General features: G+C 46.3%; 3 protein-coding genes and 2 long non-coding RNA genes across 7 annotated transcripts in view; 3 read left to right on the top strand and 2 right to left on the bottom strand.

Annotated features, from left to right (window-relative positions):
- The window catches only part of Ruvbl1 (RuvB like AAA ATPase 1), a 35,113-nt gene extending 317 nt beyond the window's left edge, over positions 1–34,796 (top strand). Inside the window, exons 2-11 of the mRNA XM_074044589.1 lie at positions 2,841–2,927; positions 8,307–8,439; positions 16,819–16,970; positions 19,894–19,983; positions 20,796–20,945; positions 22,560–22,623; positions 23,763–23,961; positions 30,408–30,510; positions 33,718–33,809; positions 34,353–34,796. Coding sequence (XP_073900690.1) covers positions 2,841–2,927; positions 8,307–8,439; positions 16,819–16,970; positions 19,894–19,983; positions 20,796–20,945; positions 22,560–22,623; positions 23,763–23,961; positions 30,408–30,510; positions 33,718–33,809; positions 34,353–34,512 — 1,230 coding nt within the window. The 3' untranslated portion in view covers positions 34,513–34,796. The remainder of the gene's footprint in view (positions 1–2,840; positions 2,928–8,306; positions 8,440–16,818; positions 16,971–19,893; positions 19,984–20,795; positions 20,946–22,559; positions 22,624–23,762; positions 23,962–30,407; positions 30,511–33,717; positions 33,810–34,352) is intronic.
- Positions 34,797–40,938: 6,142 nt separating this feature from the next.
- Positions 40,939–54,279, bottom strand: Sec61a1 (SEC61 translocon subunit alpha 1). Its single transcript, XM_020161199.2, has 12 exons — positions 54,119–54,279; positions 53,799–53,866; positions 51,097–51,162; positions 50,927–51,005; positions 49,827–49,958; positions 48,156–48,265; positions 47,779–47,932; positions 44,611–44,771; positions 43,487–43,684; positions 43,038–43,229; positions 42,654–42,730; positions 40,939–41,366 (listed from the first exon to the last, which is right to left on the bottom strand). The coding sequence occupies exons 1-12, from the start codon at positions 54,123–54,125 to the stop codon at positions 41,180–41,182; spliced, it is 1,431 nt and encodes a 476-aa protein (XP_020016788.1). The 5' UTR covers positions 54,126–54,279; the 3' UTR covers positions 40,939–41,179.
- A 152-nt stretch (positions 54,280–54,431) lies between these two features.
- LOC141411554 (uncharacterized) lies at positions 54,432–57,660 on the top strand. Its single transcript, XR_012436405.1, has 2 exons — positions 54,432–54,607; positions 57,436–57,660. It is a non-coding gene; the product is annotated as an uncharacterized lncRNA (long non-coding RNA).
- A 15,179-nt stretch (positions 57,661–72,839) lies between these two features.
- On the bottom strand, positions 72,840–135,835 carry Kbtbd12 (kelch repeat and BTB domain containing 12). Of its 3 annotated transcripts, none has more exons than XM_074044587.1 (6): positions 135,734–135,835; positions 126,253–127,431; positions 122,075–122,345; positions 120,041–120,191; positions 106,893–107,090; positions 72,840–73,877 (listed from the first exon to the last, which is right to left on the bottom strand). In XM_074044587.1, exons 2-6 carry the CDS (start codon positions 127,320–127,322, stop codon positions 73,696–73,698), a joined length of 1,872 nt encoding a protein of 623 aa, XP_073900688.1. In that variant the 5' UTR covers positions 127,323–127,431; positions 135,734–135,835; the 3' UTR covers positions 72,840–73,695. The 3 variants fall into 3 exon arrangements, with proteins under 3 accessions (XP_073900688.1, XP_073900686.1, XP_073900687.1); XM_074044585.1 differs by lacking the exon at positions 135,734–135,835 and adding an exon at positions 135,081–135,351; XM_074044586.1 differs by lacking the exon at positions 135,734–135,835 and adding an exon at positions 134,493–135,074.
- Positions 75,744–119,692, top strand: LOC141411555 (uncharacterized). Its single transcript, XR_012436406.1, has 3 exons — positions 75,744–78,031; positions 98,336–98,400; positions 119,316–119,692. It is a non-coding gene; the product is annotated as an uncharacterized lncRNA (long non-coding RNA).
- Positions 135,836–142,603: the final 6,768 nt, after the last annotated feature.

Raw genomic sequence — 142,603 nt, 5'->3', positions numbered from 1 at the left:
AAGGGGGCGACGCGGGGGCCCCGGTGGGGACCGTGTCCCCAGCTCGTACCATTGCTGGTGCAGGCCGCCCCGGGCCAGCCCCTGTCCGCCGTGCGGGGAGTCCCTGCTGACTGGGACTGCAGGCTTTGGTGACGGCAAACACTAGGAGCAAAGCGGACACCTCCGTGGGCCCAGTTTCCGGAGCGCTTTGTCGCCTGGGCGGGGAAGCCGTATTTTATTGTGAACGCAGTTGCAGGCTGTGAGGATTATGAAGTAGGAACTTGGCCGAGCTTAAGAAGCTCGTTTTGGTTCTCGGGGCCTGCGTGATGGAGAGGAGCAGTCTGGTTTATCCACCGTTGTTTTTTTTTTTTTTTTTTTTTTTTGGCTGTTCGCATCCAGTCTGCTTTTATAAAGTGGCAACGGTGCCAACTGCTTTTACAGTTACTGTTTTGCAGATGAAAACAGTGAAGGCGGGAAAGATCACCTGCCCCCTTGCCACGTGGACTTGCACTCGCCTGTATTTCTGACCCCCAAGTCGGCGCCCTCGCTGTGATGTGACCCTCGCAGCCTGCTCTGCCCAGCATTTGGGTTCCTGTGGCTTAGCAGCTGCAGAAACCTGCACTTAACGCGGGGTTGAGATGTCGCTTCTTAGCCTTTGGCTGACAGAAAGGGCCAAAGGAAAGCCTCTGGTTTCTACTCCTGAGCATCTTTCCAAAAGGGAACGTTCAGGTGGCTCTGAGGTGCAGTGGCTAACACATTCAACTTCTAGTGAGGAAAGAGCGATTCAAAAGTGATCCGGGCTCACTAAACACCTGTTACTGCAAATGAGTTACATTGGTTGAGTGCTTTTTATTTAGCAAGCAGCTTTATTTCCATTTTTTTGTTCATCTTCCAATCTAATAATTGTCTCTTCCTCTCCACCCCACTTTGGTCTAATGTTTTCTGGATACACAAAAAAAGTTGATAGTAAATCATCTGTGTGTCTGAATTCTGCAATTAACATTTTACTATGTTGCTTTACCATTTGTTTGTCAATTTACCAACCCACTTTTACATTTCAAAGTAAACTGCATACATCAGGACATGTTATCCCTAAACCCTTTATTTAACATGTGTGCCACTAACTGTTCTGAATGTTTGTGTCCAGATGAATAACTGTGGTTCACAGAGGCTAGGTAAGTAGATCTAAGGTCACTCATCTGGGGGTGGCAGTGCCAGGATTGGTACTTCAGTGTTTGACTCCAGAACCCATGCTCTTAACTCTGAACCTGTATGCCACAGACCTGCTCTGCACCAAGCTCTTGTACAGCTCTGATCATATTAGCAGCTGCCCTGGAACTCAGTATCTTCATCTGAAAATTGAGTTAGACTAGGTCATCTTTTAAAGGCCCTTCCAATTCTTTTGAAACGTTAGGATTCATAACATATTTACTGGAGAATAAATGAAAGAGTCCTGGTCTGTAATTAGAAGTACATGTCCTTGATTTGGAAAGTTTCCCTTCAAGTAGGTAGCTTCACTGAGGATTTTAGTGTCACTGGGCATGTGGGAAAACTGTATGCAGCATCTGAAGAGTGTCTTCTGGGTTCTGTTAAGGGCACCCTGCTTTGCTAATTAGAGAGAGCTGGAATGCTGAACACCCACACATGCTCTTTGAACACACATGTTTTTGAGGGTGCTGCTATATCTGGAACCAAGGTACTTCACAGTCCATGGTGAATAGTGTAGAAGAGATACCATGTATTCACAAGAACCAGTCAGTGTGGTACAGTGTGGTCACTGTCCAGAGAGAAGAGCTATGGCCTTCCTTTAGGCAAGAAGAGTACACCTTTTAGATAGTCAGGAATTTGATTGTTCAGTGAGTCTAACACATCTTGAATTAGGTAGTCATGGGATGTAGGTGCTCAGAAAGTATGACTTTCTCAGCCTGCTCCTTCACAGTCAAATATTTTATGATGTATGAAGATCAGTGGCTCATTTACCAGAGTTTGGGTGTGTGTGTTTACATGTATATACTGCAAATGGCTTAATAATCAGAATGAATGTAACTAGTAGGTAATCAAGTAATTTAATCATGAGGATTCAAAGGCATTTGGTGTGTCTGATGGTGGTACAGTATCATTGGTCCTTACCCTTGGTGGGTCCTGATGAGAGCTGTGGAACCTCTCCCTGGAAACAGTGTACATAGGAACATGTGCACACCATTTTGTTTTTGTTTCTACTTCAGGAGGTTTTTTGGCCCTGGAATCTATCCCCGTGCACTAGACTAAAAGTCACTGTTCCCATTTGTACCCCTAATGTTCCATCTCCAACAGCAGCCAACATCGTCTTTTAAATACAAATCACAGCATAGCACACAGTCTAAGACTCTTCCTGTTACACGTAGAATGCAATCCAAACTTTACAACAGATTGTAAATTCCTGGTCTCCATCTGGCCCCTGCCTAGCTCTTCAACTTCATCTTCCCATTCTTCTTTTCACTATATTTTGGTCCCTGAAAGCTTTCTGTCCTTTAGGCATGACAAACTCCTATTTTAGGTATTTTAAATTTGCTGTTTTTGCCTGGAACATAGACTTCTGCCCTGCACAGAGCTTTACAAATCAAACATAATGTCATCAGAAAGACCAACCTGGGTCACTAGCCACTCACTCTCTCTTTACCCTTTTTCTTTCATGGTAAGGATTTGCACTATAAGCACAGGCTTTTCTGTCTTCCTGTGCTGTCTGGCATCTAGAACAGAGCCTGCCCTGCCAGTGCCTGGCATTCAGGGTCAGTTGGATGAGTACATGAATTGTGTGGACCAGGTACTGGACACAAAGCACTTTATACTGACTGATGATCTCTTTCCATTGTGGTGTGTAGGCATGTGGCGTCATAGTAGAATTAATCAAAAGCAAGAAAATGGCTGGAAGAGCCGTTCTGTTGGCAGGACCTCCTGGAACTGGCAAGGTACTCATTTTCTCTTGTTTTAAGCTACCCAAGAGAATGATCCTAATGTCTAAGCCAAATTGAATTCGTGTCTTAACTACTCTTTGTTTAGCTAAATTGGTTATATGTATGTTTTAAAAACTAATGTGCAATAATACAATTGAGTGTCTAAAATTTGTGCTTCTAAAACTAAAATTATCCTGGCCTACCTCCAGAGAAGAGAAAATGAAGTCCTCAGAGGGTCTCATTGTCTCTAGACTTCTTCCTTTATGTCTTTCAAGTCTCCTTTGCTTTGGAAGTACATTTCTGTTAGCCTAGGGTGTCATGAAAATCTTCAGAGTAACGTCTTATTTGAGAATAAAGAAAATGAGTCAGCAAATATTTTTCCAAATACTAGGTTTATCCCTTCCTTGTTTTGGCTATGTGAGAGATGAAAAGAAAAAAGAATTAGAGACAGGATTTTTATCTTCAAGGGTTTTATAGTCTTTTCAGGGCAGAAAATCAGGAAGACATGACAGTACAAAATGAGTACAGTCATAAGTACTTCTAGAAGGAACTTTTTGAACAACGTAGGAAGAAGAGACCTGGATGGAGTGGGAAGGTCTAAAATACAAGAAGCCAAACTTGGAACTAGCAGCTAGAATTTAAGCAGGAGGTGGCACCGAGGGCTGGTGAAGCTGGACAGGTTGAGACTTGGTATTTGCCCTTCAGAGCTGGGAGAGGATTTTTCCTTGCAGGGAAGAAAATGGCCTTCTAGGCAGAGCACATAGTCTGGCTTGTTGGGATGGGGAGTGGATAGACCAGAGACTTGAAACTCACCCCATTACCTAATTTGAGACTTGCTTGCTCTCCACAAGGACCTCTTGGCCCCAGATAGCAGGACCCTGGGCTTCTGTGTGCAAAGAAATGGGCTTTCAATTCTAGCTCTGATGTTGGCTTGTGAGACTGAGGCAGGCTGTTAACCTTTCAGAAGCAGAAGCACACGCTCCACCTATTTCAGGCCATTATTAAATCAGTCAGCTACGAGATAATGACTTTAATTACAATTTTGAAATTTGAACTGTTGAATTGATGGTGTACCTTCTACTGGTGTCCTACAATAGAGGAATTGGTGCCATTCTTAAACAGTGAAGTACTGCACAATGTAAGCTTCACTGATCTCTCCACAAGCTACTTGGTAGGCAAAGATCAGGAGGACTGCAGTTTGAGGCCATCCTGGACAAATAGTTCAGGAGTCCCTCATCTCTAAAATAACCAGAGAAAAATGGACTGGAGGCTTGACTCAACCAGTAGAGTGCTACTTTGCAAGTGTGAAACCCTGAGTTCAACTGGAAAAAAAAAAAAAAAAAGCTGCAAGGGCATTCCCCTACGTTACCATGGTATCATCATTACTCTCTCCAATCAGATGTTTATACAGTATCAGCTACGTGTAGGGAAGGGAGACATAAAGGGGAGCATGGCAAGGCCCAATTGGAAGCCAGAAGCCGAGAGCTATGTGTAGTTTTTTTGTTGTTTGTTTTTGGCAGTACTGGGGAGCTATGTGTAGTTTATACTGAACTTTCTCACAATTTTTTTTTTTTTTTTTTTTTTTTTTTTGTGGTACAGGGGCTTGAACTCAGGGCCTACACCTTGAGTCCAGCCGGTTTTTTGTTAGGTTTTTTTTTTTTTTTAATTTATTCACATGTGCATACATTGTTTGGGTCATTTCCACCCCCCCCGCCCCCAACCCTCTCCCACCTACTCCCTGTGTTAGGTATTTTTGAGAGAGGGTCTTGCCAACTATTTGCCTGGGCTGCCTTCGAACTGCAAACCCCCTGATCTCTGCCTCTTGAGGTCAGGATTACAGGCGTGAGCCACCGGCACCAGGCTGTCACAATTTTTAATTAAACAATAAGTTAATAAAAGTTAAAATGTTAGGAGCAGAGCAGGGAGAAGATGGTGTCTCCAGAGCCCGGGAAGGAAAGTCTTTGAAGAGAGTAGTCAGCTTACTCTCTGCAGGAGAGACTGAGCTCATGGTCCATTAACTAAGGCCTTTTCTTTACGGTACTGGGGGTGAGTGAGCCCAGGGCAAGTGCTCTACCACTGAGCTACACCCACCAACCCCTTACTTATTTTATTTGATAAAAGGGTCTTGCTCAGCTGCTCAGGCTGGCCTCCAACTTGTGATCCTCCTGAAGTGCTGGGATCGCAGCTGTTTACTACCGTGTCAGCTACTAATTTTGGGGGTGTGTGTGTGTTTGGTTTGTTTTTCATGGTCTTGGGTATTAAAACCAGGGCCTCATACTTCTAGGCAAGTGCTCTACCACTTGAGCTACACCCCCAGCCCTTTTCTTGTTTGTTTGTATTTGAGATAGCATCTTACTAACTTCACCTCTTGACTTGTGATCCTCCTGCCTCTGCCTCCCATTCAAGGTAGAGTTTTTGTTTTGTTTTGTTTGCCAGGCAGGTGCTCTACTACCTGAGCCATTTCACCAGCCCCCAAAGTAGAGTTTTTTGTGGCCCGTCTTTTCTATTGACCCATCTTCAAGGGTCCTGTTTTCATTCAGGGGTCTCTGTCTTAATGCTGTGCATTGCTGGTAATCACAAACACTTTGTGGAGCCACAGTGCTGGAAGCATAGTCCTTTCTTTTGTGATGTTGAGCCACTTTCCTCCCGGGAAAGGTGAGCAGTGAGCACGTGCTGTCACCTACTCTTTGTGCACGTTTGTCTGCTGCTGTCATGTATTCTAGAATGAGGTGGTTCAGGAGAGCTTCTAATGTGATGATGCCTAGGCCTCTTAACTGAGTGCTTGTCTTAGAGATGCAAATGCCTCTCCTTGTGAATGTTCCTCTCCTGATGACCTCTCACTGTTTTGTTTTGTTTGGAGGTAAACACATTGTATACCAAGCTGGCCTGGAACTCACTATGTAGCCCGGGGTGGCCTGAACTTGTGATCCTCCTGCTTCAGCCTTCTGAGTGCTGGGATTACAGGTATGTGTCACCATGCCTGGCTCTGAGTTTTAGTTTCTTAATCCATAAAACACAAACTAAGCTGGTGCCAGTGGCTCACTCCTGTAATCCCAGCTACTCAGGAGGCAGAGATCAGGAGAATCACAGTTCAAAGCCAGTCCCGAGCAAACAGTTAACAAGGCCCTTTCTTGAAAAAAACCCATCACCAAAAAGGGCTGGTGGAGTAACTCAGATGGTAAGAGCACCTTCTTAGCAAGCGTGAAACCCTGAGTTCAAACTCTAGTGTCACCAAAAGACATAAATAAATGAAAAAGAAAATAAAGTACAAACTAGTTATCAAGCTCATAGTTGGAGGACCAGCACTGAATGGAGGGGTAGGTATGGCTGCCAAGTTAGACATGTCCCTTCTGGGGTCCTCTTTATGAAGACTAGACACACAGTGCACTCCTTCACCAAGTATTTAACATATTTAATGGAAGCATATTGATTGTCTCTTCTACATTAATGGAGGGAGGCAGGGATGCCAGTGTGGGTATGGTCACTGTGTTTAAGTCTGAAACTGAGAATGGAGAACTAGGGCCTGTGTAAATAATGGAAAGAAAAGTGAAGTGACAGGGAAGCTGGCAGACTGGGTGGAAGGTGGCATGGCAGCCAGGGGCCCTCGGGGGTGGCTTGGTGTCAGGGTGCTGCTCTTCTTACTGTGCCCCATTACTTGTCCTTTGCTGTTGGAATAGCTGTTTTAGAGGCAGCTGCTTTGGGCTCACAAACTCAGGTGTGTGCTTAGGCTGGGTGCAGCCTGACTGTGGTGGCTGCTGCCACATGATAATGAGGGCCTGTTGTGGCCAGACCATCCAGGTCCTCAGAGCTGGATTGTTAGATGAAATTTCCCAGTTCAAAAACTGACAGCATTTTTTTTTTTTTTTTTGGTGGACTTTGGGGTTTGAACTCAGGGCTTTGTGCTTGCAAAGCAAGCACTCTACCACTTGAGCCATACCTCTAGCCCATGAAAACTGAGTTTTAAACACACATGAGAGTCCCTGGGCCAAAACAGAACCAGTCTGTGGGCAACTAGTTTGCTACCTGTGATCTAACCTGCTACTTTAATACTATCACTGAACAGGTGAGGAAATTAGGCACTAGAGATTTGTCTTGTGCCCAAGGTTGCATGGAAAAATATTGGCAGAATTAGGACTAAAGCCAACAGGCCAGTGCCCTACAGGCCAGTACTTTATGTATTACACCGTTATGCTGATTCTCATCCAGATCCTATAGGCTCAAAACTCACCAAATAGGTAGTAAAGAAAATCCAAGGGCTGGGCATGCTTGTTCACACTTGTAATCCCATCAGTTTGGGAGGCAAAGGCAGGGAGATCATGGATTGAGGCTGGACAGGGCAAAAGCTCAAGACCCTATCTGAAAAATAAATAAAGCCCAAAGGGCTGGGGGCATGGCTCAAGTGGTAGAGCACCTGCCTAGCAAGCGAAAGCCAGAGTTCAAACCTCAGTACTGGCAGAATAAAAGAAAGACACCTTTAGTGAGCCAATTTTCAAACACTGTCTCTTGAGTTCACTTTGTTCCAGAATCATGGCTTACTTCCTTCCCCTTACCCGCATCTACCTTGGGAACCGACTTTGTTCATTCTCCTGTTTGAAAGCCGAGGAAAGATGGAAATGGCATTCAAAGGCCATTGCATTTCCAGCCCTGTGCCAACTTTAAAGCTTTCGCCTTTGAGGCTTGACATTTGACCAGACCTCTGTCACATTTGGTTCTGTTTACCATCTGCCTCTTGCAATTAGGTCACCAGATAGCAATTTGTACCTCACTATAGAGCATGTTAGGTGTGACTCGTTAAGTCCAACTCATAGCTTCAAAATTCTGCCTAATGTGTCATTCTTCACAATTTGTGGGTCACTTAACACAGTGAACATCAAGCAATTCATTCTTCCATTACTGATTTCTGATGGGTTGTAGACTGGTGTTTCCTTTGTAAAACATAGAGTGTGGGATCTCAGGAAGCCAGGGTGGTGTTCTGAGCAGGTAGCTCAGACCCTGCTTTGAGATGGAGGGCACAGGCTTGGAAGACTATGCAAACTATGGTGGAACATGAGTCAGATACGGCTGCCATAGTTCCAGGCTCCACTCTGCCTTCTTCTAGACTGGTACCTAGCTATGCTGCTTAATCTCTGTCTCATCTTTGTAACATCTTCTTAGTGTATGAGGGTCTTAGGAAGCACTTAAGTTGACCTGTGCTGAGTAAGACTTTGTGGGTGAATTGGCAGTGTCAATTCATAAAATTCACAAAAGGTACCAGTTACTGTGTGAGACATGCCAAATGATGTTAACTTAAAGGACTAGATATTTACCCATTCCTGGTTACAGTTTTTTTATAGCATGTGTTTCTGAAGTCCATATTCTCAAGACTAAAATTGTTTCCATTCTTGTCCTCTGCAGACAGCTCTAGCTCTGGCTATAGCTCAAGAGCTGGGTAGTAAGGTGCCTTTCTGCCCGATGGTGGGCAGTGAAGTTTACTCAACGGAGATAAAGAAGACTGAGGTGCTGATGGAGAACTTCCGCAGGGCCATCGGTGAGTGTCGTGCTGTAGGGGGACAGCTCCTGAGTAGCTGCCAAGAGGCCTCTATTGCGAAAGTGCTTCTGTGTATTTGTCACCCTGCAAAACACAGTAAAGCCACAGCTTTTCTGAGAAAATGAGGACCCTAGTTATGGAACTAGAGTTCCTCCTGTGATAAAATGGATGTGTTTGAACTAACGCAATGACTCACACCTGAAATCCTAACTAATTGGGAGGCAGAAATCAGGAGAATTGCAGTTTGAAGCCAGCCTGGGCTTGAGGCCCTGGGTTCTACCCCCAGCACTGCCTGCCCACCATAAAAAGCATATCTGTAAAATGGTTTTTTTAATTAAAAAAAAAAGTAGCATTTTCCTGGCAGCTTTCTCTTGTTTTGCTTTTGCTTTTAAGATGATTGTCCACTGAATCGGCTTTTGACTCAAGCCGGAGTCATTGTGCACCATGCTGCCATAATGGCCAGGGACCTCAGGGGTAAGCCAGAGGGGTTGTAGCCTGTTGGAGAGGGAGACACTGGGAGACCGGCAGAGCTCTGAGGCTTGTGGTGCAACCTCTGAGGGTGTGAGGCCATCATAGAGAATGTCTGTCATATGCCAGGCCTCTCACTCCAGAGCAGGCTTCAGTCTGCATTCTTCATTTGGAGAGACACTCTCACAAAGTTCAGTATCTCGCCAGTCACTCAGCTAGCACACAGCAGAGCTGTGTCTGAGGCAACAGCCTGCCTGTCCTCTGAAGACTGGCTATGAGAAGACAGCCACTCCTGAGTTTATACCTCTTATAGCTGGGACTTCTGGGATAGTCTTCCAGCCCCATTTCTGCCAGGAAGTCCTCAACTCCCTCGGACCTGATTACAGAGATGACTCATGCCTTTAGCTGTTGTGTGATAGCCCATTTATTCAGCCAGGCATGCAGATTTGTTTTTAGTTCTTGCTCCTGGAAACACGGCTTGCCTAGGAATCACAAGGTCCTGGGTTCAAACCCCATTACTACCAAACAAACAAGTAAAAAACCCCCCAAAACCTCCAAGGCTATGAGGAACATCCTCACATGGCTCTGTGCACATGTGCAAGTGTCTGTCTGGGGTGTGCTGGCCAGGGCATGGGTTATGCACAGTAGCCAGGGCAACTGCATTGATTTTTAGTGCCTTTGCTTGCCAAACCCAGGAAGTATTCTCAGGAAGGAAATCCACAAGAAAACTGAGGAATGATGAGAGCTTAAGAGCGATTATGGTCTAGTTGGGGGTTAGATCATGTGGAACCACAGGTGTGGTTAGGACTTGAAGTGACCACAGCAGTTGGCACTGAGTGGTTCCTCCATCCTGAGTGACTCCCTCCATGTTGCTGCAGTCTCTGTGGACCTTTCTCTACTGCTTCATCTTTCTCAACAAGTCTGTCTTAGCACTGGACTGTGGCACTTTTTTTTTCTGTTTTTGAAATGCTGGGGATGGAACCCAGGGCTTTGTGCATGCTAGGCAAGCTTACTCCCAAGAGCTTTATCCCAAGACCCTGTGAAGCTCTTATTCTAAACCAGAGAGATTGTGAACTCTGTCCAGAGATTAAGTTCCATATTACTTTGACTATGGGCTTTTTAAAACTGCAAAATACTTCTTGGAAGTATTTTTTTTTAATCATGAAACGTTGGATTTTTTTTTTTGAGGTACTGGGATTTGAACTCGGAGCCTACACCTTGAACCACTCCAGACCTTTTTTGTGATTTTTTTTTTTTGAGATAAGTTCTTGTGAACTATTTGCCCAGACTGGCCTCAAACCAAGATCCTCCTTACTCTGCCTCCTGAGTAGCTAGGATTACAGGTGTGAGCCACCAGCATGTTGGTGGGCATAATTACTGCCTATTTTTCAAGCTGAACTATAACATATACCTATAAAAGTGAACATTCACATCAATTATGAAGTGAGTGCTTATGCAGTCCCCTCTCAGATCAAGGTACAGCATACAGCCGACACCCTGATGTCACAGTCCTGTCCCTGTCTCCGTCTTCCCCCATCACAGTTTCTCCCTTTCAGGTGAAGCCTGGGAATGCATAATGGGATTGTCATAACCTGGTATACTCATGTGTGCATCTCTAAACAATTGGTCTTAATTTTGCCCTTGTAGACTGGGTCTAAGTGGACCAAGTCTTCTTTGTGTTTTGCTTCTTTAGCGCAGTGTCTGTGTTGGTCAGTTTCAGTCCTTCTTGTTATGTATAGTATATTCCTTTTGCATGGATCTGGAACAGCAGTGAAGAGACTTGGGACTTAATGCTCTCTTAAGATTTAAAGTCTTTCTGAGTACTTTTCTTTTTCTTTCTTTCTGAGCCAGGCTCTCACCACCTTGCCCAGGCTGGGCCCAACCTCCTGGGCTTAAGTGATCCTCCTCCTTCACTTTCCCGTGCAGCTGGGACCACAGGCGCCACTGCCACCGCACTTATTTAAATATGTGCCAATGCTTTATTTAATTAATTTTTGAGACAGGGTCTACTGTAGAGCCCAGACTGGCCTTGAATGCCTCTGTCTCCAGGTGTTGTGGTGATTAGGGTATGAGGCAGTGTGCCCGACTGCCAGTGATTTTCTTTAATTAGTTAATGGTATGAACAGTTAGGTGTTACCACTGCTTCAAATTTCTGAGTATTTAAATGCTTTTTTTCCTGACATTACTGAAGTATGACAAAGCTGGCTGCACTTGGGTGCTGGAACTTGGATTGTTTCAAGGCAACTTTGCTGCTTTAAGATTTAAAACAGATGAATCACCTTGGCACTTGTGCTGCAATTTGCCATTTCTGAGGGGAGAGGCAGTGCAATTCTTTTGATGGCAACAAGGTGAAGAGAAATTTCTTGATCCTAGTGCAGAATAAAAGGGCAGGCCATTGACTGCCTTCAGAAAGGAGCCCTGCCCATCTCCCTGTGCCTTTGAATTCCTGTGAAGTTGGCAGAGGGGGTGGGGAGGAAGCGGCAAGCCACCAGAAATGAAAAGCCAGGAGTCTGTGCTATTTCCTTGATGTGATGAAGGTCCCTGTCAGGGATTTAGAAACCTGAGCCAGCAGATGAAACCTGTGTCATTTGTGTTGTCGTTGCCAGAGATAGCGCCAGCTCAGCCCCTGCCCTGCTAACAGCCGGCCTCATTGTCCCTCACCACATCCCCTGCCTGCTTGTCAGCACAGAGCCCCTTCTAAACAAATGTGGGGCCACTGAGAGACGGGAATGCCTTCCTGCCCCTCAAGGAATTTCATGTCACAGTCATCTGACAGTAAATGTAAGAAGGCATTCCATCTGAAGAATTTATCTCTGTGGGATATAAAGAGTTGATTAAAGTTCACTTAAAAGTACAGAATTTTCCACATTGGTTGCAAACTTCTGAAACATTCGTTTGGAAAATTTTTGTCTTGATTTTCAGGAACTGAGAATTTGGTAAGATGCAATGTGTTCTGTCCCTTGGGGCTGTTCCAGAACTTCCATTTATAGGCTATCAGATGGAATGAAGGTAGACTAAAACGTGTAATTTTACTATCTGGGAGTCTGTCCTGATTGGGTTTCTGGGGAAGAGAATGCAACCAAGCCAATGATAAGATAATGGCCACATCTAAACGTGGGAAGTGTTGAGAGTACCTGACACCCTGGCTGTGTGGCTTTGTGCCGCTGGAATATTTCCCTATCAAAATAGAAGGCACCAAAGCCATCCAGGACTGCTGCTTCCTCACCTGTAAGATGCACAGTTCCTCACTTACTCTTCAGATTAGGGGTTCTCAACTGTGGCCATACTTGGGGATCTTCAGGGGAGCTTCAGTTATTGATGATGGAAATCGAATCCCTGAGATTGGGGGCCAGACCATGGGTGCAGCCAGGGCATGAGATATTGTGGGCATCCTGAGGCGAGTGCAGGTGTGGAGTCCAGGAGAGGTGTGTAGATGTGGTCCAAGCTCAGCACCACTGTTGTCCTTCACCAGGACCCACTTGTGCTGTCACTCACTCTTGCTTTTTTAAGTTTACTGTGATTTTGTGCACAGAAAATAGATCCATTGTTGGGTGGGTTATCATAAAATGAAACCAGCACCCAGTCAGAAAGATAGTGTCACCAGTACCCATTTAACCTAGTGTCCACACCTTGTCACTGAGCTTCCCTCCCCATGCATGGTGCAGTTAGCCTGCTTTTGAACTTTGCACGCAGTTGTGTTTTCTGGGCTTGGCTTTCCCTGCAATGTCATGCTTGTAAGATTGGTAACCCACTAGCCTTTTTTATTGCTGTGTGGTAGTCCATGGTATGTGCATGCCTTATCGATAGGCACTGGAGTACTCCCAGTATTGCCATGACCATTCCTGTCTTGTGCCACATAACATACACATATACGCATGCTGCTGGGTACGTACCAAAGAACTGAAGTGCAGCGTCATAGGTCATAGGTATACATTTGTTCAACTTCAGCCATCACACTATGCTGGTCTACAGTATTTGTGCACATGTACTCCCCCCAGCAGTGTGTAAACTTTCATTTGCTCTACATTCTCATAGCCAGCTTGTAGCACAGAAGACTGGGATTGTTGCTCTAAGACTCACAATTTTAGATCTGTGCTGCAGCTTGAGTTTCCAGTGACCTCAAGCCACTCCACCAGCCCTTTTTTGTGATTTTTTTTTTCAAGATAGGGTCTTGGGAACTGTTTGCCTGGACTGGTTTTGAACTGTAATCCTCCTGATCTCTGCCTCCTGAATAGCTAGGATTACAGGTGTGAGCCACCAGCTCACCCTTTTTTGTTTTTAACTTTGGTTGTGGAAAATTTCAAATGCACAAAAGTCATCAGGTGGCACCAGCTTCAACTCACAGTTGATCTTAATTTATAAGTAGCTCTTTCCCATCATTCCCCTTTAAGATTATTTTGGTGGTACTGGGATTTGAACTCAGGGCCTCACATTTGCTAGGCAAATGTTCTCTACCATTTGAGCCACAACCCCCTCTAAGATTATTTTAAAGCAAATCACAGATATTTGACACATACATATTTCAGTATATATCTTTCAAAACCAGTGACTTAAAAATAACCTCAATACAAGTGTAAATCTATAAAAACAGTAATTCTGTAGTATTGTCAAACATCTAGTTAGGTTTCAAATTTCCATTGTCTTATAAGTATCCTGATGTGTTTACAGACTTATTGTTTGACTCAAGATACAGATATATACTACATATAATGGATTGGCTACTATTCATCTTAAATTTTTTTTCTCTTTTTTCTTTGGATAGAATATAAATCAGATGGGGACTAGGGTCCCACCCAAGATCTGGGAGGAAGGGAGTGCTGAGCTGGAGAGTGCATTAACTGGAAGTGAGAGAACGTTGTGGAAAAGCTGCTGGAGAGCTATGGCCCTGTGTTGTGGGCAGCCAGAGTCCTGTACCAGGCCTAGGTCTGGAGGCTGGAGGAAAAGGCTGCTTCTCAGAGCTGGGTGCCTTCCCCCAGGCAGGTTCTCAGGCTAAGCTGAAGTGTAGTGAACCTCCTCTCTCTTGAGTAGGGTGAGAATCTGGGGAGGTGTCATGGCGGGAAAGCCTTCCTTACACTGTGTGGGAGGGCTGTGAAACAGATGGAGAAGCCACTGCCATAAGAGGTTTTTCCTTTATTTCTGCCAGCGTGGTCTGCCAGCTTTCTTGTGAGTTAGGGGACCCCAGCTGTCCATCTTTAGCTAGCATGACCCAAGAGTGTTTTCTCCTCAGCCTTGATTTGACAGTGGCACAGCAACTTAAAATGGCTTTCTGTGTTTTTACAAGCCTCTGAAAATAGATTGAGCAGCTCCTCTATAGTAAGCAGTCCATATTTCTAGTCCCAGATTTGGGGTTTGTGTGTGCATTTACAAGTGTGCAGGAAGGTAGGTATGATCGGTACTTTCAGAGGAGCAGTGTTCAGTGAGGAGCGTTTGTCTTCCTGTTAAGGAAAACCTGCAATTATTCATGATTATCATTGCTTTAGAAGTAGCAATGAAAAGTCTCATTTCCTTTTTCAAGTTTTGTCTTAATTTAAATGTTTTTGAGTTGTAATGCATATATGTTACAGAAAGAAGCTTAAATGGTAAGTGTACAGCTTGAAGAGATTTCAGAAAGTGACCACACTTGTGTAACCAGCACCCAGATCATGAAACAGATCTGATTAGAACTTGGGAAACCCTTCACACCTCTCTAATCACCGCTCTGTGCCCCCAGTCCAGCAGACAGAAATATGCCTGTATTGACTTTGGACAGAGAAAGCAGATTGGTCCTGGGAAGGCCTGCATTCAGTGCCAAGGTGAGGGTTCAAGTGGTGTGGCATCACATAGCAGCCTCCTTAGAGCTTTTAGGCTGTAGATGGAGTGCACAAAAGTATCTGCAGGCACATTTCTTGGCTATTAGATGGACTGCCAAGTGACAGTGAGCCTTAAGTAACTTTGTTCACCCACCCATTCTTGAGTGCCTAGTGAGCTAGTCCTCAGCTCAGCAGTGGACAGTTGGAATAGGCAGGTCTGAAGTGTCAGTGCTATGGGGACACAGGTCAGTGAGGGTGATTTGGAGGATGAGGAGGAGGAAGGATGTGTCTGGGAACTTTCTTGAGGAGAAGCATCTTAAACTGAGTCTGCAAGGAATTGCCTGGCTCATAAAGAGTGCTGCTGGCAGCAGAAACATTGCAAAAATCAGCTTGACAACAGTTCTTAGATAATCAACAAACATTCATTAAATAGCTAATGATGGCAGTGTTTAGAGCAGGGGAGGAATGTACCTTTATTTACAATATTCTTTTTTTGTTTCTGGTACTGGGTGGGGTTTGAACTTAGGGCCTCACACTTGCTAGGCAGGTACTCTACTACTACGTGTGCCACTCCACCAGTCCTGTGTTTTGAGTTGGGTGTTTTTGAGGTAGGGTCTCTTGAACTATTTGCCCAGGCTGGCCTCAAGCCATGATCCTCCTGATCTCAGCACCCAGCCACTTACAATTATTCTGATGTAAAAACTAAATGTTTTTATTGTGGGGGATAAGTGCTTTGGAACTAAGTTTTATTGTTGTGACCTTGAGAAAAATTACAGAATAACCTACTGCAAATGATGAGCGACAGCTTGGTATTTCTCTCTCTTTTTAAAATTTTTTTTGTTAGGTTTTTTTTTTTTTTTTTTTTGCTTGTTTTGTTCACTTTCTTTGGTTGGGTTTTTAAAAAAAAATATTAGCATATTACAGTTGTAGCAGGGGTACATTGTGACATTTTCAAAAGTGCTTACAATATATCTTAGTTAGATTTACTCCCTCTATCTTTCTCCTTCATCCTCCCCTCCCCTCAGAACAGTTTCAAGGTCTCATTGTTCTATTTTCATACACGAATCCATGGTACTTCCACCATATTTGCCCTCTTTCACCCTTGCCTATGCTCTCCTCCCTCCGACTGGTATCCAACCAGCAGACAGGACTTGTTTTACCTTCCTGTCCTTCATTTTTTAAAAAGGGACCTTTTTTTTTTTTATGATTGTTATACAAGGGGTTTCACTGTGGCATTTCCATATTTTATATATATATAACCTAAATTGGCTCCTTTCTACCTTAATCCTCAGGGTTTAAACTCAGGACTTCTTGCTTGCAAAACAGGTACTCTGCCACTTGAGCCACACATCCAGTCCATTTTGTTCTGCTTATTTTGGAGATGGGGGGGTCTCTTGAACTATTTGCCTTGGCTGACCTTGAACCCCAATCCTCTCGATTGGGTAGATCTGAGTATTGGGAAAAAGTGACAGTCTCTGAGCAGTCATTTCTTCATCTGTTAACGGGGAACAACCTCTCAAGTAGCTAGGTTTACAGAATGATTAACTGGCATTCGACTTTGGTATGTCTTTTGGGAGGTGTGTGAAGATCAGCCAAGGACCCAGAACACTTGTCAGTGTCTGTTACTGAGACCCTCATTATTATAGCATACCTTGGTCAGGCCTGAGAGTGTCAAAGTGAGTAGTGAGTTATTTTGATTAGTTTTAAATTTTCCTTTCAGAGTCAGAAAAGCAGGGAACAAGAACACAGAGTTTTGTAGTCACTGGTGGAGTAGAGTGCTGTGTTTCAGAGTACAGCTCAAGCTAAATTCCACTTCCTTGGAGGTGTGCCTGTAAAGCAATTCTGAGAGTTAGAGCTTGTCTGTCTAGTTCTGAATTTAAACCTAGAGAGACTCTTGAAAAGTAGAGATAAACCACTTTTCTTCCTTTCTCAGTAGCACCTCCAGTTTGTGTGTGTTCGTATCACTTTTCCTTCCATGGTGACAGACTTGACATTATTAAGGCTGATTTGTCATGGAAGTTTGGAGCTCTGGTGAGCACGTGTGTGTGGTGGGGGGGGAGAGAAGATCCGTTGTATGAGATAATTTGGCTTCTCAACATGGCTCATCTGCCACCTTTTCCAGGACTGCGGATAAAGGAAACCAAGGAAGTTTATGAAGGTGAAGTGACAGAGCTAACTCCATGTGAGACCGAGAACCCCATGGGAGGGTATGGCAAAACCATCAGCCATGTGATCATAGGACTCAAGACAGCCAAAGGAACCAAACAGCTGAAGGCGAGTACCTGTGCGTGGCTGTTCCCGTAACCTCTGAGCGCGGTGGCTCTGGGCTGTGGTAGGACCTCTCCCCATCTGTGCACTGTGCATGTTGACATCACATACAGTGTGAGGATGTTAGGCATATAAAGTAGTGCTTAGTGCAGGCTTGGCCCGGGGAGGGCTTCATGGCACTTATTCCTAGGAAATTGTATGTCTGGTGCATGATGTGGGTGGGTAAGTGTCTCTTATTGTGGCTGTGTTTTCAAGGCCCTAGGCCCGTGCACAGAGAAGGCAGCAGCATCAAGGAATCTGGTGAGAGGTGTGAGCAGACAGCTTGAAGGGCCACATGCAGCTCCTGTGTGCTGGGCTGGAAGCCTGCAGTTGCCTGTGGCTTGGTGCATGGCCCTAGAGGACCCTTGTACACCTGTCCAGTAAACCTTTGGGATGCAAGCAGCAGGATGCCTTGGGGAGGAGCATGGAGTCAATGTCTTGAAGGGAATCCTGGCTCTGGTACTTACAGCTGTGTGCATTAGGAAAGTGACAGTTTCTGAGCAGACATTTCTTTGTCTGTTTTTGGGGAACAGTAATTGCTTATGTCACAGTTATAAGAATGGACTGTGTAGCTTTGGGTGTGGCATTAGTTACCTCATGAGCAGTACTATTGATGGCACTGTGAGAGCCTTCAGTGAGACCGATGAGGCCATCTGGATTGCAGGCTTTGCATTGTGAATATTATTATTGCTATGATGGTCAATAAACAGCACTACTGTTGTACTTGTCAGCTGTTGTTCGTGCTAGGCCTGCTCACTGCTTCGGCACATACTTCATTTGTTGTTGTTTATAACGTCATTATGTACACATCTCATTTCCCTCACTTTACAGATGAACAACTGAAGCTCATAAAGAGGTTAAACAGCTATTCTGTGATCACACAGCTAGTCAGGTGGCAGAGTTGACTCTCAGAGTCCTAACGATTGTGCTGTGGGTCCTCCAGCTTGCTGTGTGACGTTAGGAAGTCATGGGCTTTCTGGGACTCAGTTTTCTCATCTATAAACTGCGGTAGATCAACCATGCAATTTCTCCATCTTCACTTCTTTCTGCAATTTTATGGTTCTTTGATTCTGTAAGGTTGTTTCTTGGTCACTGCTTTATGGGGATCATAAAAATGTCACTTTTTGAAAGGGTCGTTTTTCTTTTCCGAACAGAGTCTTCATCTCAGGAGCTTGCCTCTGCAAATTATCCCTTTTATACTTGCCCCCATTGCTTCCATCCTTGTATTAATTAGATTTCCCAGTAGAGTATGCCACCTTTTCAGTAATTACATCTTCAGTCAACTCATTTGGGAAATTAGCCAGCATAAAAATGCTTGAGGCAAAAAGAAAGTATACTTTTCAATGTATCATATTAAAAGGGCATGCAGTTTAAATTTGAGCTATGTATAAGGTTGCTTTGCACATTTTCTTTTAAGAAAATAGCATAAAGAAAAAGATGAACTTTTTCTTCCAAAATGAATACTTCTAGATAATTTTAGCATATGTGCAAGATAGCAGGAAAGAAGGACTTCAAATACTTGATGGATGTTTAAGTTCGAAGGACACTTGTAAGTCTCAGCAAGGAGAATGTCATTAGCATGGTCCTTGCCTTCTCTCCTGTCAGACCTGCCCTGGGGATTTACCAGCTGTTGTTCTCTGGCTACACAGTGCCACCCAGAGGCCATCAGTCCCCATCCACCAGTGCCAGAGAGAGGCCAAGTCTGGGGTTTGCAAATGTGTTGGTTGTTTTTTGTCAGCTCTATTGAGTTACAATTTTAAATATAATTCACTCATTTTAAGTATGCACTTTAAGGAATTTTAGTGTATTTACACAGTTATACAACCATTACCACAATCTAATTTTAGAACATTTTCATTACTCCCAAAAGAAATCTCATGCCCACTAATAATCACTCCCAGCTCCCACCCTTACCCCTGGTAGCCACTAATCGACTCTCTGTTAGTATAGATTTGCCTTTTCGGGGCACTTCATATAAATGGAATCGTACTGTGTGTGTTCTTTTGTGTCTGGCTTCTTTCACCAAGCCCTCATTTCTTACTGTCTTAATTTTGTTTGGAACAAATTCCCAATTTTTTCCCACCACAACCACATTCTATAGCATAGAATTCTCCTCAGAATTTAACCTAGAGAAACTTGTGTCTACATACTAGGTTCTTAGAAAGGATGATGTTCTAAAAGATTATTTCTGGGCACACCTGGATCTGAGTGACCTGGAGAGAAGCAGCAGGACCCACGGCATACTCCTGTCCTTTCCTGTAAATGCAGCAAGCAGGCCCCAGGGACACAAACATGGGATTTGACACTGAAAGTTTGGGAGGGTTGGGGCTTATGCTTCCTTTTGAATTTCACACACCCGTGATTGCACCTGGGTGCTGTGATAGAAATGAGGCTGAGGGCCTCGTGTCTAGACTCATAAGCCCTGCAGAGCACCGGCCTGGTAAGCAGGTATTTCCCTTGTAGAAAGTCCTATCACCACCTGTGGGAGGAGAGGGAGGAAGTGAAGCAGGGGCAGCACACTATCTGAGGAGAGTTGTTAGGGCGATGTTCCCATGGACAGTGTGGCCCCATCTGAACATAGCCGGAGCCCTCCTTTTAAAAATCCTCTGCTCCATTACAGCCTCTGAAGTGAAGGGAAGGAGGAGAAGAGTGTCTCTGTTCTCCTCAAGCCTGGCATACAGTCACCGCCCTCCTGCTCTCTCCCTGGTACACTCAGCCCCTTAACCCAGCCTGGCATCACACTCATGCCCTCACACTTTCCCAAGTTGTAGTGCACATACGTTACACAGTCACTCACTGCGTCAGGTCTATGGAAACACCTTCAGTGTGTCAGAGAGAAGGGTGTGTTGCTGCTCTCTTAAGTCACCCTTCTTTCTTTTCTTCTTTATAGCTGGACCCCAGTATTTTTGAGAGTTTGCAGAAAGAACGAGTGGAGGCTGGAGATGTGATTTACATTGAAGCCAATAGTGGGGCTGTGAAGGTAGGTAATGCCTTCCTTGGGAAAAGGCACCAGGCCTTAACCATGAGAGGACCTGGGTGACAGGAGCTGCTTTCTTCAGCCATTGCAGGTGTGCAGCAGGCCTGGCACTTGGTGCGATGTGGTGCCAAGGGCAGCAGTTACCCCTCATGCACAGGAAAGTTTGCTTTCCTTTATCTTTCTTCCTTTAACCTTCTCGTGATTAAAACAGACAGTCTGTTGGGAAAACACACCTTTCTAGAGGGGGAGTACAGGGTGGGAAACCAAAACAACTTTAGTCATTTTCAAATTGAAATGTGCAGTGTATTTAATCTTCCTTTATCTCTTTAGTATTTTCTTCCCAAGATATATGCAATGTGGGAAGAAACGCTGCATTAGTTGGCATTCTTTTTTTATCTGATTTTCAGTGTCCTGTATAGTGCTCCTCACTGTTTAATGGATGAGCATAATACTTCATATCATACAATAAATCATCCACCTACAAAAGCGTCTGAGCAGCTCCCTCTGTCTCCAGTTAATCTGCTGGATTTGCCCTTTATCGGGAATGTGTACAGTTAAGAGGAGGAGAGGGGCGGGTTCTTGGGAGAAAGTATCCGGTGTCTCCAGCCGGGTTTTTGAGTGCAGTGATTAGCAGATAGCTTCCTTCTCTTGGCAGCAGGAAAGTGAGCACATTTGGGGGAGTGGGCACATTTGGGGTTTGTCTGCTAGGCTGTCAGGCGCAGTTGGGAACTGAGACCTTTATCTCACTTAGTACTCTGCCATTTGGGGACATGGCAGTGAAAACTCACCAGGCACTCATGTTTCTCTCTTTGCAGAGGCAGGGCAGGTGTGACACCTATGCCACAGAATTTGACCTTGAAGCTGAAGAGTACGTCCCCTTACCTAAGGGGGACGTGCACAAGAAGAAAGAAATTATCCAGGATGTGACCTTGCATGATTTGGATGTGGCCAATGCGCGGCCCCAGGTAGTACTGTAGCGCCTGGGTGACCTGCCCATGTCTTTCATGTGTGTGCGGAAGCTCTTGCTGCCACCTCTAAGGCGGGCAGTCTTTTTCTTTCTGTGATGTTCAACAATTAACATCAACATGAGCTATGGGACTCCTTTGTTCCAATTCAAATGCATGAGTCACAGATGGTTTCATGGGCTTTGTTTCTTGTCCCAGCTAAGCTTCTGGCCCAGAGCTAGCCAGCTTCCTCCATGGCTCCTGTCCAACAATAGGCTCATGTGCCTGGATTCTTTGGGTGTCAGTGGTGGGAAGACATGAGTGTTCTATGATCCCTTCACAGGGTTTCAGAAACTCTGACAGTTCTGTGTCTTTCCTCCACTTGGCCAGGTCCCCACTTGTGTTAGCTCTGAGCTGGAACCATGGCCTACTCCTTTAGACGGCTGATAGATGCTTATACCTTGACTAAATGTACTTGAATACATGTAGGAAAGTACGTCATCACTTTATGCCTTCTGAGCCATGTGTGATTAAGAGACACAAAGCACACCTGCTGGCCCTTCATTTTGGTTCCACCTTCAGCCTAAGAGGCCACTCGTTACCAGCAGGGAATGAATTTGATCCTTAAGTGTTTGTTCCTTGGAGCTTTGGTAAGGAGATTGCTGACAGTTGTTCCTTGGACCACCAGGTCCCCTCAGAAGGTGGAACTCCAAACTGACCTCCTTAGATGCTTTTGTCTTGGGCAGAGTGCTGGCTCAGAAATCAGGAACTATGTCACTGTCACCAACTAGCTTGGCTGATTTGTCATTTTGGGCCTCTAGGTTTTCTGTGATTTAAGAGTTCATTGGTTTTGAGTGTTTTCTTCCCCAGCAGGGGTATTTTGGAGATTGGATGTAAGTACTCAGAACACATTAGCTCCCTTTAACTGGTTAATGTTTAGTGAACACCTCTGTGTCTCTGGTCCACCAGATGCAGTTGATGGTAAGCATGCTAGCAAGTCAGCCATTCTTGAGGGACAACCCATGAAAGAAGCATTGGAATGTGATTATGATGCACCTTCACGCTTACTCCCTCCTTTGACAGTTGCTGCCTAAAGGCTGTGCTGGAAGACTGCATCAGGTCTTCCTGTGTTGTCTTTGTGAGCAGCTCCCTCCTGGGCTGGAAAATGAGGGCTGTGACCTGGCTCGTTCTGTTGCCAAGGCAGAAGCCCCACGGAGGTCATTGGACCAGATCTTTAATGGAAAATGGGAGCTTCCTGGAAAGAAATGCATTCCTGGCAGATAGAACAGAATCCACCAAAGCATTGCAACATAAGAGCTGGCTGAGGCCTAGGGAAGGGCTCATAGTCACTTGTGGCTAGTCTAGGATAATGGCTAGGGCAGGAGGTGGGGTACCCTCCCTCCTGGGCTTATACCTGCCATGAAAAGAATTTGGTTCTTACAAGTCAGGAGTAGCCTCTAAAAATTTTTCTGGGTTTAGAAGCTCCTCGGGCTTTCCAGAGAAGGTATTTTGGAGTATCTCCACTGCAGGACCCCAAGTTTAGTCAACATTTGCGACCCATAGGAAGCAGGGAAATGAGGCTTTGTCAGCCTCCGAAGAAAGCATAACTGACTCTTTAAGTCTTCTCTTTCACAGGGGGGACAAGATATCCTCTCCATGATGGGCCAGTTAATGAAGCCAAAGAAGACAGAAATCACAGGTAAGAGAAACAGCTGGTGACCCTGGAGCAGAGCTGGGGGCATTGGATTCTGACATGCTCTGTGAGGCTCTGTGACCAAAGTACTAGGACAAGACTTGCCTCTGATCAGTGTCCTTCCTCTGAGCTCAGAGCTTGACTCTGTCCTTTCTCTGTCAGCCACTGTGTGCTCTCTGGCCCTGTGTGGTCAATTTCTGTTCCCTTTGAGGAGCCAGAAGTGTGTTGACTCTGCTGTCACCCAAGCAGACCATGGAGCAGCTCCATCACCCCATCCAGGGCTCCACAGGAAACACTGCTATTTACCCTGCTTGTCTTCCCAACTTCTGTGTCCTCTTTTGCCACATTACCACTTGTAGCTTTGTTACCTTAAAATGTGAGTTAAACATTAAAGCCATGTGACCTTGGAGAATGGAGCAGCAGCCTGAGTGAGACCTTCTACCAGAGTGGTCAGGAGCAGCTGCAGTCTTGAGACATGGTGCTGAGTGTGTACCCTCCTTTGACAGTTGCTGCCTAAAGGCTGTGCTGGAAGACTGCATCAGGTCTTCCTGTGTTGTCTTTGTGAGCAGCTCCCTCCTGGGCTGGAAAGTGAGGGCTGTGACCTGGCTTGTTCTGTAACTTTTGAGACTCATTCTTTGGAGCGCTGAGAATAGCTTTTCTTCAGTCTTCATTCCTTCCCAGCTTCCCCCAGAGAGGATGCTAACTGTACTTGATTGAAAGTTAATTAACCTAAGCATTGTCATACTGGGGCCACGAAAAGGGTCCTTTACTGAGTATAGGACAGGAGAATTTGCATATGAAAACTCATGTCACCCAGGGCTCCCTATGTCTCAGAGATCAGGCCAGGAGCTAGATTGGGTGGGAGTGAAATAATAAGGCACAGAAGAGTGTGACAGACCAGTTTGTGGGGGCCGCCCTCCTTTGCAGAGCACTGTCAGAGCTGTCCTGCAAGCTTAGCCAAGCACATCCTTAGGGATGTGACCCTAGGTAAGACTGTTTCTATTTCAGATGATGACACTGAGCCTGGTGTGGGGCTGGGTCTTTCCTGGGGTCACATAGCTAGAGGGAACACCAGACTCCATGGACTGACTCAGGTTGGAGCAGCTCTGCTGCTGATCTCACCTGCCTATTTTCCTGTCTCCCAGACAAGCTTCGAGGGGAGATCAACAAGGTGGTGAACAAGTACATCGACCAGGGTGTTGCTGAGCTGGTTCCAGGCGTGCTGTTTGTGGATGAGGTACACATGCTGGATATTGAGTGCTTCACCTACCTGCACCGCGCCCTGGAGTCCTCCATCGCCCCCATTGTCATCTTTGCATCCAACCGAGGCAACTGTGTCATCAGGTAGGGCTGGTGACCCTCCTCACCCGGCTCCTCACTCCTCAGATTGCTGAACCTCTGATGTGTCCCACATGGGAACAAGAGGGAGGGGTGATGTTGATTTTGAGAGGAAACACACCACAGAGCTCACATCCAGCTTCATGTCATCCTAGTCACCAACGATGCTCACTCTCCCACGTGGTCTCTGGGGTGACAGTGAGGTGTTATGACTTGGTCATTCAGTTGGAATGTGCAAAGGTAAGGCTAGACTGGGCTTGCCTTGCAGGACATCTCGTATGTCAGCCTGTTCCATCCTTTTGTTATTTCTGAGGGATTGGCTTCACTTTTCAAATACGGAAACTAAATTGCACTGTAATTTGCCCCTTGTCATAAAGAGCCAGGTCTTTCTGATCCAGACATTTTCTGAGACAGCGGTTCCTTTCCATCCTCCTCCCCAAGGCCTGCCTTTGAGAGGCAGAGTTGCCCCATTCACGGTGAGTGCTCATATGGTGTGCACCTGGCCAGTGTGCACTCAGAGCTGGAACTTGGGACTCTTTGGATTCCTGTTTCTCTGAAAAACTCTGAGTCCCTGAGCCCCAGAGAACATACCAACTTCACTCTCTCAAGCCCAGTGACAGTGTTCCTGGTGCTCCATATATGTGCTGTTCTTTGGGCGTTCTGTGGTTCCATTTGAACATCTGGGCTTGGTCTCTGCAGTGCTGGGGGCATGAAGGGATTCTTTGCAAGGTGGTGTAGAACAGAGCCCCTGAGGCTGCGTACTCATGGCAGTAGGGCAGTGGGAATTGGAAAAAGACCTTGTTAGTATTCAGGATGCTAGAGCCAACTGAACTGGAAATCAGACTGCTGATTTGCTTCTACTTGCCTCTGAATGGTGGTGGACCTTAGGTAAGAGTTTCCTTGGCTCTGGATTGAGAACCTTTGTCTCTATTAGAATTGTCCACAACCTGGGTTGCTGGCCCTGGTTGGTCCCCAAAGGCATTGTCCAGTGGTATGAGTGCCACAGTACAACAGGTCAGCTTCCTCCACTTGACCAGCATCCCAGTCCCTCTGAATCCCTGGATGTTGTCTGCATAGACCACAGTTACATGTGCTTCCTGCAGTCTTGGGGAAGGTTGCTTAAGTCAGGTCCAGGCCAGTGCTGCTCTGGAGCATGGTCACCAGGCAACTGGGGGCTAGACACATGATATCCCCTGCTGGGAGCTCTGCTAACAGACTCCCTTCCTCCAGGTGCCAGCAGAAGCCAGGTAGGTCCCTCTGTCTTATCCCCAGAAACCAGGTCACTCTGTCTATCTGACCAGGAGAAAGAAGCTTTGATCTAAGACCTGCCCAGTGGGGTCAAAGTTCTGGTCAGCCATGTGAGCTCTAAAAAAGGATTCTGGGAAATCTGTTGTAGTAACAGTAGTATCAACAGAGAAATGAGAATGGTGACTGACTTGTGTGTCAGGCATACTGCTGCTCACCCATACTTGGTGAGGAGGAACAAGCATTCTCGTGGTTCACAAGAGGAGGGGGAGGAGGCAAAGAGTGCCCACAGCTCAGGAGCAAGGCTGGGATTTGGATCAGGCATTGGAGTCCAGAGCCCAGGCTCTCAACAAGGTTTGGTTAGAGTATGAAAAAATGAACTTTGCAAAACATCTTTACAATTGGAGCAACATGTGACATGCTGCCCACAGATGCCACCCCTAGACCACAAACCTGACTTCGAGAGTTCAAAAGGGAAGTGAGGGGAAGGGAAAGGGCATTCATTGAGGGCTCTCTCTGTGGGACACCAGAACACCTATGGACAGGTGAGGTTATCGCCTGACTCAGGCCATCCTGAGGGGCGGCTGGCTGTAAAACCCATGCTCGCTTCTCTCCCACCCACTTGCCAGTGGTCCCTGGACAGCGAATGGGCATCGAGCTTGGAGCATGGCACTGCATGGAGTTGCATCCATGGGAGGTCAGCTCTGACAGCAAATCACTGTGGAGATGCAGTCATTGCAGTGTCCTTTCCAGATCGCGTGCCTGTCTTTGCCTTCTTGGCGTCTCATAGTGTACCAGCCCTCTGTGCAAATGACTTCTGGGGGCTGAGCCTCAGAAGTGAGCTTGCTCCTGCTGGCCATGTATCTCCTGGGGTATGAATTCTGCACTAGGCCATTCTCCATGTGGGTCCCACACGGAAAAATGACAGATACTGGAGTCATGGGGAAGCTCACGAGCTTGGCAAGCTCCTTGACCTCTGCATCAGGAAATGAGAATGTCAGCGTCTTTCTTGTAGAATTATACGGAGCTTAGAAATGGGCAGTATCATGGTCCCCAGCCAGGCCAGGCCTGCAGTGCTTACCCTTGGGAGGGTCCCTTGCCCTGCCTGCCTTGCCCAGTGCATGGCTTGGTCTCAGGAACCTCTGAGAACCCAGCAAGTTGTGTGACCTTGCCATGGGCCCGTCTAACCTTGGCAAGCTGCCCCAGGTCCTCTGGGTCACCGCTTCTTATAGACAGGACATGCAGGAGACATTTCATGAGGAACACCTGCTCCTGCTCCTGGTGTCTCCAGCTGTGGAAGGTAAAGCGCTGCTGCCCTCTTGCCTGCTCCCCCTGACTTCCCCAGTGGTGAGGTGAGGTAGGAGCCCAGTGCTGACGCTGCTCTAACACTGGGAAGGTTTGTCTCCTCTTACAGTACAGCCCCCTGGGATTAGGTTTTGTGGGAATTTCTGACTACAAGTTACTTTGTTGCACCAAAGTATCAGGACCTAAGAAAGAATGGTCTCCATTTAGTGTGATCCATGGCAGATGCCCCAGGTGGTGCTTGAAAAGAAAAGAAGAAAAGAGAAAAGTAAGGGAAAAAAACTTTATTGAGATACAATTAATAAACAATGGAAATTTTCAGTAGTTTGTAGTATGTAACAAAATTTCATAACCATCATGACAGTCAATTTTTAGAACATTTTTATCATCCTCAGAAAGAAACTGTGCCCACTAACAATCACTACCCATGTTTCCCTGCTTCCCCCACATTTACCCCCAACTCCCTGGTCCTGGCAACTATTAGTCGTCTTTCTACTGCTGTAGATTTGCTTTGTGTCACATAAAGGGCATATAATCTGTTCTTTTGTGACTCGCTCCTTTCAACTCAGCATATTTCCAAGGTTCGTCCATGTTGTAGCATTCTAGTCCCTTCCTACGTTTCATGGCTGAACAGTACCCCTTGCAGGAAATAGTGGGCATGGTTGTTTGATGTAGGGGTGATGCTGCTGTGAACATTCATGTGCCACGTAGTTTTTGTCTGTCTTTGTGGTCATAGACATCCAGGTGGTGTGCAGGGAGGCTCGTTTGTTTTGCATTTTCCTGACTGTGGTGCTGAGCCTCTTTATATGTTTTATTGCCATTTGTGTATACCTTTGGAGAAATGTCTGTTCATATCCTTTGTCCATTTTTTATTCAGATTATTTGCCTTTTTATTGTTGAATTGAAATCATTATTTATACATTCTGTATGCGAGACCTTTATCATCTATATATGATTTGTGAATATTTTCTTCCCCCAATGTTTTGACAGTGTCTTTTGACACAAGTTTTAAATTTTGGTTTAAAACTCTGTAATTTATTGGCTGGGGTGCAGCTCAGTGGTGGAGTGCATGCCTTGCACACAAAGCTCCTGGGCACAATCCCCAGCACCCCCTCCCCCCCCAGTCAAAAAAACAACAGCAAAACCCTCCAGTTTATCTTAAAGACCGATTTATCTGCTTTTCCTTTTGTTTGTGTATTTGGTCCTATATATAAGAAAACATTGACTTATCTACAGTCACAAAGATCTATGCCTTTGTTTTCGCTGAGGAATTTATAGTTGTACCTTTTAGTTTAGTTTACGATCCATTTTGAGTTAATTTTTGTGGATAGTATAAGGAACAATCCAGCTTTATTCTTTGGCATATGAATATCTAGTTCTAGTGCCCTAGCACTGGACTGTGCATGTGTGGTGGTAGGTGGGGTTTCACCCAGCCGCTTGGCAGCGACACCGACCCTCTTGCCTAGGTGGGTAGAGTTCTGCAGACAGTGTCCCACAAGATGCGTTCTAGAAGAAACCTTGTGTTTGAGGTACATAACTTAGACAAATCTAAAAAGTGCTTTGTCTTTAATTCCTGAAAAGGGTTCAGCAGTCCTTAGCAAGCTGCTTTGTTGTGGTGTATGTTTTTAGTTGTTTTTTTTTTTTTTGCCAGTACTGGGGTTTGAACTCAGGGCTTCATGCTTACTAGGCAGGTGCTGTACCACTTGAGCTACTCTGCCAGCCTCCCTTAGCAGCTTTTAATAGACTTTTGGCTTAAGTTTTTAGTTTAAAGACTGAAAATTATAAGAAAGTTTCTTACGGACCTGGAGCATGGGTCGAGTTGCCTACCTGTCAAGCCCAAGATCCTGAGTTCAAACCCCAGTACCACCCAAAAAAAAAAAAAGGTTTCTTACTGCATTCCTATAAATTCCACTTTTTTAAAAGTTTGATTGGGAGTTCTTCATTTTTCACTAACCTTTTCTCCAAAACTTCTTGTATTTCTTCTCATGTCGAATAAAAGATGACTTATAATGAGTGTTGTGGAATTTTGGATATTTTTGTTCTTGGGATATTTTAACATGACAGAGTTGATCCTTTTAAGCTTTCCTCAGAATTCCCAAAAGAACTCCCAAATAAAACTTCAAAAAATGGCCTACATGGAATTCAGTAACTAGAATGCACTGTTTTAAAGGTTACTTTGTCTTGAAGATGCAGACACACCAAGTACTGAGATTTGAATCATGATAGAGTTTCATCTTTATAATTCTTACTTGTTACTTAAAAAAAAAATTGCCGGAAATAGATGCTGTCTCTAGCTGTTTATCTATTTATCTTGAAAGATCTTATTTTTAAACAATAGATTTATCAATTATTAAATGTGCATTTTATTCTTCTCTGGGGGAGGCGCTGGGGATTGAATCCACGGCCTAGGCTTGCTATGCACACTCTACCTTATCTTTTTTTTAATTGTTTCCATTGTGGTAAAGTGTACATAATATACAGACTACCATTTTAACCATTTAGGCGTGTAGTTCACTAGTATTAATTACAGTCGCAGTGTTCTACATACATCCCTACTGTCTGTTTCCAACCTTTCATCATGTCAGAAACACAAGCCCTGTGACAGTTCAGCACCACCGTCCTGCCTGTCTCTGTGACTGAGACTGTGGGTGGGATCGTATGTCTCCTGGCCTTTGTGTCTGACATCTTTGGTTTTAGGGTGTTTTCAGGGTTTCTCCAGTGCTAGCACATATTTTATTTTCATTTTACATGTGTGTTAATAAACAGGCATTTATATTTCAGCCGATGGTTAGAATTTCAGCAGATTCATAAAAATTAGTTATTGTGATATTAAAAATTGAATCCAGATGTCATGCCTGCCTTGCTCTTTGTCATATTAGTTAGATATGAGCATAGTCTGCATTCTTTTCTTTTTAAATTTTTTTTATTATCATATTGTACTGGGGTGCATTGTGACATTTATAAAAGTTCATACAGTATATCATAGTTGAATTCATCCCTTCCATCATTCTCCTTTATCCCCTCCTTCCCCCATTAGTATGCATTTTTGCATAGTTCTCAAAAATAAGTGAAATAATGCCTTGTTAGTAACCAAGAAAATGCAAATAGAAACAAGGTGTTACTTTTTCTTCTTTTTCTAAACCATTAAAGTAGTCCCATTTGGTGGGACTGGGGTTTGAAGTCAGGACTTCATGCTTGCAAGGCAGGTGCTTTACTGCTTGAGCCATACCTGTTGTCCATTTTGCTCTGATTATTTTGGAGATGGGGGACTCATGCACTATTTGCCTAAGCTAGCCTCACATTGAGATTCTCCTGATCTCAGCCTTCAAATAGTTAGGTTTACAGGTGTGAGCCCCCATGCCCAGGTAAAGCAGCAAAATATTTAAGAATCAGAATCCTTAGGCCTGGCCGTGCTGCTGAGATCAGGCCAGCGTTCATTCAGAAATTAGGTCCTGTCAGACCCCTATGGGTCTGAGAAGGTCTCATGGTGATGTTTGTGGCCTGTTTCCTGGGGCAGTAATAAAAATAACGGCAACAGTGGAAACTGCCAAATGCTCAGCAAACTATTTGCTGGGAATTAAGTAGATGTTACACGTGATTATTAGGACCCAAGCAACATAGATAAAGCAGAAATTATATGTGACTTGTAAAAGGACCTAGTGATGACTTCTCAGTGGTTCTTGCTGTTTCTCTCTCATTTTCCTCACGTTTTCCAGGATACTGACAGTGACTAGGATAATGCTGGCATTTTCTTGGGCACCAAAAGCCAGTCTGTTTGCTCGGGTCCTGGTTCTGATTCTCTTGGGATACTAACTAGCTGTGTTGTGGTGTGATGGCCTCCATCCGCATGTTGGGTGTCCAGTGCTATATAACAGAGCCTGGTGACGGGTGATCTCCCCTTGCAGGGGCACTGAGGACATCACTTCTCCTCACGGCATCCCTCTCGACCTGCTGGACCGAGTGATGATCATCAGGACCATGCTGTACACCCCACAGGAAATGAAGCAGGTGAGCTCCCTTCCCCTGCACCCTCCCTGCAAGTCACCACACCTGTCTGAAATTCGGGCTCTGCTGACTGGACATTTCCTGGAGTGCCACAGAACCTCCGCACTGTGGGTCTTGGCTGTTCTTTGTTCTACTGCATCCTTTTTTTTGGTAAGGATAATGGATTTGATGACAGCCATTAGGAACCCCACCAACCCTACGAAAAAGGATGCTGTAAAATATGATTTAGTTGTCTGACCTGGTGGCACAAAGCTGTAATCCCAGCACTGAGGCAGGAGGATTGCAAGTTCAGGTGTGTGTGCCCAGGAGTCCTTGTGAGCTCTTTGGATTAGGCTCAGGTTGGTGGGTGAAGGGGATGTGTAAGTTGGGCCTCACACAAGGGTGCAGTCCCAGCTATCCCTGCAGGAGTCCCCTTTTGAGCACCAGCTGTGCCCTGCCCCACCAGGGCACCTGACACCTAGTCCTCTTGCAGGGCATGGAGGTTGTCATTAGGTTAGGATCATCTGTTTTATTTTCACTGCTGAGTCACTGCATGGCAAGTCCAGAGCACAGAGCTGGGGAGCCAAATGAGAGACGGAAGGGCTGGAGTCCAAAACCCCCTTCAAGGGCACCCCTCTAGTTCCCCTCCCCACCCTCCCAATAGTGCCCCAGGCTGGGGACCAATTCCTGAGCACATGAGCCTTTGGGGGACACTCCAGCTCCAAATCAGCAGACCTTGTTACCACATAAGGCCCTGTGCTGTTGAGTGAATTCCGGGGTGAAGCAAAGGCATTTGTTGATCAGAAGCAGAAACAAAGGGACCCGTTGATTGTTAGTAAACTTACTGGCCTTTCTGCAGACTGTGAAGCACTTGCCATTCAGACTGAAACTCCTTGGATTCTGCCAGAAGACTACCCAGCACAGGTGCCATCGGGGCCAGGGTCACTTGGGAATACCTTGTGGCTTTCATTTCCTCATTGAATGACTTGAGCAACTGCGTTCCCCCCCCCCCGCCCCCCCACCTCTAGCCTCAGCCTTTTCTGTTAAATGGAGGTCTGCTCCCTCCTTTGTAAGACTGTCATATGGATTACATGAGACAGTGGCAGGAACTTAGGGACAACCCTCACTTCCCACTGCAGGTATTGGCAGCTCCACATGCTTCATAGACACCCTTAAGAATCCTGTATGACAGCTTTGTGATACTCAGGGTTTGAGGTTCAAAGAACTCAGGTCCTAGCCGGGCACAGTGGCTTATACCGGTAATCCTAGCTACTTGGGAGGTAGAGATTAGGAAGATTGGGTCAGATTTTTAAACACACAAACTCAACATAACCGGTGTCCTGTGCCATCTGTGCTGACACCTCACACAGGTGTCACCCTTGCAGGTTATTAAATGATTAAAGATCTCGTTTATGAGCTGTCCATTTCCAAGTAGTCTGAGCTGGGAGCCTCTCAGATTGTTATACTCTACTGTTGTGTGTGTGTGTGTGTGTGTGTGTGTGTGTGTGTGTGTGTGTGTGTGTGTGTGTGTGTGTGTGTGTGGTTGGTACTAGAGTTTGAACTTGGTGCCTCATGTTTGCTAGGCAGGTGCTCTACCATAGACTTGAGCCACTCCACCAGCCCTTTTTGTGTTGGGTATTTTTGAGGTAGGGTCTTGCAAACTATTTCCCTAGGCTGACTTTGAACCACGATCCTCCTGATCTTTGCCTCCTGAGTTAGGATTACAGCATGAGCCACTGGTGCCTGGCTTCTGCCCTGCTCTTGAGTGTGAGAGCAGAGCGCCACCTACCAAAGTGGAGATAGGGCTGAGGCTCTCCTTGGCCAGGCTCTAGGATTCAATGTTTGCATGGAATCCAAGGCCTCACTCATCTCAGGGATCGGCTTTCCTGTTGAGCCCTACCCACAGGCCCTCCTGGAGTTTCAGGAGATTCTCAGGGGGACATTTTTCCTGCAGGGCTGGAGGCTTCTCATCTCCAACATCAGTGAAGCCCTTTGCTGTCGTAGCTTTGATTATTGGCACGCTGTCTCCTGTTGATGGAGATGGGAGGGTTTCCTCTAGCTCTTTGCTCTGTACCTATCCAGCAACTTCCCTGGGCCCCTCTGCCCAGCTGCATTTGGCTTTGGACCTCATTGTGGAGCCCTCAGCAGAGCTCATACCCTGGTGGCCCCTGACGAGCACAGGGATGGATTTTATGTGGCCTCTGTGGTGTTTGGAAGTATTTGAACCAACTGTATATTTCATACAAAAATCTGAGCTCCAAGCCTGTCTGGACAAAGCCAAGACTTTGCTGGCAGCAGCCTGTTGTGGTGGCCTGGTGGATGGTCACCTCCCTAGGACACCTGCTAGCCCATTCACCTCAGCCCCACCCTGCTCACCTTTCCTGTCTGCCGGCAGCTAACATACTGGGCTGCCCAAGTCTACTGCCATGGTGGAGAGCTGACGCAGAGTTCATATGGTTGCCTCAGTAAACCTCCATTCTGCTTTTTGAGCCTCTTGCAGGCTGGAGCAAGGACTCGGTATCTCCCACTTCCTGTGCCTCTGCCCAGGGTGTGTTTTTACGGCTTTAATTTAAACAAGGGCTTCTTGATATCTTGTTTACGAAGCTGCCAGAGTGAAAAATTCCTGTATTATATGAGGCTCGAAGTCCTCGAGTTATCTCAGCTCCACAACACACAACATCATTATCCCACTGGCCCTTATCACTCAGTTCTGGTGCGCCTGCAGGACCCCCTGCCACTGTGTTATAGCGTCCACCACCCGCCTGCCGCCCCTCCAGCTTCACCAGGATGCTCACTGCAACAAGCGTCAGCCGCCTCTTGATAGATTAGATATCTCAGTGATGTTATGAGGTCTGGTAAATCTTTAAAAGTAACTTTTTTGATTTATTTAACCATCGTATTTATCAAGCAAATAAAAAATGCCTTCTCTCGCCTGAGTGCTTATAGGCAACGATGCCCATGCTAGAGAGGGAGGTTAGAGCCCTGAGGGTCCTGGGCAGGTTGTCTCTGCTGGAATGGTGCAGGGGAGGGCTGACCTGGGTCGGTCACTCTCCAGTTAAGTGAACACAGCACCCTGGCTGTGACACCATTCAGGCAGGCTGTCGTGTTGCCTGTGCCCCCTGAACATGCAGGCCAGCAGTGCTGGCAGCCATCAGCTCCCTGCCCACCAGCCCAGGCAGGGTGAGAGAGACTAAGCAAGGTTATATTTGATCACTTTTTCTCTTCCTAAAGATCATTAAGATCCGAGCACAGACAGAGGGTATCAGCATCAGCGAGGAGGCGCTGAACCACCTGGGGGAGATCGGCACCAAGACCACTCTGAGGTGAGCAGAGCTGCCCAGGGCCCAGGCTTCGTCCACCCTTGCTGTCATGACAAGGCGTGGTGAGGGAAGGGTGTCTCCAGGTGCTGCAGTTTATAGTGCTGAGGATCTGGAGATGACTTTAAAGCCCAGCGTGACCGGCAAGGCTCTTGTGATGCAGCCCCCTGCCTCTGGGAAGGGCTTGCGCTCACCTGGCTAGCAGGTGTGGTCACCATGCCCGATTTGTGTGGAGTGGTGCTTTGAATGACTGAGTTCCTGCCGTGGACTGCCACGGGCCTCCAGTTGCCGGTGTTCCTGCATAGGAAATGTCCCTGTCAGTGCTTGCTGTTGCTCACCTGGCACCTGTGCACATGTAAGTTTGTAGTCCATGTCAGGAAGCAGGGGAGTGGCACTTGTGTCATGTCAGTGGCCCCTGGCCCCTCTGATGACTGCTGTGCTTGTCTGGGTCCTTGCCTGGGGCTTGCTGTGTAGCCCAGGCTGCCTGCCGACATGGGGCTTCCTTCGGTGGCCTGAGTTTCTCTCTGCTGTGACTTCTGTCCACTATAGGTACTCAGTGCAGCTGCTGACCCCGGCCAACTTGCTGGCAAAGATCAACGGGAAGGATAGCATCGAGAAAGAGCACGTTGAGGAGATCAGTGAGCTCTTCTATGATGCCAAGTCCTCAGCAAAGATCCTCGCAGACCAGCAGGATAAGTACATGAAGTGACTTGACGTGCCCAGGTGTTTTGCAGGGAGAAGCCCACGTGCCTAGGCTGGGTGCAGCCCATAAACAGATGGGCTGTCCCCCAGACTGGCCGCCGAACCTCTGGTTTGAAGTGTTGTTAGCTCCCCGTGGAAAGTGTTTCTTCTTTCTTCTTAAATGATCAGAACTTCCGTGGCTGCTTTGAAGGAGCCATCCTCACCTGGCATGTTTTTAAATAAAACCTTAGAGAGAATCCTGATGCCCTCTCTCTCTCTTTAAACTTTTTCAAAATAAACTTTTCTAATATACCTAAGGCACTGGGTTCAGTCCCTAGCACCACAAAAAATGAATCAACATTTAGATTCTTGGCTTGACTATGAAGGCAGAATAGGAAGTTCCTGTGAGCTTGCACCTGCCTCTGTCACTGTCGACACTAGTGTTACGTGGCACACTTGTCCCAGGGAGTGACCAGCACTGACCACTATTACGCTGTACTCACATTCCTCAGTTAGACCTAATGCCTTTTTTCTTTCCCAACATCCTGCTCAGAACACCTGGCTGGATGTCAGTGCTCCTCAGGCTCCTCTTAGCTGTGACAGTTTCTTACATTTTTCTTTTTCTTGGCCACACTTGGGTGGTTTGAACTCAGGACCTTGCGTTTGCTAGGTGCTCTACCACTTGAGCCACGCCTCCAGCCCTTCTTCCTTTAGGGCCAGCCTGGACGGTGATCCTCCTGAGCTGCACCTTATTTCTGGTGACCATGACCCTTTTGGAGAGGACCTGTCCGTCAGGTCTTCTGTTGTTGAATGGCCCTCAGTTGGGGTTTGTCAGAAGTTTTTCTCATGAGTTTGTAGGGAGGAAGCGCAAGTAAATGACCCTTCTCATCACCTCCCGTTAAGGTGACAGGCCACTGGTGTTGGCCTTGGTTAAGGGTTCTTGTTTGCAGGAGCCTGAGGAGCACTGACATCCAGCCAGGTGTTCTGAGCAGGATGCACACTTGCTCTCAAGGGGTAGGAGTTGTACCCCACCTCCTCCTGAGCTAGGTGTTTACCCGATTATTTGGTGTCCTGCATTTGTTTATTAAAAATCATTTATGTCACTATGAACTCAAAAGGTATTATATGCTTGGGGGGGGGGTTGGTTTTTTTGAGAACTGGAGATCCTCCTGCCAGAGAAGCAGCTGGGGATTCCATCTAGTCCTGTTGCCAGAATGCTAGACAGGCTCTGCCAGTCCCTGTTGCCAGAATGAGCCTTCTCCTGTGGGCCCAACTCTTCCAGCGACCCCAGTGTGGCGTGTGGGAGGTGGCGGCAGCTCCTGAGATAAGACCCCAGGTTGTGTCCCTGCTGGTTGCTTGGTCCTTTGAGTGCCTGCAGCCTCTGGCCTGCAACTCAAGCCGTATTAGAAGGAAAAAGAGTAATGCTGAGATGTAGCCTGTGCTGCTGTGTGCCAAGGGCTGCTTGTACTTGACATGGCTTTATTTATTTACTATGTTGAGACAGGGTCTTGGTGTACAGCCCAGGCTGGCCTTGATCTTGAACTTTCTGAGATGCCCCAGCTGACATTGTTTTGCCTTCACAGAGAAGGCCCTAGGGGATTGATGTGGGTTCTTCAGCCCACTGTACAGGTGGGGAAGATGGAATTCAGGCCAAGGCACCTCCCCATCTAGCAAGAGATGGAAAGCAGGACTTGAAACCAGACTGGCTGGAGCCATGCTGCGGCTCCCATGGCTTCCTTGTGTGTGTGGAGTTTTGGGTATTGAGCAGTAGCTGGCACCTTCAAGATCTAACCTCTGTCCGGGCAAGTGAGGCAGGCAGGGTCCACTGTGAGGAAGGTGACGAGAAAATCGGGCCTTTGCCCAGGCTGGGCCTCTGGCCTCGGCCCCAGTCCTTCACTGTATCTTGAGCAGCAGGAGAGAAGCAGCAGCAGCAGCAGGTCCCCACTGTGGGTTGGGACAGCTTTCCAGCTTCTCAGGCACCCTGACCCTCGGATGGCTCCTGGGGTGTTCTGGCCTGGCAGAACCCAGGAAAATGGCCTGCCTCACCCATTGGTGCTCCAGAGGGAGGGAATGGTTCTGGAAATGTAGGACGGTTTGGTTATTTTAATTTCCCTCCTATTTTTCCAGCAAGGCCTGTGATTATTACATTAATCTTGGAGCTGAAGTTTTTACGGCCAATCCTTCCCAGACTGAGGGAAGTTTCTCCATCCATTACCAAGAGGGAAACAGACCCCAGCGGGGAGGAAAATATTTGTTACATCTTATCTGGCTGACACACAATCTAGCAACAATTACAGCAGCCCCATTTTTTGCACTATTTCAGTTCCAGAGTGAAAAACTGTTGCAATATTAAAGTGAGGCAGGGTGGGGGCTGATCACAGGAAGTGGTTGAATATTCCAAGCTCTGGCGGGTCAGATGGCTGAGGAGGGACCAGATGCACTGACAGGCAGACCAAGGGGAGGGCGCCCACGCCAGCTTGCGTCCTGGGTACATGCGCCCTCACAGGAGAACGGGACTAAGAACGCGGAGTTGCAGGGGCTGGCACTCCCGGTTGACCCTCATCTCAGACCCGGCGTCCAGCGCTGGCCGGGCCGCAGGTGGGAGGGGTAGCAATGGTCCTGGGCCATGCTGACGGCGTCTGCACCAGTGACCTGACCGAATTTTCCTCCTCTGGCCCTTGGTCCTGATGGCTGTTCAGTTCCTCTCTTGATTCCCACTGAGAACCTGGGGGCGGTGCAGCAGCCACCAAGAGGAGCCGTTTGTCAGGACCGCCGTGGGCTCCGGGGCCCCAGGCCAGGGCCCCTCCCTCAGTCCCCCGCCACCTCCCCCGCCTGTCGCCCGCCGGCCCTGTCGCCCTCCCGTCACTCCAGCAGGCGCGGTGATTAATGGCTGGCGCGGCGGATTGATGCGGCTGTCGGGCCGCCGGCCGCACTGACCCCCGGCTCGGCCTCGTGCGATCAATGGGCGGCGCGCGCGGGCGGCGGCTGGGCCGCCGCGATAAGATGCACGATGGGCGGCCGCCGATTGCCCGCTCCGTCACCCGCCCGTACCGTCAGCGCCGCGTGATTAATGGGGACGCCGCGGCCGCGCGCCGTCACTTGAGGCCCGCGGCAGCCCGCTGGCCCCCGGGAGGCGCGGGCGGACAACGCGATGGAGCCAGCGCCCTCGGAGGGCCGGGAGAGCCGACGCGGGGCGGCCTGGCCTTCCTCCCCGGCCGGGCCACAGCGCCCCCGCGTGGCTGAAGCGTGCGGCACCGGCCCCGCCCCTCCCTCTGGCCCCGCCCGCGGGGCGTGGCCAGACGCAGCCCTCCTTCCTCCCGCCCCGCCCCGGGGGCGTGGCCAGGCTGCACGTGGGGAAAGAGCGAGGGGAGGGTCTACCGCGCGCCTTTCATTTCCGGAACATTGCGCGCACCTCGGCCGTTGACTGGGTCGCTTTGAACCTGGTACAAATTTCAGAAACTACCGCAGGGGTGGCGCGGCGCCTTCCTCCTCCCGCCCCGCCGGCCCTCCGTCATCCTCGCTGAGCTTCCCTCAGCGGACCACGGTCCTGAGTGACCATCGGAGAGTCTGACGAGGTCACCGAGTCCTTTCAAGATCTCCGCCGCAGTTAGTTTGCCGTTCCAGGCTGTCCTGCGAATGGCATGGGGTAGTGTCCATCTTTTGCGACCTCTTCCTTCGTTTACGATAACGCGCTTCAGGTCCTTGGAGGTCCGCCGCCTGTTCTTGCGGCCATCGTGCGGATGTCCGGTCTGCTTATCCACTTGCCTGTTGGTGGCCATTTGGGCTGGCCAATTCCAGCTACCATGACCCCTTGGGTGATACCCACGAGTGGACCGCTGGGTGAACGGCATGTGTATTTAGTTCAGGGGGACGGGCTTGCCCTTGTCCTGACGTGGCGCCACTCCACTCTGAACACACAGTAGTGGCGCACACTGCATATTCTGCTTGTCCTTCCCTGGCAGCAGACCCTGGAGCTGCTTCTTCGCCCACAGGAAGTCCTCCTTGCCATAGGATGGCCGTGCAACTCACTCACCCATTCACCTCCCTTTGCTTGAGACAGACAGGGTCTTGCTATGTAGCCCAGGCTAGCCCCAAAGCCGTGATCCTTCTGCTTCAGCCTCTGGCGTGCCTGGCCTCCGGACACCTTTGGATGGGCATGTGTGTTTCTAGCTTTATGAGCTGGGCTTTGAAGAACGAATAGGAGTTTGTCAGGCAGATGGAACACAGAAGCCCTCTTGCTGGGATACGAGTGCCCCACAGAGCACAATGAGCTTGTAGAGTGCAAGGAGAGGCACCCCTGCCCTCCACTCCTGGCCACACAAGCAGGAGCCAGGGCTGCTGAGGAAGCACCAGGCTGGGTAAAAACTGGGTGGGCAGGGCAGGAGGCTGAGGCAAGGCCTTGTCCAGGGCAAGCCTGAGTGAGTGGACACATGGTCTGACAGACTCCCACAAAGGCCTGCTATGCTGGCCCACACCAGGGTGGGGTCCAGATCAGCCTCCCAACTGAGGGAAGCCTCCTCAGCGACTGGCTGTGCCCAGCCAGATGTGAGGAGCTGTGAAGCTTCCCTCTGCCCTCCCGGGAGCCTAGAGCAGCACACCAGGCCCTGCCCCAGGGCTCCTTATGGCTGATTCCCGTGAGCACGAGACGGTAACTGCCACCGGGAGCGCAGCTGGGCATGGTGCCTCTCAGGAGACTGCCATGTGGGGAACCCCAGCAGCCAGTCGAGCCTTCCACACCTATGGGTGCACCAAGCCCTCTGCCTCAGTAGCCCTTCTGCGAATAATTTTAAAAAAGAGAACGTGACCAAGCAGGTTGTAAAAAGTTGGCTTTATTTGTTACTTATTCACTGTATCTCAGTTGTGCCATTTTGGCATCCACAGTGACGGTTCCCTGGAGGTGGGGTCAGCCCCACCCACCCACCATGACCATCAACCAAGGGTGTGAGCCGGGTCACAGACCTGCTGGATGGCTACAGCAGCAAGCAGGGCCGCAGGGCTCCCCCGGGCCTGGCACTTCCAGCCCATAGCCCGTGAGATGGGAGGCAGCCACTGCCTACCAGAAGAGGCAGAGTCCCCAGGGGTGTGCTGGCAGGTCCTGCCACCCCATGGAAGGGGCAGAGGAGAGGGAGGTGGGAGGACCCTGTGGGCTGGGAGGGCCTTTGACCACAGGGCCTCCCTCTGCTGAGGACTGGGTCTAGGCAAGGCCACGTGTGATAAAGTATGAGCCCTGGGTTGTAGGCAAGGGCTTGGCCCTCCTGCTCTGCCAGGTGGCTGAGGCAATTAGCTTGTCCCTGACACCGCTGGCTAGCACAGCTAGCGGGGTCTCCTAGGAGCCCTGACTGATTTAGACAGGGATAGTGACAAAGCTGGCCACTTTCCAAAGTGGCAGGGGCTCTGTGTGACCCTTTGCATGGCTGTGCTCACCTCCTGCAAGGACTCCCCTGACTCCCCATAGCCTAAAGGTCAGATGACAACCTCTAGTTCCCTCTGGCCCTCAGTCCCACCTGGCTGCCATCCCTGACAGCAGCACCTGGGCGGGAGGAAGAGTTTCCTAAAGTCCAAGGGTCCTGGTCACTCACATCACCTGTCATCCCAATCAGAACTAACTTCAGACACAATTGTGAGCAGATTCCCCCAAAGAACCCCAACCCCTTGACCTGATTTGACCAGTGATCCTGATCCTGCATACTCTCCTGCCTTGACGCTGGTGAGTGTGGAGGAGACTGACTGCTTTTGGTCCTAAGCACAGTAAGAAATTCTAAAATTCCAAGCAGGAGGTTTTCCGGCTGGAAGGCGGAAGAAGCTTGTTGAACACCAAGCCTTCCGTTCTGTGTCTGACCCTCCCTGGTGGGTTGTGGGGAACAGAGTGTAACTATGGGAGACAAGACCAATGACTGGCAAAATCTGAACAAAACGATCGCTGAAAGGGTCCCCCATTTGTACAGCTACTCAGCCAGTCAGGCTCTACTGGGTCAAGGCAATGAACCTCACCTGACTAGAGGACACCAGCTGCCTGGCTCCAAGCTGGAGGGACAAATAGGCCTTGTGCTCTACCTCAAGACTGGCCTCAGACACCTGGCAAACAACCCACAGCACAGGCAGGGACACCAGCAGACAGCCTGGTTTCTCAGAAATTTATCCCTCTCCTAAGAAAACCTACTTTTAAAAGGGAAAACAATGGTGTCTTACACAGAAACAGTCTTAAGCCAGATAATTCCACCCTGATAGTGACAGAAACATGCTGGTGAGATCCTCACATTCATGTCCCCAGAAAACAGGATCTGCTCCCAGCCTCATGCCCCGTGGTCCCAACAAGGTGTAGACCTTGTGTTTGTGCTTCCAACCCAACTGGGGCCAGAGGCTGCAGGGGGCAGGTGAGACAGCTGCGGCCATTGTGGCACTGAGAAGTGTGGAGGGCTGAGAGTTTACAGGACAGCTGGGACGACTGGCTACCATTCCCTTCTGGCAGTCACCACCACTTCTTTTTTTTTTTTCTTCTTGCCAATGCCAGAATAAAAAGCAAAGTTTCAAATTGGAAAATTTCTAGCACTTTACACAGTGGAATGAAAGGATATGAAATTAAAAAAAACATCATTAAACTCAAGTCCGTATGCCACAGCAGCTCGCTCCGCGGTATGCGCTCCCTTCCTGGGCAGCTCTGGAGCATGTGTCTCCCCAGTGCAGGGGAGACCGGCTCAGAACAGAAGGGCTCCCATGCTGCCCACCTCGCTCTGCTCCTTGACGAAGATCTCAAAGTACTGGTAGATGATGGTGACTGCAAGCAGGATCCCAGTTCCAGACCCGATGGCACCCAGGAAGTCAGCCAGGACCGAGAGGGCCCCTATGCACAGCCCGCCAAAGGCCGCGGCTGTGGGAATGTACCTGAGGAGTGGGCAGTGGTCAGCCTGGGCCTTGGCTGAACCCCAGTCTCGCTCAGCCAGGCTGCAGGAGGACCAGGAGGCACAGCAGGCTCATCATGATTTGGAAGCCTGAGGCCTTGGTCCTACTACCACTCACTACTGTCCAAGACAAAAGCTGCTGGCTGAGCTGGACCCATGGGACTAAGGAAATGTGACCAGTCTAAACTGAGACACTCAAGATGTCACACAAGATTTTAGAGCTAGATTGAGAGAGCGCCGAATCCTAACCACTAGACCACCAGGGAGCGTCTAGAGCTAGATTGAAAGCAACAATGTAAACTATCTCATCTTGATTTTTCTTACATTAGCTAGAAACTGAAACCCTCTGAATATGCTGAGTAGACAGAATGGTACAATTAAGAATGTACACAGGGGACTAAACTTCTTCATTTCTACTGAGTAGCGTTATTAAGGCTCAGTGCTACGGAACTGAACTGAATGTCCTGATTAGAAAGGGACCTGGATTTGTGATTCTGGCTTCCCCTGTGCTGTTCCCATCAGGTAAGGAGTTGGCAAGTCACCGCCCTGAGGACAACCTGGTTCTGTCGGCTAGAAACCCAGCCTTCCTTTTCTGTCTACATGCTGGCTGCTTTTGAGTGCGCCTAGAAAGGCTGCAACACATACTAACCCCCTGCCCTTTCTGCTACAGAGGCAGTGCCATCATCAGTGATAAAGATATGGGCCTGCAGTGCTCTGGGAGCTATGGAATCCCTAACCTCCCTCCTCTCCATCCCAAAGTGACAGCCAAATTTGGCCACCATCACCTCTGGCTCAAGCTCTCACGGCAGCCTGGCCACTTGTGGCCTCCTCTGCCATCTGGTATGTTCTCATTTTCCAGCTCTAAACTTCCTGCCTGCTCAAACGCTGCCAGTCCACTGTATTCTCAGCCTCACCTTTGCCTTCGGCCCTAATCTGTCACAGGTGACAGGACTCGCCTGCTAAGCTTACAGCTAACCTGCTCCTCCTGTCACAAGTGAGGGTCCCAGTGCCACCTGTTTTGCCTCTCTCTGCACCCCCCATACCATTCTGCACCTGCCTGACATATTTCCTTCTTCCTGCCCAGAAGACCCAGAGGGGGCTGTGTGTGGCAGTTCTTAAACCCTCAGTGCCGAGCACCTGACAAGTTCATAAACGTGTAACAACAACGGACCTTCCCTGTCCTATAACCCAAAGATCAGATTTATTGAACCCAAAACACCAAGGCCTCTCAGGACAGCACACAGAACTACGTGTCCAGGGCCATACTCACCGGTTGAGTTCGTGGACCATGGAGGTCTCCCGGTGGCCTCTCATCACCATCTGCTGCTCCTTCAGCTGCTTGGCGACCTACAAACATCCAGAGCAAAAGAGTTCAGTTTAGCTGGGTGTTTCACTGACACTGATCACAGGGACTTTAAAGTTGCTGCAAGGAGGTCCCATGACAGTCTAACCATCCAGTGTGACTTCAGGCTTTAGACCCAGGGACCACTTACTGGCAGCTCCGCCTGTCTTCTGTCCTTAATGTTTCTGAACTGCCCCAACTAAGGGGTTGGTCCATCTGCTTGTCACAAACCACTGTTTATGAAGGTTTACAAGCCAGCACCCCATGCTAACGACAGTTCACCCACCTCTGGGAAACATCTAATGTACTCACATCCTTGGCAGAGGAGCCCGAGACCTCGATCCACGTCTTGGAGAAGAAGGCACAGGAGCCCAGCATGAACACGATGTACACAACTGCATGTACCGGGTCTTCTAGCACGGAGCCAAAGGACTCTGGTGGGGACAGGTAATAGCACAGGCCACCAACTGGATATGCACGTGCTGGGCCCCCAGAAGAAGTGTCCTGAGAGAAAAACAAGAGGCCTGGGAATTCAGTTTCACTGGACCTCAGCCATGACACAGAAAAGCTCTGAGCAGAGGAGAGAATGTGATTTCACCTAACGCCCACAGGTCAATTTTCTTACAGAACTGAAAACTGTATACACTGAATTTCTAAGAGGCAATCACCACGAGGTGAAACACCTGGTCATGAGCAAGACACAGCCGCAAACCACTGCAACATCACCAAAACACCATCCCACTTCTAATAGCCACACTTACCGACCAGGTGCCCAGCAGGCTGACCAGCAAGTTGCCACTGAAGCGAGCTGACAGCATCTGGGAGATGACGTACAGGTTGGACACCAGGGCAGACTGCAGGATGATGGGGATGTTGGAGGTGTAGAACAGCTTGATTGGGTAGGTGTTGTACTGGCCACGATAGCGTGCTGACTTGATTGGCAGGTCCACACGGAAGCCCTAAGGGGCAAGCCAAACAAAGATCCTTCACTGCTCAAGTCCAGTCCCCCAACCTTGGGCATACAGACTGACCAGGCAGGATGGTCAGGCTGGCAGACTTGCCCTGGGCACAGGGCCTGGGGCTCCTAGACCTGACAATGCTGAGCCCCTTTCCTGAGTCATCCAGAAAAGCTGGAAGGACACTGAGCCCTTACAGTGCTTCCTGTAGGCAGGATCAGTTCCATGGTGGGACAGTGCTGCTAACCATGAACAGAAAGCCCAACTCTTCACCAAGGCCACCCAAGAGCCCTTTGAGACCCCAAGAAGCATCTCTTTCACCTTATTTTCATGAACTCCCAGAGCCCAGAACAGGGCTCACAGTGGAGGATATACGATAAATTCCTAAGGGTCCAATTGCAGGTACTGCCATGCCCTGAAGAGTTAGCTTGTTATTAGCTAGCCACTTGATTAAGTAAGACTCAACGCAAGAGAATGATTTATTTGGTCCTAATTATTTGGTCTTCCATAAACATTAAATGCCTTTCAAAACTGCTGACCCTTCCTTTTTTTTTTTTTTGAGACAGAGTCTCACTTTGTAGCCCAGACTGGCCTTGAACATGTCATCCTCCTGCCTCTGCCTGCTGGAGTTACAGGCATGCACCCACTATGCCCAGTTAATTGCTGTCCCTTTTCAGTGAATATCAAAGTACAAACTGGACAACCAAAAAAATACAGAGATCAATCCAACTATAGAAAAGCAACTAGCAGGTCAGGCCTCTTGTTCAGAAGTGAGTTAGAGACTTTTAAACGTAAGAACCCCTAGGAGGAAAGGCCCTTCCCAAGGTGCAAATATGGCCACAAAACCTCTGCTAACAGGGTGGAGAATGTGTCTTAGAGCCTGATGGCTTCAAGATGCAGAACACCCTGTGGGGGACATCTGGACACACCTGGAAATAGATGACAACGGCAAAGACAAAGATGGTAGCAATCAGATTCATGAGGTTGGGGAGATTCTGGCGGTAGAAGGCCTCACGAAGGGCTCGTACTTTGTCTGTGCGTGTGGCCAACAAATGGAACAGTGCAATGATGGCTCCTTCAAATTCCATTCCTGTTGGCAAAAGAGGGCACCAATGTGGTGAAGGAACGAACAAACCACTCTATTTGCTTCTCAGCTTATTAGTGGCCAAAATAAAGAGAGGAAAAGTTAGTCATGAGACTCATTCATGGCTCCCACTCCTACAGCCACAGGGGCAAAGCATGCATTTTCTGATATCATTTCTTTCTTCTGTAGAGGATTTAAACTGCAACAAAGTGCTGAATTAGCTGGTCTTAGGTCTTGGGCATGAGTTCATCACTCTGGATGTGTGGGATGATGATCACCAATCCAAAAAACGTAACTCCAAGTGTGTAGAGCTCTAACTGGAAGGGTTGGGTCACTTTCCTGGGAAGTCCCAGGGGCTGAGATCCTCCTCTCCACTGACTACACTTGTGCCTGCATGTGGTCCAACCCATTCCAAGTTCATGAATTGCTGGAGGAGGCAGTCTGGCACCAGAGCAAGCTGACAAGGGACGGAGAGTTGAGGAAAGGGGCCCCACCCAGAGGATCAGGCAGCAGGGGACATGTGCAGGGTCCATGAAGGTCCAGTCATTTCAGAAAGAGGAGAAATTCACTTTAGTTAAAAGCAGGGCTGGAGATGTCCAAGCAGTAAAGCACCTGCCTAGCAAGCACAAATCCCTGAGTTCAAATCCCAGTACTGCAAAACAAACAAAAACCACCACCACCACAACAATCAAAAGCAAACCATTCCCACTTTTTGGTAGGATGACAACAATGGCTGTGTCTTGTGCAGAACCCAGGGACATGAAGTCAGAGCAAAGATAGGCTTCTGACTTTATGAAGGAAGCCTGGATAGCTCAGGGAAGAAGAAACCTGCTCTTGCCCCTCAACTACTAATGGCCTGCCTCTCTGAGCTCATCCTCAAATAAGCTGCTCCAGCCACACACTGATCTTGGATGACAGGGGCATCCCTACCTCAGGGCCCTGAACCTGCTAGCTCCTTCCTTACCTCTTTCAGGACTATGCTCAGCTGTCAGTGAGGCCTTCCTGGACGACCCAGCACCATCTTCCTCCTGTGGTTCATGCTGATATAGGCCCAGGTTGCTACCTGACTCACCAAGCACTTTATACCTTGCATTCTCAAAGCCTACAGTAGTGTCTGGCACATAACAGGCAGCTGCTAAACATCTGCGGGATGAAAGGCTAGCTGACAGCAATGCCAGGGTTGGCCCTGGCTCTCTATTTTTATAATTATCTCTAGAAATTCACCGTGACTCTGAGAATAAGGCTGCTTCCACATGCTAGTGGTGCCACAGGGGTGACAACTGCTCTGCACCTGCACTGTCTCTGCTAATGCTTAGTTCTGGGCTCTTCCCTCTGCCGAGAAAAGCAGCAATGGTCAGTCTCTGCATGAAGGTTCTCCCCAACAACCTTTTTCCTGTCCCCTGCCAGGTGGTAGCAGCATTCCAGCTCAGCTGCACGGTGGCCCTCTGTGGGCTCTGCTTGACCCTCCCTAGGCATATCCTTCTGACCTCACCATCCTTGTCTGCCTCTGGCACCACCTGGTCCCCACAAACAGGCAGGAGATGTTTCATGAATGCACCTGATCCCGTCAGGCCCCAGATATGGCCTGTGACAAAGCCACCTTCACTTCTCAGCCTTTCATCACCTCGAACGTGCCTCCTTGTCCATCTCCCACATGCTCTCCCCCTAACACCCTACTCCACATTTTCATTAACACACCACTTCCCCAGCTACCTTCTCTGCCTGCCTTCCAGTGCGGAACGAGCCTCGGGCTGGCCCAACTCCTGAATGACTGGCACGCCTTGAGCCCCACTCTGCTGCCATCTCTCCCTAACGTGGGCATCCCCAAAGCCAGGTGGCCTTGTGAAGAACCTGAACTCCCAAAGTGCCTTCACCTACTGCGCTGCATCCAGTCTGTGGAGCCTGCCTCCCGATTTGCCCTGCATTTCCTAAGCTGTAGTAGGAACCCGGGAAGAGTCAGATCTCATGGTGCCCCCTCTGCCTCAAGCATTCCACAGGGAACAGTTTCCTTCATTAACTGGACATGTGAGGTTATATGATCTCTGGGGCCAGGAACCTGGTTTCTGCATTCAATTCCAAGAGAATACTCAAGTTTGTGTGAATATGTCTCACAGGACTCTCCTGAGTAAGTAACATAGGAACAAAAAAGAAAAAGAAAAAAGCCTGTTTTCTCTTACTCTAAGGCTTCTTCCCTTGTTTGTTTAGAAATGTTTAAGACCTCCTTGGCTCTCCTGCAGATACAGCAGGGCACCCTGTTTGGTCTGCATCTGCGATGAGCAGGCCTCATTACTCTCAGGGGTTTTTAGAGAACTCAGGGCTTCACACTGTTGAAGGACATGCACTACCTCGAGCCCCCGCCCCCCGCCCCCCTGGTTTTATGAGGCAGATATTGTCTTGAACTATAGATGGTCCAGCTGCCTCAGGACCACACCTTGCCACCACACCTTGGCTTCATGTTACTTTTCATTTAATCAGTCAAGGCTCAATGGTGGAGGAAATCTGCCTCAAGCTGTACATGGATCATTGAAAGTAACAACCAGGATCTCAGCCCAGGTGGGAGGGCTGGGATGTAGCTCGGTGGTACAGCGCTTGCCTAGCATGCGTGAGGCCCTGGGTTCGATCCCAGCACCAAAAAAGAAAAGACAAAAAAAAAAACCTTTCCCCCTCAGCCCAGGTGGGAGACCCCCAAGTTCAAGTTCTTTCAAGGATACCCCTTATGCTTACTAATTCCATTTTTAGATAGTCACTGAGAGAAACTGCAAAAATATATAAAGATGACTATGAGGGTGTTCACTGTATCAGTGTTGCAGTAAGGAAGTGACTTGGGTGTCTATCTGACAACTGATTTAAACAATGCCATCTTATCGCTGTAATGGAGGTTCACACTGTACGAAGAAGAATGAAGCAGGGCTCATGCCAAATGCCAAAGAAATACATGAACAGTGGAAGTTAGGTAGCATCGTGTGCACGAGCTCATCTGTGTACTGTCGCTGTGGGGGAGCCCGACCCTCACCTCGGCCGGTGTTGACGGTGGTGGGGCTGAATGCCTTCCAGACGATGGTTTCACAGATGTTAGTTGCGATGAAGAGGGAAATGCCAGAGCCCAGGCCATACCCCTTCTGCAGGAGTTCATCCAAAAGTAGGACAATCAAGCCAGCAACAAAAAGCTGAAAGAACAAAACGCAAACAGACTGCATGTCAAAGCTCCTCAAGGACACAGTCCTCTCCTTCCTTGGTAATTGGGTTCTCCAATGTAAACACTGAGGCTGAGCAGAGCCGGGGCTCAGAGGGGCAAACGCAAGGTCTCTGGCTTCTTCTCAGCAAGTCCCTTTAACGCATGGCTGAGGTTTGTCATTTGAGGGTTTCCTAGTGGGATGTTGAAACACTTACCTGAATGGTGATTAACAGGCAGATCCCAGCACCCATCTCAGAAGGGTCCCCATACATTCCCGTCATCACGTACACGATGGACTGACCAATAGTAATGATCATACCAAACACTGTAGGTCAGAAGACAATGGTGTTCTCAAAGCGGGACGTTACAGAGGGGAGCTACTGACTACTCAGGGCCAGACATGGGGGAGAACAAAGATGAGCAATGCTGATACTGTCTGCAGAAGCTTGGTGGAGGAAGCACTCAACAGTCAGCAGTCACAGCAACAAAGGACATGGTACTCAGACACCTTTGACAGAAGTACCTGCTCTTTAGTTTTACGTCTCCTAAGCTCACTTTCCTTTTAGGCAAGAGATGAGGAGGAGCTGAAACATGGCAAATCTGGTCCTAATGAAAGGCAATGGGACAGCAAAATCCCCCCGAGACACCATTAGTGGAGGGTCAGGTCCTGGGGTCTGAGGGCTCCTAGGCTAGCCACATCTGGGTCACCACTAAGACTTACCTTCCAGGTCAAAGTTCAGAAATTTTGTAAGTTTTTTTGTTTTTAAAGGAGACAAAATCCATAGCACCATCACTATGGTTCCTGTTCCCACCTCCTCCTTACCAAGCTCTTCCTGTAGACTTGCTCCTTGTATTTCACTCTCAGGCACAATGATACTAACACATTTTATTGGGTCCTCAATATTAGTTGGGTCTCATAAGTAAGTTTGGGCTTTCTGTTTTTCTTTCTAGCTTGTCACATGGAATAAAATTTTTCTTGTGGGCATCAAATGTAGTCCCTGTTTGGCTTTTAAAAACTGCTCACCAATACTGAGTCACTTTTTAAATTTTTATTTACTTACTCATTAGTGCTAGGGATGCAGCCCAGGACCCTGTGCATGCTGGGCAAGTGCTCCATAACTGACTGCACCCTTAGTCTATAGCCCTGAATTCTGAAGGCAGAACAAAAGACTTGAAAACTTGTCAAGATCAAAAAGAAAAAAAGCTGACTTGTGGTTTCAAAAAATAATGCATACATATACTTTAAAATCTTGACTTATGTGTGAAACTGACAAATTTAAATTAGATGGTTTTCCTACTACTAACTTAAAAAAGATTTGTAAAACATGCTAGTGTGAAAGAAAACATGGATGAGTAGGAAACTCATCTACTTCAGCTCACAGCATGGCTGATTCTGAAGGCTGGTCACAGGTGATATTGACCCTAAGCCCCACTTTTAGGTGAAAAAACTGAGGCTTCAGAATGGTCATTATGCCTTCCCCACCTCACAGAGCTGGGAAACAGTACAGCTGGGCTGAGAGAGTCACCGTTCCCCTCTATTAAATCCTTTTGTGCCCCGAAGAAAGAAAACAACACTTGCCAAATAACTACCATGTGCCAGGGACCATGAGAGTGAAGCCTTACAACAGCCCAGAAGCAGATGTCACTTCCTTCTCAGTGGAAGAAAAACTGACTTCCAAACCCTGCTTGTCCTCTTCCCCCATGGCCTCAGAGGCACTACTGGCCTGCCCTGCCTTGCCCAGCTCTCCCCCAGAAGTGCTATCGCTTAATAACACAGGTCACAGAGCAACTGAAGAGGTAGCAAGTACAAAACACAATTGTTTTAACCCCTAAACTTTAAAGCAAATTCAATTTCTCATCAGAACATTATACAGAAGCTTCCTTACACTTTTGGGCTCCATTGAAGAGAGCTCTGTCTTTTGGGGTGTCACCAACTTCAATTATCTTGGCACCAGCCAAGAGCTGCATGATAAGACCAGAGGTGACAATGGGAGAGATGCCTAGCTCCATCAATGTGCCTGGAGGAAAGGAGGAAAAACAGAGCCAATATTAGCATGGAAAAGCAAAACATTATTTAATAAAATGAATGAGCAAAACTGAATGGGTACGCCTTATACAAATTCAGTGTGTTTCAGTTTGCTAGCAGCATTTAATTTATAGAATAACCCCAAAATCTCAATGATTAGAATAAAAACGCATTCTATTCAGACTGCGAGGCAACACCTTTTTCTGTTTAGGAAGTCACATGGTGTCTAAACAGACTGCTGCATTGAAAATCACCAGCGATTTGCTCTGGTTTTACAGAGATAAGAATGGTTTGTCTCTTCATCAGCTAATAAGAAAGGACAACATTCGAATCACTCCAGAGTCGGGGAAGGGGTCGGTACAAGTGCATTTACTTGTCAATAAACTTCTACTTCCCATCTCACTAAAGTGAGTCATACTTCGGACTGATTTGGACCTTAATTTGAACTGTATTTTTAAAATGAGTTAATCAAATGCAGTATCAGCAAACACATTCAAAATCCTCCCCACGCCCCACAGGCAGACGGTTAGGGTTTACAAAACACCATTACATGTTTCTGACACATACACATAACCCATGGGTAACAAGATGTAGTTGAGAAACAAATTACATATTCTACAGAATGTTATCAATGGACATGTCATCACTTCAGGAATTAAAAGTATTCTAGTTTTCCCATGTTTTTAAAAATGCTACACAATGCAGACTTATCTTGTTATTATAGGTTTTACGTTGCATGCAAACCCAATTCCAAATGAGACGGATGGTTTTCCTCAGTGCTGAATGCAGCATTTAACGAGGCCATCAACATGGCGTACTGACCTTCTTCACTCTATTTTCCAGGCCACCTATCTTAGAAACTCTGAGCTGCATACAAAAGCCAAAGCCTATAATTAAAGCAAATGAGGCTTTTCACATCCACAGTGTGCAGAGAAAAGGCAGAGCGAGCTGGAGCCCTACCTCTGTTAGAGGCGAGAATCACCCTCATCCAGTAGAAGGGGTCAGCAGAGTCTGAAGACATGATACCAAACAGAGGAATCTGGAGACCAGAGGAGAGAACAGGGGTCAGCACACTTGTTCCCAGTCCACTCTTACCCCACCCCAACACAGAAGCATGGCACCTGGCTTACCTGACAGCACACTAAGAAGATAAAGAGGGTGATGGCGGTCCACAGCACTTTCTCCTTAAACTGAATCTATGGAAGGGATGAGTTAAAACAATGTTATCTTCACAAGCAAACTAATACAAATGGATTCAAATCAGATCCAATTCCCAGCTCAGCAGAGAAGCCGATCCATGTACCAAACAGTGTGTTAAAACACAAGTACCACTTGTCACATGCACAACACAAAGTCTTCATAGTCATCTCAGTCAATCCTCCCACTACACAGCATTATTATCTTTATGTGACAATGAGCAAGTGACTTTTGGACCCAAAGCCCACAGCTGAAGTGAGTTTGAGTCCAAAGCTGTGCTCTAAACCGTTTGCATTAGCAGTTTAGACTTAAGATCAAAGAATGTTGCTAACAGAAAGTGACTTGTGAAGCAGCCTTTCCAACAATCAACAATCACTTTTCACCTGATGACTGGGTGAGTGATGAGTCATTATTCTGTATTCAACTAACTTCGAATCTGGGATTGACCCATATGTGTATTCTATGAATCAAAGGCAAATCCATCTAATAATATTGGGAGGGCAAAAGTATTTAGCTACTCACTAAATACTAGTAATATCAGCCAGCACCAGTGGCTCAGACCTGTAACCTAACTACTTGGGAGGCTGAGATCAGGAGGATTGAGGTTCAAAACCAGCCTGGACTTAGCTTGCAAGCCCCCAGCTCCAAAACTAGTTCTGTTTAGCTTCAAGAACATTCACATCTTTTGGGGTATGTAGGTTAAGCAGGTGACAAGAATCATTTCACAGACTACCAGGCATCCTTAGTAAAGTTTAGACTCCTCCTGCCCAAGGCCTCTGTCACAAAGTAGTACAATGGGAACTCTCCCAGGACTTCTACCTCTAAAGTGTCTTCACTAGCACTAGCTGCCCATACAAGAGAGCTTAAGAAACACATTAATCATTGTGCAGACTGACAATTTTGCAGTGGAACGACCTTATAAGTGAACAAAATTGGAGAGGTAGAAAAGTCTGAAGAACACTGGCTCTGTCAGAACAGAAGTCACAGTCCTGTGGGCTCAGCAAGATGAGGTGTACACCCACACAAAGGTGCAGAGATCAGTGCTCAGACACTCCACGGGAAGCTAGGGGAAACCACAGCACTATTCTTCCTTTGAGAACACTCCCTTTCCCATCAGTCATCCTACCACACCAATGAATTAAGTGGGCTCAGGGAAGAAAACACCGTCTCAGTCTAACAAGCTTGCAGTGAAATCAAAATCAAAATGAACCCAGGGCTGCATGCACTGTACCACTGAGCCACATTTCCAGCCTGTGAAATGAATCTTCATAAGGAAGAAAGCAGACACAATTTTCAAGACTTTTTATTTCTTAATGACTAAACCTCGTTAGTTATTTAACAGCAAACTTCAAAAGCTCTTTATGCAAACTCTGTCTCTGAAGCAGTCCCTGCATCCATCCTCAGCACCATGGTTCATCCTCCAGTGCAAAAGCCTCCCACCCACACTGTAGGATTCTCCTTCCTTACTTCCAAAGGGATCTACTAATCTGTCTGGCCCTTGTCACTCACCATCCATTACTTCCCACATTTGTATTCTATCAATATGAGCTACATCTGATGACCTGCCATCCAAACACAGTATGGTCTTGTCTTCTTTGCCTTTGCAAACTATTTTCCTTTGCCAGGAAGTTCTTTCCATACTTTCAAGAAAATCTATACTCCTCTTTCAAAACCACCACCAGACATCACCTCTTCCAGAGTTAATCCCTTCCTGAGCCACTGCTATATCTTGTACCTATTCCCTTAGTCCCAGCACACTTAGTTACAAGGCAAGGTCATAAAGCTTTTAATAGGGAGGGCAATGGTTGGAAGACAGACTCTATCCACTGTGTTGAATTTAGACTGTAGGAGTTTACAAATGAGCCCATGAAAGGTAGCATGTAACTGAGGCATTTATATGAAACTATTTTAAGTAAAAAAACCAGAAGCACTCCTAAGTATCCATGCGGCTCTCAACTACACATGAACATATGTGAATGCAATGACAGTAATTTGAAAAGAAGGCAGACACAAAAATGTTTTACTACTCACTCTATGATGTCTGGGCCTAATGAAAGTTTCCTTCACTGGACATCACCAACACTCACTCTTGAACTGTAGCTGTGCAGCCATGGAAATTCTGATAGATTTAGCACAGTGCTACATTTCCAGCTTTCCTTGTTAAATGTGCCTGCCGTGAATCGCAGCAGACGATACAAAATAAACGCCTTTCCTCTCAGCACTGGGACAGTCTACTCGAAAAGGTACAAACTCATTCATACTGCCTTTCCCTTCAGCAGATGGACACTGGGGCACCTCCTGAAGGAAAACACACTCCGGGGTCACCTCCTGCTGGAGGTCAAGAGGAAAGGACAACTCGACCTGGGGATCCTGGCTGAGGCCCAGATCCTCCTCGGGGGCACGTCAAACCTGAGGCTTGGTTCTCTAGGCAACATCCAGGCAAGATGCCCCAAATAAAGCCGGGTGAACCACACAGCCAGGTCGCCTCTCGACAGCGCCCGGGCTTCACAGCACGCAGGGTGCACGCGAGCGGGAGGGGAGTTTCCTCTTGGAGTGCTGAAGCCATCTTTAACCGCGCTCCCAACTTCCAGCGCCAGTTCCAGCTAGCCTTCTTCGACGGCCATGGGGCCCTTACCTTTCTCTCCGGCTTCTGAATTTCCGGCAGGATGACACAGAAGGGCTTGATGACTTCCAGAAACTTGACTTTGATGGAAGAAGCAAAAGAAAAGGAGTCAGGGCACAAAAACCTGCTGCTCTACCCGGGGACCCTCGTGCCCAGTACAAGGAGGAGCCGGGCGGGGACAGGCCTGGCCTGGGGAGCCGGGGACCTGGAGGAGGGCCGAGGGCAGGCAGCGCCCTGCGGGGCCCGGGCGGCCGGCCGGCGGGCGCATGCACGCCCGGGCGGGCAAGGGGCCTGGCGGGTCCCGGCACCGCCAGCCGCCCCGAGGGACTTACTCGCCATGGTGGGGTCTGCTCGGGTTCCAGTTTCCGCTTCGGCTCCGCTCCGCGCCGGATGAGGCGACGCTGCCTGTTCCGGAGCGCGGCTGCTCTGCCGAGAGACACGTCAGTGCTACCCGGGCGGCAAGCGGCACCGCGCGGCGGGGCGGGTCCGGGGGCGGGCCGCGCGCCGCTTCCGCTTCCTGCCACGCGCGCCGACCGCCGCGCCGCCTCCGCGGAAACCACAATTCCCAGCATGCCACGCGGCGCTCGAGGCCTGTCGGGAAAACCGCGCGGGGCAGCTCGGGAAGCCGCGCCGGGAAGGGGCGTCGCCTAGGGGAGGCGGAGCCGGTGCGCGCTGGTGGAAAAATTGGAGCCAGCGCGAGACCGGCGGTGCAGGCTCGGGCGGCGTCGTGGCGTGCTTTTCACGGCACTCGAGGCCGGTGGAAGTTACGAGTAAGCCGGAAGCGCCAGCAAGCAGGCCTTGCCCCTCAGCGCCGGCACCGAGTAGGTCGCGGCGGTCACCTGCCGCCTGGGGCGCAGGCTGGGGTGGCGGACTCCCTGTGTGTTAAGTCAGTCAGCAAACATGCAGGCCGGTTCTGAGCGCTCACAAGCTGTTCCTGAGGCAGCCGTGGGGCGGACAGGGGCCGGGCAGCTCTCGGAGCGGCTTTGTGGCCGGCTTCTGGGGAGGACACCGTATGACGGTGGCGCCCGCGGTGTCTGGGGGGGAGCGAGGGGACCCGGCCGGCCGGCCGTCCGCACCCTGCGCCGCCGATGGCTGCAGTACTGACATAGCCGGGCGAGGTGTCGAGGTAACCCGGTCTGTACCGATGACTGCAGACCGGTGCCGGTGGCCTTGCTGGTGGCCTTGCTGGTGGCCTTGGTGGCCCCCTGAGCAGCATTCACCACGGGGATTGCGGCTTTAGGAGAGTCGATGGGATTCTTTGGAAAGGAGGCTGTGCAGAGTCGTCCATAGCTTCACTCCTTTGCTCTAACAGAACAGGGACGTGCCTACAGTGAGGAACCAAGAAAATCTGGACAAATGAGCCCATGTTTTTGAATTGAGACTTGAACTCAGGGCCTCCTGCCTGCTGGGCAGGTGCTCCCGCCCTTGAGCCTCGTCTCCAGGGTGAACTTTTAATACATGCGTGTTGTTTATTGGTTGGTTGGCTGGCGGTACCCAGGGCCTTCGCTTGGTAGGAAGGCACTCTACCACTTGAGCCCTTAATACGGTATTTTTAAATAAAATAAGCATGAATCTCGTTAATCTCTGGAAGAGCAGTGAAGAAATGATAATAGTAATGGATCCCAGCTTGGAACGTCTCTTGATACGTGCAAGAGTCAGCACAAAGTAAAATTCGTGTTTTATGAAATTCAAGATCTAAGTCAAGTTACTCATTTTATTTCTCTAGTAAGCTTTTTCCTACTACCACACAACAAGTAAATACCAGAAATAATTGCGTTTTGAAGAAAATTGAACTTTGATGCACAACTTGGAGTGATAGCGCTCCAAAAGCAATCTGTAAAAGAAGTTCTGTATGTTCACTATAACAAGTGGAATATAATCATTTGAAAAGTACATTTTAAAGCGTTTGGCTTTAATAAATGATATTTTTAATGGAGTTGTCAATATTTAATTTTCAAGAAACATTTTTTAGGCTGGTGCTGGGGACTCATGCCTGTAATCCTAGCTACTCAGGAGGCAGAGCTCAGGATGATCCAAGTTCAAGGCCTGCCTGGCCAAATAGTTAATGAGACCCTGTCTTGAAAATACCTAACACAGAAAAGGGCTGGTGGAGTGGCTCAAGCGGTAAAGTGCCAGCCTAGCAAGCATGAGGCCCTGCGTTCAAACCCCAGTACTGGCAAAAAAAAAAAAAAAAAGTTTTAGGTATTAGAGCCAGCATTTTTTTAGTGAACTATAAAATAGTTTGGCAAATTTAAAATGGAAAATTTTGAAACAAGTGGAAGATCATGTGTGTGTGTGTGTGTGTGTGTATGGTATACCATTTGAAAACAATTAGGATTTTCTAATACTTAATACGAAAATGTATATGATGACAAAATGAGAAATGTATCGAACTTTTCAATTTTCCTTTTCACTACCTTTTTGCATGTGGTGCTGGAGATCAAACCCAAAACCTCTTGCGTAATAGATAAGTATTCTATCACCGAGCTACATCTCCAGCCTTCAGTTTTTTAGGGTGGGGGTGTGGGTCTGATAGTACTGGGGTTTGAACTCAGAGCCTCACACTTGCTAGGCAGGAGCTCTACCACTTGAGTCACTCTGCTAGTCCAGCCCTCTATTTCTTGGATCCTGAAATTTGGCCTACAAAAAATATTAAGTTAAACCAATTGGTTAGAAGGTATTTCAATAAGTGATTTTTGTGACTTAAATAATAACAGAAATTGAGTGTCAGAAGTCTCAGGCTATATTACACAGTTACAAAATATTTAAATGCAATTGTTACTCATCAGATGCAGAAGATTCAACTATTATCACTAATGGTAAGGAAGAGTGTATTTGAACAATTCATCTAGTGATTATCAGTAACAGGGAAGTTACTGTATGAGCTTGATCTTGTTTCTTCTGTCAGATCATGACCCCTACAAAGAAAAAAACCTTCACAAAGCTTCATGAAATTATTAATAATTTCTAAAAGTCAAGAAATGATTTAGACTCACCAGAATGATCTGGTGAATTATTTTTATACAAGCTATGTTACTTAAGACATAAATATGAGGTCTGATTTTGAATTTTTGATTTACACATCTGTATATTAATACAGTTCAGTATTTTCAATCTCATATTTTTGGGAGGAAGCTTGTTTTGTTTCAGAAATGTCGAGAGATCCCATAAAATATGAAGTCTAGAATTCTTACTTTTTAAAAAAAAAAAATCAGAAGATCTGACATAACTGGGTCTATATTCCTGCATGACAGAAACCAGCCAAATAAGCCAGGTGTGTGGTGGTGCACACCTATAATCTCAGCACTTGTGAGGCAGAGGCAGGAGGGTCATGAGTTTATGGTAGTCCTGGGCTACATAGTGAGATCAAGGCCAGCCTGGGCTAGATGTTGAGGCCCTGTCTGAAAAAACAAAAGGAAACTGGGAGGCCGGGCACTGGTGACTCACACCTGTAAGCCTAGCTACTGAGGAGGGAAGGTATCAGGAGGATCACAGTTCAAAGTCAGCCCGGGTAAATAGTTCTGAGACCCTATCTCAAAAAAAAAACCCATCACAAAAAAAGGCTGACAGAGTGACTCAAAGTGTAGATCCTGAGTTCATCACCCCCTCGCCCCCCCCATAACCACCACCCTGACGTTTTGCTTTATAGGTTACCTGTTTTGGAGCTTTGAAAATATTGAAACATTCTCCAATTGTGGATCCTTCATGTCTGAATCCTCTTACCCTTATGTCAGCTTCATCCATATTGCATGATTTGTTCCTTTTTATTGTTTTATAGTACTCCACTATAATTTATTTGTTCCTTTGTTGATGGAGACTTACATTGTTTCCAGTTTTTGGCTATTTTTAATAAAGTTATGAATATTCATGTACACATCTTTGAGTGACTATATTATTATTTCTCTAGAGTATTTGTCTAGGATCAGAATTGCTGAGTCTGGATGTGTAGTCATTATTCCAAATAGTTATATGTTTGGTTAAAATCCATATTTTGTTTTTAAGAAGGAGAGAATGAATGTTGTAAGCTAATCAGCAATCAGTTGGTGCCCCACTGTTACCCCTGGGAGCCAAACCATCCCAGTGTTCACTGCAAATCTTTATGTCTCTCTCCAGCCTTGCCCTCACTGCCCTTCTCTCTGCAGTACTGTCCTGCTCCAGGCCTTTTCTCACACTCTCTTCCTCACCTCCCAGCCTTGCCTCAACTTAGGACATCCATTCATCCCTTAAGCTCAGTACAAATGTTACCACCTACACTAGCCTCATGTACACCCACAAGTTGGGACTGATTCCCTGATACCATCTGCTTCTGGTGTGCTGTACCTTAACAAACTCATGGAGCACGTTTGCCTTGCTATAGTTATCTCACGGTGGCCCCAAATTTAGAAGTGGAAGGGTCATTCAAGGTCCTAGAAGGCTCCATAGGAGCTTGGTTACCCACTCCCAAGATGATGGGTAGGATCTCCAGGCCTTTATTTCCTATCATCACTCACTTTTCTTCCCTTCCTTCCCAGTCCATCATTCCAGTAAGTAAGGACTAAAGCCCTTGCACTTGTGTCTTTCAAAGCATGAGTCTGGCAAAATCCCACCTATGGAGCAATAACCATCCGCTTTGACCTCACTGTCCCACAGAGCGCAACATCACTGGGCAGGTTGGAACCACGGTAAAGTCCACTCAGTCTGGGCACTGCCTGGGACATGTGCCTGTGCTTGCTCAGTCAGTTCATGCTGGTGCTATGCAGCCACTGGCATGGAATGGGGAGGCAGTGGCGCCTTAGAGAGGTGGGAGGCCTTTAGGCTACTAGGGGCTCACCCATGAAGGAATCTTGGGACTCTGGTCCCCTTCTCTTGCTTCTTGGCCCTGAGGTGAGTGGTTTTTGCTCTGCTCTGCACTTATATGATAGATGTGCTGCCTTGGCACAGGCCCAAAGCAACAGGGCCAACCAACCATGGCCTAGACCGCCAGTGCTGTCAGCCAAAATAAGCCTTTTTATAAGTGACTGTATCAGGTATTTCATTACAGTGAAGAAAAGCCGGTAGTCTTTTTTTCCTTTAAAAACTATTAGCTGTGCTTAGTGGCGCACATCTATAATCCCAGCTACTCGGGATGGCGATTGGGAGGACTGCTGTTCAAGGACAGTCTGGGGACAGAGTTAATGAGACGCCATCAATAAACAAATTGGGCACAGTGGTACTTTAGCTATAATCTCAGCTGTGCCAGAGGCAAAGGTGGGAGGATCATGGCCCCAGGCCAGCCGGGCAAAAAGCACAAAACCCTATCTGAAAAGTAACCTAGACAGAAAGGTGTGTCTCACCAAGCACAAGATCCTGAGCTCAAACCCCAGTAGCACCAAAAAACCAAACCAAAACAGAAAATCCAGACTGTTAAAGATAATTCACCTACATTAAGATCTGCTCTTTTTATGAACAGTTCTATAAGTTTTGACAAACGTGTAACCGTCGTTCAACCACCAGCACAATCAAGACACAACCATCACCCCAAACTCGCCATCTACTCTTGGAGGTTGACCTCTCTGTGCCTTCCTCAGGTCCTGGCACAACTGTGTGTCTCCCATTCCTAGAGATGCCTTTTCCAGAATGTTATGTAAACAGAATTGTGTAGTCTGTAACCTTGCGAACTTGGCTTTTCCTGAGGATCCCACATCTGAGACTCCTCCCCATGTGCACATCCATGGTAGCATTCTCTGAGTGATGTATCAGTTTGTTTATTCATTCACCAATTGAAGGATGTTCTGGACATTTCCCTGTTGGGGCAGTTATGAAAAAAAAACCACTTTAAGTACTTGTGTACAGGTTTTTGTGTGAACCTGTTTCTGTTTCTTTTGGGTAAAGGTCTGGGTCACAGGTCTCACTGTATTATAGAGGGGCTGTGCCACCATTTCCACCACCACAGTTGCTGTCAGTTTTGGGATTTGTGTGTGTGTGTGTGTGTGTGTGTGTTACTGGGGCTTGAACTCAGGGCCTACACCTTGAGCCACTCCACCAACCCCCTTTTTTTGTGAAGGAGTTTTTTTGAGATAGGGTCTTGCCAACTATTTGCCCAGGCTGGCTTTGAACCACGATCCTCCTGATCTCTGCCTCTGAATAGTGAGAATTACAGGCATGAGCCACCAGCACTTGGCTCGGGTTTGTTTTTAAGTTTAGTCATCCTAACACAATGCTGAGCTCTGTGGTCATGTGCCATCCACATGTCCTTTGTAATGTGCCTTTTCATATCTTTTGCCTGTTTGAAAAAAATTGGGTGTTTTTAAAAAATTATATTATTGAATTTTGAGAGTCCTTTATATGTTCTGGTTACAGATCCTAATCGGATGTATGGCACGTGATCATTTTCTGTCTTTGCCTCTCATTCTCCTTTACAAGAGCATAAGTTCTTGATTTTGCTGAAGTCCAGTTTACCAGTTTTGTTTTCTGTTATGGACTGTATGTTGGCATCTCTAAGAAGTCTTTGTCTAATGCAAGGTCCCAAAGATCTCCTATGTTTTGTTCTAGAACTTGCATGGTTTTAGCTCTACAACTCATCTGGAGTTAGTTTTTGTTAAGATCAGTGATCTTATTTTTAATTTAGCTTAATTTTATGCTGATAATTCATTTACAAAGTTTGAAAAGACTATGTGTCTTAAAGTGAAAAGCAGGAGCCCCCATTCCCTGACTAACTCCACTTCGGATCCCAGAGCCCAAAGGTGATCATTATCAGATCACTTCGTATTTTTCTCTGGTATGTGCCTCCATGTGACGCACTTGTGTCACTACTGCTTGAGTTTCAAGTTTACACACTTTCTGACTTCCTACCACTGAAGACCAGGATACCTTTTTTACCCCTTCCCACCAGCTACCGTGATCCCGATGTACCTACCACACAATCTGGCTAATTGGTGTCTAGGGCTCAGTTATTGTGACTGTACATGTGTTCACACCAAGCATATTATAATAGCCTTGCTTTTCTTAGACATTTTTCCTCTTTCGGTTAATTTATGTTTTCATTTGTTTGGTTTTGTGAGACCAGTTAAAAGTTATCTCCATGTTCCCTGATGCAACTCTATAATCCCTCCCAATGTAGTAAGAAATCATCTGGTCTCTTAAGGATCAGTTTGTTTTTAGATCCCCTCTTGCTTCTTTACATCCTACCTGTACAGGCCCTCTATGCCTGCAGCCCATCTGTTAGTCTGGGATTTCTCTTCACCAAGGACATCCCTTCATTCTTCCTGTTTCTGAGACTTTGTGCCTGCTCTTTCTTTGGTAGATCTTTTGCTTTGGTGGGACACTTTCCCTAGCAGTGTTCTAAGGCATGGTGTGTGAAGGAAACTCTGTATAACCTTCCCTGACTGGAATGTATTTAATCCACTCTCTCCCTGGTGGCTTTATAGACTCTGGGTTGGAAATCACTTTTCCTCGACATTTTGAAACCATTGCCTGCTGTCACAGAGCTTTGCTGCTGTTGAGAAGTCTGAGGTCATTCTGGGTACCAGTTCTTTGGACATGTCTTTTTTTTCCTTTCTGGAAACTTTAGTGGAGCTGGATGAGTGGAGTGGAGGCCATTGGCTGCCAACTGTCGAGAGCTGAGTGGGAGGAAGGGGCTGGAGTTCCAGTTTTCCTCTGACACTCCCTCAGTTGAGCTTGAGTGCCACATTCAGGGTACCCTGGACCACTTTTCCAGATGTAGGGTTACCTGCAAATAAAAACACAAGGCCTCAGTTAAATCTGAATTTTAGGAAAGCAATGAGTCATGTTTTAGTGTAAGTCCCATATAGCATTTGGGAAATAGTTATCTAAAACATCACTTTTTGCTTATCTGAAATTCAAATTTAGTTGGGTACCCAGGTTTCTTTTTAATTTGCTAAATATGGCATCCAGGGAGGGTCAGTCACCCAGTTGAGAGAGCTGGAGAGGCATCTGTTTCACTTGTATGGTTAAGTTTGATTTCCAGCCTGGATTTCTATATTGCACATAGGCTGGGGGTCAGTCAGGTAAAGCCTGATAGGCAGACCTAACAGTCTTTCCCACACACCCCTTCGTTCAAAGTTGGTTGGTGCCTCTGGGCCCCACCTTTACAAGCAATCAGCAAACAAGGAAGAACAATCAGTTCTGTTCATCTGTCTTCTGAGTTCAGGAGTTCCTTCAGTATCTCTCTGTTATTGTCCCTTTTCTCTTTGCCTTGTGGGGTTCTACCTTTTAATTTTTGAATTCTTTTTTTCAATGGGGTGTTGTAAGGGAACAGAGAGACTTTTTTGGGTAAACTTTTGCCTGGTAGCTCCTTGAGAGCACTATGATAAGACACAACCAGCCATACAATTGGAGAGAACCAGGGGCAAGAACAGGAAGATCTCTCCTGGGGTCAGAAGAAAACTCAAAAGACTGGCTTGAGAGTTATTGCTGTACAGTGACCCAAATTTAAGTGGATCAGACTCAGACTGTGGAGCAACTTATGCACAGGGCATTGTGGCAAAGAATAGAGTGATCACCTGGAAATTAATGGAGGATGATATCTAGGTGTGACACCCTCAAGAGGATCCCGCAGCAGAGGGATCTAGAAAAGAAGCAGCAAAAGAGCCCTGCTGATCATTGTCCTCCCAAGTGACCATATTGACTGACTAAATAAAAGTGGGACCAACAAGCTGCAAGTGAGAATGTATGGCTCCCAGGTGGGAAAGAGGAATGGTGTAGCCCCTCTGGAAGACAGTTTGCAGTGAGACCTGTGACCCAGCAATCCGACTCCCAGACCTTTACCCAAGATAAAGGGAAACAAGTTCACACAGAAACCTGTACCCAAACATCTAACGTGGTTTTTTGTCCGTAATTTCTCCAAATCAGAAATGACTGGAATGTCTTTTAACTGAAGAATGAAGAAGCAAGCTGAAATACATGCAGAGAATGAGCTACGCATATGCATGATGCCCAGGAGTGTTGAGCACAGTGTCTGAGGCTACATACTGAGGGAGACCACCCAGCCAGGCCAGCAGATGAGCAAACACCAACAGCTCCCAGAGGGGCTGGGGAGTCAGTGTGCAGTCAGTGCAGTGCGTGTTCTAAAACATTGTGGGTGGATCAAAGGTCTTAATGTGACATCTGAAACTGAAAGCGTGAATGAGGAAAACACTGGAACAGAGGCAGGAACTTCCTGAATAGAACTCCAGTAGCTGAACAATTAAGAGAGGATTGACAAATGGAACTGCATCAAACCAAAAAGCTCTGTGCAGCAAAGCAAACAGTAACCAGACTGAAGAGACAGCTACAGAATGGGAGGAAATCTTTGTGAGCTGTGTATATATGTAACAAGGGATTAATAACCGGAATGTGCAGGAGCTCAAAAAACTAACCCTGCAAAGAGTCCACAACCTGCTGAATAAGTGGGCATATGAGCTGAACGGACAGTTCTGCAAAGAAGGACAGATGGTCAATAAATGCATGAAGAAACGCTCAACATCCTTGGCTAAAGGAAATGAAATCAAAACACTGAGATTTCACCTCACTCCAGTCGTCAGTGACACAAACAATAACAAGTGCTGGTGAGGGGGTGGAGGGACAGGAGGAAGGAACCCTTACCCACTGCTGGTGGGAATGTAAGTTAGTGCAACCACTATGGAAAGCAATATGGAGGCTCCTAAAGAAACTAAAAATAGACCTGCCATACAATCCAGCAATATCACTCCTGGGCATATATACCCAAAGGAATGTGTGCCAGGATGCAATAGAGCCATGTGCACACCCATGTTCATTGCAGCACTATTCACAATGGCAAAGTTTTGGAAACAGCCCAGATGCCCCATAACTGATGAATGGATTAAGGAAATGTGCCATATATACACAATGAAATTTTGTTATTTGCAGTTAAATGGATGGAACTTGAGGTCATCATGTTATGCAAAGTAAGCCAGCTTCAGAAGGACAAAGGTCCCATGTTTTTCCTCATACGTGGAAGCTAGACTTAAATGTATACATAAATATACCTATGATCTTATATATACATACATATAAGCGTATACATATATATATGTAACGAGAGAGAGAGAGAGAGAGAGAGAGAGTGGGGTGAGAATACAATTGTAACAGTGGGTCTGTTTGAGGAGACTACAGGGAAGCAGGAGAGGAAAAGGAATGACAGAGTGAACAAAATTGAAGTACATTGCATCTGTGTATGAAGATAGTATGATGTAATACACTGTAAACTGTTAATTGACTGGAGACCAGAGTGATAGAGAAAGAGTAAGTAATGGAGTCCATCTGAGTGAAGTATGATATATACATGTGTGAAATACCAAGGCGAAGCCCCCTTGACAGTCAGTATGCACTTAAAAATCTGAAGGATGGGAAGGTGAAACAGGTCCTGTCCATGGTAGAGTACCTGTGGAAGGGGGAGGGTGAATATTATTAGAAATAAGACTCCAGAGTCAGCATGGCAAAAAGTTTTACTTCTGCAGAAGGATGTACAACCAATATAGCTCTGATGAGCGAGCACACCAACCAGTAAGTCCTCTCAGGTTTTTATCCCTGATGCAACATCGCCCCCTTCTCCTTTGACTAGGACTCAAGAGTTCACAGTCTTTCTTGATTAATATAGATGAGGTCTGTTTTAAAGAGGATTTACCTGAGAAGGGGCAAGGTTAATATTTAATATTCCAGGAAGCCTCAACTTAAGCAAGCATAACAAGCTGCTGCTTCAAAGTACATTTACGTAGGTTGCTATCTTTTTGAAGGAAAAGACAAGTTATCCCCCACAAATATGGTGGATATACTTTGTATACATGTATAGAACTTGAACAAGAAACCTGTTAAAATTGTCTTAAAGGGGATGAGAGAGAATGATGGGAGGGGTGAATCTAATTAAGATATGTTGTAGCACATGTGCAAGTGTCACAATGAACGCCCCTTCCCCTACAACTAATATATGCATTCTGGTTGGCTGTGCCTGCGATGTTCTGATGGGTCATGCCCTGGTCCTCACACTAGTCCTTATTCTGGTCCGTTCTGCCTTTCCTTTTTTCCACCCTTTAAGGTCACAGGGAGGTCATAATGGAGGTTTGCAGGGACCCTTCTGTCTCAGCACCACAAAATAGAGTTAAGTGTTATACTAAAAGAGATTCACTTAAAGCAAAATAAACCAATAAAGGGGAATATAAGAATGAAAAGGCATGAGAAGTACAGGGAAGAAAAGCACAATAGCAGATGTAAACCTAAGTGCATTGGTGCTGACATTAAGTGTGAATGGGTTAAACACTCTAAACAAAAAGCAGAGACTGAGTGGATAAAAATGAAATCTAAATACATGCAGTCTGCAGGAGATACAATTGATTCAAAGAGTAAAAAAGATCCCTAAAATGATGAGCTTATTTTTTCTAATAAGCACGCATGTTTATTCCCTATTTTATTTGGTACCCTCCATACAGTCAGCCTGTTGGCTCATGTATTTCTATTATGTAAATGTGAGAAATAAGAACCCTGAAGACCACTAGTGTCACAATTGAAGACACAGAAACGGAGAATTGTCTCAGCAAGGCAAATCTGCAGAAGTGTGTACAGGTGCACTGGCTCAGCAAGCACGAAGGGCAGGCAGTCTGTTCTCTTCTTATTCTCAGTGCTGTGGGCCCTGCACATTTGCTCGAGCTGGGGTGCACAATCTGCTTGCCATTGGTTAATGTTACACTTGGAGTCTGGGGGTGGGGTAGGTACTAATTTTGGCGCCAAAATGGAACTCAGTGAACAAGAACTGGGAACTGCAAGCAGCTAAGATGGCAACACACTGATAGAAAAAAGTGCTTCCCTCAAGGTAAATAAGTGGAAAAAATTGTAACATTGTTACCAGAGGAAGGGTGAGGGAGTTCCCACAGGTTCTTGAGATCTGCAGAGGTGAAAACCATTTCAAGGTGTCTCACAAGGAGGAGTCTCACAAGGTGGAAGTTTTAGTAAGGATTTATCTTAGCACAACAGGATAAAGTAGGGTGAAGTAGGAGAAATGGAGAAACACTTCCTGCTTCCCATGCAGGAATTGGCAGTAAAGATGCCAAATGTCTTAGACTTTCTGAGCTGGGAGAATACCTGGTCACGTCCAGCACCTTCTAATCATTAAGACTATGGATGTGGGTGGCTAAAACATGGACATGTCATTAGGTCCACCCAAAACACAGGACAATGGGAAGGAGTTTTAGGACTTCCCTTTTTGACAGATACACCTTTCTTTCTTTCTCTCTCCTCCGAGGAGCTTGCAGCTTGTTTACATCTCTAAGAGGAAGGTAGATGCTAGTTGCCCCTCTATGTCTCTCTGTTCCTGTAACTTCTCATCTAAAAGGGGTGGGAGCTCGCTGCTCTAGCTTTTCAGTTTTACTTCCTCATTCCAGTGTCTGAGTCTGGCTCCTTTTATGTTTGTTAATGTAATGTGATTTCCCTATCTCCTCATCTGTCTTTCCTGCCTCCACATTACAGTTGCAGGTATCTTTTGCCATTATTGCCTTTTATCCTTAGGTCCTTTGATCACTCCATTTCTTAGAGTGATGAAGATGTTCTGAGATTGACAGTGGTGATAGTTGCACAGCTCTGAGTATACAAAATACAGTCGAACTGTTGAGATGCAAATGGTGAAATTTATATGTGACTTGTATCTCAATGGAACTCTAACAGTGCTTGCTCACTTTTTCCTTCTGCTGATAATATATAGTTGGAGCTTAACAAAGGGTGCTCTTTTCTTTCCTGGAAAATCTGTAGGAAATTCTCCTGATAGCCTTGGTGGACAGTGTTTCTAGAAACCCAGCCATGAATTTAGTTTCTTGGCCCCAAACTCTGCCACCTTGTTACTGCTCATGTGTTCCCCTACCCAGCCTCTGACACCCTCCAGAACAAGCTGAGTGACCTTGCAGCTCTCTCCAGACAGGTCTTCTGCTAGAAGATGCTCACAAGAAGGAGACAATTTGGTTTGCAAGTTGACTCTCCTCTCCTTGCCCTGGCCCAGTCTGAAGATAAAGAGCTGTAAAGGTTATGGCAAGTAGAAGAGTTTTTCCAGTGATGTGTGCCCAAGGAGAGGGCAGCGTGCAGCTTCTTATCCAGGTTGAGGTAACAGAGGCATGGCCACATGTTCCACTCCCCATTTCTCCTGCCATACACATTTATAAGGGTTACATGAGCCAGGCAGGGGTGTGAGGTGACCAGCTGGTCTCTCTCTGCCTCCAGGAGCTCATGGTCTGGTAGGGATTGTTAACGAGAACAGTGTAGTCTGTGATCAGAAGATCTCCAAATTCTTTACGTCCCATGTGTAAGAATCCATGGCAGAACACAGGGGTATAAATGGAGTTTATTAAAACTTAGGGAGGGGAAATACAAAAGATATCATGGTGGGAGCAGGTATAACCTGCAAGCAGAGAGAGCTCTTCTCCAGTGCTTTTAAAACTTAAGCTGACGTATGGGAAGAGATGATGATTCCTAACCAGTAATTGATGAGGGATGGTATGGGTGGTCCCGTGGGTGGTTTTACTTGCTCCTGAGCTAGGGTGTGAATCACCTGCACACATTTGCAATTGAAAAGAAGGTTCAGAGAAAGAGGAATGTTCAATCTGAAATAGAATATTGAAAAATCAGTATATTTATATTTTCTAAGAGTCCTGAACTCTCCCTAATTCTAGCCTGCCTCAGGATGACAGGTGATTCCTGGGCACATGATCCCATGGGGTCCACCCCTAACCCGGTCCTGCCAGTAGGGTCAGAGACAAGCCTGCCAGAGCCTCTAGCAGGATGACATTGTTATGTCTAAGGGTGGTCTAAGGATACCCTGGTCAAGAAGATCTCAGGTCCTTGTGTTACCAGATGGGTGGCCTGAGGAGACTCTGATCAGAAGATTTCAGTACCTGCATCTCTAAGAGAAGAATTAGGCAGAATGAGAAAATGTGGAGAAAGTGACAGTAAATATATTGAAGGTGAGGGGAAGACACTGCAAGAGAAAGTACTGGTGGGCCTGGCCAGGTGGGATAGCAGTGCCCATCTCACTTTAACGAGTCTGTACACAGAAATGGTAATGTCAAGAAGAATCTGGGCATCTTTGCAGTATGGGCCAGGGTGATTGACAGGTTTGACTGACAAGGTCTTGTCATACAACACAGGTATTTTAATTACATGTGTGAGGGGTGATCAATATTCATGTTTTAAGCTGAGGGCTTTTACCTGAGAGGTAATTGAGGGTGCAATTTCCCCAAGGCTTCCTGTCTTTGGGGAAACTTACAACTGCAAAGGATTCACAAATAAAAAGAAATTTACAACTGCAAAGGATAGCATTGGACTGAGATCATGAATTTAGCATAAAACACACTGGGAAAAGCCTCATGGCACCTGCCAGAGTCCCATGGCTTTTTCCTGTCACTAGCTTGTCTCACTTCTGTCTCTCAAACAGAGAACTGGACAGAGACACAGATTGCAAATCAGTAGCAAAGTTTTATTGAAAGAAAAAGGAAAGACTAGGCACTACAAAAGAAAGAGCTGTGGACCCTGGCCAGGTGGCACAGAAGTACTGATCTTTGTTCAAAAGGTAATTTATGAATTGTAAGGGCAAATGGCAGGAAAACTCTGGGCAGTCTTTGCAGGAGTGGCTAGAGTGACTGACAGGTTTCATTGACAAAGTCTTGTTATGTAACATGAACACATGTGCTTATGCTGACTCCCAAGTCTTTAATTATATGTATGCAATGCAACCAGTATTCATAAGGTCTTAGGTAGAGGGTTTCACCTGAGAGGTCAGAGTGAGAACACATTGCTCTTTACCAAGCATGTGACAGAACCAGCCAGTAGACTCCCTTGTCTTTTGGGGAAATTACATCTGCAAAGGAACTTAAAATTGAAAAGGAGTTTACAACTGAGGGGATGCTTGATGTCGGGATGTCTTAGGGTGGTACTGGGTGGGAACAAGGAGAAATTCAGCATGTGGGGTTGGAGTCCCACGTGGGTTTCTTCTTTCCCTGTCACAAGCCTGTCTCAGCATGAAGGAGGAAACACTCCCAGACCTTGCTCTAGGGCTTTGGAATCTGCACTGTTAGTGTCCCCAGGAGACATTTTCTATCTGGCTATTTATAGGAAGTCTGCAGACTCATGATCCAAGGGCTAAAGTTTGGGCATTGTGGAATTTATTGAATGCTCAGGTTCTGGCCCCACCTCACAACTGTCTCAGAAAGACTGGGTGGCCCCAGCCTCTCTGAAATGCACGCTTCCTGATCGAGCCCTTGTTTCCTGAGCTCTCGGAAAGAACTTCCTTCAGTCTAGGCCTTCCCAAACTTAATTTGTGTTTGACCTTCATGATTTCTGCCATAGCCATAAGCTACCGGACTCTTTTCCCCCTCTCCAATGTTCTCCTTCCCCACTAAATCTTTTTATATGAATAAATTTGTTTTAGAAGAAATTTTTATTGTAGTCAATGGAGAACTAGTTTCACTTGTCATAATGAAGGTAAGTATAAAAATACCAATCACACACACACACAAAATAGTTTATGGTTGTCCACCCACTGGGGCTCCAAGGCCGAGGGCTGTGGACTTTCCCTTACAAAGGGAGCTTAGCTCACACTGGTAAGCGTAAGGACATATTAGATGCCAGGAGACCTTGTCTTGAGACAAATGGAAAGGATATGGGAAACTGAAAAGAAAATGGCTATTTCATAAGAGGGGTCTATTAGCTTTCACCCAGGCTGCCACCTCCCATCACTGGTGGGCTCTAGGAGGGTGGACCCACTGGTAAGGACTCTGGTTTAGGCACTTGGATGGTCCTCTTGACCCTCCTGTGGAGCCTCACTCTCATCCTCTGTCCCCAGGTTTAGGACTGTTTGATCCAGCCTCCAATCCCATGTTTACCTGTCCCTTCTGGCATGAAGTATGCACTCCACACAGTCTGTGAGTTGCTGCCTCCCTCATAGCTGTTACTTGACAGTGTAGATGTTACTATTTCCTGACACAGATGGAGACACTTTCAGGCAGGCTAAGTGACAGACCAAGACCACACAGTGGGTAGGAAGACTGGGATTAGAACCAGTGTTTTGTGTGTGTCCCATCCCAAGCCAGTGTTTAAAGATACTGCAAAGATTACAAGATATATTTTAAACATGTAAGAAAGCATAGAGATGCATACTTACTCATGTGAACATCGCCCAGGGGACCAAATCCTAAAGGTTTGCTCATGTTGGGTTTGGAATCATTGGAGGCTGGCGTGAACGTTTGTCATCCAGGTTGTCGTGTTACATAGAACAGACCTCCAAGCACATGTAGTATTTTATTTTGCATGTTGTAGGTGGTGGTATATGGGATGTACAGTCTATAACTTGCTAGTCTTGATTCAATGCTGTATTTCTGAACTTTGTCCACACCGATATGTGCATTTTAGGTGGCTCTTTTTACTTGCTCTTGGAGATCCCATTGGATGTATACATAACAGAGTCATCCACTTCCTGCTGGGAGGACACTGGGGTCACTTTTTTATACCTCCTTCCCTTCTACAAAGAGTGCTGCTGCAAATCTCCCATGAACCTGGGTGAGGACTTCTTGGGTCTCACCTGGGAGGGTGAAAGGGGATTTCTACTCACCCCTTTACCAACTCAGTGGTGTCAAACATTTCTCAAGGGCTTGCCACCAGAATGCAGCCAACAGCAGCACCTCTGTGTCAGGCTGTCAGCGCTGACTGTCTTGAATTTTTGCCCATGTAGGAGTGTGAACGTGACTAAAATGTGTTCATCTCTGAATCCTAATGAGGTTGAGCGCCTTTCCCTTTGTTTGATGACCACTCAACTTTCCCTTTCTGTGAAATTCTTACCTGTGGCCTATTGTCTGTGCTTTTTTTTTTTTTGTTATAGATCTGTAGACATTATGTGTCCTGTGCCTGGACTAAGTCTATAGGACATGTTCTCATGTTTCTGCTTCCCTTGACCTCAGCTGTACAGGTTTTGTCCCAAGCAACTCCTGCAGGTGTGCTCCCTGGTGCTAAGGGAGGTTGTATCCACCTGGTGTCAGGACCAGTCCACTTCTTGGTCACAGGACCGACTGATGTTCTACCTGGCCACAACGGGGAGCAGCTGCCCTATTGACGGTTGCATCTCAAGTGCTGCGCTGGTCATTTAGGAATGCCCACTTGAGGCAGTCACCAGGGAAGCAGGCCTGGGCATGCGTCACAGGAGGGCTTGTCCTGGACAGCAGAGTGTTAGCACCAGGAAAAAGGGAGTGTTGCTTGGGCAGAATAAGACCAGCAGATGGTGATGGGGAAGGTGTGAAGTAAGTGAGGGGTCCCTGCTCCCTAGGTCTGCACCATCAGCCTGTCTTGACCTGAGAGCCTGTCAGCATTCTTGGCATGCAGGTATTCTTACCTTCTTGAGGGCCAGTGCTGGATTCCCACACAAGGTTCAAGTCTGCATTTATTCCAGTGACTGTTGGGTTTTCCTGCTCATGGCCTTACCATTCTCCAGGTTCTCAGTTTTAAATGAACCAGGGAAGACTCCCAGCAGGTGATCCTCTCCCCCAAAGATCCTAGTGTCCTTGAGTCTGGAATCAGCTCCACTCAGTTCTCACCTGCTGGCAGCCTGCTTCCATCCAACCTGCAGATGGACTGTTGGCTGGCCGGGGGGAGCCAGCCGGTGTCAATCCCTGACAAGGTACCCTGGTGGGGTGAGTCTGAGCAGACAGCCAGGGCAGCAGAGCAAGGATGCTGCCAGGCTACCTGCTCCTTCAGATGCCTGAGCTCCAGGACAATCTAGGAACAAGTATGGCTTCATTATAAAAGCAAGCAGTGTAGCCAGGTGCCAGTGGTGGATGGAATTTGCAGTAAACATGCAAATGTTGGGCGAACTCAGAGACTTACTTGAGAAATGCCAGAGAAGTGGCATTGCAAACCGTCAGCAGGTTCAGGCCGCGTGGAACTTGCCCTGCTGCAATGATGACAGCCTCATCACCAGACCAGGGGCCAGGACTGGCTGGGCCTGGACCTCCCAGGTGGTGAGGATGATGAATGTGCTTCCAAGAGAACGAGGTTTGGGGAGGCTGTCAGTCAGGAAATCGTGGGCTGCAGGTGGCTCGAGGTGGCCAGAACAAAAAGTACAGTTATTGTAACAGTTAGCAAGTGTTTAATCCTATGACATCAGCCAGAACTAGGTTCTTCCTGTCCAGTCCCCCTCTGACCTTCTGAATGGACTGCAGCCCCACACCTGCCCCACGCCACCCCTGGGTCATAGGCCAGTGTCCAGAGGATAGGTGACTCAGACTCGTAGAAAGCAGCTCCTCTCAGCCCCTTGCAACAGCTTTTCCCAGGCCCTCTGCAGCTTCCCGACATGCTTCTGGCCAGGACTTTGCCACACGGCCATGTGCACTAAACACTGGCAAGAGGCCTAGGGTCATGGTTTACACTGGGACATGTGCCTTTCTCTGAAAACCAGGACAAGCGGGGGACAGCTGTAGGGAGCACCCATCTAAGCCCACTGGGTCTGCTAGAGCAGGCCAAGTAATAGGCTGACAGCTACCTTGGTGCCTCTCCTCCTGTCCCTTAGTGACCCTGCTGGCCCTGGTGAGGGGCCCAAACCTTCCATAAGAGGCTCTCTTTGAGGAGCACGGGGGTCAGGGGCTGCCCTTGCCAACAGAGGGGGCCGCTTGAGAGATTTCCTAGTCTCTGCTTTTGGCTGACTTGCCCATCTCATTTGGTCAATCTCCTGGCATCCTCCTGCTCTCTGACCCTGGCTCAGGCTTATGTCCTCTGCGGAAGCTGTGCTGGAATGGCTCTTGCAGCACCTCCTGCTGGGCGTCGTGTCTGTTCAGCTAGATGGCTGGGAAGAGGTGTTCTCAAAGGCCTCCTGCTGAAACCCTGTGGCTGGAGCCCAAGGACCCAGCTCCGTGGTCGCTTTGAGGTCGCTTGTGACTAGACTCATCTCTCCTGAACTTCCACTGTCCCTGAAATGGGTCACCTGTGGCCCCTCCCCCACCTTCCAGACTGCTGCTCTGGCTGGTCACTCCTGGACCTTTCGATGTGCAAAGCACAGGAGCCCTTGTTCAAATGCAACTTACATCAAATTGCAATATGAAAACCAAAATGGCAACAATCTCTTATTAGTAAAAATTTATTTTGTGTTTGCATCGAAAGCATTTGCTCATTGTAAGTCAGCCTGAGAACAATGCTGGCTGTTAAGACAGGGTCCAGGTGCAGCTGATGCTGCGGTCTTATCAGCCCCAGATCCAGATCACTTCCTACTGTGTCCCCCAGCATCAGCAGTCCTGCCACAAAAACAACCACCAGTGAGTAGGAGAGGCTGTGTAAGACCCTTCAGGCAGTGTCGGCTAGGAAAGCACCCCAAAGTTGAGCCTCTGGCCATGCTTATGCGCAGGAAGGCAGCTACGGTTGCCTTTAATTTCAAATATGAAAATCAGAAAAAAGGCACCCAGAGCTCAAAATAAGCACTAACGCAAGCAGGCACTCTATTTCACAGAATTAAGCGCCGTCTGAATGTTGGGGTTTCTGAATGAGGTCCAAGCTCACTTGTTGGTTCTTCCAGGTGTTGGTCATTTAGCTCCAACTGCTTTTCTCGAGTTAGCAGCAAATCCTGTGCCCCAGGCGGTGTAGCCTGACTGGCTGGAACACCTTGGAGGTCTTTGCCTGGCTTTCCCATGACCTCACCATCAACCACACCCATGGGCTGCTCCCCTCTTTGTTGAGAGGCCCCCCTCTCGGCAGTGCTATTCTTGAGTCCCCAGCAGAACAAGGTTCCTCCATCACCCACACTCTGGGGTCCCATCTACCGTCAGGCTGGGAGCCCCTGAGGGAAGCCCCTGCACCCCCCACTCCCAGCACCAGCACAAGCCACCGCACACAGGCTGCTATGCACACAGTGCCGGCGCCATGGGCTCCCCATTCCCACGCCTGGTTGGCAAGCCGAGCGGGAGCTCCTCTGGCAGCCTTGGCCTCAGTGCTCGCTGCCTTCTTCCACCAGATCTGAGGGGGGCGGGATGAGGTCTCGGGGGTTCATCCTGGCCACCAGGCAGACGTCATAGCTGTCGTGCATGAGGACATTGACGGCGACCACATTCCACTGGTTTTCCCAAGGGTCCAACTCCAGAATTTCTTTGGAGATCACCTCGTGGCGATCTGAAATACAGCACAGTCGGAAGATAAAATATCATGGGGCATTAAGTTCAGAGGTCGTCATCACTGTTTGCAGCCACTTCCTCTACAAGACTCCACACACCAAAATTAATTAACAACCGGCTGAACGAGGGCCCAGTGTTTCTGACACTTTGGAAGCCTAGAAAGGCCACACTGCAGCTCATACTAAAAAATTATCAGTGCACAGTGTCTCAAGCTGAGAGGATGTTCCAATGCCACATGGAGATTTAGAACCTATGTGAGTGGAGGGTGAGGCCCCACTGGAGTCATGTGGCCCTGTGCTGGCCGCTGTCCCCCTGGGTTTGTGTCCTACACAGATGCTGGCACTAAGCCAAGGTGCCTGTGGGAGGCAAACAGCACGCAGTCCTCAGTAACAGAACTTAGTAAAGGGACCTTGAGGAGGGGGTGGGTGGGTTGGGGACTTAAGTGTAGAGTGCTTGGTAAATGCCAAGCCCTCAGTTCAAACTCCAGTACCATAAAAAAGAAGGGATTGTCAGTGAGCCAGAATTAGTAACAGCTTAGGGCCCCACAACCCAGCCCTGGAAGGCCAGGGGACAACAGGAGAACTGCCTGGCCAGAGTGGCTCCAGGAAGAGGAAGGGCACAGCCATACTTGGCGGGGCAGCAGTGGGGGATAAGGACCCCACCTTTGGTCCTTTATGTGATGGTCAGGCAGGCAGGAACATGAGAGGAGTCAGGGAGTAGTCCCTCAAGTCCTACAGGCAGGGGACACTGTGTGCCATGTGGGAGATAGCAGAAGGCAGGTGGCAAAAGGCAGGAGAGAGGAAACAGCTGATGCCTTTCCCAAATCAGGTTTCTGCCTTGGATGGTTTTCTCCTGTGGGCAGTACTGGGCTTGATTTACCATTAAGCCACTTCACAGCCCCCAGTTAGATGATTTTTATGTAACATATTTTCTTTTGCTTTCCCATACTTTTTATTTACTGCAAAGTATTTAAATACTTTTCTTTATTGTCTATTCTTAATTTTTGTAAAATCTCAATTTTGTTACTTTTCCCAAAACATTTTCCTATCAGGAAAAGTGTATAAAATGTATCCCTTAAGCTTTTATACAATGACTGTCTTTGTAGATAAAAATGTTAATTTTAAAAACATTTTCTAATCAGGATAAAAATAGATTTTCTCAGAGAAAGGCCCCTTTCACATAAAATAAGCAGGAGGAGTCCAGAAGTTTCACCTCACCAAAACAAGACCCTTACAGCACAACCGGGTAACCATGGTGACAATTAGTTGAGGATCTCAAAACCGCTACCAGGGAGGGTTTGAGATGTTCCAAGCACAAACAAATGCGAGTGAGGGGTCCATTGCCTGATCTGACCTGTACAATGCAGTGGAAATGTCCACTGCACTGGTAAGTATGGACAACTGCTATGTGTCCATTAAAAATACGTATTTTAAAACCCGACTAACCTTTATTGAGGGAACTTTATCCTAATTCCTTTTCTGGCCAGCAGATGGCAGTATTGCAACAGTCATTTCAAACCAAAATTTTATTATTTTATTTTATTTTATTTTATTCATTTTTCTTTTATTATTCATATGTGCATACAAGGCTTGGTTCATTTCTCCCCCCTGCCCCCACCCCCTCCCTTACCACCCACTCCACCCCTCCCTCTCCCCCCCCAATACCTAGCAGAAACTATTTTGCCCTTATTTCTAATTTTGTTATAGAGAGAGTATAAGCAATAATAGGAAGGAACAAGGGTTTTTGCTGGTTGAGATAAGGATAGCTATACAGGGCGTTGACTCACATTGATTTCCTGTGCGTGGGTGTTACCTTTTAGGTTAATTCTTTTTGATCTCACCTTTTCTCTAGTACCTGGTCCCCTTTTCCTATTGGCCTCAGTTGCTTTAAAGTATCTGCTTTAGTTTCTCTGCGTTAAGGGCAACAAATGCTAGCTAGTTTTTTAGGTGTCTTACCTATCCTCACCCCTCCCTTGTGTGCTCTCGCTTTTATCATGTGCTCAAAGTCCAATCCCATTGTGTTTGCCCTTGATCTAATGTCCACATATGAGGGAGAACATACGATTTTTTCAAACCAAAATTTTAAATCCAGGCTTATTTATTTGCAGTGCTAGGAATAGGACCCAGTGCCTCACATACACAATGCCCAAGCTCTTAGGTCCCACCCAGCCCTGATCCTTTTATTTTACTTCAAGCTTTCATTAGGTGCTTATTCGCATGTTTACCTGCTGGTCCTGCACCTCCGCTGTGGGCCAGGTGCTCTTTTTGGACAAAGGATCTCATACTAGACAGCCAAGGTTCTGAGTGCCCTGGCTGATGGGCAATGACCCAAGGGAAAGGGAGGCTGGTTGGAGGTGTGGGCAGCAGGGTGGAAAACAGGTGGGCTGAGTCAGCCACATCTCTGTCTGGGATTTTAATCTGGAAATATGAAGAAATGAGGCAGGTACACATTAGCAAGTCAGAAGCCGTTCTGTAGATTCCACAACCCTACATACATCAAGGCCAGGGAGATCAAAATGGGCTGTGTCCAAGTCAGAGTAAAGGAGTAAGCAGAAGCCTTCAGGAGGCAGAAGCCAGATGGGAAAGCACTGAGCCCCGGCCTTGCTCTCTGGAGCCTGGGTTTTTCCAGGGAGCCCAGGACCACTGGCTGAGTGAACAGGAGAGGGCCAGATGGGCCCTCCTCACTTGGCCTGTGCGTAGATTGGGCCTCTGCTGGAGATCCACCTAGATAAAGCATTCTCAGTTTTCTTTCTTTTTTTTTTGGCGGGGGTGGGGAGGGTACTAGGGTTTGAACTCAGGGTTTAGTGCTTGCTAGGCAGGTGCTTTACCACTTGAGCAACTCCACCAGCCCTGTTTTGTGTTGGGTATTTTTAAGATAGGGTTTCACGAACTATTTGCCCAGGCTGGTCCAAAGATGATCTTTCTGATCTCTGCCTCCCAAGTAGCTAGAATTACGGTGTGAGCCACCAGTGCCCGGCAGCGTTATCAGTTTGAAAATAATCAAGGCAAGGATCAGAAGATAGCCAGTCACCAGAGAAGTGAGGGACCCCGAGTGGCTGAGGATCACAGAATGAGTTGTGTGGAACAGGCTCTGGGATCACGGTCCTCAATGATGCATTTGGCGTTCCCGAGACCTGGGCCCCTTTCGGTCTGTTCTGAGGCCAGGTGGGTTATGGTGACTTTCACCCTGGATCCAGACGCCTCCCCATGCTCAAGGAAACTTGAGAGAGTATGTGCTGCTTGCAACCCAAAGCGCTTAACTGAAACAGGACAGATGGACAAGACACATGGCAAGTTCCCATGTACAGAGGGAAGCTGGGCTGACCGAGCCTGAATCCTGGCTCTGCCATGAGGAAACTGGGTGACTTCACTGCTCTGTGCCTTTTTCATCATCTGTAGAGTGGGTCTAATAAGAATGGTACCTGCCTCACAGGACTGATGTAAGGATCACACGAACAACTGCACGTGTGTGAAATGTGAATCCAATGGGAGGTGTCTGTCACATACCAAAGACAGGCTGCTGTGAAGAACAGAGCTGGCCCTCCGTGTCCACTGGCTCCACATCTGTGAGCTCAGCAGCCCTGGATCACAAATATATGAAAAACGAAACTGCATCTGTAATGAACACGGCAGATGTCTTCCTTGTCATTAAACAGTACGGTTTGCATAGTGGTTACAATGTAGGTGGGGTCACAGTCCAGAGATGTCAGAAGTATGTGATGACACACCTAGGCTCGGTGCAAATACTGCTACTTCACATATGCGAATTGAGCGTGGGAGGATTTCAGCACCCACAGGGGGCCTGGACCCAATCCCCTGAGGACAGCATGGAAACACCAGCCTGTTACGAAGAGAAACCTAAATCCACCCGGCTTCTCTTGCCCTCAGCTGACTTAAGGATCACTAATTCTGGAGGTCACACAGTGAGCAGCACATTCTCAGTCCTGCTCTGCTGTAGGGGACACCTGATGTGGGTACCGGGGACCTGGAGGCCATCTTGCTGACTCACTACCCGTGGGGCAGGTCTGGGCTCCTGCGGCAGCTGTAGCAGCTGCAGCACCTGGTGCCCGTCAGCTTCTGGCCCAGCATGGGCTCTGAGGTTCCAAGACAGGAGGTGCAGCCCACAAGGCCAGAGCTTCGACACCACACTGAGGTAAGTGTAGCTCCATTCGGGTTCTGTCTAAGCTTTTTTTTGTGCTTTGGTCACCACTTCCTTCTGGTTTGCTGGATGCTTCTGAGCTCACCATCTTCTCATATCTGAATGAGTTCCAGCACGCCCTCTTCCCCACTGGCTGGCATGGTGTCTTTACCCTGCTAGCATCATGCTTGTCAGTGTAACCAGGTTTCCACAGACTTCTGGAAGCTTTCCACAAGTGGGTTCAGCCATATTTTTGGAATTGGGGTTTGGGGAGAGAAATTCTGTCATTTTTCCCACAGAAGTTCTAGGTTCTCTCTCCTGCGTCTTTGTGATGGACATACATACATAAGAAGAATGGCCTTTGATACCCTAAGAGCTTGTAAATCATTGCTCCTAATTTGCAAAGAGGAGGGATACAGATTTACATAGCAAATCCGAGACAGTCCTGTTTTAAGAGGACGAGAAGCTGGACGCAGTGGTGCTCCTGTGGTCCCAGCTCCTCGGGATGCTGAGGTGGGACGATCATAAGCCCAGCTCAGGGCAGCCTGAGCAACACATTGTGGCCCTCAAAAACCCTTAATATTAAGAAATCAATTGTGGGTGCCGGTGGCTCACACCTGTAATCCTAGCTACTCAGGAGGCAGAGATCAGGAGGATCGTGGTTTGAAGCCAGCCAGGGCAAATAGTTCTTGAGACACTATCTCGAAAGTACCTAATACACACACAAAAAAAAGGGCTGATGGAGTGGCTGAAGGTGAAGGCCCTGAGTTCAACCCCAGTTTCACAAAAAAAAAAAAAGTCACCCATTGACAATAAGAATATTGCCCATGAGGTGGGCATGGTGGCTCATGTCTGTAATCCCAGCTACTTGGGAAGCTAAGATCGGGAGGATCACTGTTCAAGGCCAGCCTGAGCAAATAGTTTGAGAGACCCCCCTCCATCTCCAAAATAACCAGAGCAAAAAACCAGACTAGAGGTGTGGCTCAGGTGGTAGAGCACCTGCTTTGGAACTGTGTAGTCCTGAGTTCAAACCCCAGTCCCACCAAAAAAAAGAATACCATCATAATTCCATATTTATAGAAGTAATTCACTCTATTTGTGTAAGAATCTCTTCTGCTAATAATAATGAGTATTTATTGGATGCAATGAGGTGTGTAAGCGTATTGTCTCAATTAGTCCTTTGAGTAAATCTGAGAAAGATTCCTACTTCCTTCCACTGGGCGGCACTGGGAGGAAGGAGCCACATGGCATAACCAATTAGCTTGATTCAAAGAAATGTAGAATGCTATCTCAAACAAATACAAGTACTGAATTCCTTCTAGAGGCTTCCAGAGCATCCACAGTGACCAGTCATGAATTAGAGCAGAGAGAAAGCCTAGTGTTTTCCAAAGTAGAGATTGCAGAGGCAATTTAACCTTTTCCAAATGCAATTAAATTGAAAATATAAATGAAAGGATCAATGGCAGACCCAGAATGTGAATAAACATACGAACTGAGGCATCTCGAGCCCAGGTGGAATCTGGGCTCAGAGTGGGTACCGGATGGTGGTCATCTTTGTTAGTGATGGTTCATGGTCAGCAGGTTAAACCAATTAAAGATGGAGACCCAAGTATTGATGGGTGACGTGGCCTGGCTCTCAGACTTGTTTTAAAATACTTCAGAAAAAAATGTATGTTTGGGGAATAAATAAAACAAGAATGGCAAAGTTGCTGAAGTGGAGTGAACCTATGGACCTAATTGTATCATTTTGTTTAGTTTGGTGTGGAATGTGAAATTTCTGAAAACAAACAAACAAAAACCCAACAAGCACTGGGCACAATGGTTTATACCTGTAATCTCCGCTACTCCAGGCCAGCTCAGGGAAGTTAGCAAGACCCCATTTCAGCAAATATCCCAGCAAGATGTCGTGCACCTGTAATCCCAGCTACCAGGAAGTATAAGTAGGAGGATCAGGGTCTGAGGCTGGCCCTGGCCAAATATCTGGGACCCTATCTGAAAATGAACTAAAGTGAGAAAGATCTGGGGGCATGGCTCAAGCGTCAGAGCACCAGCCTAGCAAGCGCAAGGCCAAGTTCAAACCCCAGTGCCAAAAAAAAAAGAAGCTAAACTCCTGATTAGCCTGGTTCTGATTGGATTTACATATTAAATTGATAAATCAATGGAGAAGGGCTAACTGCTTAGTTATCCTAATTAGAGGCTTGGTATATTTCTCAATTTTGGGAGTTGGTAGAGCCTTCTATCTTTCGGTGTAATTTAAAAATCCTAAGGCAGGTGCTGCCAGCACTGGACTAGGGGAGGAGGTCGGCTTCTCACTGCAAAGTGTGAAGGTGCCATGGGAGGAATTTGGGGCTTCTTCTGTTCCCTGGAATTCTATTTTTAATGTCTTCTCACATCGCCTTTGGGGCTGTAAACTCTGCACTCTAACGCTTTGTAGAAGATCCCTGGTGTAGTTTAAATTTCCCCATGGTTTGTCATTTCAGGCTTGAGTTCTGTTTTAACCCGTCTTATTTAGAATGATGTTTTAAAATGTCCAACTGAGTGTGTACGCAAGTGTGAGCACACGTGCAGGTGACTAGAGTTATGCTGCAAATTCTTAATTTGATAGCAGTGTGGACAGGACACGTGGCTTCTGTACTTTCTAAGCTGAAGTCTCTTTTGCTTTAAGGTGAGGTGAGTAGTGTGCACTATAGACGTGTTGAGAAGCACGTGTTCTGTTTTCTTCCTGTGACTTAAATGTAGTAATTATGCCATTTGGCTCATCACCCACAGGGAGGGCCGTGCTCTGTAATCTGCACCTCACAGCGCAGGAACCACCGGCCCCTGGCTGTGTGTAGAGTGAGATGGAGGAGCGGATTTGTAAATTTAATTTAAAATAGCTGAAATGAGACCAAAAGAGACACGTGTGGCTGCTGACTGTCATGTTGGCCAGTTCAGCTCTGAATCTTTTTGCTTTGTTTTTTTTTTTGTTCACTCGATGTGTGGATTTCTGAGAATGGTGCCCACGTCTATGCCATTTTTGTGGACTTGTCTGCCTTCTGTACTTCGAAGTTACGTGCAAAGGTTGTGCGTGTACTAGGGTTGTCGGCAGGCCAGGGAAGCAGCCTAGCCAGCTGTGGCTCCTTGGGGCGCTGGGAGGAAGGACGTGTGGCCTGAGGAGTAGCAGCTCTGAAGGTGGCCGTCGGGCCAGTGCTCCACTGTCCTTCACTCTGCCACTGCTGGGCACCACACTGGTTGTGGCTGCATCCCCTGCTGAGTCTCAGGAGAGAAAGGCCAACAGGCCCCATCTGAGACAGTCAGTCAGAGGCTGGAGGAGGAGATGTGGGACCTCTTTGAGTTGTGGTCAATGGCATTGTTGAGTCTGGGAGATCAGAAGACAAAATGAGCTAGTGCCCCCACCTCCATGAGAGCACTGTGTGCCCCATATTCTGTAAAGGGACCAGGCGGCTTCACAAGTCATGGCCCCCTCACGATGCCTCAAAATGCCACAAGGCCAACAAGCAGGAGGCTTTCGCAGAACTGTGTACATGTTCCTGCAGAGATATGTAAAGAGACCACCCCACCCCTGACTCCCAACTCCCCTCTCCAATGAAAGGACCAAATAACCACCCACCATGAGCAACAGAGAGCTACCAATTTTCCAGGCTCCCTGTCCGTCTCAAGGGGCAGCTTTTCCTTTCTCTCTAATAAATCCTACTTGTGTGCTGACCTTGCCACCCCATGAATCAGTCCGCTGCCTCGTGAGCCAATTCTTTGGCCCGTGAAGGCAAGAACTCTCCACACCGGCCTGCAACATTTCCGGCAACCATGAAGGGACACCTCTCCTGGACCAAGGTCAGCATGACTGAGCGCCAAATCAGCAGTTTACCTAAGGTGCCACCGTGAGCCTCCAGTGCCCTGCTGGATACTCAGGCTGGGGGAAACCCCTGCTGAGGACTAGCTGAAAGCAGACCTCCCTGTGCTGCTCCCCCTGCCTCCCTCTCTGTTCTTGTCTTCCTGAGGGACTGTCCCATCATGGTATTGGACCAACAGCTCGTAGCCAACTTTGGCCTCATAGAGATTCAGTTTGTGGGGGTGCTCTCTGCTCCCTCCTTGTGAGCTGAGACTGAGCTCAGGATTGATTTGGGTACACCTTATGCTACGTTGGAGGAGCCTGTTTGTTTTTGGCACCTGGCATTCTTCTTCTTCCCCCACCTGTTGGTACCCCCTTGTGCCAGAGGCAGTGACCCAAGAGTGGAGATTTTGTGTGGCTGACAGTGTTCCGGTTCCACCTAGAGGGAACAACCTGAAAGCACACCTAATTGTTAATCCCTCAAGCATGTGTTGTGTCTCTCAGCTCTGTCCCCCTCCCTCACCTAGGATGTCAGGTCGACCCTTCTGTCCCTGCCAGAGATGGAAAATTTTCTTCCTGGACCTTTGGGAACAGATGCTCCTTCAGTCCTCTCAATGCCTCCGAAGTCATCTCTGTCCTCTACTCCCTCCCCAAGCCTGTCCTTACTGTGAACCCACCTTCCCATGGGGACTATGCTCTCTGTCTTTCTATGACCTCTTTGACTTCCTCCAGCATTTACTCTTCCACCCTCCCTGGCCCAGGGGTCATGACTGTGTGATGATTAGGGAAGAGCCTAGGGAATTTGGCATCGCCACAGTGGCCCAGCCTTTGCTCTGGGCTTGTCTGGGAGAATGTCCCTGGGAGGAAGAGGGGCACCCTTTCCTCCCTTTTAAGTATACTGTTTCCTTTTGGAGCTCTCCTATACTCTACCTCCCCAGAGAAAAGAAGACATGTTATCAGCCCTCTCCCCTCATGTACAGAGCCTTTGTGGTGGTTAGCAGTCCATTTATTCATAGGGTCCTATTTGAATTGGCCTGCTTCTTTTAGTGGAAGCATCTCTTCAGCTAGTGGCTTTGGTAGAGTGACTGGAATCCGAGTCAGTTTTATCTCCTTCAATCCTAGCCACAGGTGGCAGGAGGGAGTCACAACATGTGGGGACGCCTGCCTTTGTTCAGTCAGCCTCCCATCGGGATGCCAATAAAGAGGGGGACTCTGACTGTGAATTCTTTGGCCTTCTAAATGGGACCTGCTCCTTCCAGGCTTCTGGCCTTGGTGCCTGAAAGATCCCCACTGACTTGCCTATTGAAACACTGGAGGACCTAGACCCCAACAACCTTCTCTGTACTGAGGCGTGGCCCAAATATCCTTTGGGAGATCAAGAGAGATGGCCCCCAGAGGGCGCTATACATTATAATACTATTCTGCAATTAGATCTTTTCTGTAAGAGGGAGGAAAAGTGGACTGAAATTTCCTAGGCCCAGCTTTTCATTTCCCTCTGAGACCATCCAGAATGGCTCAGTGAGTGCCATTTGGACACCCAGACCATGGCTATGGTCTGTAGCCTCCAGCCCCCTAAGGAAACTCAGGGCCAAAAACCCTTGCAAACACCCCAAAGCCAAAATGAGGGATCAAAAGATCTTCCCCAATTAACAGCCACAGACCCTCCCTTGCTGCCTAGCTACCTTGGGCCTCCACATTGGTGCCATCCCTTACAAGAGGGAGTGGCAGGGAGAGGTAGGATCTATTGTTCATTCTGACTGTCAGACCTAAAAGAGATGAAAAAAGACCTGGGCAACTATGCAGACAATCCTGATCAATACATCCAGGACTTTATCACCATAATCCAAACCTATGACTTGGCCTGGAAGGATGTCATGCTCTTACTGGACCAAAACCTTACCTCCCTTGAAAAGCAGCAAGTTTTGGCCCAGGCCACTCAGATGGGAGATAGTTTCCACCTCCATCAAGCCCCTATTCCCCCAGCTCCAGGGAATGAGGGAATAGAGATGCCCCAGATACCAACAGGGGCACAAGCAGTTCCCCAAGCAGACCCCCACTGGGACCTAAATGATCTGGGGGATGAATGGAGGAGGCATCACTTTATCTAGTAGTGGAGGGACTAAAAAGGACCAAGGTAAAGCCAATGAACAATTCCCAGGTGACTACTGTACAACAGGGCCCTGATGAATCTTCCTCTGCCTTTTTACAGTGTCTTAAGGACACAATTAAAAAGTATACCACAGTGGACCCAGAGTCACAGGTGGGGGAGGTTCTTCTCAAGGATAAATTTTTAACTCAATCAGCACTTGACACCCATAGAAAACTTCAAAAGGTGGTAGCCAAAGGAGAAAAATCTTTGGGCCAACTGGTGCAGTCTGTCACCTTGGTGTATTACAACTGAGACGTAACTAAAAAGAGAGATAAGGATAAAAAACACCAGGACCTTATTGCTGTAATCAGGGAGTTCACCAGCCACCTCCTTTGGATTGATGGGTTCCGGGGCCTCCTGTGCAGGCTCCACTCCTTGGTATGAAAACTGAGGCGCCTCAGGTTACCATCATGGTAGAGAAGTGAAAGGTCATTTTCCTCCTGGAACAGTGGAGCCTGTTTCTCTGTCCTCCCTTTCTCTCCAAGTCCCAGGTCCAAAGATAAAATAGTTGTCTGGGGCATACATTATTTTACCCAGCCACTGGCCTGCTCCTGGGGGAACCTCCATTTCTGTCACTCTTTCCTTGTGGTCCCTGAAACTCCAAAACCTCTGCTGGGGTGAGACTTATTATCCCAACTTAAAGTCCAAATTCTACTTCCCCCTGGGGAATACTTCTGTTCCCCCCTTACTGAAGAACAGGTAAATCCCACAGTTTGAAATGACAGTACAAGAGCCAAACAAAAACTGCTCTTCCTGTGCAAATAAAGCTAAGAGATCCCCTTCAGTTCCCCCATCAAAAACAATATCCCAGCCCAGACGGCTTGGGAAGACATGGACCACAAGGTGAGCTAAGCGGCACGTGGTACTCCCACAGACAACCCTGGGCCAGATCAGCATGGTCCCCTGGACAGACCGACCCCCACCCAGGGGAAAAAGAAAAAAAACCCTGAATAATAAGCAATAACAACAAAAAAGACACGTAGCAAAGAGGTCAGGGTGCCCTGAGTGCTGAAGAGGTGGGGGAGGGGAAACCCCTCACGACAAGCCGGTCGGAGAAGGCAGGAGTGGCGGCACATGCCCAGCAACCAGGAGTGGGAAAGCTTGTAAAAGTGGCGGTGGGAGGAAAACTCCATAGGAGAGGGGGTAAGACCCACTTCCCATATGAGCTGTAAATAAATACACCGGCCTGAGAAAGCTGGTGCAGTGTCACCTTCCCCAGTGTGCTTGGAAAGGGAAAAGCTTGTAGCAGAGGCTCCCGCACAGGAGAACTCTGAGCAAACAAAGCCTGCGGGGCCAGGTGAGTGCTAAGCTCACCCCTGAGATCTGCATAAATAACGCCTCCAGCAACAGCAGGCTGACAACAGCAGGCAGGTGAACCACAGCCTCAGACAGCCATTTACAGACCTGTCTCCAGACTCTTTTTTTTTTCTCTCCCTACCTTTTATGAGAAAACATTTGAATTACACCTACATGCTGAAAAACTTACGGCAACTGTATTGCATTTGAACTTAAGACACTTTGTGGGTTTTTTTTTTGTTGTTTTGTGTTGTTTTGTTTAGTTTGGTTTTGTCCCCTTTGATGAGACAACAAAGAACTACTTCTGAGACACCATCTCCAGAATTGGAGGCTGAGGGACAAACACCAAAATTATTAAGACTGAAACTTTATTGTATTTGAACTTAGAGATTTTTTTCCATTTATTTATTTATTTATTTTTAATTTAAAATTTTTTTTTTATTTTTCATTCCTCTCTCTGTCTCTCTAATGCCTGTTCAGCTTACTGTTGATGACTACACTATCTCTCCCTGTTTATATCTTTGAAACTTTTTTTGTTTCTTTGTTTTGTTTTTTCCACTTGTTTATTTGTTTTTCCCTTTTTCTTTAACTTCTTTGCTTTCCATCTCCTCTCACCCTTCCATTCTAAATATCACCATTGTTATTATTACAAGCTAGAAAATACTTAATTGCACACAGTACAGAGACAATAACACCAAGGGAAATGATGGGAAGACAGAAAAAACAGGGAAACCAGTTTCCCCACAGCAAAAAATTAGTACAGGAACCAGAGGGAAATGAAGAAAACAGATACTCAGATCCAGACTCCAACAAAATGAAGGTAAACTATGCCAAGAACCCAATGAAGCCCACAAGAATAATCTAAAAGAAGAAATACTACAGGTACTCAATGAGAATTTTATAGAGATGATACTGGATAGGGTCAACCAAAATGTACATGAGACATTCAAGAAATTCCAAGACAACAAAATAGAGAATTTGAAAAAGGACAAGAAGAAATAAAAGAAACCATAGAAACACTGTATAAAAACCAAAGTGAAACAAAGAACATGATTAATAAAGAGATAAATGAACTCAGGACAAAAACAGACAACATTAAAGAGGAAATGACCCAGGATATGAAAAACCTCAGAAAAAAGAACAAAACAGAATTGCAAAACAAAATGGAAAGCCAATCCAGCAGAATAGAACAGACAGAAGACAAAATCTCAGGACTCAAAGATGAAATGGTAATCAAAGGAAAAACTGAAGAACTATTAGTTAAACAACTCAAGACCTGTGAAAAGAAAATGCAAGAACTCACTGACTCCATCAAAAGACCAAACCTGAGAATCATGGGCATTGAAGGAGAGAGGTGCAAGCAAAGGGAATGCATAATATATTCAACAAAATAGTAACAGAAAATTTCCCAAATCTAGAGAAATCTATTCCCATAAAGATGCAAGAGGCCTCCAGAAAACCAAACAGACCAGACCAAAATAGATCTACCCCACAGCATATTATCATTAAAAAAAAATACAGAGACCAAGAGAGAAAAAACAAGTAACATACAAAGGTAAACCCATCAAAATCACAGCAGACTTCTTAACAGAAACATTAAAAGCAAGAAGAGCTTGGGGTGAGATCTGGGCACTGAATGAAAACAACTTCAACCCCAGGATACTCTACCCAGCAAAACTATCATTCAAAATAGATGGAGCAATAAAAGTCTTCCATGATAAGCAGAAACTAAAACAATATGTGACCACAAAGCCACCACTACAAAAGATTCTTCAAGGGATTCTGCACACAGAAAGTGAAACCCAACATAACCATGAAAGGACAGGCAACACCAAACTACAGAAAAAGAAAAAGCAAGACAGTAGAGAGTAACCTCAACTTAGGTACACACAACCAAACCTTCAAACAAATAAGACAACTAAATGACAGGAATCACCACATACCTATCAGTACTAACACTTAATGTTAATGGATTTAATTCTTCCATCAAAAGGCACCATTTGACAAACTGGATTAAAAAGGAAGATCCAACAATTTGTTGCTTACAGGAGACCCATCTCATCGATAGAAATAAGCATAGGCTTAGTATGAAAGGCTGAAAAAAGATTTACCAAGCCAATGGCCCCCGAAAACAAGTAGGAGTAGCAATACTTATCTCTGACAAAGTAGACTTCAAACCTACATTGATCAAACAAGATAAAGAAGGACATTCCATACTAGTAAAGGGGGAAATAGACCAAAAGGAAATAACAATTATCAACCTATATGCATCCAAGGTCAACACACCCAATTTCATCAAACATACCCTGAAGAACCTAAAAGCATATATTAACTCCAACACAGTGGTTGTGGGGGGACTTCAACACCCCATTATCATCAACAGATAGGTTATCCAAACAAAAAATCAATAAAGAAGTCCTAGATCTAAAATATACAGTAGATCAAATAGACCTACTTGATGTCTATGGAACATTTTATCCAACTTCTACACAATACACATTCTTCTCAGCAGCCCATGGAACCTTCTCCAAAATAGATCATATCCTAGGGCACAAAGCAAGCCTCAGCAAATATTAAAAAATAGAAATAATACCATGCATTCTATCTGATCACAATGCAATAAAACTAGAACTCAACAACAAAAGTAAAGACAAAAAACATGCAAAGAGCTGGAAACTGAATAACTCATTGCTTAATGAACAATGGGTCATTGATGAAATAAAAGAGGAAATTAAAAAGTTCCTGGAAGTCAATGAAAATGAAAACACAATGACCGGAACCTATGGGACACAGCTAAGGCAGTCCTGAGAGGAAAGTTTATAGCCATGAGTGCATATATTAAAAAGACTGAAAGATCCCAAATCCATGACCTAATGATACATCTCAAACTCCTAGAAAAACAAGAACAAGCAAACCCCAAAACAAATAGGAGAGAAATAATAAAAATAAGAGCTGAAATCAATGAAATAGAAACCAAAAAAAAAAAAAAACCATACAAAGAATTAATGAAACAAAAAATTGTTTTTTTGAAAAAATAAACAAGATCAATAGACCCCTGGCAAACCTGACTAAAATGAGGAGAGAAAAAACTCAAATTAGTAGAATCAGGAATGCAAAAGGGGAGATAACAACAAACACCATCAAAGTCCAGAAAATCATCAGAGTCTACTTCGAGAACCTATATTCAAATAAATTCGAAAATCTTAAGGAAATGGACAGATTTCTAGACACATATGATCATCCAAAACTGAACCAAGAGGAAATTAATCACCCGAATAGATCTGTACCACAAAATGAAATTGAAGCAGCAATCAAGAGTCTCCCCAAAAAGAAAAGGCCAGGACCTGATGGATTCTCTGCTGAATTCTATCAGACCTTTAAAGAAGAACTGATACCAACCCTCCTTAAACTGTTCCACGAAATAGAAAGGGAAGGAAAACTGCCAAACACATTTTATGAAGCCAGTATTACACTTATCCCAAAACCAGGCAAAGACACCTCCAAAAAGGAGAACTATAGGCCAATCTCCTTAATGAACATTGACACAAAAATCCTCAACAAAATAATGGCAAACCGAATTCAACAACACATCAAAAAGATCATTCACCACGACCAAGTTGGCTTCATCCCAGGAATGCAGGGGTGGTTCAACATACGAAAATCAATAAACGTAATAAACCACATTAACAGAAGCAAAGACAAAAACCACTTGATCATCTCAATAGATGCAGAAAAAGCCTTTGATAAGATCCAACACCATTTCATGATAAAAGCTCTAAGAAAACTAGGAATAGAAGGAAAGTTCCTCAACATTATAAAAGCTATATATGACAAACCTACAGCCAGCATTATTGTTAATGGAGAAAAACTAAAACCATTCCCTCTAAAATCAGGAACCAGACAAGGATGCCCACTAGCTCCACTCCTATTCAACATAGTACTGGAATTCCTAGCCAGAGCAATTAGGCAAGAAGAAGGAATAAAAGGAATACAAATAGGTAAAGAAACTGTCAAAATGTCCCTATTTGCAGACGACATGATCCTATACCTTAAAGACTCAAAAAACTCTACTCAGAAGCTTCTAGACATCATCAATAGCTACAGCAAGGTAGCAGGATATAAAATCAACATAGAAAAATCATTAGCACTTCTATACACTAACAATGAGCAAACTGAAAAAGAATGTATGAAAACAATTCCATTTACAATAGCCTGAAAAAAAATCAAATACCTAGGTGTAAACCTAACAAAAGATGTGAAAGACCTCTACAAGGAAAACTATACACTTCTGAAAAAAGAGATTGAGGAAGTCTATAGAAAGTGGAGAGATCTCCCATGCTCATGGATTGGTAGAATCAACATAGTAAAAATGTCAATACTCCCTAAAGTAATCTACATGTTTAATGCAATTCCCATCAAAATTCCAATGACATTCATTAAAGAGATCGAAAAATCTACCATGAAATTTATATGGAAACATAAGAGGCCACGAATAGCCAAGGCAATACTCAGTCAAAAGAACAATGCTGGAGGTATCACAATACCTGACTTCAAACTATATTACAAAGCAATAACAATAAAAACAGCATGGTACTGGCACAAAAACAGACATGAAGACCAGTGGAACAGAATAGAGGACCCAGATATGAAGCCACAAAACTATAACCAACTTGTCTTTGACAAAGGCGCTAAAAATATACGATGGAGAAATAGCAGCCTCTTCAGCAAAAACTGCTGGGAAAACTGGTTAGCAGTCTGCAAAAAACTGAAACTAGATCCATGGATATCACCCTATACCAAGATTAACTCAAAATGGATCAAGGATCTTAATATCAGACCCCAAACTCTTAAGTTGATACAAGAAAGAGTAGGAAATACTCTGGAGTTAGTAGGTATAGGTAAGAACTTTCTCAACGAAACCCCAGCAGCACAGCAACTAAGAGATAGCATAGATAAATGGGACCTCATAAAACTAAAAAGCTTCTGTTCATCAAAAGAAGTGGTCTCTAAACTGAAGAGAACACCCACAGAGTGGGAGAAAATATTTGCCAGCTACACATCAGACAAAGGACTGATAACCAGAATATACAGGGAACTTAAAAAACTAAATTCTCCCAAAACTAATGAACCAATAAAGAAATGGGCACGTGAACTAAACAGAACTTTCTCAAAAGAAGAAATTCAAATGGCCAAAAAACACATGAAAAAATGCTCACCATCTCTAGCAATAAAGGAAATGCAAATTAAAACCACACTAAGATTCCACCTCACCCCTGTTAGAATAGCCATCATCAGCAACACCACCACCAACAGGTGTTGGCGAGGATGCGGGGAAAAAGGAACCCTCTTACACTGTTGGTGGGAACATAGACTAGTACAACCACTCTGGAAAAAAATTTGGAGGCTACTTAAAAAGCTGGACATCGATCTACCATTTGATCCAGCAATCCCACTCTTGGGGATATACCCAAAAGACTGTGACACAGGTGACTCCAGAGGCACCTGCACACCCATGTTTATTGCGGCACTATTCACAATAGCCAAGTTATGGAAACAGCCAAGATGCCCCAGCACTGACGAATGGATTAAGAAAATGTGGTATCTATACACAATGGAATTTTATGCAGCCACGAAGAAGAACGAAATGTTGTCATTCGCTGGTAAATGGATGGAATTGGAGAACATCATTCTGAGTGAGGTTAGCCTGGCCCAAAAGACTGAAAATCGTATGTTCTCCCTCATATGCGGACATTAGATCAAGGGGATTGGACTTTGATCACATGGTAAAGCGAGAGCACACAAGGGAGATATGAGGATAGGTAAGACACCTAAAAAACTAGCTAGCATTTGTTGCCCTCAAAGCAGAGAAACTAAAGCAGATACCTTAAAGCAACTGAGGCCAATAGGAAAAGGGGAACAGGTACTAGAGAAAAGGTGAGATCAAAAAGAATTAACCTAGAAGGTAACACCCACGCACAGGAAATCAATGTGAGTCAACTTCCTGTATAGCTATCCTTATCTCAACCAGCAAAAACCCTTGTTCCTTCCTATTATTGCTTATACTCTCTCTACAGCAAAATAGTTTCTGCTGGGTGGCAGGGGATGGGGGGAGAAGGAGGGGGTGGGAGGGAGTAAGGGAGGGGGTGGGGGCAGGGGGAGAAATGACCCAAACATTGTATGCACATATGAATAAAAAAATATATCCCCTAAAGCCTGAAGGGCAACAGGGTGTATTGCTCATTATTAACTCCCTAAAACAAGAGGGACTTTCAGTGGAGTGCTCCAGCCCCTATAACAGTCTTATTTTTGCAGTCCATAAGGGCCTAAATAAATGGAGGCCGGTTTAGGACCTCCAACTCATTAAGGAGGCCGTCATTTCCCTTCATCCAATTGTCCCCAACCCCTATACTCTGTTGGCCCAAATACCCCCAGGAGCTCAACTTTCTCTATGCTAGACCTGAAGGAAGTCTTCTTCTGCATCCCTTTACATCCTGATAGCCAGCTCTTGTTTGCCTTTGAGTGCCCCACCAATCCCTCACAACAGCTGCCTCAGGGCTTCAGAGACAGCCCCCACCTTTTTGGACAAGTCCTAAGCAAAGACTTAATGGACTGGCAACACCCAGGGGTCACCCTTCTCCAGTATGTTGATGATCTACTCTTGTGTGGATCCACTGAGCCTCTTGTTTCCAGAGCAACTGAATCCCTTTCAAACTTTTTGGCCTCTCGAGGCTATAAGGCTTGAGAGAAAAAGCCCAGCTATGCCTTCCTTGAGTTACCTACCTTGGCTTGATCCTGGAGGGGCAAACCCATTCCTTAAGCCCTGGACAGATTAAGCCAATTTTGGGGTATCCCTTGCCCCAGACCTTGCCCCAGCTGTGAGCGTTTTTTGGGGGGTCACTGGATTCTGTCATATTTGGATTCTGGGTTATGCAGACTTAGCGAGGCCCTTATATTGGCTTCTTAAAGAGGCTCAACAAAACTCTCAGTCCTATCATGCATGGGACCTGGAAGGCAAAAAGACTTTCCAGACTCTCAAACAGGTGCTTCAGTCGGCTCTGGCACTGAGCTTGCCTACACAGGACCACTTCCAACTATATGTTTATGGAAAGGGAGGCCTAGCCCTTGGAGTACTCAGCCCCGAGAGCACACCCCATAGCCACTGGGATATCTGAGCAAGGAAACAGACAATGTGGCCAAGGGATGGCCAGGATGCTTAAGAGCCTTGAGGGAGTCTGTCTCTTAATCCCAGAAGCCCAGAAACTAATTCTTGGCCAGCCCCTGACCATATACACTCCTCAGAATCTGGAAGGACTCCTAACCTCAAAACGGGGACTATGGCTGTCAGATAACAGACTGCTCAAATACCAGGCTCAGCTCTTAGACTGTCCAGATGTAAGGCTCCGAGTGTGTTCAGCTTTAAACCCGGCATCCCTTCTCCCCACAGAGGGACCAATCACACACTCATGTGAGGAGACACTAGCTGAATGCTACTCGGCTAGGCCTGACCTCCTTGATCAGCCGCTTCCAGATCCAGACCTCACCCTCTTCATCAGTCCAAGAGGGAGTTAGATGGACCGGGCAGCTGTGGTGTCTCTCACTCAGACCCTATGGGCTGAGCCCCTGCCTCCCTCCACCAGTGCTCAATTGGCTGAGTTGATAGCTCTCACCAAGGCATTACAACTATCCCAGGGAAAACGTGCCAATATCTATACAGACTCTAAGTATTACCTTCCTGGTCCTCCATCCCCATGCAGCTCTTTGGAAAGAACGAAGATTACTAACTACAACAGGATCTCCCATTAAACACTCTCAAGCAATCCTAGACCTCCTAGAGGCAGCCCTACTCACAAACCAGGTGGCATTGATTCATTGCCCTGGGCACCAATGATCTAGGGACGAAATAACAAAAGGAAACGATAGAGCTGACATGGCAGCAAAAAGAGGCTGCCCAAAAACCTTATGTTCAAGCCCCCCTTCTATGGGAACAATCCTTTCTACCCTCCAATCATCCTTAGTACTTGCCCACTGAACTCCAACAGACCTCTGACCGGAGGTATCGCCTTGACCACAGGGGATGGTGGATAACTCCCAAGGACAAGCTATTTCTTCCACAAAGTAGCCAATGGAAGGTCCTTAAAACCTTACACAAATCCTATTACTTAGGGATACATAAGACTCTCTTGCTGGTTAGTTAATTATTTGAGGGGACAAAACTCAAAGATACCCTCCAAGATATTATCAGGGGGTATGAAATTTGCCAGCACAATAATCCCTGTAACTCTGCCCTGCCTGACCCTGGGACACAGAGATGAGGCACATATCCTGGGGAAGGCTGGTAATTTGATTTCACCCATCTGCCAGGAGGCCCAGCCTCTAGGTTACTCCTGGTCTTGTTAGATACATTTTCTGGATGGGTAGAAGCATTCCCCTGTTCCTCTAAAAAGGCCTGGGAGGTAATTAAGGTCTTAATTAATGAGATTATTCCTAGATTTGGACATCCCCCAGACTCTCCAGAGTGACAGTGGGCTGGCCTTCTGAGCCAAAGTCACCCAGCGGAATCTAAGTCTTTGGGAATCAATACCACCTCCACTGTGCCTGGAGACCCCAATCCTCTGGTAAGGTAGAACGGGCCAATGGAATGCCTGAGAGACATTTGTTTAAGTTGGCTCAAGAAACTCACCTCCCCTGGTCAAGGCTGTTACAGCTAGTCCTGACCCGACGCAGAAATACCCCAAACTCACTGGGCCTGACTCCATTTGAGGTACTACATGGGAGGCCATTTTTTCGAAATGATCTTCTCTTAGACACCAAGACTGCCAATTTGGTGTCCCACACCACCCATCTAGCCAAATTTCAACAGATTCTTTCTGAGCTGGGATGAGATGAGCCAGGCTAGACTCTTCCCCACCATTTTGCTCAGGTGATATGGTCTTAGTTAAACTTCCTCATGCCTCTCGTGGCCTCTCTGAAGTTCCTTGGAAGGGGCCATACCCGGTCCTGTTTTCTACCCCCACAGGAATTAAGGTTGCTGGACTGGATTCCTGGATTCCCATCTCCTGAGCCAAACGCTGGACACTGGAGCCTGATGAGCCTGCCCCAAAACCACACTCAGCTCCACTAGCCTACTCCTGTGAACAGTGGAAGACCTCAAACACCCCTTCAAAAGAACCACACCAGACACCTAACTTATGCTCCCTCTCTCCCTCTTTTTATGCGTTGTTTACATTCTTGTTCCCCTTATCTTGAGTGTTGGTTTGGGGCGACCTCTCCCCCTCAGTGGACATGGCCTTAGCAATTGGCCTTAAGTGGCGGGTACCTTATCCTGTGTGCCCTGTTCCTTGTGCGCCACTTATTCTGCCCTGTAACAATGGATTCCTACTCCCCTTGTAGATGCAAAGTATATCGTGCCCCCCCACCCCCTTGGGACAATCAACGTGATTTATGTGTCAAACGAGGACCCACTTTCTGCTTCCACAAGGGACAAACCTACATAATGGGGCCAGGTTGCGACCTGTTATCCAGCCATACCTTCTAGAGATCCAGTTCAGCCCTTTTCCCTCTTCCTCTATGTATAATGACCACCCCTTCTCCTGTAGTTACAGCCATACCTTTTGATAACCCAGTTCCAGCCCCTGTAGACCCACCACTGCCAGTGTCCCTGCACCTCTGCCTATTCCCATATGCCACAAAGATGTTATAAAACAGTCAGAGTCCTTTCCTGTTATACAAACAGGAGAAAATATTCAATTGGAAATTTAACAGCTAATAGCTATTGGGGTTATGCAGATCGAGTTTGCCCTATGGTGACAGGCCCTGTCTGCTGGGTGTCTAACCCAAATGACTGGCTTGAAAGCCTCCCTCAACCCAATAGGAATTATGACTTAGACCCCTGGATATACAGACTACTTAATTCCACCCATCATCTCCTAAACTATACAAATCCCTCTTTAGCCAAGAACTGCTGGCTGTGCCTCTCCCCAAGTCTCTCACAGGTATTGGCAGCCCCCATGGACTCACTTGGGACTTTGCCAGGTAACATATTGGGCCTTCCCCTGACAAGACCCGATATTGCCAGGGTAAAACTGACCCACTCAGTTCCCCAATGCCTCCAAAGCCTACCTGGGTCGAGGCCACTGGGGAAAATTCCCAAAGAGCTTTATGTTAAAATAACGCTGACAACTGATCTAACATTTTGTCCTCAGTGTTCACCCTTTCCTGGAACATATTTTGTTTGTGGAACCGCAGCCTATGCTTGCCTGCCTCCCGACTGGAAGGGATTCTATACTCTAGCCCTTCAAACCCCACAAATCAGTATTAACCCTAACAACCCATCTCTCCCTATTCCTCTAGTGGTCTATACTCGATCAAAGAGGGCCATTCAAATCATTCCCCTACTAGTGGCCATGGGGATCACCACTGGAATAGGTGCTGCAGTGGGGGCATTGCCTCATCAGTCCATACTCATAAAAAATTATCAAAAGAACTTTCTGATGACATAGAGAGCGTTACACTATCCTTGGTGGCTTTACAAGACCAAGTGGATCCACTTGCATCAGTAGTGCTCCAAGTCAGGCGTGCACTCGACCTATGAACTGCTGAAAAGGGTGGAACATGTCTCTTCCTAGATGAAGAGTGTTGCTTTTATACTAACAAATCTGGGTGGTCAGAGACATGGCCTGACAATTACGAGAACGCATTATAAAAAGGAGACAGGAATTAGCCAACTCATGGTCCTTCTGGGACAGCACGTGGAGCTGGGCTCCCTGAGTATTACTGCTAGCTGATCCCCTCTTTGTGAGGAAGCAACCCTGTCAGAAAACTGCCCTCACTCAAAGAAAGAAGAGGGCCATGAGTGTCACAGATGGCCAGCAGATGATGACCTTGGCTAGTGAGTGTCCATTCAAGTGGGCACAGAAGAAGCCTACGGCTGGCTGACCGTTGCTTCTCTGCAGGAGTGTGAGGGGCTGCGCTCCTCCATAGTCCTGTAGAGCACGCCAGCTTCCCCTGACTGCAGTCTTCATGTCACTTTCCTGACCCCAAGAACTCCGCTCCCCTTCCTAGTTTTCTGGCTGACAATCTGGGGCTTAGCTTCTCTGCTCTGCTGCACATGTCCGGTGAATCTGTGTGCCTCCAGGTCCACGTGGCAGGTGGGTCATGAGACAAAGACAATAGGGACTGTCCCCCAGGTCTGAAGAAGGGTACCAGCCCATTCTTGCCAGTGCTACCACCTTGGATTGGGGGATGAAAGTGGGAGTTGGGTAGAGAATGAGAAAAAGAGAAAATAAACCATTTTCCTCCACCTTCCTGACACATGGGGTACTCTTTCTTGCTCTTGGGAACAGAAATAGGCAGCTTCCATTGGAGCCCTTTCTGTGTACACTGGGGTGAAGTCCCAGGTTTCAGGCTGTCTTTGAGTTCAGGCCAGGTGACATCCAGGAAAAGAAAGGGGACACTCATCACTGATTTCCTCCCCCAACCTGCCTGCTTCTCTCTTCCACTCTGCATTCTCAGACGGCTGCCATGCTGCTGCCGTCCAGTTCAGTCACACCCCAAGAGGGACAGACAAGGTTTTGCTGCCCTCTCCACCTTGATAGAACCCGATATCGAGCCTGTTCTGAAAATCAAGGGATGGTCTGCTTTTGGATCCAAAGAGGCATGGAAGAATTGCCTTAGTAACAAACCAAGAAGGGCTCCTGTGGTTCACAGGGAGCAAAACACCTGCTAACAACATGGGCAGGGAAAATCTCCATGGCTGAGATGGAAGAGACTTCTGGGAGACATTGTTACAAGGAAAAAGTGGTGAAACTGGACACTGTCGTGTCCAATTACGCTGTCTTTGCTGGTGAGGTACTGAGAAGGCACTGTGTCACTCAGGTGAGGTTCCAAGCAGGCAGGCACAACTGAACTGGATCCAAAGAAACATCAGGTAGACTTCAAAAGGGGAAAGTCTATTTCAAAGGAAGATGACAGCATAATTTCAAAATGTCAGGGTTATAAAAAGGCAAAAGCAAGTCTGTAAAAGTGTTCCAGACTTAAGGAAACTGAAGAGACAGCAAAATGCAGATCTGATCACAGACTGGTGTGAAGAGGAAAAAATGCTAGACAATGTACATTTGGTCCGTTGACCAAATTAGAATATTAGGAGTAGAATAAGTATAGGATCAATTTTAAATTACTAAGTTTGTTTGCTAGCTGTGGCTTTTTTTTTTTTTTTTTTTTTTTTTGGTGCTAGGGATGAAAGCCAGGGCCTCACACATGCTAAGCAAGCTCTCTAGTACCGAGCTCAGCTCAGTCCCACGTGGAACCTCTTAGTTTACAGGAATAAACCTTACTTGTTTATCAGTGGGCAGTTAGGATGACACAAAGAGACTGCCAGAGATGTGAACTGACATAGAAGACACCAGCTGTGTCTCCTCTGTGACCACTGTTCCAGAACCCTCTGACCACGCCCCTCTGCTGAGCTGGTCAGCCCAGGATTTTCTCAGACCCCATGGGGGCAAGTGCCAAGAACCAGTCTGAGGACAAATGCCTCAGGCTCTTCACCCCTGGGAGGACAACTCTTAGGCATGCTCTACCTGTGTCCCCTTTCCCAATGGGAGGACCCTGGGGTCACAGTGGAACTGATTTCCTCCCTGGCTCAACCTCTTCTTCCCAACTGGTGTCTCCTGGAAGCACCTCCCTCACAACCATGTGCACTTAACCCATGATTCAGGGTCAGCTTCCAGAGGACCCCAAACTAAGGCAGACGGTGACTCCTGTGCCTTGGAAATGTGGTTGGGAAATGAAGCCATGTGGCATGAGGGGAGGTCAAGATCTGATGGTGTGGAACCAGGAGTTTGTCCCTTAGGTGCTGATTGGTCACCCAGGGCTTCAGGACACCAAGAGGGTGTGCGGCTCCTCCCTTTCTAGGGACAGGATGGGTGTTGCCTTTCTGACGCCCACTGAGGAACCAGTCCACAGGCCCCTGCTCGCTCAACATTGTGAGGCCAGGGTGACAGTGCAGGACAACACTCATGGTCACTGAGTCTCTTGGTTTGTGTTGCAGAGGGCCAAGATGGAAGGCAAAGAAAACCAGAAGACAGTCCTGGCACGGGAAGCAGTGCAGCCGAGGTGCGGTGCCTCCCACAGGAGGGCTTTCGAAGGCATTGCTTTGCGTGCTTTGCCTTGGTGGCAGGGAAGCTGAGCTGTACTCTGCAAGTATCTCTCAGCTCAAGCACTCTGATGTAACCACTCCCTCCACTCCGCACTAAGCACGCTTAGCTTTATTGTCTGCTTGCTTGGTAGCCCATCTCCATTCTTTTTGTAGTCAACAGGCCCAGGGTGAAATGGAGTTGGCCGGACAGTGACCACCAAAGCTTTGCTCTTTCTCAACTTCTACACCATCTCCCCGAGTTTTCCAGTGGGAGGAGCCTTGGGTTACAGTGGCTTCCTTCCTCTCTGGGCTCAGTGGGAGAAGTTTCAAAGAGAAAAGTGAAAGAACAGTACAGCAGATACCAGCTGTTCTGCACCTAGCTTCAGTAACAGCAGAGCCGTCGCACGTCTGCTCTCCTCCGCGCCTCACACGTGCGTCCAGCGCGCTCACACTGTCCTTTCGAAATCCTACTAACTGGCCACAGACACGACTCTTCATTCTAAATACCCAGCATGCCTCTTCTGAAAAAAAAGATGTTCCACGCTAATCACAAACCATTATTATACCAAGAAAAATCACATTGGCTCTATAATATAAGATTAGAACCTGTCTGTGTCCCCACCTCCCCAGCTGCCCACAAAGCATTCAAAGTCAAACCAGGATCCAATAAGAGCTCAGACACTACATTTGGTTGTTTCATCTCTTTGGTGTCCATTTTTAGATACCTTCTATCTTGGCTTACTTTTTTAAGAGCCTAGACTAGTTTTCTCTCTGAACGCCCCACACTCTAAACTTAATTGATTTCTTCCCTCATAAGGATGTTTGCTTTGCTCCTCTCTTCTTCCCCTAAGCTGGAATTGGGGAGATTTGAGTAGACACACGCTGGTCATTTTGGTGTTGGGGAGGAGGCGTCACACTGTGCCATACAGGAAGCAAATGCCAGACAATCATCCCATGGGTAATTATTTGGTTACAATGGTGACCATCCATTGCAATAGTATGTTTTTCTTTATTGCACTTGGTTTGGGGTTTGTTGGATAATTTTTGGTGCTGTGTAATATCCTGTTCTTCAGAACTGTTTGATCAATTCTTTTAGCATTCATTAGTGGTTATGCTTGAACCAATGCTTGCATCAGGGTTGCCACCATGATGACCTTATCTTTGCATCATTCCTGCCTCTTTTCTTTTGTTTCAGTCAATCACAGTCACTTTTATTCTCGATACTTAAGCTACTCTAAATTTGGTCAGCGATCACCTCATTAGCTGAGTTTCCCCATTATTTGTATGACTCCCTCAGATCTCTGACCACTCACTTGCTTTCTGGAACAAGCTACCTACCCCAAGCTCGATTTGCAGTTTCTGTGCTCCAGACTGAATTTGGCTCTTTTCCTAAGGAGTTCAGCTACATTCTAAACAGCCAGGCTGCCCTCACCCAGTCATACAGCAGCGACTGGCTGTGCAGTCACTTCCTGCACGGCTGCAAATGAACACACCTCTGTGTGCCTCTGGGGCCTAATGAAGCCAATTACTTAAAGGGATTCAGGAAAAGTAGGTTGAATGAATGAAATCCAACAGACATCAAGCAGGGCAGTGGTTCTCAGCCCTGGCTACATTTTAGAATCACCTGAAGACCTTTTAAACTGTATTGATGGCCAAGATCCATATCCAAATATTATAATTTAATTTGTCTGCAGGCTTAGCCTGCCTGCTGAGCTCCCCTGTAATCCTGGAGAGACACTTCAGCCTCCCAGTTAAAAAGATATACTTTTTGGCCAGATTCTGTGCCTAGGTTTGAATCTCAAATTCAACATTTACCCTCTGTGTGACTTCTTTAGGTGGTTTCGGTTTCTGTACCTATAAAATAAGGGTTATGGTAGTATCTAGTTTACAGACTGTTGTGAAAATCAGAGATGACGCTTGGAACAGCGTCTGGTGCAGAGTCAGCACAGCTGCCTATTTTATGCTGCACTTGTTAGGGAGAGAACTCATGAAGTACTTCCCAGTGCAATTTCTCCTTCTGATAATTCAGGTTTTGAGTTCTGTGGACACATTAGAGCTACCACTAAGACTGGGCCACAGGCTGGGCTAGAGGACCAGAGGGAGCATTAGAGGAAGTTCTAGCTGGACAGACAGGAATGCGGGGAGGCTCTCCCAGCCCCGGGCAAGGAGGGAAAGACATGGAGGGGATGAGACTAAGGTGAAAATGTTGCCGGGGTTCCCAAGAAGTCAGCCAAGGTCAATGGTAGAAATGCTCTGCATTGGAAGCAGAGGGGTCTTACTATGACTCCTGCCCAGAGCCTGGGCCCACCTGGGCAGCCAGGGTGGGGCTGGACGGAGGCTCCGCAGGCTCCCGTGTAAGGCTGGAGGGGCAGCTGCAGACTGCACACGAGCGTGTGCGCTGCTGTAGTCGGGGGCAGGTCCTGCACAGAGAGCTGGGAGAAAGAGCAGAACCGGTCTGGGAGGATGATGCGTTGAGCCTCCAAGAGCCAGCAGCGGGAGAGACAGCCAAAGTGGGAGCCTGTGGGGGACACCCGAGTCCTGTGAAACGTGGTACTGAGTCCACCGCCAGGTGCTACAGTCCAAGTCCAGGTGGTCCCCTGGAAGGCAGGATTTCTATGTGCCAAGTGTGGGCACAGGCCACCAAGTTGTCATTTCATGGATTTTCTCATAGCAGGGACTAAGTTCCTGCCACTAGGTGTCATCTGTCACCATCTTCTCTCTAATCCTGACTGACTTGAGCCATTTCTGCCTCCTCCACTGCCTCCCACACTCCCTACGGGCTGTTCAGCTAATTCCCCGCGGTAGTGTCAAACCCCAAAGCCGCCAATGTGGGAGAAGAGCTCTGGCCCTTTCTTTTAAAAGCAGCCCCACTGACGTATAATTCACATGTCATAATTTCACTATTTAAAACTGTATGAGTCAGTGGTTTTCAGTATATTCATAAAGTTGATGACCATCCCTGCTATCTAATTTCAAACATTATTATCACCCCAAAACAAATCCTGTCACTTACAAGCCACTCCCTCTTCACTCTTCCCCTTGTCCTGGGCACCCTCAGAGCCACTGGTTGTCTCTGCAGATTTGTCTTTTCTGGACATTTCGTATGAATGGAAACATAGGATATTGTGATCTTTTGAGACTGCCTTCTTTCACTTAGCATGGTATTTCCAAGGCTCATCTATGTGTAGCATGAATTGTTACTTCATTCCTTTTTATTGCTACATAATATTCCACTGTATGAACGTGGCATATTTTATTTCCCTGTTCATCAGTGATAAGCACTTGGGGTGTGAGACCTAGATAGAGGAGTGGGCTGCTGTGTCTACAGCTACTCCAAGCTTAACCTTTTCAGGAGTTGCCACACTGCTTTCCCCACCAGCTACACATTTGATACTGTCAGCAGCAGTGCATAAGGGTCCCATGTCTCCAGTCCTTGTCAGCGCTTGTCACTGTGGTCGTCTGCATAGGCTCCAAGTCTGGCTTCATTGTGGCCCTGGTGCACAGTTCCTTAATGGCTAGGAGGCTGAGCCCTTGGCCTTTTGTTTATAGTCTTTTGGGTCTTTGGTCTATGAAAAATTTGTGTTTTGTCTTTTTTATTATTTTATTATGGAGTTGTAAGATTTCTTCGTTGCTCTTACCAGACATATGGTTTGCAAGCGCTTTCTTTTTGGTTAGTCTAAGTTTTCTTTCAAACATTAAGACCTGACCCACGTCTCTCCTGGAGATGTCTCCCCAGAGCCTCTGCCAGCTCTGTCTGCACTGCTGTCTCCAGGCCTGCTGTCTTCCTGGGTCTGCCCTCAATGCCCTCCCGGGGTTTCCTTTCTCTCCACTGTGTGCAGCCCTGTTTCCTGGGTCTCCACTTCTTGGTTTACATGCTCGTTTTTGATATCTCGATAAAAGGGCCCACAGGAGAAAGCATTTTTGAGCCACTGTACGTCTGAAAACATTCCCTCACACTTGGTCAACAGATTGCAGGGGTGGAAAGTAATTTTCCCGTTTGAGGAGGTCTGCTTCATTTTCTTGCAGCTTCCGAGGTCGTAGTCTGCCGTCTGATTCTTGCTACCCTCTCTAGAAGGCTTTGTGAGCTTGTATGTTTCCTGATGTCCTCTAGCGTCACAATGAGGTGCTTTTGTTCAGCTCTGTTTTTATCTTGTGCTGGGCACGTGGCGTCTTCCTTCCATCTGACAACTTCAGCTCTGGGGCATTTCTCTCGTTCACTTCGCAGACGACTTATTCTTCTCTGTTTTGTCTCTTCTCTTTTGACACAGCTCCAATTATTCAGATGTTGGATCTCCTGGACTTAATTTCTCATTCACTTCTGATCACGCTGGTTTTTGCTCTGCTTTCTGGGACATTTCCGCCAGTCTACCCTCCACATTTCCCACTGTGATTCAATTTCTTCCCTGCTTTAATTTCCAGGACATCGCTTTCCTATTCTTTTCCTGTTCCATTGACAGATTATTTTCACATTCTCTGGGGAGACTTCGGGCATAGTCCCTGTTTCTTTGAGGTGGCTTCTCTTTTTATTTCGGTCATTTGTATGCATCATGCTTTCCTCAACTGTCTCGAGATCCTTAGCTGTTTGCTCATCTTTGAGAAAAACATAACTGAGTTGGCGCTAGTGGCTCATGCCTGTAATCCCAGCTACTGAGATAGGGAGGATTGTGGTTCAAGGCCAGCCTGGGCAAATAGTTCTGAAGACTCCATCTCCAAAATAACCAGAGTGAAATGGACTGGAGGAGTGGTTCAAGTGGTAGAGCACCTGCTTTGATAGTGTGGAGCCCTGAGTTCAAACCCCAGTCCCACCAAAAAAAAAAAAAGAAAGAAAAAAGTAACACAACTGTAATTCCAGGTGGAGGTAGGAAGACCTTGAGTTTGAGGCCAGCTTGGGCTATATAGCAAGATCGTGTCTCAAAAAAAAGAGTGGATACCACGGAAGCTCTTTCTGTGGTTCTCTAGAGGTTGCCTAATTTGGCTATGCCTCATTTTGGGGCTCACATTCTGGGGTCCAGGAAGGGAAGAGAGCGGGGATCTCCACAGTGAGCTTGCAGCCTTTCACTTGCACTCCTGGCTTTCAGGCAGATGCCCGGCCTCAACCCTGGACTCACCCGGTGTCTCTGGGTGGATGCTTCGTTTCACACTGGCAGCAGGACAGGCCACAGGCTCCTTCTTGCTTGTCTTTCACCATCTTCTTCATCCCCTTGTCCAGAGTTACCCGCTGCTGAGGACTCCTGAGGTTGTCTGGCTCTGTGGTATGAACCAGGCTTCTGTGTGGGTGCTGTCTTTCTTGTGGCCAGTTTGACCAAACTTTCTGAGGTCTCCTTAGTTATGGTTCACTCAACTACTTTCCAGTTTCAAAAACTGTGTTGCTGTTGTCCTCTCTCCTCTCTTTGACTAGATTCTTCCACTTACTGTCATTTTATGGGGACTTGGAGAGAAAACACAAGTATCAAATTTCTTTTTCTTCTTTTTCTTTTTTTTTGGCAGCACTGGGGTGTAAACTCAGGACCTCATGCTTGCTAGGCAAGTGCTCTGCCACGTGGGTCACTCTACTAGCCCTTTTCTGTGTTGGGTATTTTTGAGATAGGGTCTCCTGAATTATTTGCCCAGGGCTCCAATTTACTTTGTAACCAAACCAAATTACTGTATTTGTTTTTAGACGTTTTTGCATCTATCATTATGCAAAAACATTATTAAAAGTTGGACATCTCAAGACTGGATCTTGAAGTCTAGTCACAGAATGTTTCAATCAACTTTTATTGAACTAAAAAGAGATTATTTTCTATCTTACCTTTTGTTTTTGGTGGTTTGAGGTTTGAATTCAGGTGCTCTACCTCTTGAGCTATGTCTCCAATCCCAAGAGATTAATTTTTCTTTTTTATATTTTTATTATCGTATGGTTGTTGTAGGGGGTGCATTGTGACATTTACAAAAGTCCTCACAATATATCACAGGTGAAGTTACCCCCCCTCCTACATCCCCCTCCCCAAGTCCCAAGAGATTAATTTCTTGACAGTGGTTTTCTGAATAAGTAAGAGGGACAAGTAGGTCCTATTTATTTGTTGTCACATGAGGAGAGAAAACTCAGCGTCTGTTTAGGTGTGATGATGGGACCTGTAGATTATACTGTCCTTGAGACAACTCACCCAGCCAGTCACAGACCATCTGCCTCTACCCAATAATTGAAAAGGACGTGGGAGCCAGAGCCCAACCCGCCGAAAGCATTATCAGTCCTCTACAGACCAAGAGGAGAGGGTGGCTCACAGGGTGGGCTTCTTGTATGTGTTTTAAGGACTGGAGGTGCCAATTCTCTAACTCAGTATTATGCAGAGCGAGATAAGGTAAGGGCCAAGGAGGAGTCAGGATGTCTTCCAGCTCCTTTGACACAACAACCACCACCCGTCCCTCTGAGGGGTGGAGGCTGCCCCTCGTATTCTCTTTTGGTCCAGAGGAAGCTAAAAGCTGGGGGCTGGAGGAGCCCTGCTGGGTGTGGCCCAGGGCCTGGGCTCTTTCCTGGCCTCTCTCCTGCCTCGTCCCCATGCGGGCAGAGCTCGCACCTCTGTGCCTCTGTGCTGAGCTATGACACGTAGCATGGGATGTTCAAGATGCAAGAGTTATTAAGACAGTAAGCACACAGCAGTAAAATAGTAAAAGGAATACAGTTTCAAGTACCCATTATCCAGCTTCAACCATAATCAACATTTACTAAGGTTGCAAAGTGTATTATTGTTGCCCCTCCCATTAAAAACTGCTGTAGTTTAAAGTACATTCAGACAGCATTATCATTCCCATCTACAAATATTTCTAAGCAATCCCTAATAGTTCAGAACTTTTTTCTTCTATGTAAAAAAGTGTAGCACCCCTAAAATTAATAATTCCTAATATCATCCAACACCCTGGTCTATATTCACATTTCCTAGATCATCTGAAAAATACTGTTTTATAGAAGATTTGTAAATGAGGGACAGGCATGGTGGCAAATACCTGTAATCCCAGCTACTCAGGAGGCAGAGGTAGGAGGACCACAATCCAAGGCTGGCCTGGGAAAAAGTGTGAGACCCTATCTGAAAAATATCTAAAGCAAAAAGGGCTGGGGAGTGGCTCACATAAAGCACCTGCCTTGCAAGCTTGAGGCCTGAATTGAAACCCAATACCTCCAAATTAAAAAAAAAAATAAAAACAGAACCAAATGAAGTCTTCTCACTGCATTTGATTCCGACATCTCCTGATGTCTTTTAATTCACAGTGAAAGTTTTAAGTTGCATGAAATTGTGCACTCTACAGAAGGCTGCACTCGGCGCTGTCAGTACTACTTAATCTGGCTCTCCTCCAAACCGAGTGCTCTCGGGACACTTGCTGCCTGGATATTACTGGCCCAGCGCTCCTGTTAGTGAGTCAGAATCAAACAGTCGTTTCTAACGTAACTGCGCTTTGCCTTTTTTACTGATGCCACTCATCAGACTTTGGAGACACTGGCCTACCAGATCTTTGCATATTTTAAACTCCCCTGTTACATTAAGATTATAAATCCACACTGCAGACAGCAACGAGGCTTCCACTGGATATATGGAAACTAAGTTTACAAACAAATACATGCATTAGATACTACTTAAGAAAGGCTTTCGAGAAAAGTATTTCAAGTGGTGGTAGAGGGGTAGCGTGAGGGTATCTGAGTAATTGATAAAGACAAATAAAGGGGCTGGAGGAGTGGCTCAAGCAGTATAGAGCACCTGCTTTGCAAGTGCGAAGCCCTGAGTTTGAACACCAGTTCCACCAAAAAGAAAAAAAAAAAAAGACAAAATCCAGGGCTGCCGGGTGCCAGTGGCTCATCCCTGTAATCCTCGTTACTTGGGAGGCTGAAATCCAGATGATCACGGTTGCAGGCCAGCCCAGGCAGCAAGTTTGTGAGACCCCCCATCTCAATGGAAAGAAACCAGGTGTAGTGACATGTACCTGTCATCCCAGGTAAGGGAGAGAGGCTTAAAATAGGAGGCTCCTGGTCCAGGTAAGACTGGGCAAAAAATGAGAGCCTATCTCCAAAATAACCAGAGCAAAAAGAGCTGGAGGCGTGGCTCAAGTAGTAGAGCTTCTGCCTAGCAAGCATGAAGCCCCGAGTTCAAACGCCAGTCCCGCAAAAAAAATAAAATAAGATAAAATAAAAAACAAAGACCTCCATGCTTCTTGTCATCTCTCCACTTCTATCTGTCCTTCCTGTATTAAGATCTCTCCTATAATACTATCGCCAGGCCCCAGTCATTCTCTCCCATCTCTGTCCACCTCACATTCGACCGCTGTGCGTTGTGGGTCTACCGTGTGCCCTTGAACCCTCAGGACAGCTGGGGATGTCGTCACTTCATTTTGTAGACCTGAAGTCCCAGGTCTAAAAGCCATGCCCCAGTGATCAGGTCAGCCAAGGGAGGCCACAATCAATTCCACAAGAGGCCACGAAAGTGTAAATGTAGACCAGTACCTGCTCCGTGGAAGCCCCCGCAGACATACAGCTTCCCGTCCACGGCTCCCGCATTGGTGGAGTTGGTTCTGAGTGAGAGGATGGGATGCGGCATGGGCGGGCCCTCTCGCCAGAAGTCCCCATCCGGGTTGTAGATCTCCACCACATCGAGGCATTTTCGAACCTGGCCCTTGTCACGGCCGACACAGCCAATTCCACCTGCAGAGAACGGAGCACAGAAACGCCACGGTCAAGAAGGGAGTCTCCACTGTGACATCCCTGCCCCGCGCGGCTGGTACAGCAGGCCACGGGCCTTTGCTCCTGGAAGGTTTCTAAGCAACAGCGCTTCCTCTGCTTGTGCTGGACACTAATTCCACTTAGACGCTACGATCCAGCACCGGCTCCAGGAGCACGCCTCTGTAATAAGGACGACAGGTCTGAACGTGAGGCCATATGACTCGGACATCTGTCCGCTGTGATCATTGGCAATCATTTCGCTGATCTCTCAAGCTACAGATGTGTCTTTCCATATGCTTTCCCTGTCTTCCAAGCCAGTGTACTGTATGCTCACTGCGAGCAAAGGCCACTTTTTAATGCGCCTTACAGATCCAGTGCTTAATGGACAGAGGACTGATGGGAACAGCCTATCCTCAACACGTTTGGGGCTCATTCCGGGCGTCAGAGGTGATGGGAGAGACCTTTGGAGGAAAGTTGCTTTTTTTGTCCTTGCTGATGGAGTCTGGTCTGTTTCCTGTCTCAGTGTGAATCCAGGGACTGAGGCTATAAACTCAGGAAGCTCTCAGCTGCTTTCTGTCATCCAACTGGATGAATAATTTGGGTAATTACAACGTCAGGTCTGAGCTGCCACGCTCCCAAAGAGGGGCACACTGGCCTCAGCTACCTGCACAGTCCAGGTGTCCAGGGTCTACTTTCAACATGGGAGGGGGTTCTTAGTCTAACAAAAAGTGGAACTTCCTGTACGTGGGGCAGGAGGCCTTAAGGAAGAGGATTTATCTGTAGCAGTTGAACCCAGCAACCACCAATAAGGTAAGATGAATTTAGTGGTCAGTTTCTGTAGATCCAGTAAGACTATTGGGCCAGCTGTATCACAGCTACTTTAGAACCAGTAGGTGAAGTAGACAGGTCAAATGCAAGGCACTGGGAGCCAGGCTGGGACACACAGAGTACCAATCGAACTCAGAAGTTCCACATAAAGACCCTTGGGAAAGCTTCCCCAAGGGCTGTTGGGATTAGGAAAGGGCAGAAACAAAGGGGAAAAAGAGAAGAGCTTCCCCAACATGACGCCCAGAAAGAATGGCTTGATTTTTTGGAGTGAGAGCTGGTCGTTTTCGTTGCTCTGTGACTGAGCGTATTTAATTACAGCATTCAGCGCTCATTCTACAAAACCATGTGCCCTTTCTCTTTGACTGGCAGACAGCTCACACTCTGAGCTCAAGGGTGCCGGCGGCTTCCTGGCATTCTCTCTCTAGGCTGCCAATGCCGGGACACATTCTCCATCTCGCTTCCGTGTAATGCTAACTCCACTAGCAGCAGACTTACTGAGCTTAGACTGAAGGTGAATCTTGATTAGATAAATAATCAAATGAAGGCTGCTGTCAGCAGCAGCACCGTGAAAGAAACCTCTTGAAGAGAGAAATCCTAGGGTGGAATCGGCACATCTGTGGAATTTCAATGAGATACTACCATATCTTTAATTTATATGATACCAGAACCTCTGAGCGTGACTTTTCTTTACTCAAAAGCAGGCAAATGAACAGAAACTATCTTTGTAAGTCATACCCAAATGGACCTCAAATGCAAAATATACACCTGCATTGTTTTTTTTGGGGGGGGATAAAATTATAGGACAATGACTCCCTTTCTTCACTTTTATTTCCACAAAGATAGTGTCCCTCTTCTTGTGTTTGGCGCTGATGGATTCTGTCTGTCCTTTCTGAGTGGTCCCACGTCCCACAGAGCCTCTGCAAGGAGTGGCTGAGGGGAGGGGAGCGGTGCTACTCTGAGAGTCAAAGTTGCCAGGAATACAATGGTGGCAACCCCATGCCCTCGCGCCGGGGGCGCCTCAAGGTGGCAGGCTTTTTCTGTTCTGCTCTGGGCCTGATCCAAAATAGGTGGATTTTGAATGCTTCTGACAAGCTCCCAAAGTTGCAGGCATCACTAAACCAGCCTGGGAGGGAATGAGGGAGACAGAGCGAAACCAGACAGATTGTGGTTCATATTCCTGGGTCACCACTTGTTAGCTGGACGAAGTTGAACAATTTAATTCCTTTAAGCCTCAATTTTTCTTATCTGTAAACTAAGGGTGACAACACCAATTTTATAAATGTTGCAAGGATTAAACCACTAGATAGCCACGCGAGGAGACGGGTAGGAGGAAGTCACTGTGCTGTCTACCTGGTCCTAAGTATCTCCACGGGGAGAAAAATGGCTAGCAAGCATCAGTGCTCAGAGATAGCTCTTGTTTCCTACCATGTTCTACAATGCTGACTGAAGTTGCTGAAATCCTATGACTGATAACTCTTAATTTAATTATTTGCTATGTGTATAATTGGTTTACTTGTCCTTATAAGCTTATCTTCAGGTTGGATAGAAAATCGGGTAAAAAGTTTAAGAAATCAACAGAGGCTTCCTCTCAGCCTCAGGAGAGGGAAAGCTCCCTGACACACAGAGCCACACAGGGCCCCCCATCTCCTCCTGTGGTTACAAACACCGAAAGAAGCAGGCGCTGTCAGGTGAATATCACAACAGACACCAAGGGGAGTAAAACTGGCCTTACAGCTGGGCAGATGGGCTTCTGACTCACATGTCAAATATAATCTATGTCCTGCTGACACAATGCCTGTGACAATTTGTTTCAAACTCACACGAGTTGACAGATCATGATTTCTTTTCCTCCTTCATCTTAGAATTCCAGATTTGGAGCCTAAAACCCTAGGAAGCGTGAGTGTGTCACCTTCTAAAGTCTCACACAGGGGCTCTTGGGCATCTCAGTACTTACCTGCCCTTTACCAAATTCTGGCAGTGTTACCAACAGTGCAGGCGTCTTAGGTTCAGAGAACATGGGTTGACAGTCACCACACACACACACACACACACTAGGCCACTCTCTCCCATTAACCCTCTGCTCTCCTTTACTGTATTTGCTAAGAAAATGCAATAATCTGCATTTGTTAACTGCCCCAAACAGACTACCAAAAAGGGAAGGCCAAGTTCTGCTTGTGACAGATCAGTTTGGAAAGAAAAACCGTGTCTTGCAATTGCCTATTCCTTCTACATAGGAATGTGGACAGTTGAACAGAAAGTTCTGGAGCTGGATCCCAAGTGCCACGTAAGCTACACAGTGTGGTCCATTGATCCAGAGTGAGCCTGGGGCTTTCTGTCTCACCCAGCACAGGACACAGTGGGTTTCCAGTCATGCCTGGGCCCATCTTTCCTTGTTTATTCCCATGACATCGCCAGCTTGGCCTGCGGGGGTCACCGCAGGCTGAGAGGGAGCTTCTGGGAACAGTGGAAAGGCGCAAGCTCAGCCAAGACCTGTAGCTGCCATAGGCCAGAGGTGACAGCCCAGAGAATGTCACTCCTGTCTTTCACATCTCCTTGGTCACCCAATTCTGCAGACTCACCTGTGCTTTCCTGTAAAGCACTCATTCTGATGACCCAGCCCCGCCCTCTTCCTCACACCTGCCTTTCCTCCTCCTGCATCCCCTACACCTTAGGCACAACAATATGACAGACACCCCCGCCCAAAGCACAGACTCTCTCTCCCCTCAGCTTGACCAACTCCTGCTTCTTTAAGGCTCAGCGGGCCAACACCTCTCACCAAGTCTCCTGCCTCCACACAGGTCTGGCCAGTCTCTCCTCTGGCTTCCATCACCCTCTGAACAGAACTCAAGATTCCTATAAAAACACAGTGCTCTTATCAACCTATCATCTTCACGAATCTCCCGAATGGATTAGACTGTAAACCCGTTGAGGACAGAATGATGTTTAGTTCACATCTGTGTCCCTAGCACTTTCTCTACTGGGTACAGGTGGTCAAGTCATAAAAACTGAACTGAATTCATGAATGGGTCAGCTCCTCACCCCTGTACCAAGTCTCTTGTTTCTTACATTTATCTTGTCAAAACAGAAAGCAATGATAACCCTTCCAGAATGTGGTGTGTCCAGAGTTCAAAGAACCCAAACCCTGTGCCCAGATGCTTTCAGAAGTCATCTTCTTAAGGATACAGGAGTCCCAGCCCAGATGAGGAGACACTGGTGGGGTGAGTCTACAGGTCTCTTCCTCAGGTTTGCCTGCCCCTCCTAAGGATGCAAACCGAGTTTCTAGTAATGTCTCTGACGTGGCCATGGAAGGCACTCTCAGTGGCATATATTCTGTGGTTTGAATGTGGGAGGCACAGGTCATAAGGCCTTCAGGGCCTGTGCACATCTTTGTGCTCCCTGAGGTGCCACGCGCCATGGTTTTCTCCTAGAGGATGTTTGACAGTATCTGTTAAATTAAAAATTTAAAGGAAAAACTGGCATATTTATCTTGTGTCTAAATAAGATGATTTATAGAAAGCAATCATTCGTGCTCATTTCCATATTTATCCAAGAAATGACAAGGAAGAGAGTGATAATTTGATTGCACATGTGAATTCAGAGGAAGTAACTGAAGAAACAGTATGTTCTATTCAAAACGACAGGTTTTTTCTTTTTTAAACATTTTATTTTACTTTTTAATTAGCATACATAGATAGTATGAGGGGTTTCCTCGATAATTCCACAGATTCGTACTAGGTACTTTGGACAACTCCCCACCTTTTCAAACAGTGTTTGATGGGTTGACAGACTTTTTTCTAACTGACGTTTTTCTTTTTTGAAATTGCACTTTCTTTTTGGAGGTATTGGGATTTGAACTCAGGGTCTCAAGCTTGCTAGGCAGGTGCTCTACCACTGGAGCTGCAGGCCCAGCCCTGATAGTTTCCTTTTTAAAGCATGATTTCTTAAATTCTGTTTCAGCTCTTTTAAGACATCATGCTATTTCTGGCTTAGTGAATTGGAGTAAACAGATATAATTTGACATTTTCTTAAAGGATTCAGGAGTAACAATATGATCTACGCTTTTAATTCCCACAGATACAGACAGTCTATTAGACACACCTGAGATTTTCGTTCTTAAACAAATCCTTGATACTGGCAAGGCTTTTTAGCTGGTTGTTACCTCTTTTTCCTAAAAATGGCTGCAACAGAATGTGGAGTGGCACGCCCCTGACGGTGACACACACACACAGTGATACCGGGTCCTTCTCACCCACTCTCAGTGACGTCGGCACTACCCAAAATTCTGACTTCAGAACCAAAGCATTTCAAACTTCTAGTTGTTTTAAGCAATCTCAAATTTTGTATACCTACTTGATATTTGTACCAGATGTCATGAAATAACACGTTTCAGGTTTTTTTTTTTTTTTTTTTTTTTTTTTCCAAAGACACTGAGACTGCTGGGGTATCAAAGGCAAACAGGAACCCACAGATAACACAGCATGGGACTTACACCTGGGGCGAGAGATGACAAGGAAGGGGTTAGTGTCATCCTAACCCATGGTCGCAGTGAGACCCTCTGTGAACCTCCAGGGTGTCAATGATAGTGACCGTACCCAGGCTGTAGCCTGGGAGCAAAGGCTAGCATTGGTCTTCAGAGCACTTACTGCTGGGTACCCTGCTGAGGGAGCCAGAACATGAAGGGGTCGAGCACACTCTGTATGCTTTTGTGGATACAGTTTATGGGGAGATTCGTAAGCATGGCAGGCCAGTGACTCCAGCTCTAAGCTTCTTCAGCTGTTGTGTCTCTAAGCCTAGAAAACTCTTGCAGTTAGATCAGAACATGCCAGACAGTCTGCTCTGATAACTTATCAATATCAGATACTGTGACTAAATAACCTTACCCAAATTCCTAGAATGCTGGAGTGTAACAGGCCATTCAGAAGAAACACTGACATCTCTGCACCTCTTCTCCATCCAAGTACTGACCAGGCCAGGCCCTGCTTAGCTTCTGAGATCAGAGGTGATGATGGCTGTACACGCATCTGTGCCTCTTCTAAAAGCCACCACAGACTGGCTTATGTAACCCAGGTTCATATGTCACCCCCACTTTCCTCGCAGTGTCCGTGTTCCCCAAATTAAGTCCTATGATTACTCACACCAGAAGTGCCTGGTTCTTCCCTTTTTCTACTGACTTGGAATCTGCCAAAGGTGAGGGCTGAGACAATGCCATTTTAATATGCAACCCAGGTCATTCCAGAAACACTTAGGTTTTTAAAAACTTGATCGAAAGAAAGAAAGGGCAAAATCTTGTCACGGTGAAGCTTGGTCCCCTCTTCTCATAAAATAACTCCCCACTATAATGATCTTGGAAGTGCTATTACTGTAATAACCTGGGCCTTTTATGCAACTTTCCCCTTCATTACTGTTTAATGGCATTCCAGCTGAGTCAGGCTCACACAACACTGTTGTTTCCAGCAAAGCAATGAGGCACAAAATGGTTTTTTCCATTTTGTTGCTTTCCTGGAGGAAGCAGCATTGATGACTTGGGACATTAGCTGTGTAGGAAAACTTCACATCAGCTGCCTCCCTTGACAGGGAAATGAAAAGTCTCTATTTTAAAAACACTGATAGCTTTTTCGGTGACATTTTATGTGGTGGAGGGTCAGGACAGGCTACAGAGATAAGAAAATTTCTGGCAAACAAGTATTTACTCCACCTAGCACACAGCACACAGAGCAGGCTTTGATGAGAGACAGAGAGGACCAGAACACGGTCTCTGCCCCTCGACAGTCTGGGGACAGTGTGCAGGTCAAATGGGGCCCTGTGAGCCAGCAACACAGAGGATGAGGCACCCCAGACAGAGGATGCCCGAGCCCATGCTGGTGCTGGTTCTGTGGGGTTGGAGGGATGCGTGGAGGAGTGGAGGCTGCAATGGTGGGTGAGCATAGTGTGTGGAAGGTCTAAAAGCTTCCAAAAATAGACTCTTAAGTTCATTTGTGCCTGGCCCAGCAAGCGGAAGCAACTTCTAAACACAATTTGACTTAAAAAAATAACCTGGTAAAAATTCAAAGCATATTTATGAACACACATCTTCATGTCAGAAGCAGGCATAATTTATTCAAACACCTAACAAATAGTATGATCTGTAAAATGCTTGCGAGTTTATCTTGCTCACAAGTGATTTTTTTTTCAGCAAGAACCCTGGTGCCATCTTTAGTCAATACTTGTAACAGAGGCACTCAGTGAGCGTTCATAACTAGGTCTTTGAGGGGTGGAGGATAGGCTGTCCCGTCTTCCTTGAAACTGCACTTAACTTACTTTCTATTTTATTATTCATAAAAGTGCGCTTTAAAAACCTGAAAACAAAGTGTCCACATTTTCTATAGCACAGGGTACATTAACCTAAATTTTCTCGACTGTGTCTTGTACATGATTAGGATGTTTGGGATTAAAGTAGTTTCATTCTTTCTTTCTTTCTTCTCTCTCTCTCTCTCTCTCTGGTGGGGACTGAGCCCAGGGTCTTGTAAATGCTAGGTAAGCACTTCTCACCTGGTTTCTTCCCCAAGGCTTCCAAGGCGCTGCCATTACGCACACAGCACTGCCACTGAGCTTCCCAAGAAAATCCTCAGGAAAAAGGTCAAAGCCAACCCCAGCTAGTTTTAAACACCTGTGTTTCCAATAAGGGTATATTTATTTGTAAGGTTTATATGGACCATTGAAATTGTTTTAAACTTCTCTGGAAGTTATCTAACAGAAGAGCCGATTATAGAGTGGCAAAGCTGACAAATCAGTCATGAGACCTCGTGAAAAATGGAACCACTTAAACAGATAATCTAGCCACGTCTTTTTTCTAAATCTTTATGTTAAGAAGGCCATTTGTAGAGTTCAATGGGTAACTAACATGCTTTCAGGCTCCTTTCATCATAATTCCAGAGGCTGTTTACCTCTGCCTTCGCTACTCATGCTATCTGTGACAATATGCTTTTCAAAGACAAACATTTACACGATAAAAACTCAGCACGGACCTTAACTGAGGCCGAAACTCTGAAATCTTTACAACTCAACTCAAGGCTCCAGGGCCAGTGGAAGGTAGTTTAATATTGTCATCTTTGGTTCCCATAGCAACAGTACACTCTGTACGTTTTCAGTTTCTCACGTAAAAACGTGGACCCGATCGATCCACACAGAGAAGCAGGTGGCGTGAATGTGCAGCGTAGAGACTTGTCCTTGGCTCCAAACGCACCAGGGCAGAGGGACCTCAGCCTAGCGGTGCTCCCCCAGCCGGGCCACAGGGTGTAGAGGTGAGGCGTCTGGGCTGAGCTGTGCTCGCGGGCATCCTGGACCTCAGCACTTATGGTAACTTAGTGCTACACTAGGGTAACAGTTGCTATAACTACGGACATCCAGACAGAGAATCCAGCATTTGGCAGAAGAACCTCTCAAGTGTCACAGCAGCTGCACAACTTAACACTGTGCTGGGGTCATCTTTGTTTTAATGTTCAGTAAGAAAGCACACTTGGGGAAGCTGAGCGACCTGGTCAAAATCACAAGGTGCCAGTAATGTCAGGGACCAGATCTCTGTGCAGATGGACCTCTCCTTCAGATGGCTTATTTGAGGTACAGATGGGATTAACACAGAGATTTATAAAGACATAGTAAGATAAGACAGGAGTCATCAACCGAGTGGTGGTTACTCCTCATCCTAAACCTCCCCCCGTGGTACATGGATGCTTACGGCTTTGGGGCCCTCTGGCTCCAGTTAACCTGTTAGAGTAACCATCATTTAATAGGAAGTCAGATGTCAGGCCAAAGCCTAGAACACAAATGAAAACTATGGAAAGGGCTGGCTGAGTGGCTCAAAAGGTAGAGCACCTGCCTAGCAAGTGCAAGGCCCTGAGTTCAACTCCTAGTACTGCCAACAAACCAAACCAAAACCATAAAAAAAGCAAAACCTATCAGTGTAGTAACAGAGATCTTGAATTTTATTCTGGAAAATCTGAAGGCATTGTAAAAGACACATACGTGGCAGATGACCTAACTGTAGGTCTAATCTATACAGCTGTGCCACTGTCTGCAAGCATCTTCCTGTGAGGCTGACCTGTATGTTATGTCGGGTTGGATGCATTGCTCTTCTTGTGTGTGTGTGTGAATTGGTAACGTAACGACAGCAAAGAGAGCACAAATGACAGTGGGAAGGAAAGGAGGAAGCAAGGAGGCCCAGTAATCTGTGACCTTCTGATTCAGGGAGTAAAAAGTCTCACAGAATTCAACAGCCAGGGGCACCACTCACATTCAGAAGAGCACAATTCTTGCTGCTCCTAATGACTGAGTTATTTTCATAAAGTTATTTTAACTTTGAAAGTGGACAGATGAATCCTAGATTTAATCACACGGTTTATGTGATAAAAACAAAGAAAATAACTTTGTAGAAATTGTGACAACTGAAACAATACTTGTAAAGCAACTAGCATTTAGCAATTCCTCAATAAACGCTAACTTTCCTTAAAAGAAATCTTTTACAAGGCAGTGAAAGTAACTTAAAGTACTTTTTTGTTGTTAGAAATGTTGTTGGATTTATGTGTGGCAGGTGACTGTTGTTAACAACAGAAACTGGCTGAGAGCAGACCCCAGATGTTGTCTCTGGTGTACACAAAGGTAACTACGAGGAGATGGGTTATTAGCGTGACTGTAGCCATCACTTAGTTATGACATATATCTCAAAACATCACGTTGAACACCTTAAAAATATATAAATTTTATTTAAAAATAAGATCGACCTTCTGTATTCTCTGATCACACTAAATTCATTTATTAGTTCCAGGAATTTTAAAAACTGGTCCTTTGAGATTTCCCACGTAGGTGATCATGAAATCTGAAAAAAAAGGACACTTTCCTTTCTAATTTGCATAACTTTTTTCTTTCCTTATTGCACTAAGAATTCCAGTGTGGTACCGGATAGCAGAAGCGAGAGTGACATCCTTGCCTGCTCACGGGCATGGGGAAAACACTCAATTTGACCGAGAACAGTCTGGTCATGGACAACATGTTTCCTTGTTCTGCTCGTCGGCCGAGGGTTTGAAGTCATGAATGGATATTGTATTTTTTCAGGTGATTTTTGATGTCGATTCACGTGGCTATGTGGCTTTCCCTCTGTCGACTTCTAACATGCCACATTCACATTGATTTCTGAGCATTGAACTAATCTTGAATTCCTGGATAAAACTCATCTGGCATAGCTGTTATCTCTTTCTATCTTGCTGGTCTGACTTCTTAGTTCTTTTGAGGATTTTTGTGTCCACGTTCAGAGCAATGTGTGGTGGAGTGGTGACTAGAACCTTGTTTCTAGCCAGAGAACCAAACCGGGGAACTTTTGGGAACTGAAGGGACCAGGAAGATTGCAGACAGGGAGGAACTCAGGAAGGCAATCCTGTGGACTTTTTTTACATTACTGGGTTTGAACTCAGGGCCTTGTGCTTGAGAATTTCAGCAAAGTGTGTGTGCTGGTCAGCTTTCTGTCACTGAGACAAAATGCCTGAGACACTCAACCTATGACAAGGAAGTTTCCTTTTGTCCCACAGTTCTGGAGGTTCCAGTCCATGGTCGGTTGGGCCTAGGGTGACCCAGAATGTTATGCTGGGGAGCACATGGCAGAGGAAGTCTCTTCACTTCATGGTGGGGCAGAGATGCCAGTATGTCCTTCAAGGTCACACCCCCTAATACAAAACTTCCTCCCCTTAGGCCCCACCTCCTAACGTTTCCACACCCCTCAACAGGTGTGGGCTGCTGACCAAGCCTGTGACACAGGAGACTTTAAACTGTAACAGCTATAACAAAGGGCTCCGTGAACATCTGGACACTTACACTGTAGGTCTCTTAACACATTTTACTTCATCTTCATAACTCTAAGGTAAGCAGATCAGTTTCAGTAATAATAATAATAATAATAATAATAATAATAATAATAATAAAGCTTTACTGGACCAAGGACATACAGTTAGCAAATGGCGGAGCCAAGATTTTCGTTCAAACCTACGCTGGTACCTCCCACTTCAGCAAAGGAGGTGTTGCCAGCTGCTCTTTGGGGACATCTTGCAGTCTACGGAGGAGGTAGGAAGGAATTAATCTATTACAGGGAGTAGGGAGTAGGTCTTATTGTTATGCTAATTGGTAGTGACCCCAAACACAGTGGGGTCACCCCAAAGCAGATAGGGCTTGGCTGAGACAATTAACAAATGACTGTAAAGTATCTCTGAGTCATTTAAACTGACAAGGTTTTAGGGTTCTGTATTTGCCCAAATTCTGGTTATACACAATGAACCATTAAATCTGAGCTGAGACTACTAGAAAAACCTAAAGAACTGAACTTTGCTCCAGTTCAAAATTACAGAAAAATCTGAGGATTAAGCAGTGAATATTGGGGAAGCTGAATGTCTACATGGTGAAAAGCTTACAGGGTGACTATGATCTTGTCCCTAGTGTATCTAGAAGCTAGATTCTAAGCTACTGTAAAGGCCTTCCCACGCATCTCGGGTCTAGCTCCTTCTTGCCTTTCATCTGTTCTTTACAGCCTCACTTCACCAATCTTCCTAAAACACCCTTTTGGCATGGTGCACCTGTGCAGCTTCTCACTCATCAGTATCATTCTCTTAATTCTTATCTGTGGCCTTTATAATCCGGCTCCCACTGTGCCCATTCTACTGTCTCATGGCTCTGTCCCATGGGCTCATTGGCTCACCTTCATTCTCACACCCAAACCCTGCTTGTGTCACTCTCCTCACCTGTTCTTCCTGCTCCCTCCCACTGCCTCTTTTCCTGAAGCATACCCTTTTTCTGTTTTATCTGCGTGAATCTTATTGTCCTTTGCAACCTGCGTGATTTCATTCACTTGGTGGACATTCGTCCCTGCTATGACTTGTAAACTCCCAAGAGTGTCTTCAAGGTGCCTCCCCCCACACAAGTGACCACACTTGGCCTGACCGTGGCTCCACATTTGGGGGCCTCTCGTTCTGGCTCAATTGGCACGTCAATTTCCTCTCACCTTCTGGTTGCCTCCAGCTACAGCTCGCTCAGTAAGTCAGCCTCATACATCCATACAGTTATAACAAAGTAAGGAATATTTATCCAGAGGAAAAGCTTAATTATAATTATTAGTGAGTCTCAAAACTGAGGTAGTCATAAATTATGTTGCACAATGTCTTGTTCTTAAATAAAACAGTTATTCATACATTGAGTACGTGAATTATTTTGCTCCACGTTGTGCAAACAGCCAAGAGGTAATGACCTCCCTTTGGTTTATAAAACGTCATTTCTATTCAGATGCTTGGCTTGCTTTCAGCTGGCATTTCACGTTTTTTCCTTGTCTTTTCTTTGCTACCTATCATTTTCCCCATGTTTTTGCAGGAGAGCCACCGATGCAGATGGGATGAAGTGAGAGAACTGGCACGGTCACCATGCTGGGTGTCCAGGCAGCCTTCTGACCCGCCTCTCCCAAGCTTAGAGAAGGTAATGGTGATGGAGAGGCGGGTGGTGGACAACGTTGGGGAGATGCAGTGTACTCGGAAGAGCAAATGGAGATAAACAGGAGAGACGGAGGCCAGGAGCTACGGGAATCTGCAATTTCTGCCCACGTTAGTAGAACTGAACTGAATCCCTGCTGTTAGTTCAAGACCACAGGCCTTCAAGAGATTATAAAAGAATGCATTCAGATAAAAATTATGTGAACCTTGGGTGGGCCAGGCAAAATGAAGAGGCCAGCCTAATCTGCAGCCGTCTTACCTCTCCTGGCCTCCTTTTCGAATAGCACAGTCACGGCAGGTTGACAAACCCCACGTTTCATTGGCGAAAAGTGGCCAAAGGCTATCCTCGTGTCAAAGTGTGGCGCCAGGCAGGATGTGTAAGGATGCCTCAGTTCTGCGTTTACATCTCAAGCTGCTCGAAATGCCACAGAAACGGTTTTGCTCTCAAAGCCAGTGCACTTCCATTTAGTCTTATTTGACTGAGACTTCTTGGCCAGTTATGTATCTATTTGAACTGGGATGTCAGGGAAGGGAGAGCAACTCATTCTCTCTGGAGCAAGCACTGAGAAAGGTAGGGCTGCGTGCACGCTCAGTGCCGCTGCCTCTTACCCAGCACGTAGATCTCGCTGTTGACCACGGCCGTGCTGAAGCGGTACTTGGAGTGCTGCATGGGCGCGCGCTCCCGCCACTGGTCCTGGCTGGGGTCGTACTGCAGCAGCTTGTTGCTCAGGCGATCGGGCTCGTCCTCAGGAAGATCCGTCTGTGTGAAGTAAGACAACGCGCCACTTAGAGGTCTTTGTGGGTGCGTGACCGCAATTAGTCAAAGCAGACAGCCCAGGAGATAAGCAGAGGCTAACTGCAGGGCTCAGACTTGAAGCACACCAAGTCCCAGGACATGGGTCGTGAGCACCCTGTCCGCATCAGAGGATCCTACCCACCGTCCTGATGGGGCGAACACATCACAGTGAACAGTCTGCGAGGCACGGGAGACGCGAAACGCAAAGCCTTAAAAATGAAACCAAGGTCTCTTGAACAGTATTTAAAGTGTAGTGTACCTAACTTTACACTTGTGGATTTTAATAGTATTTGTGAGAAGCTAATTTTAATAATTCATAAGGCATTTTTCTTTATATTTTTCTAATCCATAGGTAACGATGTTGCAAAAACATTTTAGTGCTCTAGGGATCAGAGAATTTTTTGCCCCATAATCGTGACCTGATTATGAATGGATTGAACTCAATTTTCAAGATATATGGACTGATACGAGTTATTTGCAGCTAGTTTTATATGCTCATTTACTAGAGACAGTAAAAACTGAGTGATTTTATTCTCACACAGATGTTAAGTGGCTTCTACTCATAACTTCAGGTGAAATGATGTTTTTTATATACAACTGTCTGGAACGTTCCATTTCTGTAAGATTCATGTCTTTTTTCTTTGATCCAAGTCTTCGGTAAAGGAATGGTTACCGTATTTATGAAAGTTGCATGCAACTAAGTTTGGGTAACTACTTGAAGCACACAACAGTGCGGTCACCATGGTGCCCTCACACCCGTTACCCCGCACTCTAACGGGCAGCACGGTGCTCGATCAGGTAGCAAGGCCTTCGCCATGCAACACAGGTTCATTCAGCTATCTGTTCAGAGATGACAAATAAAAAACACATCCTCTACTCTTTTAATTTTCCTTCTAATTTAAGTTTTTAATTTCTAGTAAAGCACAGAAAAATCTCACTTGCTCTTAGAGATTATTCATGCAAATTCAGCATATAAGTGGATAGTTTTGGAAAACTTAATCACAAATAATTTGTCAGGCTTCAGCTACTAGCTGTGATAAAATCTGTACTACTTTTTCCTCTGCAGCCCAAATAACAACTGTTGAGTGTGAAGGTTAAGTTTAAAAACAGGTATGATGTACTGTCAGTGGCAAAGTGAAGCTTATGAGATGAATGTGAAAGTCTGGGCTGCATCCTGAAGCAAATCTGGGGACATAAATAATAATAAGGCAGAAATAAACTCTTTCTGTCATGGGATGGCTAATGAGCCAGGAAGATTATTTTATTAGAAAGACAGGATGGCCAGAGTAGAGGGAAGCTGGAGTTTTGACTGTGAAGGCCAAGGGCCCCAGGACACTCAAAAGAGGAGAGGAGGGCCATTTGGTCACTCTGCTGACCTCTCAACTCTGGCTGGCCTGCACTTTTCCAGGGTTTCAATATAAACAGTTTTTTTGTTTTTTCCATCTGCTGAAGCCCAGAAAAAACACAAAGCATTTCTAATCATGACATTCTTTTCTGGAATGACCGTGCTCTCGCAGAATCACTGTTCTGAATCCCCACTTACAGTAAGACTTGTGAACATGGAAAGACCTCAGAGTGACTTGCCCTGGGCGACACGGCTGCTGACAGGAGGGTTATAAAGAACCCAGCACAGTTACTGAGCGAACTCACATCTGTGAATAACATGTTCAAACCCATCCTCCTAAGTTCTTTTAACACTTTAAAGCCTTACATTTATATTTTATGAGATTTAAGCAATTTATCAAAATGCAAGTCATTCTCTTTTAGTATTCAGCAACTACATTTTTCAACAGAGTCAGATTCAGCACAGCCATGTCACATAAATATACAAGAAATTGCTTCTTAACCTGAGGGGTCCAGCCTCCGATCACATAAAGTTTATTCTTCACTGTCACCACGGCGTGACAAGCCAGTTGCAGTGGGAGAGGAGACACCCTTTTCCAGCTGTCCTGTTCTACAGAATACTTATCCACACAGTTTGTGATAAGGTACTGGTTTTTACTTTTCATCTGCCCTCCAACAACGTAGAGATCATTGTGGATGCTTCCCAGAGCATAGAGCTCCCGAAATTCAGTAGTGCATAACTTTTCCCAAAACCGGTTTCCTCTGTCATGATACCTGCAAGGTGACAGAGCAAGACTAGAGTTAATGTGAAAACAACTCACCAAGAAACATGCTGAAGTTCTTTTTCCAACTAAAAACAGTGAGATCTGCTCTTCTAATCGGAAGTGAAAACCATTCAACACAGATAGCGTTTAAAGGACTGAAGAACAAAACGTGAGATGCTTACAATCATTATCCACATCTACTTGAAGAATTTCAGTAATAACAATGCATAGGAAAAGCAGAGACTCTGCACTAGCCTGTGGTTCCTAATTCTGGGAGAGAAAACTGGGAAAAGTCAGCACGTCATTTGTTATGTTTCCATGCACAAACTGGAAGAGACAAAAATACAAACTGCCCTATTCTGTGGAAATGAAATATCTTTTTAATACTAAGAAATCATGGTTTTAGGACAGAGTCTGAAAATATCTCAAATTGGGATTTCTAAAAGAGCAATATGAAGGCTATGCACAATTGTACAGATTGTTGCGGTTCAACTGGCTTCAAATTAGGTCAAGAGCACGGTATGAAAACCCATCTGCAATGTCTGTTGGGCATTTAGAATCTATTTTAATCTAGATATGGTAATTTTGGTGATTTCTTCCATGAATAGTTACATGGGCTTGAGAAGCGTTTTGGCAGATGGGGACCCTGGGACATGTGGTCTCTTAATGCCTTCTAGAGTAGCTCATTATGGGGTGAGCACCACACAGTCCTGACCTTACATGTTTATGGCTATTCTGTATCTTGCCTCATGATAAAGATAACTCTAAGTTTTTGATTTTATTTTGTTTGAGACAGGGTTTTTCTATGTAGTCTAGGCTGGCCTTGAACTCACTGTGTAGTCTAGGCTGGCCTGGACCTTGTGATCCTCCTACCTCCCTTCCCAAGTGCTGGGATTACAATGGTCTGCCCCCATGCTTGGCTGGTAAGTCTATTTTTTTCCAATCATGATTTGAGATGCAGTCTAAAATATGTGAAATTAAATGTGCTCCCAAATCTAGAAAGTTTACCTGGAATTAAAACAAGAACACAAAATTCAGAACAACATGGAAAAAAAGAAAAAAGATGTTGCCTAGAAACAAGAACAGAATACGAAGTGTGTTTTGTACAGAGTACAATTTTTAAGTAATGTGACAGAAGCATAAAATGCGAGTAACTGCTCTGGGTCAGCCCTCACGTGACCCCGAGAGAACACGACTTCAGGGAAGTTGATGGGAAGTTGGAAGTTATGGTCCTTCCCTAGAAGGCATGTCTGGCTTGCCTTATCAAACCTTATCATGCTGTCTTCCATGAAATTCTAGGCAGGAAGGCAAAGTCTGTAGGATCACAGGTAGTATTTTCAATTGAATGGATTTTTAGAAAAGAAAGGAGGATTAGATGTCTATGTGTGGGGCTTCTGACAAGAGATAACTGAATGAATATATAAACAGAACTGATAAATGGGTTTTGGTTTTCTAAGGCACAGTTTTAAGAAAACAGGCTAGGAATGAAACATATTCCACGAAAATTGGGAAATACAAGGTTTCTGGGTGACTTGCTAATATGATTTTTGTTTCAACATTTAGAACCAACAATAGGGAGAGAAAATTCACAAATAAAACTTAAGAAAAATGGCTATAGCTGGCCATGGTGGGACATACCTGTAATCCCAGCATTTAGGAGGTAGAGGCAGGAAGATTGAGATCAAGGCCAGCCTGGGCTACATAGTGAGACTCTGTCTCAAAACCAAGGGCTGGGAACATAGCTCAGCAGTAGATCATCTGCTTAGCATGCACTACAAAAAGTTCAATCCCCAGCACTACAAAAAGTTCACACCTATCATACCAGCTATGCTGGAGGCAGACATAAGAGAATCATGGTCTGAGGCCTACCCAGACAAAAAGTACAAGACCCTATCTCAAAAACAAACTAAAAAGCAAAGGGATGGAGGGCATGACTCAAGTAATAGAGTGCGTGCCTGAGTCCAATCTTCAGTACTGCCAAAAAAACCCTCCAAAAAGTAGATGACATAAAAAAGACAAGAGTGGCAAAGGAAGCAGTGTTAATAGGTTGGTAGTTTAAATGTGACCACTTACACTTTACCTGTTTGTGGGCAGATGAGAAGATAGAAAAGTCTATCTTTTCGGAAAGAAATGACCTCAGATACCAGTCTACTTTCTCCTTTAGGTTAGGAAGAAATTCACAGGTAGGGCGTCTGTGAACTATAAGTATAGGCAGAATGAAGAGCATCTGAACAAAGAGCCAAGGCATAGAAAACAGATGATGCTGCAGGGTGTCCCAAGGGGATGCCTTCTCAACACTGCACAATGGGCACTTCAGTGACCGTCAGTGGCACCAGGAGATCGAACTATTCCCACATCTGCTGGAAGTCTCCCTTAAACCCAAGCCATGCTTCTGATAATTTCATTATTGGAGGAAAGGAAGAAGTAGCTGTACCCTAGTATGGCCAATGTGGAGTTTCTGGTTGGTGGTGGGAATCTGGCTGAATTCAAGAAAGGAAATAGTATAGTATGTAGTTAGACATATGCCACAAGAAAGGGAGGAGGGCTTTTGAAAAAGTCAAGAGGAGAGATGAGGGTAAGAGAAGCGTGGCACTTGGGCAGGGCTGGATGTTTACTAAGGATAAGTCCTGAGAGCTGTAGGTGGTCTTGATGAGGAAGAAAATGCTCTCTAAAGAACCCGAGGCATGAGGTCAAGAGCCCCAAGGTGGAAAGAAGGGCCCCTTACCCATGGCAGGTACGAAGCAAGTGCTCAGACCTCAAGACCCACACCAGGAGTGATGAGGCTTCCTCCCCTGCAAGGACGTGATGATCTGACACCTCTGGGGAAGGCCACTCGCAGCTCAGTGACATGCTGTGTCCAGATCACTCATCCAGGGCTCTGCATTCCTTTCCCCCCTCATAGTATCTGCGTGGTAAAGGGACAGGGCTGTGGCTTGTAACAAACAGTGTAATGCCAAGAGGTGACAGAAAAACAGTGACCTCCTCATGGTTTCTTTGCCCCATTTTCACTGTCATAAAGAATCACTCTGTGACTGACAAGTCTGACTCACCCCTGACAAGAGGGCACAGGAGGGGAGGACACTGAAGGGAGCACTGCCGTCTAGCATTTATGTGTGTGTCTCACACTTGCTGGACGAGAAATGCACGGCTCTCACAAGTGAGGCCCGACAGCACGCTCTGAGCAGGTGCACTGGGTCCTCTTGCTACAAATATAGGATTGAGGCATTCTTAGGCTACCAGCATTTTTCAATGTGGAGGTTTAGGAAAGACACACAAATTAAGGACACAGAATGACAACTTTTTGGCTAGGAAAAAATTCCTTATTTCTCTGAATAATGAACTAAAAAACTCAGTTCAAAGGAGTTTGTGTTAATAAATTTTCTTAATGTTAAGAAGTTGTACCAAGGTCTTTAAAAAGAAAGCAATTGTACTATGCCCTATCATATGGATAAATAACAAAAGCTAAGGCTAAAATACAACTGAATCATAACATAAATACATTTGCTTATGCAAAATATGTTAGCAAGACCCCACCTTAACTAATAAGCAGAGCATGGTGGTAAGCATCTGTAATCCCATCTATAAGGCAAGTATAGGTAGATGGATCAAGGTCCAAGGCTGGCCCTGGGCAAAAATGTGAGACCCTATCCAGAAAGACTCCAAAACTATAGCAAAAGGGCTGAGGGCATGGCTCAAGTGGTATTGTACCTGCCCAGTTAAGAATGAGTTCAAGTCCCACTCTTACCCCCCCAAATGTGGTAACTTCATTATGCTATATGATATTTATGGCTTTATGAAAGACATACAGGGTCGTTTTGACTATGTATCATTTAAAATCTGACCACTCTCTTAGCAGTGTCTTCTACTATTCCTAATGTAAAAGCAAGATTTAAAAAAAATTGCTGCTAGATACAAACCTATAGATTTCAACGTTCTTGTTATTTTGCCTAGAGAGCCTGGAGGCACTCGCTTCTCCAGCCACAATTATAGTGTTATTCTCCATGACCACCCCAGTGCACACGGTTCCTAGGCCCTCCCCATATTTGGGAGATGAGATAAAGTAGGTCTTCTGTGACACGGGGTCATAACAAAAGCTGGCATCCCCGTAGTTCCTGTGTCGTGACCTGATCCCTGAAGAATTGTTGCCAAGGCACAGCAGAAGGCTGGTGGTCTCCATGCCGTAGCGGAGATTCAGGGGGTGCTGTTGGGGTGTCTTGATTGCTTTGAATGCACTCTGAATGAGGTCAATGCAGCCTGCGTCGCACAGAAGCATGGTGTTCCTTTTCAAGACCTGTCTCAAGAAGGAAGGATTTATAAGTTCCAATCTGACTTGCTTCAGAAGCTCAACGAGATGCTGTGCACGCAGCTCTTGGTTATGATTCACCCATCGCAGAACCAAGTCCAGAATGTTCTCCTCCCTGGACACGTTCAGATCGTCTGACTCAATGAGCGTCAGGAATTGGTGCAGCTCAATGTCTAGTATTTCTTCGTGTAAGCTCACCTCGGCAAAGTGCTGATGTAAGTACTTCCTCGACTGATCAGACAAGTCTTCGGCTCCAATCTGCCTTGCAAAATAATAGATCCCGACGCAGTTGGAAGCATCCATGTGGCCCATCATGTACTTCTGACACATGCCAAAGACTCCTTCCATCTGCATAAAGTAGGCAGCCATGGCTACCGTCTGTACATTGGCATTGTTGATCTCCAGAGCCGCGCTGTACATGTACTGCAGAATCACCGACACGCTTTCTGCCGTGATGTCGTGCAGTGTGACTTCCCTCTGCGTGCACTCAAGTAGTCCACAGGTGAACATGGCTTTGAAATAGGGACTGAATGCAGCCAGGACCAGCCTGTGGCAGGGAAATTTCTCCCCTTCTGCTATGAGTACTACATCAATCATTTCCGCTAATTCTTTCATGTTCTTGATCTTACTGAGCAAATTCAAGCTATGTTGGTACTTTTCCTTTCCCTCAGTCTTACAATCCATGACGCACTCCAAAGCTTCTTAGAAACTTCTTTACGTTTAGCTTCATCCCCTGAGGGGCTGTTTGCATTTCTGGTTACTCACAAATAAACAGAGATGCCATGGATCATCCCTGAGGGTAAGAAAAGAAGCAGTTTCACCTAAGAAAAAGTGCTCTACAATTCAAATATGCAGCATTAGTGCTATGAAGTATTTACTAATGAATATTCATTCCAAGCAGAGCAGTTTAAGACAACCACTTTTTAAATCTGAAAATATCTTTGATATGTAAATCACGCATTATTAACTGCTATCACAGTGCTTTCCTTTTCTGGGTGGGGTCCTGGGTGTGAACTCAGGGCCTTGCACTCGCTAGGCAGGTGCTCTACTGCCCAAGCCACGCCTCCAGCCCCACAATTCCTAATCTGCTCTGCAGTGGAAGGTGCCCTCACACTTTGCCATCTAGCACTGGAGAGTTTTCTAGGACTGGCAAGTCTTCTCTCTCAACATGAACAAAGAAAGTGATAAGCTGAATCCATTTTGCAATTCTATTTCCAGTTATTAAATATGGCTGCCCAGCAGCCAGAGGGCACAGGGGCATCTGTTAATATTCTCTCTTAGGAGATGCAGTGACACCCTAAACGGTATGGGCGTCCCTTCCAAAACACACCCATAACAACCAATCCACAAAACCATGACTAAGGCCATTTAAGGATATACCCTAGAAGAGGGTTGACTAAAAAAAAAGTCCACTAAGATTCTGCTTAAGCTGCACTGTGGGACAAACAATTCAAACCAGCGGATAACAGAAATTTTATTTCTCCTCAGCCTTGGAAAGCACAAGCAAATGTCTGCTGCTCTGAAACTTACAATTACCTAATCACCTTGCACTAGGGGATGCACAGAAGTCTTCCGGTTTCTCAGCCTCCCTCCTCGCCTAGCTTTTCTTTGTTCCCTTTCATGGTGGCAGAGCCTGAATCACTTCTTGCTTTAAAAACACTAGTCTAATTAAGGCTCCTGAAGCTAGTGGAGTCATTTCTGCCCTCCCCCGGGTAATGGAAACAGGGGGTTTCAAGAAGTTAATTAGCTGCTTTGATTTAAAGGACATTCCCAGAGTCAGAAACCGTCCTGTGAGGAACGGGTCCCCAGGCTCTGCTTCCTTTTCTGGTTCTCACCTGCCTATAAGGCAGCACGCAGTGAGAGTGAACGTTGATGGAGGCAGACTTGGTACAGGGAGTTGAGAAAGAAGGAGAGATGATCGTGTCAATAACACGAACTCAAAATCTGTCAGCTATAAAGGGCAGAAATTTTCTAAACGTCTTTTACATTTTTTCTGAAGAGAATTGACTACGGTAATTAAGAGGCCGTTGTATTTCTTCTAACACTGTGACTCGCCCAAATCATATTATATGGGCGTCTTTACATAGAATTGCATCACTCTACTTTATACATGTCAGTTGTTACTTGCAGCTGTAAAGAATATAAACCCTTTTTTCCCCCAGTTCTTGGAACCAAACGCGCTAAGGCAAGCTCTCTACCACTAAGCCATATCCCCATCCCAGAATATAAACGCTGCCTTATAAGGAAATAGTTTAAAATGTCTCCAATTCCGTCTGTATTGAATGTAAGAATCCTTCAAATGCTAGAAGGCCAAGCGCAGCTCCTTGGTGGGATCCACTAGATCTAACACACAGAGGGCAATGGAGACTCAGCTCCCAGAGGCTGATCTTGGGGGTGTTAGGAGAGAACCGAGATGATGGGGACCCAAATGTTATGACCACAATCCAGTGATTTCATACCTTGAAGGTAGGAACCAACCTGCCTTTGATGGACTTTTTGGCACAAGGTCTATTTTAATAAAAACACAGGCAGAGTTAGCTTCAAGAAGTTAAACTGAAATAATTAGTGAATCACATGCTTGTTTTATCAACATATTATAGGTAATCTTATAAACAACTTTACCGCGGATGACGTAGGGTTTCCTCTCATCTAACCTGTGGCTGGGAGGGGACTGGCTCCCATTCTCCTCGCTACAGTGACCAGCATGATAACTAAGGTATGCCTGATGGAGTGAAGCTCTGGTCTCTGGCTCAATGACTGGAGTGTCCATGTGTGGTACAGATGGAAGACCAGACACTACTGTGGCCAAATCCCTAATTAGCCTACCAGGGAAGAATTGCAGAGTAATCAGAGCAATGGAATTTGAATCAGACCTTGTATCTACATTTTTCAGTTTTGAGACAATTTAAGTTGGTTTGAATTAAGATTGCTGGTATCTGTAATCATGAATCCTTTCCTGTAGGCTCAAGGTATGGCTCAAGTTATACAGCACCCGCCTAACAAGTGCAAGGCCCTGAGTTCAAATTAAAGTACCACACATACAAAAGAATCTTTACTTGTATAAGTGATATATGTGGAAATACTGAGGAAAGGTTGCCTAAGGCAATTGTAATGATATATAATATGGCTTTGTTATGTTCTTATATTTTCTATTATTATACTGTCTATTAAGAGAACCATAGAAACCTCTTCCTACTCTCATTTGTCCTTGATAAAAAGCAACAATCACTTAAGTCAGTCTTCTCTGTTTGCTGGCTCTCATGAAAAGGCCAAAGCACTTCATAGGGGAAGAAACTGAATCATGAACCCAATTTGATCTGGTCCCAAAGTCTGTACTCTTACCCACTCTCTCCAGTGCCAGGGTCAGCAAACTCGGGCCAGAAAGTAAGTATTTAGGCTTTGCAGGCCATATGGTCTCTGTCACTACTCAACCTTGCTCTTCTAGCACAAAAGCAGCCTCAGACCAAGCAAATGAGCACGGCTGTGTTCTAAAACTTTTTTTGGGGGGTACAGAAATGTGAATTTCGTATATTGTCTTGTTTTTATATATCATATTAGTCTGCTTTTGATTTTAAAAGTCACTTAAATTATGAAACACATTCTGAGCACATAGGCTATACAAAAACAAGTGGCAGGATGCCGACCACTGCTGAATGTTATAAATAAACCTGCTGTCTAGATTGCGGGGATGAGAATATCCTGTCTGGGTGACTAAGGAATCTCCATGTTGCCTTTTGAACACAGCTGAAGTGTTTTGAGAAGGGAGTGGTCCTGCTTTAAAAAGATCATCTAGTTGTTCCCAGATATAAATCAATTTCTTGAGTAAATATTGTACTTAAATGCAGTTCCTTTCTCTCAAACAACGGGCTTTAGCAAACAACAAAGACCAGAATTTCTTTTAAAAATGTTTCAAACATTCGAAAGAAACATTTCCTATGACTTTTTTAATGGGCATATATATATTTGTTAAGTATCTCTTCCTTCTAATTGCCTTCTACTGCTCCTGAAAGCTACTTTAATTGGTATGTATTTACAGATAAAATGAGTTTACTGGTAGAAAGCCTAAAAAATGTTAAATCAGTTATCACACTCCAAGGACATTCCTAGCATCATTTCCCAGATGTACAAGGCGCACAGGAGATAGGGCTGGTGGCTGGGCTTTGAAGCCAGAGTGAGGAACCCCTATGTCGCATCCCAGGTTAGCTCCTTACTTGATGTAACCTGAAAATTTTACCTTTCTAAGTGTTGGCCTCTCCATTAGCACAGTGAGGATAAAGAATACAAGTAAAGTAGTTATTTAGTCCTTAGCATTTAAGTACTAATTAAATGGATTTTACTGCTACAGGGATGCAGCACACTGGAACTCAAAGGTCAGGGACATGAACTTGGGCTTCCCTTACTGAGGCCTGTGTTTGAATCCTTCCTCTACTATCCAGGAAGATGAACATGTTTTTCAGCCTTTTTAAGGCCATGTTTTATCACCTGGGATTTTTTGGAGAATTATATAAGAGTTGAGAGAGTTGAATAAGGGTTAACCATATGTACAAAATGGAATTTGCTTGGTAAAACTTACCTGGGAAAGCTGATGTAGGCTGTACCCGTACATAATTTTTCAGACAATAAAGCTATTTGGTACATACACAAATAACTTGTGGATATAGACACAGCCCATAAATGAAGAGCGCTGACAGCAATTTTATTTTCTCATAAAGGGGAGTGCATTCTCCTTTCATCAGCAAAACGACATTGTACAAATGTTCTCAATGGTACCAACGGGGAGTTATTCTCTGCTCCAATCTGTGGAAGACTGAACTGGGCACTCATAACAATGGTACCCACAATAATGGAGAAAATGAGTAGCAAAGATAAATATAAATCATGAGAAGAAAGCCTAATTATTTTGCAAATCCACAGTGCACTTACATCCAAGCCCATCATATTTAGTTTTGAGAAATGGACTGCCATAAATTTAATGTGAGGCAAGAACATCAATTTCCTTAAACTACAAATGTTTGTCTTTCACAATGCTTGATGCTATCATCTTTCCATTATCTTTGCAGTTGCTACCTGTTCTGAATAATGGCAAATACATGCTCATGCTTTCATTGCTAAGAAAATTCTCCATGCTTTGCTGAAGTTGAACTAGTTTAAATTCTCAGCAGCACTGTTTGAAACAACAAAAATTTAAAGATAAACTCAGTATCTAGTAGGAGGACAGACTGGACTATATTCATGCAAAAGAATATCGTACAGCAGAAAAATGAATAACTAATCTATGTCCACAAACATTGAAAGACTGTAGAAGAATGATGCACACCACTACTGTTAAGTTGTGCTGGACAGTATGACAGTCTGTGATATATTATGAGTTATACGAATAATTATATGAATATATACTATATATTCTAATAGATCAAAAACATATATTCTGACAAGGTCAATACAGAAAGTTAGTGAATCCGATAAAGGGTATTTTGGGGGTCTTTGTACTACTCTTGGAACTTTTCTACAAGCTTGGAATTCTGTCAAAATTTAACAAATTATATATTCTTTAAGGACCCATACCACTGTAGTAGAATATAAAGAAAAGAAGGGTAATTATTAAAATAACAACAAATTCAGGAGAGTGTTTCAGAAGCTTTAGAAGAAGGGGGAGACAGGTGGAGGACGATGACAGTGAGTTTCAACTGTGCAAATGTTTTGATTTCCCTAGCTGTGTGGTGGGTACCCAACACACACTTGATTATTCTTTATATCTTCTTGGATATCTTAAATATTGTACAAAATAAAGTTTAAAATAGGACTATATTAACATCTGTCACTTACGGCTTTAGAAAACCTAACCCATATTGTAAACCCTGTCTGTGCATCATCGATATACTGTCATAAGGACAGAGATAATGGAAGGGAACAATGTCAGAAGTGATTCTATTTTAGAGGCACTTTAAAACCAGACATCTAAAGAGGCATGGCAAACAACAGGCTTCTCAGAAGAACAACAGACTCCTTACCAAAATACCAAAATGCAGCTGTACAGTGTGAGTAGTGGGCCCAAAGGCCAAGACAAACTGACTAGATCTTGGAATGCTTGGTACGATAAGGAAAGGGACAGACAGGTGGCTGAGTTCAGGGAGGAGCTGGCTCGGTGCCAACCAATCGCAAATGTAGTTTCAAGGTAGAATAGTTGGATCCAAGCCAGGTAGTGCCCTGTACCACTCCTAGACTTCAGCTAACTATGGGTTTACCTTTCCTAAGCTCCTGGGAGCTTTGCTTGTGCCTGCTTTACTCTTAACTCCTGGTCCGGAGTCTTCAACCATCGACTGCACCAGGACACAAACTCAGGATCAACAATCCACTACCAGTAATACATAGATATAGCATGAATTTTCTTTTCAACATGTCAAAATATGCTACAGGAGCCCGATTTATGAGTGAAGTGAATGGAAGACACAAAACAATGAAACCTCCTATCCAGTCTGAGTGAGAACTGCATTGGAGCCCTGGCTATAGCCTTCTTCTTTCTTCATTTCCCTGCATTGATCTGTATGATAGGAAAATTTACTGGACTCCTGATTTGGTATTATTTTTCCCACAAGAAATGTTCACTACACTGAGTAGATTACAATTGTGATCGAGTAGGTCATCAACATCAAAGCCTTGTTTTTCACCAACATAAACACAGAAGTGACTTGGACAGGACTCTTAAAGCCACAGCTTGCTTAGAGCTCCTTTCAATAGATTTTGGTTAGCAAAGCAAAGAATGTCAGTAGTATATCAGGGAATAATGTCCCAGTTTCCACATTTAAAGCAACTCCCCCTTTCTTCTCAAATTGGTGACTACTGTGAATAAAATTATTACGCCTCATTACAAAATTATCATGGGACTATTTTCACCAGGCCTTACAAGCCTCCAGACAACCTGGCACCTCCCACCCTTTGCTGCTTCATCTCCCAAGTTTCTTCTTGTATTTCCCAATCTTTTAGTGGTACTGAACTGCCAGCAATTCTAATGAATACACACTGTTCTTTGTAGGGAATATCGTGTGTCCAACCAGAAAAAAACATAACTGGTTCCTCAAAATTCAGCTCTGATACCACTTTGTCAGCGAAGCTGCCTTTTGCCTCTGTGCCTGGCTGGACCTTGTATACCATGGTTGTTGCACTGTTATTGCCACTTCTCATCTATGTGCTTCCCTTCCCTTGGAGGCTCACACTGAGGGTGAGGGGCTTATGTCCTAATCACTTCCTATTGGTACCATGTCTGTGATGACACCTGGCACATGTGTTGCCCAAAATAGTTTGTTCAATCAGATGAATGCTTTAAAGTTCATGACCTTTTTTCACCCTTATTTGTATGTCAAAACCCCACTAAATTTCCATGTCAATTAACCACTATCGTGAAGATTTTTCTGCTACATACAGAAGTCTAATACTTCAAGTTGCTGTTCTCTTGTTCAAGTCTAGTAAGTCATTCAGAATTAACAACTAGATTCGCTTGCCTGTAGCTCCATGCATTATGAGATGTCCATCTCATTCCTACCCTCAAAATTACCTCCCGGACATAGTCTCTTGACACCGGGCCCCCATTCTTGAGGAGCAATGGAAGCTTGCAGTGGCTTTCTTATCCCAGAGATCACAAACTGGCTGATTTTTCTTTTTCTGTTTTTGGGTGGGTGGGAGGGTAAATGACTTGTCAACATGCTTAGTTGAAACATTCCAGCATCCATTGGGGAAAAAAAAGTAAGCTATGGCAACAATGGGCCCTTAGTTCCCACGTGACAACAGTGTGCGTGTGTGGACTGAAAGGCCAGCTGCAGCCTCTCAGGTGGCCCATCCTGAGATGGCCCTCCTCACCTCTACTGAGACCTCCGAGTCAGTCACGTAGCATTGTCACACCTGCCCATTCGGACTATTTACAGCCACCTGAGTTGTGACCCTTGTTTCAAGCAGGGCTTGTGAGCTGGTCATCTTGCCCAAATCCTACACTGGCAGACGGAGTAGGAGATGGCTTAGAACACAAGCAGCGCCCCAAATGTCCTCGACACCGGTATGGAAAGACCTGTTCAACAGGAACAATGCACCCCGCCCGCCCGCCTGCGGGCGAGGCAGACAAGTGTCCTTTTCCCTTTCCTTCCTCCCGGCGGGGCTCCCTGGCTCCTCTGAAGTCCCGGGGGAGATGCGGGCAATTACTTCCCCGGCTTCAAACTTGACAAAGTTGCCCGGGGATACATTCGACGTTGTCTGAATTTAAAGGAACCTCGGTAAGTGCCAGGCGCCATTCGAGGTTCCCGGAGATTACGGGGACCCCAAGGACAGCAGTGTCCCCACCTGCGGCGCGGCAAAACCAAGGCGGCCGGGCAAGCAGAGGGCGACCCCGCAAAGCCCACGACACTAGTCCTGCGACAGCGAGGCGACCGCGTCCCCTCCCTCGGCCCCACTTACGCAGCTGCCTCCCGGCCCGCTCGCTCCGCAGCCGCTGCCCTCGACGGCGCCGCGCGACCTGCGGGACGCAGCGGGCCGGGAGGGCGCAGCGGGCGGGCCTGACCCTGCTGCCCAGTATGGCCAGCGCCGTCGCGCGGTACAAAAATAGACCACGGAGAGGGCCGAGGGCGCCTCTGCGAGGGGAGGGAGGGCACAGGCGGCGGCACCGGGGTAACAGGTGCTCGCCCTGGGCGCCACAGGCTGTCCGGGTCCACGCGCCCGCTCTGCGCCTGCGCGGGTCTTCAAGCGCCTACCCCATACCCGACTCCCAGCCCCTCCTCCCCGGGCAGCTCTGCGCCTGCGCGGGTTTTCCCGCACCGATTCCCACACGCGATTACCCACCCCGGCCAGCCTCCCACCACCAGCGCAGTCTTCCGGCGGCGATTCCCATACCCAATTACCCAACCCCCTCCCGAATCCCCCAACTCGGGCCGCTCTGCGCCTGCGCGAGCCTTCCCGCCGCGATCCCACACCCAACTACCACTCCCCCCGTCAGCCTCGGGCCGCTCTGCGCCTGCGCAGTCTTTACCCAGCTCGCGGGCCGCTCTGCGCCTGCGCGGGACTCCCAGCCGCCATCCCACACGCGACTACCCAGCCCCCCAGTCCCAACTTACAGGAGGCCACTCTGCGCCTGCGCAGAGTCTTCCCGCGCCGATTCCCCACCGACCACTCAGGTCCCCCGAGGGCCGCACTGCGCCTGCGCAGGGCACTCCCGCGCTGATTCTGGGTGGTAACCTCCCAGTTCTACGGCCCGCGCTGCGCCTGCGCAGGTGTTCCCGCACTGGGCCGCGCGCCAAGGCCGCTGTCCGGGTGTCAGGAGGGGACGAGAACATATTTTAAAAGAGAGTTTGGAAATCGGAGTTTTAAAGGTGACACATTCCCCCAACTTAATCTTAAAATTGTAGACCTACCCCCGCAGCTTGTGCAATCCCATTGAGTGGGCAGGGTTAGGGTTGCAAATCCCAAACAGGGCCCAGTTCCACGCGCGTTTCAGATGTCCAGCCTGTACTTCCTCCCGCACTATGTGCCGGGTGTCCACGCGCTAACTCGGCGTCCTGCTTCTGTTTTCCCGTGGTCTCTATAACCGCACCCCGTCCTGGGTGTCCCGAGGTCGCAGCTGTCCTCAGCTTTGGGGTGGCCCGCGATGGGACGCAGTCCAGGAGAGGACGCGGTGTCCAGAAGTCCAGATCGTGTTCCCAGGGGGTTAACGTGCGGGTGCCAGCAGGGACACCTGGGGTCCCAGGAGGGAATCCGGCTCCAGCTGGATTCCTTTATCATGGCTTCTTCCTCCATCTGCAGAGTCCGGACGTAGAGCCCAGTGGTTGTTACATTGCCTCGCTCTGATGCTAGCTCGCTCGCTCTTTTTTATCATTGCGGTAAGATACACACTGCATAAAGTGTACCATCATCGTTGCGAGTGTTCACTTCGGTGTCATCAGCAGTCTAGTTGCATTAACAAGGGTGTGCCTGCTTCAGTTCCCATGTTGAACGCCCTCTGCAAACGTCCAAGTGTCCAAGGCTTGATTCCCAAGGTGTGCTGGTGGGAAGTCGGGCCTAACGGGAGGTCCGTGGTCATTGGAGGTATACCCCAGAGGGGGACTGTGGGGCTCCATCTGGTCCTCTTCTTTTGCTTCCTGGCCATGACACACGTGTTGCTCCCCACCTACTGCCTTCTGCATGCCCACCCGGAGGCCCCAAACAATGGGTTCACCTAATAGCGAACTGGACCCTCTGTAACAGTGAGCCAAAATAGCCTTTTTTTTTCTCTTTATAGGTTAATTATCTCTGGTATTTCATTATAGTACTGAGAAGCTGACTAACAGAACACTATCACCACTATTCATTTCCCCATTTTTTAAAGTCATGCCAGCGACTCAGTACTCATTAGAAAATAACGCCCCATTTCTCCCTCCCTTCAAACACCTTCTAACCTCTGTTTTCTTCCTCTGTGAACTTGCCTACTGCAGGTAGCTTATGCAAGCAGAAGCATGCAATATTTGTTCTTTCGTGACTGGCTTATTGAACTTAGAGTAAGGTCCTCAAGGTTCACGAATACTGTAGCATATGCCAAAATTTCTTTCATTTTTTATGGCTGAATAATATTACAGTGTGTGTGTGTGTGATAGGTACATAGCTCTTTGAATGTTTTAAAGTCCCTTAAAACATTTTACAAGGAGTTCTTGTCAATGAAATATTCTTGCATGCATTTCTATTTGCATGTGTATATTTGTAGTCATTTGAGGAAATTCCTCCATCCTTTCTCACAAGCATTCCTTGACTTGTTAAACCCCATATAGGTCCTTCTACAGCTGTTTCCATTCTTCTTCCTGTTTTATGGGAAGCAAGTCAGTCTTCCTCAGCTTGCTTGAAGCCCTCTTCAGTTTCCTATTTGATTATTTTATTTTGCCTTTTTCATTTGTTTCAAGAGGAAGCGGAATGTCATGTGAAGAGTCTGAAGGGCTCTATCACTAAGTAACTAGTTGATTCTCAAAATACTCATTTACCAAGTGATTAATTAAGTGTTAATATTTATCACATTTACTGATTTACCAAAATCTAGGCCTGGAAAGCTTGAACTTGGGTGTTGACTCATGCATTCAGTCTTACTCCCTGCTGTCATTGTATGTTGTGTTCAAATGTGTGTGTTAGCATTAGGGCCTGCAGCTTCAGTTTTAGCACCCATGAGTCCCCGTGGGAGGGTGGAGCTTGCAGCAGCTGCAATACCTTCTTTCCCTTCTTCTCTTCCCCTTCTTCCTCTTTGACTGACATCTTCCTGTCCTCCTCCTCCCCTTCTCTGTTTGACATCTCCTTTCTCCTTCCCCTCCCCCGACTCCTGCTGTGTTTCCTCACTGTGCTAGTCACCTTTCTGTAACTTTTAACAAGTACCTGAAGTAAGCAAATCATAAAGAGCAAAGGTTTATTTTGATCACTGTTTTAGAAGTTTTGGTTTATGATCTGTAAGCGCTGTTGCTTTTGGGTCTATAGAAGCACCTCATGGAGAAGCATGAGGTGGAGCACAGCCGCTCACCTCATGACCAGGAAAAAAGTGAAAGGAATTGACTCCTGACCCACAGTCCCTAGTAGAGCATGCCCCTGATAACCTGACCGCCTTCCACTAGACCCCACCTCTTAAAATTTCTATCAACAGTGCCAATCTGGGGAGCAAACTTTTAACACATGGGCCTTTGGGGACATTCCAGACCCAAATCCAGACCCAAACAATAGCACCCACCAAGCTTAAAAGCTCCCATAGGCTGGCAGAGTGACTCAAGTGGTAAGAACACCTGCCTAGCAAGCATGAAGCCCTGAGTTCAAACCTTAGTGCTGCAAAACAAAAACAAAAACAGCTCCTATAGGTCAAGACCTTTGTCCTTTCCATCTGTTGTCCATTCATGTGCCTAACTTAGACCCTCAGTAGAACAAATGGTCAGGGACTGGTCATTGATTTTGGATGATTGTGAGGAAGTGGGTACATGCAGAGGAAGGTGGCCTGGAACTGGGACACCCAGTGTCACCTGGCTCTTACCCTGAGGCCTCCTGGCCTCCTGAAAGTCATTCAGATTCCTGGACTGAAATAGGCAAATGGCAGTGGGTCTGTTCACATCTATGTTATAAGGAGGATGAAATAGAAGAACTAATTGGTGTGAAAGTGCTTTAATAAACTGTAAGTCACACCAGTCATTTTCCCTTGACAAGGCATGTGTTATTAAATGGGAACTCTTTCTTCAAAGAGGAAAAATGGGACAGAAAGCCATCTCCTACTGATAATCTATTCCATCCTGTCACGAGGTAGAGATGGGCCATATTTCTTTTGGAGGGTTTTCCATTTTAGGAATCCATCACAGAGAAGCTTGGAGAATGGAGTTATTATCTGTTTTCTAAGCCACACTTTTTCATTTCTGTGATGATAAGCTATGTTCAGACATCCCTTTCATCCTGAGGGTTTTGGTGCTGCACACAACTTAATCTAGTAGATGTAGGGTTTTTAGAAAGTTATGAAACCTTCTAGAAGCCAAATTTCTCTCTATCGTCCAAGACTTCCATTGAAAAATGGAAGCAACGAGATCCCCCAGTCCTGATTATGTGAATGCTTAAACCCTGTTTCAGGCAGGTTCCAAGTAGTTTCTTAACACAGAGTAATTAATTGTAATTATTTATTGCATTATTAAGCAGTGATCTTAAATATTGTATAAGTTAAGATATATTGGGTTGATCTCTCTAACATAATTAGAATGAGAATTCTTTAAAACAGAGAAAATTAATTTTCTTTTGCATAACTACCAGGATGGGAGCATTTCAGGGGTGCTAAGGTGGCTCCAGGGTATCAGTGACCCGAGCTCCTTCTCTCTTCTTGTTCCACCTTCCCCCAAGTATTGCACTTGTCCACCTGCTCCTAGGTGGCTCACCACTGTGGGGAGGGGAAAGGTAAACCCTTCTGTTTAAGAGGACACTCAGAAGTCACAGATAGGACTTTGGCTTCTATGTCATTGGGCCTAAATGACTTGCATAGACACACCTAGCTGCAAGAGGGTAAGACTGGGAAATCTAGCCCAACTCAGGAGGCAGAGATCAGGAGGATTACAGTTTGAAGCTAGCCAAGTGGGTAAAAAGCAGTGGGATAGGGTACTACCATATATAGGGCAATTAGAGGAGTCCTGTCTGGGGAGGCAACATGAAGGATATGAGGGAGTTTCAGGGGAATGTCAGTGGACTATCTTTTTTTAAAATTGTTTTATTATTCATATGTGCATACAACGCTTGGGTCATTTCTCCCCCCTGCCCCCACCCCCTCCCTTACCACCCACTCCGCCCCCCTCTCTCTCCCCCCCACCCCCTCAATACCTGGCAGAAACTATTTTGTCAGTGGACTATCTTTATGGCCACTTCCTTTCCATGGCCTGGGATTCTAAGTGAAGAAATCCTGTAGCAACTTGGGAATAAGGGTCTGGAGCACAGGTGTAGAATTGATGAGTTGCCGTCAGCCTGGGGCCCTGAAAGACTGTGTGGATGAGATAATAGAAGCCAAGAGATCAGGAATGAAACTATGTTAGAGAGCAAAGCAGGAAGAACCAGAGACAGCAGGCGCAAGCACTTTGAAAGTTGGGGGAAAGGATGGAGGTAGAGCAGTAGAAAGAACATAATACCCAGCAAGCAGAAGTGAAGAAGGGTAAGGACTGGGACAAGGACTCAAGATTGAGCTAAAAAGGCATTGACAATGCTCATGGGCCATAGCAGCAAGGTGGAGAGCAGGGGCTAAGTTACTGGAAGTGAAAAAGAAAACAGTGTAGAGTGAGGCTAAGTAGTACAGAATCTTCAGCATTTTCAGCTGTATGTGATATATGTTGTTATTCTAGAGACTTATCTTCTGCTGATGAAATGGCCCCAGACAGGTATGTAGCTCATCAGCTCATGAATGCCTCCAAGTAGGCATTCAGGGACCTTGGCTGATGGTGACTCTGACATCTCTTCCAAGGTCTCCTGAGTGTTGCTCTTCTGGTCCAGAAAGAGGAAAAGGGCACGGGAAAGATTGTGGAGGCTTGCGTGGGTTAGGAGTGGACGAGGCAAACCTTTTGTCTGTTTATCTTTTGCTAGAAAGGACTAGGTTACATCGTCACCTCTTGCTGCAAGGAAGTTGAGATATGGAAGTTACCTCTATATTCAAGAAGAAGAGATAAAGGATTTGAGTGAACAGTTAACCATCTCTGTCACAGACCAACAGAAATTGGGAATGCTGGGTACAGACCAGCCCTCATGGACATGGGGCAGTAGTCCACTAAGATGGTCTAGAAAATGGAGTTCTAAGTTTGAGCAGTTTGGGAGATGCTGAGTTTAATGTCCCTTTCTGGAGAAACAGAATGCAGTACTAACGGTCCTGGCAAGTACTGCAGTTAAGAGACAATGGTATTTCCTAAATATTCTTGACTTTGAGATCTGGATTTCTGAAGATGGGTCTGGGTATGAGTAGACTTAAGGTCCTGTGTGACATAGCTGAGAAATACCGAGTAGGCCTGTGAGGACCTCAGACTCCAGCAAGGTTGTGTTAAGACAGAAGCTGTAAGTCTGCATAAAGGTGCAAGCTAAGATGTCCTTGGAAAGACAGAGATTCCAAACATTGTAGGAGAAAGTAGGTTGTGGAGCTCTGGTTGAAGAAGTCAGACCGAGCAGCAACCAAAGTGGAGGCAGAAATGCTAGCCATCTTTACTGGGAGGAAAGGGAGAACAGAGAGTGTAATCTCTTTCTGTAAGGAAGTGTGAGCGCAAAAGAAAGGGGTTTGTGATGACCTCTGGCTGACTATGGGGAAGAAGGGAATGTGAAGTCTGAGAACACATCCAAAATGAAGCTGTGCAGAATTAGTTTAGAACGCCTAAACTCTTTTAAATAGAAGATAGATGGAATTCTCCGAAGTACGTCCTGCAAATTAGCACACAATTAGATTTGTAAATTAGTAGATTCCTGTTTCCCAAATCTGATCAAAACAGCTGTACAAGAAATGACAGACTGATCTCACTCACGAATTGAGCTGCTGTCTGCGTCCCACCTGCTTGCTCCTTGCTGTCCTTGCTGGAACTCTGATTAAGTGTCCAGCAGGCAGCGGTGCTGTGATTAGTGGGTCTGAAGGGCTTGCAGTTTGCATAATGCATTTTGTTCATTCTCATTAATCCTCACACAACACAGGAGAATACTGTGCCTTACGATGTAAGTGGTGAATGACAGGATGGCAACCTCAGCACACATGGGAGCTGGCCGTGGAAACTCCATCCTCCAGTTGCTTAAATCCTGCACTAGCTGCCTCATCACCCTACTTATTATTTTTCCCTTTGCATCTTTATACCCCAGTTTGCATATTTCTCCAAATCCAGAAGGTGGGCCTTGTACTGTCTCTTAATAAAGTTTAATGGAAGAGGGCTTTGTGACAATGTCCTTGAGATCCCCCTGCAACCCCCAAGGCTGGCTAGAACAGGGACAGTTGGCATGGGAATCAGGCAAGCCAGAATCAGGAGTTAGGACTGTAAAAAATCAAACATTGTACTAAGCATTAAGAAAGTACATGCATGCATTCCTTCCAGCACCCTCTTCCCCATTAGTTACAATAAATAGTAGAATATTTCTCTACAGTTCCTCTGACTTTGACCAAGGTAATGTGACCAGAATTAAGAATGCCTGGTAGAGCAAATCTTTTGATCAGAAAAATTCTCATAGAGACTACATTGAGAACCTATATTCAAATAAATTTGAAAATCTTAAAGAAATGGACAGATTTCTAGATACATATGACCATCCAAAACTGAACCAAGAGGAAATTAATCACCTGAATAGATCTATACCACAAAATGAAATTGAAGCAGCAATCAAGAGTCTCCCCAAAAAGAAAAGTCCAGGACCTGAAGGATTCTCTGCTGAATTCTATCAGACCTTTAAAGAAGAACTGATACCAACCCTCCTTAAACTATTCCACAAAATAGAAAGGGAAGGAAAACTGCCAA

Source organism: Castor canadensis, chromosome 10, assembly GCF_047511655.1.
Source record: "Castor canadensis chromosome 10, mCasCan1.hap1v2, whole genome shotgun sequence".
Classification (NCBI taxonomy): Eukaryota; Metazoa; Chordata; class Mammalia; order Rodentia; family Castoridae; genus Castor; species Castor canadensis.
The sequence above is the reverse complement of the archived record's forward strand: the minus strand, read 5'-3'. Positions and strand labels throughout refer to the sequence as shown.

What these genes read in the sequence shown, in the direction of transcription:
- Sec61a1 (XM_020161199.2), bottom strand. An exon ending in TTCAGAAGCCGGAGAGAAAG is followed by an intron (nt 51,163 to 53,798) that starts GTAAGGGCCCCA and finishes TCCCTTCCATAG; the next exon opens with ATTCAGTTTAAGGAGAAAGT. An exon ending in GCCTGCTGGGCACCTGGTCG is followed by an intron (nt 43,230 to 43,486) that starts GTAAGTGTGGCT and finishes TTTTTCTCTCAG; the next exon opens with GACACTTCTTCTGGGGGCCC.
- Kbtbd12 (XM_074044587.1), bottom strand. Translation starts at nt 127,322, where the DNA reads ATGGATTGTAAGACTGAGGGAAAGGAAAAGTACCAACATAGCTTGAAT. An exon ending in TCGGAGGCTGGACCCCTCAG is followed by an intron (nt 120,192 to 122,074) that starts GTTAAGAAGCAA and finishes TACTTCACACAG; the next exon opens with ACGGATCTTCCTGAGGACGA. An exon ending in CAGCGAGATCTACGTGCTGG is followed by an intron (nt 107,091 to 120,040) that starts GTAAGAGGCAGC and finishes CGTTCTCTGCAG; the next exon opens with GTGGAATTGGCTGTGTCGGC.